The sequence below is a fragment of the Cyprinus carpio genome, chromosome A20 (genome assembly GCF_018340385.1).
Source record: "Cyprinus carpio isolate SPL01 chromosome A20, ASM1834038v1, whole genome shotgun sequence".
In the NCBI taxonomy this organism is placed as follows: domain Eukaryota; kingdom Metazoa; phylum Chordata; class Actinopteri; order Cypriniformes; family Cyprinidae; genus Cyprinus; species Cyprinus carpio.
In genome coordinates this window covers 21430322-21574500 of record NC_056591.1, presented here as the reverse complement: position 1 = coordinate 21574500, position 144179 = coordinate 21430322, and the positions used below count along the sequence as shown (strand labels likewise).

The 144179-nt window shown below is 36.8% G+C and overlaps 8 protein-coding genes across 9 annotated transcripts; 6 read left to right on the top strand and 2 right to left on the bottom strand.

Moving 5' to 3' along the window:
- Window positions 1–44030: 44030 nt before the first annotated feature.
- tbc1d32 (TBC1 domain family, member 32) lies at window positions 44031–85026 on the bottom strand. The gene is made up of 34 exons (XM_042778139.1): window positions 84694–85026; window positions 83903–84100; window positions 83651–83812; window positions 82050–82227; window positions 81824–81895; window positions 81590–81715; window positions 80990–81068; window positions 80774–80877; window positions 80588–80649; window positions 80133–80283; window positions 79950–80009; window positions 79541–79643; window positions 78579–78716; window positions 78380–78469; window positions 77019–77161; window positions 76243–76370; window positions 75604–75805; window positions 74156–74235; window positions 73851–73989; window positions 72167–72254; window positions 71753–71871; window positions 71010–71129; window positions 70638–70726; window positions 67067–67189; window positions 66743–66851; window positions 65176–65269; window positions 61613–61732; window positions 60234–60317; window positions 58624–58693; window positions 57084–57199; window positions 56244–56398; window positions 53170–53310; window positions 50977–51165; window positions 44031–46506 (listed from the first exon to the last, which is right to left on the bottom strand). Exons 2-34 carry the CDS (start codon window positions 84055–84057, stop codon window positions 46387–46389), a joined length of 3909 nt encoding a protein of 1302 aa, XP_042634073.1. The 5' UTR covers window positions 84058–84100; window positions 84694–85026; the 3' UTR covers window positions 44031–46386.
- A 44-nt stretch (window positions 85027–85070) lies between these two features.
- Window positions 85071–87150, top strand: LOC109060311 (inactive hydroxysteroid dehydrogenase-like protein 1). The gene is made up of 4 exons (XM_019077469.2): window positions 85071–85469; window positions 85580–86025; window positions 86646–86864; window positions 86959–87150. Exons 1-4 carry the CDS (start codon window positions 85250–85252, stop codon window positions 87028–87030), a joined length of 957 nt encoding a protein of 318 aa, XP_018933014.1. The 5' UTR covers window positions 85071–85249; the 3' UTR covers window positions 87031–87150.
- Window positions 87151–87626: 476 nt separating this feature from the next.
- Window positions 87627–90573, top strand: LOC109060312 (gap junction Cx32.7 protein-like). Its single transcript, XM_019077470.2, has 3 exons — window positions 87627–87950; window positions 88190–88298; window positions 89418–90573. The coding sequence occupies exon 3, from the start codon at window positions 89438–89440 to the stop codon at window positions 90332–90334; it is 897 nt and encodes a 298-aa protein (XP_018933015.2). The 5' UTR covers window positions 87627–87950; window positions 88190–88298; window positions 89418–89437; the 3' UTR covers window positions 90335–90573.
- A 345-nt stretch (window positions 90574–90918) lies between these two features.
- On the top strand, window positions 90919–93204 carry LOC109060313 (gap junction Cx32.2 protein-like). Its single transcript, XM_042778340.1, has 3 exons — window positions 90919–90933; window positions 91080–91101; window positions 91862–93204. The coding sequence occupies exons 1-3, from the start codon at window positions 90919–90921 to the stop codon at window positions 92728–92730; spliced, it is 906 nt and encodes a 301-aa protein (XP_042634274.1). The 3' UTR covers window positions 92731–93204.
- Window positions 93205–94009: 805 nt separating this feature from the next.
- On the top strand, window positions 94010–97451 carry LOC122149022 (gap junction Cx32.2 protein-like). The gene is made up of 2 exons (XM_042778138.1): window positions 94010–94143; window positions 95923–97451. The coding sequence occupies exon 2, from the start codon at window positions 95957–95959 to the stop codon at window positions 96650–96652; it is 696 nt and encodes a 231-aa protein (XP_042634072.1). The 5' UTR covers window positions 94010–94143; window positions 95923–95956; the 3' UTR covers window positions 96653–97451.
- A 727-nt stretch (window positions 97452–98178) lies between these two features.
- Window positions 98179–100372, bottom strand: LOC109075136 (gap junction Cx32.2 protein-like). Its single transcript, XM_042778137.1, has 2 exons — window positions 100222–100372; window positions 98179–99397 (listed from the first exon to the last, which is right to left on the bottom strand). The coding sequence occupies exon 2, from the start codon at window positions 99387–99389 to the stop codon at window positions 98652–98654; it is 738 nt and encodes a 245-aa protein (XP_042634071.1). The 5' UTR covers window positions 99390–99397; window positions 100222–100372; the 3' UTR covers window positions 98179–98651.
- A 4394-nt stretch (window positions 100373–104766) lies between these two features.
- LOC109113608 (gap junction Cx32.2 protein-like) lies at window positions 104767–106910 on the top strand. The gene is made up of 3 exons (XM_042778136.1): window positions 104767–105001; window positions 105397–105456; window positions 105693–106910. The coding sequence occupies exon 3, from the start codon at window positions 105714–105716 to the stop codon at window positions 106548–106550; it is 837 nt and encodes a 278-aa protein (XP_042634070.1). The 5' UTR covers window positions 104767–105001; window positions 105397–105456; window positions 105693–105713; the 3' UTR covers window positions 106551–106910.
- A 572-nt stretch (window positions 106911–107482) lies between these two features.
- Window positions 107483–110741, top strand: LOC122149021 (gap junction alpha-1 protein-like). 2 transcript variants are annotated; one of them, XM_042778133.1, is made up of 2 exons: window positions 107483–107620; window positions 109399–110741. In XM_042778133.1, the coding sequence occupies exon 2, from the start codon at window positions 109415–109417 to the stop codon at window positions 110558–110560; it is 1146 nt and encodes a 381-aa protein (XP_042634067.1). In that variant the 5' UTR covers window positions 107483–107620; window positions 109399–109414; the 3' UTR covers window positions 110561–110741. The 2 variants fall into 2 exon arrangements, with proteins under 2 accessions (XP_042634067.1, XP_042634068.1); XM_042778134.1 differs by having other exon boundaries at window positions 107511–107620; window positions 109403–110741.
- The last annotated feature ends 33438 nt before the right edge of the window (window positions 110742–144179 follow it).

Sequence of the window (144179 nt, the reverse complement as noted above, 5' to 3'; positions counted from 1 at the left end):
ACAGCAGTTTGGATCTCAGAAGCCATCTTGAGCTGATGAGCCAGAATGAGGCCTAATTGAATTTGGGCAGAATAAATCAGCGGATGCGATGATGAGGCTGAACAAAGAACTGCAATTTTTGTGCCTGAAGATGAGATTTGTGCGCACGACCTATCTGGGAAGGAGATGATTGGAGGGTACAGCTGTCTCATCTGAGAGGGACTTCTCTCGCGCCCACTAGTCTTGGGGAGAAGCGAGCACTGAGCTGTTCCCAATTCTATCATGTCCCGCGCACCCCCCGCCTTGGCCCCCCGCTGGCCATCTTCCATTCGACATGAAGCTAAAGTGGCCCCAAATACACTGTAGCAGATGCCAACCATTGCTCAAAAAAAAAAAGCCCCGGTAACCTCAGAACGCAGGCTGGTGTGATCTCCACTTTTGCTCCCAGTGGTGCAACTCATTCTCTGGGCTACAGCATCCTGCTTTTACTTGTGCACACTTGTTCTTTTCCTTACATTCTCTCATCCATCTCTTGCTTGCCTTGAACCCTTTTTTGCTTATACCCGTGCTATGGCCTGCCATGATGGCGCTTTCCTTCTTCCACCCTCCATTCTTCCAGCTTTGAGGACATCATCGCAGTTGATCGCCAATAGGTTTGTCCACAAGCCCACCAAACAGACCAGTCTAGTTTAGAGAGCTTCCAAAGCCTCTGTTTCGGACACGACGGCAACAAAACAAGCCATTTCTTTTTGAGCTGGTTCCATGCCTTCAAGGAGACTTGATTTCCAAGAAAGGACACCATAAGGTAACTACTTCGTGTGGTGCAGACTGCTCTAGAAAAGAAAGGTCATTTTTTGTGGCGAAACTGGGACATCCAGGTTGATAAACCTCACATTGTCCTCTTGCAAATCTACAAAAAAATCTTTGTCATTCATTCTTGGAGTCCTGATAAAAATAAATCATTTTTGAAACATGTGACTCATGGTTCCTTAAAAAACAGGACATTAATGAATAAAAATATCTTTGTCCTTTCAGATAACAGGTGTTTAAAACCCGCCGTAAATCTATCTAAAGTGAAACCCATCCGCAACAAGAGTCAGACTCACTGATGTAGAAGTCAGACTCATTGATGTAATCCATTTTCTTTTACCATGTTAGACACAACATAGAAAGACAGAGAGACAGCTTCTGTCCTTCTGATGTCACCATTGTCTGCCATAAAACGGGTCAATGCATATGAATTTTAACATTGGCCTCTCGGCAGTCGGTTGACATGTATGTCAGGTTTTGTGATGGAGGAGGCATCCATCTATTTCAATCGAATGTCTCCAGCTTCCAACTGCAGAGAGCTCAAAATAACCATTATGTGACACACGTGAGTCATGCATGTGGTGAGACGAATTCTTTCTTACATTAGTTAATGTGTATTTTTGAGGAAATTTCTCTGCAGTTTTGCCACTTTTGCGCAGATACTGTATTTTCAGTGCAACAAAACTTGTATTATACATTGACGCCACCAATTACACGTAACCAGCTGCTAAATGTGCTGAGATAGCACTGCGTCGTGAATATTCAAATGAAGTCAGTCATTTTCTCAGCACAAAGACACCTTCTTTCTATGCCCGAATTAATCTCATTATAGATATGTATTGCTCGTAAAATTCAGCCCTTTCTTCCCAATGCAATTAATGTCCACTATTTCCGCCTGCAGAAAGCAGTGAGAAAATTTTATTTTATTCAAGAAGAATCTGTCTATTTACATTTTTCTATTGATTTTAGCAGATTCAGGTGTCTGGATCGCCAGTGATGGCTGTTACTGTTCCAGTATATTATGCCAAGATCACGGCAGCATGGCATTCTCCACACACAAACCGGTACTGTTGAGAAAAGAAAGGATCCCTCATCCAAAACACAAATCAATAACACCCTCCGGCTGTGTCAATGGTGCCTGGAGTGATTCAGCTTATGTTTTATTAATGTAGAAACTTTGTTTAGACAGACCCCCTGACCGTGAAATGGACACCAAGAACCTATTAACTCACATACTCCAGCACCATATCTGTTCAACACAATTTGGAAGTTTTAAAATTGTGAAGTAAGGAGACTAAACAGGCTGCAAGGGAATATTGAATAGATATTGTGCGTCGAATTTGTAATGCTGTAGGGTTAAAATGATTGGGAGTATTTATTTTTGGGTTTTCCATGAAACAAAACAAACAAACAAAAAAAGTTATATACTGCACTGTATTTTCATTCAGTTCAGAATATTCAACAGCAAAAAGTGGACACAGGAGGATTTTAACTTACAGGCTCCCAAAATAACAAAAGCACCATAAAGGTAGCATAAAAGTAGTATAGGCTATATAGTTCCTGAAGCCATATAATAATTTTATGTGACCAGGAGTTAAAATCACTTTCCTTTAAATCAAGCATTAAATCAAGATCTCAAAACAAAAATAATATAATATAATATGATATGATAGATTGTTCTGCACTCAGAGGCAGATGCAATGTCACAAGACCAGGTTTCCAGTATTGCAGCACAATCTGTTCCAGTTGAAGTTTCCTGTACAACACTGATGTGTAACTCTCTGACAGCATAAACTTTCAGCACTGCATCCACACTGAAATCTTCCACCACATCACATACATGTTAATTGCTTTTCAGCCTCGGGCATCTTGTATGAGGATATCACTGTTGACATTTATTTTGACAGGCTCAGAGTTGTTATGCCATAACATTATGACAGCAACACTTACTAAATAATTAGAAATTTGTCATGGACTGCACACATGTAGGAAGCATCTTCAACCACATTTCTGTATTTTGACAAGTAGAATGCACGACGGGAAAAGAAAAAGAAAACTATGGAACAAAGAAACGATGAGCCCTCTTGTGTTTACTGGGAAAGATCATTCTTCTATGGTATTGATGGATAGCACAGTATAACTCTAAATGGTCACGGGGTCAGATACAGCAGCCAATAAATTTGAAGAGCACTTAAATGGAGTGGCTGGGACAGCAGTGTAAAAACACAACCCATATTGCTGCCCAACTCAGTCATTTTATACCCTATAGTCCTGGTGCTTTTTAAACCTTTCTGAATTATTCCTGCTTCCTCTTGGCTGGAATATTTTATTCATTTGCATCTATACGCCACTCTGTAAGTGATAGGAAACATGTTAGGTCATTCATTTAAGTGAAAAAACTAAATCAAAGATTAGCCAGAGATATCTAGACAGATGGGAAGAATCTGATGGTCTTTTGTAGGGAAAACAGTACAATTATTTCTCAGTTCTAAAAGAAGCAGAGCCAGGTTCTGAAAAATGAAGCGATTATGAGATGAGTTATTCATATTATTTACACAGTACTCAAAGGTATTTCGAAGGATACCATGATATTTAGTATGGTAAGGCTGAAAATACTTTCAAAACCCATAATTCAAATTTAAACATGGATAAAAAAACAAAAACAAGAAACATCGGCTTTAAAAAGCAAAACAAAGAAAAGAAACATTATGAAGTACAATTTATAAATGATTAAAAAAAAACAAAAAACGTTTTTTAGATATGTGTTGTGTTTTATATAATTTTTTTTAATGAATATAGAATATTATAAAAAAAGTGTTCAATTGAGAGCCAAATGACTAATAAATATATATTCACACTACAATTCAACGGGTCACAGGCAGTAAGAAATTAATACTTTTATTCAGCAAGAATGCATTAAATTGATCAAAATTGACAGTAAAGACATTTATAATGTTACAAAGTATTTATTTCAAATAAATGTATCATGTTTAAATGTATCAATGTTTCCACAAAAATATTAAAATATTATTTTCAGCTAAATTGAAATATATGAAATATAATATATTTAATACATTTCAGTTCGGCTTCTATGACATAAGTTGATTTGGTGAATTCATTGGCATGTAACAGTGACTAGATTTTACTGAAATTATACTCAAAATTGAGTCCAAAATACACTTACATCTCTGTTCCTCAACTTACCTCCAGATTCTGTCACAGTTTGTTTTCTTCATAATGAACAACTGTTTTGCTCAAACCACACGACGGTCTACAGGCTTATTAGCTTTAAATTCATCCATGCTGCAATGACGGACCTGTGGGAGGATTGCTCATTGATTTTTTTATAGCGTAAGTGATCCACAGACACGTTCCTATTTCATGATACAATATGGGCTGCATGTGGGAGGCTTGTACTCCCTGCTTGTTGTCCTCTCTCTTAACAATTTTTATCCATGCGCTTCTTGTGAATATCTTTGATGTGAATACCCACTGCACTGGTGCAGCCCATACCTGAGGCTGTTTATGGTGTAATTATGAAGCTGTCCTTTGACAGGCTTGGAACTAATTATGTGGTGGCTTAAGTGATGATTAAAGTGTATTACTAGTTGGCTTACGAAAAGGAGCATATAAACTCTTGGTTATTAAGGGTGGAAGTGTATTTTGGGTTTTGTATTTTATTACACTGTATATATAATTTACATACACCCACATATACATAGCATAGAAAAACCCTAAGCAGGTTTATTAAATAAATGTGGACTTTCACTATAAAATTCTGTCTAAGGATTATTCAAATGAAACCATCAACAGCTGATTGACCACACAGACCTGTTGCCATGACACACCCATGGCCTATGAGTATTAATAATGTCTCCCAAATGCTTCTGCATTCAATCCTCCCATATTTAAAACTCTTCGCCTCTGTTCTAAATGTCAGTGATAATTCACGTAACAGCTGATGCTGTTTATTCACTTACGACTTAAGCCTTTAAAACAGCGAGAGAACAACAACACTTGCAGGTACTTAGCATCGTTTGAGCCACATCAGCAGCTGAAACAGATGCTGGGTAAATGAAGATAAAACCAGACGCAGCTGAGAACAGGGTTTTGTAATGGGTGATCAACGGCTGGATTTGCACAAGGTACTGCTCTGAGAACCCACAGTCAGCTCAGTAATTGGTGCAGAACAAATACCTTTTGCAAGCGCATCCAGCTATTGATTGAATGGAAACGAGGAGCAATGGGTACCTGATATAGTGCTGTGACTCTATGAAGTATTGTTTTGATGATGCACTTGCCACTTCATTGCACAATAGTTTGGCGAGCAGAAGATTCCCTAGATAAACACCTTTCTGAGGTTTTGTGTTTTCATTCTGAGATTTCTGACATGTGCAAAAGCATTTTCCCCCGTCTATGTCCTTGTGACACACCATTCCTATTGAAAATAACTGATGAAAGCAGCATTTCCTGATGTAAACAGAACATCTAGGCACCCTAATAGAACAACTATTGCGGTTATTTTCACAGTAATTCCACTGAAGAACCATTTTAGATCCCCAAAAGACCTTTCAGTGAACAGTTCTTAAAAGAACCATTTTTCTCACTATGAAGAACACTTTAAGAATCTAAAGAATCATTTTCCACTATAAGAACTGTGCTCCGGAGATGGTAAAGGTTCTTCATCAAACCATAAATTGCAATAAAGGACCTATTTATTTTAAGAGAGTAGTGCTTTTCACACTACATGTTGTTTCAAAGCAGCTTCACAGAAAATAATGCATTAATATCTTAAGCATTTAAAATGTCAAGGTTTTCTGTAAAAAAATACTTAAATGTCTGTCTGAAATCAGAATATAGGCATATATGGAGTACTTTTATGATGCTTCAGTTGTGCTTTTGTTTGCCATTGTGGAGCATGTAGTTTAATTATGTTTGCAAGGAAACCCAGAATAATTGTTTATAAAATCCACCTTTTGTCATCTCCTCGTGGGGAGTGCTCTGTCTCCAAGTCCTTTTCCCAATAGTGCACTCTTCTCCTTTCACTTTATGTCTGTTTGCAAGTTGTTCTGTCCAAACAGACATATAACTTATAAAAAAAAATAAAAAAAATAAAAAAAAAAATTAAATAAAATAAAGTCACCTTTTGTGCTCCAATGAAGAAAGAAAATCACATTGAATTATATGAATGCAAGTAATATTAATTTTTAGCGTGAACTATTGCTTTAAAAAATAAAAATTAAAATATACACAAAATTATTAATGTGTGCAAATATAAATTTAACATTTCATATTTATTTACAATTATTTTAATAAATACATCAAATAATTTGTCTATCTTGGATTTGTTTAAGTTTAACTTTTATTTTAACTAATAAAAAAGTATATATTTTTAAGATTTTTAAGTCATCATCTTTGCTGAAAAAAGTAAAATAAAGTTTGAATATTTGCATAGATGGTGTACGTTGGTGTAGTGTGGCATTATTAAAATAAGAAGAAAGAATAAGATTAATGAATCGGGCAAATGTAGGACCATTAACACCATCCTACTTCTTAAAGTCCAGTGTTTGAAACCTTTTAGAAGGACAGATGGGAATACAGATGACCTTGAAACGAGGTAAAGCCAGACTGCCATTGATGTAGTCCATGATCCTCGTTCCTTTAATTGGTGGCAGGATTAAGTCATTTAGCCCTTAGTAAAGGTCAGCGCTCTCCAAACAGACCAGTGGATGAGAAAGGTGAATGAATCCTTAGCCTGCGATGAACAAAGACGTATCAGACACTGAGGCTGAGAGACATGACCTTTACCTCAGTTTCCATACGGTGAGAGTGGAAACATGAAGTTTTTTTGCTAGCTTTAAATCTCGGTCACAACAAACTTGAGCTAACCTCAGTAAAGGTTTGTGGGGAGGTGGGAAGTGTTGAATTCATGAATAGTCCCAGGATGGCAGGATTGAACAGTTGATGCTGTTATTCTTTAGAGTAAAAGCTGAGAGTGGCAGAGAAAGAGAGGCCTCTGTCTCTGGAGTAATCAGAAAAGATTTTACATCCGCCTACCAATCTACAGTCCACTGAAGGAAGGCCTGCTTGCCCTGGGAGTTTCCGCTTGAGTTACTCCTTATGTGGAAGGAAGTATCTCACAGAAAAAAGAGGAGCTGATGCATGTTTTACATGCCAATATGTTGACTCATCTCACCTCACGAGGAAGAAAAAACCATGATAAGGTCACAAAATAAGGTCACAAAACAAGAAATGCTAACAAGTTATCATGCATGATTAATCCAAAATATTTAAATGGTTAAAGATTTTTTGCATCAATGCATCTCGTTTTAACACACACCTAAAAATTCCCTAGCCGATGCACCCGCTTATTGGTAAATGACAGAGCAGGGCCCTCTTTATGGGTAAGCCTAATTTATTTATAAATCCAACCCTCACGAGGACATTTAACAAAAGACATTTGCACTCATTTGTTTTTTTTTTTTTTATTTTTGTATGGTGAAATCTAATTATCATCAAAGCTGAATAGGTGAACAATCATCCACAGCAAAACACTGTCATTCACGTTAATGCAAAACATTAGCAAGGTCAGTTTGCATTTCTAGTGAGCTCTAATGCAGTGTGAGAATATAAAATGAGTATCATCCACATAAATTGCACAACCTGATAATTATACAAGGACAATTATTTAGTTTTTTTTGATTGATAAAAGGACCTTTGTTGATGTGTTAATGTCAAAAATTATACAGTAAAGCATTATAATTGATTTACGGCCCTAGTTAACTCTAAAACTAACTGGAACCCCCCCGTAAAGTTCTATAAAATATACTACAAATTCTATTAAATATATAATGCTATACTGTAAAATCTAATAAGTTGGGCTTACTTAAAAAAAGTATGCAAACTGATTGCCTTGAAAAAACTAAGTAAAGTGAAATAGGAATAGTATGTTGTACTGACCAAATGCTTAGTTTAGTATAGTTAACTTACAACAAGAGTTCTAGTAACTAAAAAAGAACTGTAGGGGGTACTTGATCCTTTCATTTAGGTTTACTCACGACTTAGTAGAGCTACTCACTGACTCCCAGAATGCATTGCGCAGAATAAAAAATTATGCAGTTGCTTTGTTGTACAGTTTGTTGTTTTGATTTGCCAATTTTATTTGCTGTCTTGTGGTCAGTAGTAGCACAACAAAAAGAGCAAATAAAATGGCTATTGTTACAATTAATGAAAATATAATTAAACTTAATTGTTACCAGGGAGTGTTGTGATTCCACGGTGATGAATGTTTAAGTCTGTGGTGTGACTTCAGCATATTCCCCACACACTGTTTAAGGATATATAAAAAAGCCATTGATCAAGGTATTTATGAAAAATAAAATCTCAAAAAATGTCATTGTTAACACGCACACAGAAAAATGCTTTCAGTTAAAAAAACATAGCTCATTTTTATAAAAGCAACCTCAATTTTGACTTCTCTTTGCAAATCAAATAACATCTGATTTCATGATGCATTGCTGCATTACAGAGAGTAAATTACAGCAACATAAATGAAGTTTTAAAGTGCCCAACCAAAGGGAATGCTAATCACTATAATGGTGAGCTAAAAAAAAAAAAAAAAAAGGCAATTAGCAACATATTAGTGCACTGCGCCTCTCATGTTTGTTTAATGTCTTGGTTCCTTTGTGGCTACTTGAATATTTTAAGTAGTGTCACTCAAAAACAGTAAGTAAATTGTTTTATTTGCCTTGAAAGTAGCTGAAACTTAATTACAAACCTTGTAAGTACAACAACTAAGTAAAAGATAACTAATTAAATCTAAGTAAGGTAAACTATTGGATTTTACAGTGTAGCATTACATTCTAAACATTGCCATGTGGCTTAACAATCCAGAATAATTAAACAGTTATTGCTTGAAAGGAGATAAACTGTCATGTTTACATCATAAAATAGGGTTGTTCATATAACAGGTCTTTCAACAAAGAACTTTTTCCAGCAACTTCCCTGTCAAGGTTATTTGTCTGTAATTGACTTGAAGTTTATTTTACTCAGGGAGCAAGCTGCAAGAACAGTTTCATCTGTCACGAAAACCTGCGAGTGGCTTATTCCCTCTGACACCCTGACAGGAGGAAGACTATAATGACAGTCTAGACACTGTGGGAAGAGTATTGTGTCTTTGTGAGAAGGCAGACCCTCCACGGGGAATGAGAGAGAGACTGGAGCTACAAACAAGCTCAAACAAGAGATCTCTCATTTCCAGCCTCTATTTGAAGGATTGATAACTGTCAGTTCACCCAGAAATAAAAATGTACTCACCCTCAGGCCTTCCAAGATGTAGATGAGTTTGTTTCTTCATCTGAACAGACTTGGAGAAATGTAGCATTACATCACTCGCTCACCAGTGGATGGGTGCCGTCAGAATGAGAGTCCAAACAGCTGATAGAAACAACACAATATTCCACAGTAATATTATAAATTACTGTTACAATTATAATAACTATTTTGTATTTTAAAATGTAATTTATTTCTGTGATGGCAAAGCTGAATTTTCAGCAGCCATAATTTCCAGTGTCACATGATCCTTCGAAATCATTCTAATATGCTGATTTGGTGCGGAAGACCCCACTTTGTATCAGAGAGTTTTGTATGGTCCTAATACTATCACATTCACTGTATTGTGAAAGCATGAGGCTCATTGGCCTGTGAGTATTGGCCAGATCTCTGAGCAACATACAGTCACTGAGCACCGAGCCTTCTAATTATCCTGACAGACAAAATGCTGTCACAATCAATTCCATTATTTCAGTCAGCGCAAGAACGTACGTGCTGCAGATCATTCACGCTCCACCCAGCGGAAGAGAGGCCATCTTCATGAAACACAAAACAGCACACTGTTCGTTAGGTGAGGACACGTTTTTTTTACGCAGCAAATTGAGCAGCGGCGTGCCTGCGGGGGTCGACAGTAGAGGTTGTTAAAAGCTTCGAGCATGTCTGAACTCCCAATGCAGGCAAAAGTCAGTGCACATTGTGGGCCTCTTTAGATCGTAATACAAAAAAGCTGCAGGGCATTTCTCTAAGAGCCGACCAGAATCTGCTTCAGATAATGATCTCAGGCCTCATCAAGAGTAGGAGATTCAAGCAACATGATGCAATCACTGAAATCACGTCCTTTGTTTTGAGAACAGGGTGTCATTGACTTTTCTTTCAACACTGTAGGGGAGAGCAGATACAATTGTTATTACTTTTTGCTCTTAAAAAAGGCATAAACCTTTGAAACTTTGCCACAAACATCTTTCACATATCAGTATTGATTTCTCAAATATCAATAACTTAACTGAGTGAGATACATTTAAGGATACAACGTTGGTTTTACATTTATAACTCCCATGCTGTAATTGGAACAATACATTTTGAAAATTGTCTGAAAATTGTCTTTACAGTCTTTTTTTTTTTTTTTCAGAAAATGTTTGGCATAAACTTTTAAAATATTTCCTCACACATATTAGCATATCAAAATAAGAGTACAATAAATAAACAAACATCAATTAACATAACAGTCAGATACATTAAAAATTTTATAAAAATATATTCCATATATATAAATATATATATTATATATATATATATATATCTATATATATATATATATATATATATAAATCCATGTCGATTAATATTATGATATGCATAAGGTACTCTAATATTACAATAATATATATTTTTAAGCTTTTTGTGTCTTGTACATGTAAGAGGATTTACACTGGAATGTGACCTTGAGATAATTTTAGCTAGAAATATTACAATTAGTTACGATTAAAGTTCCAGCAACATGCAGAATGCAAATTAAACACAAAATAATCTAATAATGTAATAATCCCAAAGACAAATGTCTCTTGAGTGAAAAATAAACCTAGAATAATGGACAGGCCTATTCTAAAATTGGCTTCTGTCATCTTTTTGTGCCTTTCAACCTTATTTAAATTCTCCGCAGCTTCTTTTCTGGAACAAATGTCATGCACACACTAATTCATGCGTAAATCGTAAAAGAAAATTACACAGATGTTTTTTGTTGCTAACACATGCTCTGCCATCTGCAGTTATGTCTGCTTAAAGTATTACAGTGTAATCATGAATGAAATATCAACACATGGTTCATATGTTGATCTCTAAATAAGCCTCTTTAGATCAGGGTGTGTCTGCCTGGAAGCAGGTTCAAGCCAAGTTACATTTACACTAACTTTTTTTTGGTGCATATGCGTTCAATTTACTGAAAAAAAAAAAACAAAAAATAAGAATACTATAGAAAACAATTGGCCTAAGACAAACATTAGCAAAAACAAAACAAACAAAAAAAATGCATTTATTTTAATGAAAGAATGCATACAATACAATATGCGTTTATTTTTAGTCCAAAATACTTTTACTATGGCTTCAAAAATCACAAAAATAATCACTCGTGGAAATGTTCAGGAACCTGAATCATAATTCCTTATGAATGCCATTCCTGTGTCATATTGACTATTACTAGCTGATGTGTCTGCTCTGTATTCACAATGTGACTGAAAAGTGAATGTAATTTCTTGGATGGATTATGACTGACAGACAGGAATGAGTGGCACACATCTTATCTTCACTGCGCTGGCGACAGAGAGCTACTGACACACTGGATTTTGCACAAGAGCCACTGATACATTCTTAATGGTTTTTTGTTTAATTCGAGTCAGGCTTGGCTGGTCGGGGTGCAGCAGATAATGGCAAATTGCAGACATTCTTAATAGATTTATAGAGTTCTGATTTCAGGGAATTCAAATTCATTAACTTGAACACCGTCTTTCGCATCAGCCTCCGATGAGAATGAGGGTGAGGAAGGTAAAAAAAAAAAAAAACAATAAACGTAGATGCTCATTACATAATCAGACCATCGCGAATACCCTGAATAATTGAATTACAATTAAACGTACTAATCATTGTGATTATGGCAATTTTGTCATCTAAATGAGGGCTGTCCATTGTAATTACATCCATATTGTGAGGGCATTCTAGGAGTGTTTTCCTTAGGACGGTTGCAGAGATGTCTGCAAAGTTGTCTGTAGTTCTTGCAGAAATATAATCAGTCTAATCTAATCAAATCAAAAGAATGATATATGTTGGGAGCAGCAGGGAAGAATTTATATAAGCCCCTGAATTTAAATGTAAATGGGACAAATCCGTGCAAAAAACAAAGAAGGTGTATGAGTCAAATAATAAGACAGTTTATTTCCTCCTGGAACTGTGCACTGTGTTGGGTGAGAAATGAAAGTATTGTTTTCTTTATCATCGCCATTATTTCACAGGCTTCAAATTAAATCCTCCTCCCTGTTTGGCTCTGCTGTTTAAAGAGAATAAATGGAGGAAAGTTTCTCTGAAAAATAAATGTATTCTTAATTATCCATCCTCGGAGTGCACAAGCAAATGCTATATTTTTTTTCTCTCTCTCTCTCTTAAAGGAGCCATTTTCTACATTTTTGTAGCATATTATAGCAATTCATATTCAGTCACATTAAAATATTTACCTCAAGGTTTCTTGTACCTAAAAGTAATTTAGTTTTGCATATTTTCCATTCACTAAAACTGAATTGGACTTGACCCTTTTCTAATTTTATAAAAAAAATAAAAAAAATTCTTTCTCACTCACTCTCTCAGCTTTAGATTTAAAAGGTGTCTCTCTCTTTTTTTTTCTGTTTTTTTTTTTTTTTTTTTTTTTGTTTCTACTGTGCCTTTAAGAATGATCCAAATGTCATATGAAATGAGGTTTATGTTACAAAAATAATACAGTTTGCCAATGGGGTAAATGTTTTCAGGATTAGAATCAGAAAGAGCTTTATTGCCAGGTATGTTTACACATAAGAGGAATTTGTTTTGGTGATAGAAGCTTCCACACCACAAACAGATCACAGTGACAAGACACAGATAATAAAAATAGAATAATTAAATAGGAAATAACAATACACAACAAATATTAAAAAAAAATATTACACAACATACAAATAGAAAATAGATGCCATTTATGTGTACAGGTATGCTATGTACAAATGCAAGGGAATGTGAATAAGAAGTATGGTGTGTTAAATAAATAATGTTGTGTATAACACATTTATTGCCAAGTTAACTGTTCATGAGATGGATTTGCTGAGGGAAGAATCTGTTCTTATGCCTGCCGTTCTGGTGCTCAGTGCTCTGTAGCGCCGACTAGACGGCAACAGTTCAGAGAGGAAGTGGGCTGGGTGTGAGGGGTCCAGAATGATTTTGCCAGCTCTTTTACTCATCTGGATGATTGCAGTTCTTGGAGAGTGGGGAGGGTTGTACCAGTGATTCGCTCAGCAGTCCGGACTATCCGCTGCAATCTTCTAAGGTGTAATTTGGTAGCTGAGCTGAACCAGACAGTTATTCAAGTATTCAGTGACTGCAGAGTACAACTGTATCAGCAGTAGGGCTTGCATAGACTAGTCGAGTAGTCGAGTGATCGATTACTTCAAACACTAGTCGGAGCTGTCGGAAACAATTAACTACTCGAGCATTAACCATAATGCATGCACAGAGTTTGCAAGTACGACGTGAATTTTAGGATTACAATATTGCGTGTAGCTGTTACTTTCTATGTCTTTATCTATGTTGCATGTGAAATTAAAATAAGTAATGTAATAATTAGGGGTGTGCCCAAAGCAGAATACCTTATTCAGAATGGCACGGATAATGGCTTCAAAAACGAATAACGGACAAGGAATAATTCTGCTTGAATATTCGGCTGAGGCTGGCACAGCCTGGTGTTAGCCTATGATATGATACGAATGAATGGAATAAGAACAAGCGCGCTCACGAATCAAACCAGCCCCAGCTGCTTTGCACGTCTCAGTCTCTCAAAAACCAAACCTCTCAAGAGTAGGCTAATAATCAACTTAGATACAGATACATTATCTATTTGGCCTGCATGTTTGCATCTTGAGTAGTGCTGGTTTGCGTGGCACAATGACGCACATTGTGTTTATTGAAGGAAAAAAAGAGACTTTCTTAAAGAGTTCTGCGTAATGAAAATGTCGTGATGAGTGAGTGTTGAAGGTCGAGCTGAATAGAATCCTCACATAAGCCCCTGGTCTGTCCAGATGTTGCAGGATGTAGTGCAGTCCCATGTTGACTGCATCATCCACGGACCTGTTTGCTCAGTAAGCACACTGCAGGGGGTCCAGCAAGGGTCCAGTGATGCCCTTCAGGTGGGCCCAGCAACAGTCTTTAAGAATTACTTCTTGACCACAGATATTAAAGCCACAGGTCAGTAATCATTAAGTCCTGTGATTTGGGGTTTCTTGGGTTGTGAGAGGTGTTAATAGATCCAAGAAGAAAATGTCAGAATGGGTGTGGGGTGTGAGACAGGGTTTTTCAAACCTGCAGTAGAACTAATTTAAATCGTAGGCTAGTTGTTGATTCACCTCAGTGCTGCAGGATGGGGTCCTGTATTTGGTGATTTCTTTAAATCCTTTCCACACTGATGCAGGGTTACTGGCTGAAAACTGATTTCTCAGCTATTTGGAGTAGTTTCTCTTAGCCAATCTGATCTCCTTTGTCAGTGTGTTTTTGGCCTGTGTATACAAGACTCTGTTCCCACTCCTGTAGGCATCTTCTTTGGCCTGACGGAGCTGTCTGTGTTTTGCAGTGAACCATGGTTTGTCATTGTTGTAAGTTAAATGAATTTTTGTAGGAATGCACGTCTTCACAAAAACTGAGGTTACAGTCGGTGGCAGCAGCTTCAAAAACACTCCAATCTGTGCAATCGAAGCAAGCTCGTAAATCCCACTCTGCTTTATTAGTCCATCTTTTTTACAGACCTTATTACAGGTTTAGCCGATTTCAGTTTCTGGTAGGACATGTCTGTTTTTTGCCAGTTCATGTGAGAGATTTGCTTTATTAAATTCCCAGAGAATGATTATAACAGAGTCCTGCTTCATTCAGGCCAGGTTTCTGTGAAACACAGAGCAACAGGGTTTGAAAAGTCCTTATTTATTCGGGAGAGCAGAAGAAGTTTGTCCCTGGTGAAAATGATCATGGGAATATAGCTAAAAACAGGACAAACTAACAAAAACATTAACACAACTGTGGGTCTCCACACCGAGGCCACCATCTTGTTCAGTTTTATAAAGGATGTTTAGTTATTTTAAATTGGTTATTTTAAAAGGGAAGTTATTACGAAAAATTGTTTTTTGAAAAATTAAGGATGCTAAAAAATACTATTTTAGTATCACTGAGATACTGTTATAGTTTTTATTAATATTTTGAATCACATTTTATTTTATATTTTCTGTTTTCATTATAATTTTAGTTAAAGTTTTAATTATTTTGTCGTGCAGTTTTTATCTTTTATTTTGTTTTAGTTTGACTTATTTTAGTACATCAGGTTAAACTAAATTAAAATTAGAAATGTTGTCTTGGCAACTAGCTGAAATATAAAAAGTTTTTTGATAAATTTGATTTTTTATTTTTATATTTTATTTCTTTTTTTTTATTTTTTCAAGAAACAGTTTTTTATGGTTTTTGTTTTAGTTTATAATAACCCTGATACTTAGATACAGATACTAGATGCAGTTTTTCATAGGTATATTAAAGTTCATCAGTCCCTCAAGTAAGTGCTACAGATCAAATACTGCATGCATGCAGAGTAAATATTGAGTGACTGCTGGAGATGTGCTTGCAAATATCACACACAGGTCACTCAAAATCAGCTTGTTTGTTTGTGTTCTGAATATGGCACTCTCACCATGAAAAGAGCATCATCTCAAATGAAATTTAATTTCTGTCACACACATACAAAACAAAGATTATTGGAGCATTGTTTTTACAAGAAAAGTGAGAAATTGTTAAATTTTTTCCAATTTGGCATGATTTTACCCTATTAACTATTTATTAAAATTAACTATTTATTAAAGTTAACTGTTTATCATATTGTTCCAAACATAAAACTAAAATATTATTTTTTTAAAAATATATCTTGAAATAATATTCAAGAAATGTTCATATGCCTTTATCGACTGCTTGATATACATAGTCAAAGTTTAAACGTTTTTTGTAGTTACATTTTAATACGGTGGCCTTTGTTGCCCTCAGCTACCTCTCCTGAACTGATTAATGCCACACCGCTTAAACTCCAAATAAAACCATGAAATTTCAGTTAAAGAATATAAGGGATGCTACACTACCCTTCAGCCAGAAATTGAGCCGGATTGCATCGCATGGTCCTCTTATGAGGACGTTTCATGCTGAAGCCATTTAAGTGTGTGACCGAATTTTAAAAAGAAAACTCTGCTGTGACCAGTGTCTTCCATTAGGCTGCTTCGGGATTTCCAATAAAGGCTTCTAAATGTTTCAGCATTGGCTGATTCGGGACATAATCACTGACTTTAATTAAAAGCTGTGAATGTGCATCGACGTGCACACACCATTGAGCCTGCGGAAAAGCTATTTAAAAAAATCCTAATGGAATTCATCATTTCCTTCATTTGCAAATGGCTCCAACATGGGATGAGCAGCTTTGCGTGAACACTTCATCATTCTGTGTGATTGTTTGACAACAGGCCTCTGACTTCTGTTAGCTGAACCACCAGCGGACTGCATGGAATGCAGATGCTTGCCAGTGATTCTATACAAGCAGCATGGCCAGTTATAAACTGTTCACTGTCACTGAATCGACAAATCCATCTGTGGAGTCTGGGATTGTAGAACCAAATGTTTTGAGTTATAGGACTAAAATCCCAGGTTAAAGTCATCTTTTCGCCTGGAGTAAACAGCATTTCCTGCTTAACCATTTAATGGTATAAAATTAATTACAATTTTATGGCAAACTAGGATTTAAAAAATGGGGTTGATATGATTTTAGAATGTTTTTGAAAGAAGTCTCTTATGCCTACCAAGACTGCATTTACATGATCAAAAACACAGTAAAACAGATTATTGTGAATTAATTGTTACAATTTTAATAGCTTGTATATATTTTAAGTTTTTGAATTTACTCTGTGACTGTAAAACTGAATTTCCAGCATCATTTCTCCAGTCTTCAGTGTCACATGATCGCTCAGAAATCATTATAAAATGCTGATTTGCTGCTCTAAAACATTTATTTAATTTCGTAATATTTTTGTGAAAACCAGGATACATTTCAGTACTTACTAATAATTAGAAAGTTCAAAAGAACTGCATAACATTTCTTATTTATATACATATAAAAATGTATAAATGTGAACAAAAAAAATAGATTTCTTATGCTTATATTTTGTTATTTATATAAATATTAAAATTTAAAAATTTGAAAAATATTGTTGTTTGTTTGTTACAATAAATTTTTCTTGTTTGTTGGCTAGCTATCAAAACCTCAAATGCAAGTACAACCTAATAATGATATTTACTGGTTATGAATAGTTATGGCCTATGAACACAGCATGCTAACCAGCCAACCCCTTGATAACTGAATCCAGTAGGAATCAAACAGCTGTCCATTATTTATATGAGCGTGTGCTAATGGATTGAAGATTGACAATGGAGTTGGAGTTGGTATGATATGAATGTCCTTGTCATTGAGGTTTATTTGTTTTTATTTTTTATTTATTATTAATGTTTCTGTATCAATTTCAATAGTACAACATTATGGACATAAAAACACACAAATAACCCTGACAGGTGACCTTCTTTCATTTGATATCCGAAAGGGAAAAAAAAAACAAATCCAAATTACAGTGTGATTTGGCTCTCGAGGGGACAGCTGCCCTTGTGTTGTGTTTATAGTCATGAAGTCACTGTCCATGTGAGAGGATGATAAAAGATCAGGGCCAGAGGAGTCCATAAAATATGAAAGCATGCTGTGCACTTCACACACATTTATGGAAATACATTCAACAGACCAAACCACCCAGATTTACCCGTGTGACATTGCAAATGCTGTAAAATGATGTACCTGTAACACAAATTGAAGCCACATTTTCCCTGACAGCGGTTTCAGTGCTGGAGGTCACAGGTCACTGGCCTGTAGGCGTTTCTGCCACTGGACACACAACTGACCAAAGCTTTTGGAAAACCTGATCACAAATGAGATGTACTGCCAGTGAAAACAAGATGTCATTATGTCAGTTTCATTTCCTATGATGAATACTTTGCAGGGGGAAACATTTGTATATACAGTAGATAGCAGGAGTGCATAATGTATCATATAATGAACAAGATGATTATCAATGCATGAGTCAAACTCACGCAGATTGTTAACAATTTCTGGCTGGCATGTTATTGGGTTTTGTATTATATCCCTGCATGTGGGGAGAGACAAATCATATAGAACAGCGAAATCGCTCAGCAACTTGAACTTCTCCATCTGGCTGATGCTCGACTGCAGTATCTCACAGGAGACGGCTCACATCAGCTCCAGCATCTGCACTCCTATTGGTAGTCACCACACCGCATCACTGCTCATTTGCATAATGTTATCATTTCAAGTAGCTGGGAGCTGGGGCTTGGTGTTGCTGACATTTCTTAAAGGACAAACAAAAATACATGTAGTCATCAGTAACTTTAAGCCCTGTTCCACACTAAAGAACGATAACTAATAAAGATAATGACAACAATACCTATATTAGCATCCACACCAGCGCACGATAACATTCTGTTTAGTATTATAAAATGCATGCTGCACTTTTTTGTTTGTCAGCCACGTCTTTAACTGCTTGAGCTCTTTAAAGCAAAATGGATTCTGATTTGGCCGATTGCTGCTGTTTTATCATTCATCAGCTAGAATTTTTTTTTTTTTTCTGAAAGTGATCACAACAATATCATTCCTCTACGCAGTTATAGTGGTGTTAGTTGTGGTGTGAACTTTGCTATTCTTTCATTTAGAATGATTTTTAAAACTATTTCTTTATTGTTATAGTTAAATAATAAAAAATAGGTCCTTGTTTTGAACAGGCCTAATACTATGTTAGTATTATTAGTATATTATTATATTATTTAAAATAATGATATTTATTATAATTATATGAATAATAATTATTATATTATGTATTAATATTTTTACATTTTTTTTTCAGTTTTTTTTTTTTAATTTTAGTAATTTTGGGCTTTTGCTATATTTAGTAGTTTAAAAATATTCATATTATGATTGAATTTATTTTTATTTCAGTTTTAGTTCTATTAAAATTTTTGCATGGGAAGATTCTAATTCATTTGTGCACAAAAGTATCTAATATTTATATTCTATTTTATTTACAGCTTTTATTTCAGTCTTACAATAGTTTGTTATCATTTTTTTCATTTAAGCTAACTATAACAATACTGGTAACTGATTTTTTCGGAGTTGTTCCAAAACTAGGTTAAGCAATTCACCAAATTAAAACTACTGTAACAACTGTTTATTTTCTGTGTATTTAAAGTATTATAATAACCCTAACTGACAAAAAAAAAAAAAAAAACTTATTTCTTATAATAACTTATTTCTATTGAGCAACTGTGAGCTCAATGTATCTGCAGGACGACTGTACACGAAAAGGCTCACAGCTCCAAGCCAAACTGACTTCCTTTGGGTGGTACTGTAGGTTATCACATTTCCTAGATCCTTGTTGACTTAGTGGTCTGGTCCTTGTTTTGGAACCATTGTGGAGGTCCTTTTGAAGACTTGGATTTTGGGGGGAAAAATTGTTATTTGAATATTCAGTAGATGTTTTAAAACCTGCACCTTTTGTGCTGCGAGGTCAGGTTCTTCCCGCTTTGCAACCACCATCTGTGCACTTGATTTGAACACAGACAGATACTATAAAAAAGCGATATATTTCTAAATCTATTCTTTCTGACTTCTTCTCTAAAACCCATTTCCCAAGTCTGTCAGGTATTCAAAATGTAAAGTGAGCTTGATGATGAATTTCAAAGTCCCAGAACTGTGAGATGAAGCTGTAGAACATATCAGTGAGGAATCGGCGAGGATTTGTGACCGGAGTATTGCAATTGAAAAGTCAGGGCTGCTGTGAACACACAGTGGGCTCGGCTCGACACTGACAGCACAGATGTCGGTCAGATCTGCTAGTCAGGCTAAAACGAAAATGCACTTTGTACTTTTAAAAGGAGAAGTTGACCCCAAAAACTGAAAATGTACTCACCCTCAGTTCATCCAAGAATGTAGATGAGTTGTTTCTTGCATTAGAACAGATTTGGAGAAATTTACATCACTTGCTCTGCAGAGGATCCCTGTGCAAGTGAACGGGGTGGCAGTGAATGGGTCCCGTCAGAATGAGAGTCCAAACAGCTGATAAAGTCATCACAATAATCCACAAGTAACACATGTAATGCACAAACTGTGCGTTTATAATGACCAAATTCTTCATTAAGTCATTTTTAAATTCAAACTGTTGCTTCCAGCTGAAATATGATTCCCCTATCTCTAATATTGCTTTCTCCAGTGAAAAAGTCATTATATCAGAAGAGAAATATACACAGATAAGCACCATTTACAAGCGAAAACAAAACAGTTCTAACAGATATTTCCGTGGATTTTGATGTGAGAGGACAACAGGGGATGGACTTTTCCACTGGAAGAAGCATTATTATGGATTATGGACTGGTATTTTGGCCTGAAGTGACAGTTTAAAGTTAAAATGCTCTAATGGTGGATTTGTTTCTTACAAACAACATAGCGTTTCATTTCAGAAGATGTTAATTGATGGACTGGAGTTTGTGTCGATTATTTGTGGATTGTTGTGATGTTTTTATACTGAGGACTCTCCATTCTGACGGCACCCATTCACCGCAGATGGATCCATGGGTGGGCACAGCTCTGATGAAGAAACAAACTCATCTACATTATGGATGGTCTGAGAGGAAGTCAATTTTCAGGACTGGACAAGTTTTCATTGTCGGGGCTAACTTTTCCCCTAAGTAATTTACTTGAAACAGTTAGTTTTAATTGCTTTATAAGGTCTGGATACTGTACATACATCCTAAATCCAAAAAGATGGGGAAATCTGATGCGCTATTTCAAATTGCATCCAGCACAGATTTTGTGGGATTGTTTTGCTCTGTTTACCTGATTTGCATAATTCCTTCAGAGCACTGGGCACTAAAACACACACAGCAGCGTAACAAATAAACAGCACTATCAGTCGGTACTCGGCACAGTTTCATTCCTATCTGATTTATCCTCGTGGTTTCTCAAGTGTCAGACTGAAAATCATTCATCTTTGGACAGCGTTCACCATAATTAGCGTTTCTCTCACTCCAGCCTGCCACTTTTTTCTCCAGTGATCTCTATCATGTAGTGCATGGCCCTGGGGTGACAAAACTTGCAGAGAGATTAATTAGTTTGAATGAATCAGTGGTGCAAAGGGGTTCAGTGACTTCAAAATTTGCATTCAGCTGTTCAGTATCTGCTTTCCAAGGCAGGAGTGGACAGGAAAGAAACTAAGACAGCAAGAGGTTTCAAAGCTTTGTTTTATATACTGTTATGCACTCAGTGCTTTGTTTGAATCACTTATTGTCAAATTATGTTCTTAGCAAAAATTGCATACTGAATTCTACTCACTGGTTACAATAATGTTCCCTTTCTCTTGTACTGAAAGATCTTTGAGACCATGAAATAAGTAATTCTTGCACTGCCAAAAGAGCTTAAAATGTTTTAATTAGTCTTATAATCTATATTATATATATATATTATATATATAGCTATATATACTATTGTTTTTTTTTTTTTTTTTTTTTTTTTTTTTTTTCCAAAGTATACAAAATCTTTGAAATTTACTTGAAAAGCAACTCTGTATAAAATACTAAGATGCTATGGATTGGTTACTTCATAAAAGCCTATTTTGCAAAAGATTTCATTCATAAATAAGTTTACAGAGAATTTTTAACATTTCCTGCTGAGCTCAGGGTGCAGACACAGTTGTTCTTAATCTTCCTGCTGGGAATCATACATAAACTCCACATAAATTTAACAAGTACATTAAACTATTCTAACATTCCTAACTGTACTTGCCGGTATCCATTCAATGTTTAGCTAATTTGTCCAAACCCGCTTTCTGAAACGGTCACAGTTTAAAGCTTCATTTTAATTTTCCTGGATCTAGATACTAACAGATTTAAACAAATATACTATTTCCTAGACAGTATGCTCTGGAAGGGCTCTGCTCTAGTTTTGCCTTTTTTTTTTTAAAGAGAGAACCAAAGAGGTTTTTTTTTTTTTTTTTTTTTTTTTTTTTTTTTGTGCTGAATGGACTATTTTGTTGTATAAATAAACATAACCCAATGCAAATTCATTCCTAATGAGCTGTTCATCCTCAGTTGGGTGAATCCTAGCATGTTACCTCTATTATTCCAATCAGAAGAAAAAAAGATGATATAATGGCCTCTTACTGTGATATAGGTAACACAAACTTAAAAACACAAACACTAAAGCTTTGAATAGTATTAAGCAACTGTTGAATTGGATGATATAAGGGAGGATAAGTTTTGAACATACTATAAGCCATCAAGTAACCAGTCACCAAGTTTCACAGAATTTAGTTATTACAATTTATAATGACTAATCACAGTAAGATATAATTATGTTCCAAATAATTATCTAACAAATCTGCTTCAATAAATACATTAGTCACACACACACACACTACATAGAGTTGGTAATAGTGTGAAAAATATATTTTAAAACTAACACACAAAAATTTGTATTACATACCAATGTTAGTTCAGATATACACACCGTAAATAATTTCGGATATTGCCTCGAGCCTTTCATTAGAGTCTGCTTGTCCCCATTCAACAAATGGTCAGGTTTGGATTTTGATAGAAGAAACTGATCCCTAAGACTCAGCAGCAGTAACAGGCAGCTTCAGCAGCAGGGGGGGGTCCGAGCGAGGCTAATTCTACAGCAGGTGAGTCTGTCGTGGCACATGAGAGGTCTTGGTGTCCTATTCATTTTCCCTCCTCATACTTGGCAGTCCTTTTAGTACAGCACAGTATGTCCCTGCCCCCCCTAATGCCCACCCCTGGCGCATGACCCTGACATTAGCTAAGCTGTCATAAACTAAGCAAGAACTAGTTTACTGGAGATGTTAGTAGAAGTGCAAAGGTTGTGTGAATGTCTAACTTCCCCAATACTTCTGCCCTACATTTTAGCACAAGGAGTGAAACTCCGTGAGGTTTTTGTAAAGTGAGAGATTATGTCCCCAGTTACACTGAGGTGGCAGTCTGATGGTGTCGAAATGGGAGTGACTTTACACCGTTAATTAGATGCGAGATCAGGGATGGGAAACCTGACCGCCCTTTGCACTGGTTTGCATCTGTTGTTTCTCTCTCTGTTCTCTCCCCTAATCCCCATATGACAATTACCTCCGCCCTCTCAAACTACCAGATTCACATTGTCACCAGTTTATGTATTGGAGACCTAGGAAGACACTACAAAGACAAAAAGGGAAGGCATTAGCCTTGCATAAATAATAGAGCCACAAAAAAATCAAACAACTAAGACACTGGCTGCAACATAAGACCTGTCTCAAAGAAAAATGGAGAGACTCCTGGGCTTGTTGCAATGGGGAGGGCAATTGTTTTTCAACAGCTGTGTGCCCTGGCGTTAAGAACAATAAGCCAGCTCATAGTCTGAGTGTGGATTTTCAGAACAACAGGATTTCCTCATAGAATCCCTCACAGGTCCTAACAAAACCCACTAAATCCTGCCTTGTTATCATTCTTTACTGGGTGGAACAAACCAGGGCTTTTTTGCACGTCTATACTGTCCATCCGTCCAATTCCATTTTAATCCACAGTTCTTTCATGTTTACAATTTTTCGTTTAAATAAATTCAAAATGTAACACACGTTTTAAAATGAAAACGATCCTCAATCTACACTTATGTTTTCACTTGTGTTCTAGAAACGTTCTCCGTCCACACTACACAACCGAACAATGCAGGTCACATGACCACTGATGCAGGTGACAACAATGAGCATAATGTTTATTGTTTTACAAGGTTACACAGAGAGAATGGTGGGGCAGCCATGCCCTCCGTTTTTCCAAAAGTCCCTCCATTATGGTTCCTTTACACTTGAACATGCAACCCCAGAGTTTTCAAACTAACAATGAAGTCTGCAGGCGTTTTTGAGGGTCGACTCAATGCCTGGGTTAATGTTCTAAACGCCCAGACTGTAAAACCATAGCAAAAGTTATGCGGTTTTTCTCCCATTTAAAGACCGCACTCAGTGTAAACTTTTAGCCATTACTTACTCCTTCCCATGTTTGTTTCCACACCTGTATTATTTTATTTTCTTCTGCAGAAAACCAAAACAACATTTTATTAAGAATTGAACATGTTAAATATGCATTTGTCGAGCCTTGGAAATGTCTTATAAGTGACATACTTTTAATCTGGTGGACTGTCAGTCCTTAGCCTGCATCCTGAGCAAAGGGTGAACTGGCTTTTAAAATGTATGTTTTTTACGTATTTAAGTACTGTTTAAGAAGAACATTGTATTCCCAGATGAGTGAAACTAGCAACACAAGCTGCCGGTTTTTCCTTTTAATGGTTTCCCTTTGTCATCCCCTCAAAAAAAAAAGCAAGATTAAGAGCCAATAAATCTCACAGATAACTTTGTATGCCTAATTCATTCCAGCTTGATGTATTCAGCCGTCTCACAATTTGGGTTCTCCACATGAAATTTGAAGGTCCACTAGGTGTGACTTAATATCACATTAAAGTGATTGTGCAGGCTCATACATCCCCCCAGAAAAGCCACTGGGTTAGGCAGGTTAATGTGGTGCTGTGTCTATTCCATCCCACTGAACTGTTTTGAGTTTTGTAGATCTTTTAAAAACATTTCGATCCTAGCTACAATTAAGTAAAATTGTTTGTCTAATAAGCTATTATTTTTTTTTTTTTTTTATTTTGAAGGCCTTAAAATTACAAATGAACTTTGAGCAATCAACACAACTGATATTTCCAAATAGCACACAGTGTGAATAAATGGAAGTATACCTTTGTTGATAAACTGATAACACTGGTAGATATATATACTTGCTGAAAGTGGGTTTCTTTAACATTAAATTAAACTGTTTAAATGCCTTGTGTAGTAGCCTTGACTAATTGATTAAGCGCAATAAAATCACGTCCAAACGTCTCTAAAAAGCAATATTCCTTTTGACATTCCAACAAGAATTAGCAGAAGCAATCAGGTGAGGTTGAAGCAAAGGAACTATAAACTGTTATAAAATTAATCTTATCAAATATTTCAACTTACATTAGCCCCTCTTAACCTCAGTGGCAAACCTAAAGCAGAAATTTATCTAAATCCATAATTCATATCCCCAAACACTGAACTCTCAACCTTTTTCCTCCATCTGTAAAATGCATAGAATTACATTTTCTCTTCCCATCCATTTCCCCATGCTGCGAGTTTTTGGAATCCCCTGGTCAAATGGAATGAAATTCATGAAGTCCTCAATGCAAAAGTGAAAATTTAAAGTATGTTTTTTCACATGCAGTTCAGTTAATTTGTAACAACTATTCAAGAGTTGCAAATTGTTGCATAGTTTTTAGTATTTCATTAAGCAAACAAGCAGCAACGTCTATTTCTTGAGTAGATTAAATAAGGCTGCTTTCATTAATTGTGGGTTTTAACTTGTTGATGTTTTCTAAGAGATCCCTGCGAATTCATCCACCCACGACTACGAATGTAATTTTAGTGCAACACTGTATGCCAAGCTAGAGAAACTAACATCAAGTGAGATTTAATGAAGATGCTGCCGCACGGCGAGGGCTCCTCGAGGTCGTGATGAGATAGAAGACCACTTGATGAAGTGGTGTTGTCAGAGGAGAGGAATACTAATGATGATGGGAACCACCGTCAGAGGCGGGATTATGTCCCAATGAGGACTGGTGGATCTTGTAATAATTCCTCAACCACCTGAGGAAATTCTGGATGTCCCATCACAATCATGCTCTGTGTGCCGTGAGATACTGTTAATTACAAGGGAAGATGGTGTAGTGTTCAAAAACAAGTTTGGAGAGAAAAAAAATGTTTGTTTATGAAATAATATGAAAAGTAACATAGTGGTGTTCAAAAACAGTGTTAGGAGAAAATTTATGATTATTTTAAAAATATTAATGATATCGTTTTCAATTTAGAATTCCAAAGGTTATTCCAAAGAATGAATGAATGAATGAATGAATAAATAAATAATAAATAAAAATGTATTTTGACACTCAACAAGAAATAAAGAAGCCATCGTGAAGTGAAATATAAGACTATTATAAAATCTTATTTAAATTTATATAGGTAAATAAAAATGAGTCAAGGAAATAAATTTTAAAAAAGATTATTTTTTCAGCATACACAGACAAGTAACTGAATTGCAGGTGGATGAACAAATATGCATAAAAAAAGCAATAAGCATGTTATTGGAAGTTTTTTTTTTTCACCAACATTCTACATTCTTCACACCAAATGTTTAATTATTATTATCTTATTATTTTTTTTATTTTTTTTTTTTTGCTAATTTAATTATACTTTTCAGCAATGAACATATTATGCTATATTCCAGACAAAAATAAGATTAAAATTAAATAAATTAAATAATTAAATAATAAAGTAATAAAAATATTTTAATAATAAAAAAATAACAATTAAATAGTAAGATAAATTTATTAGGTCCCCAGATAATCAACCCCCATTACAAAACGAGAAACAGCCGCCCTGTGAAAGGACACCAGTGGGAATGAGAAATTCCCTCCATCCTATACTTGTCTTGCTCCCCTGGCAGTCATGTACTAATGATAACTACAAGATAGAAAGTCTCAGACCAGAATAGTGTTGCAAATGGAACTGCTGGAGTGTGACTCTTGATCTTTTCCCTTTGTAAAGCGAATTCCTTATATGACAGCGCACAGATGAGAACTCATAATCACCAGAGATAGGGATCATATAGATCAGAGCAGATCTCATTGAAGTTGAATCAGGCAGGTTTTGGGTCTATTGACGGCTTGATCTACAGTTTTCAACACCGGTAATGTCTTGGTAAAGCGTCCCTCTCTGCAAATGTAAATCGTTCAAATTTCATTTCAGCAGCAGAGTGGTCCCTCTGTAAATATTAACATTTCTGCAAAAGCCTTGCAAAGTCATGCCATGAATTAATGTAGGGACAAAAGAAATTTATCCAACAGCATTCTTTGATTGGCAAAAAATGAGAAATTTTGCAAACTGATTTAAACAGGCTTTTTGCCTTATGCCAATGAAAACCAGAGTAAGAATGAAAGACCCGCAGGAATCATCGTACAAACGTATCCTTTTTACTTAAGCTTCTCACGTCCGGTTTTTATTCCATGCCTGAAGATTGCTTGAAGCCTACATCAGCCCAGGGGAGAATATGCTTAGTAACCGCACTGAGAGCATCCATGAAGTTAAGAATGATCCAAACCACTGCACAGAAATATTAAAACTCTATTGGAAACTGTTCAATAATTAAACCACATGTACGAAATCTAACCAATCCTGCTGCAAGAGTGATTACTGCTCGCAATTTCACACATGGAGGAAAACCACCAGTCCTTCAGAACCATCACTGGCTTATTCATTTATAATGCAAATGGCTTTATTCAACTGAATGAACACATAAACAAACAGATAGAAGAATTCCCTGAGATTTATCGGGACGGGGATCCAAAATAAATCCGGTAACTTTGTGAGATTGGAATTAGACTGCATGAAAAACCTATTATTAGGATCACTGCACAGGGACGATGAAGAAATCCCAAGGACTTTATAGTATATTTCATTCATTTTATACTCTTCATGAAAAACCTCACTTAAGTGTATAGTAATATGTTCTCTATAAAAACACATATTGCTGCATAAGAACTACAAAGATTGTCTGTCTCATCAAGCATGTAAATGCACATGCTTGTTATAATTGTAGTCCATATCTGGCATCTTAAAATTTTTAAAAAGACAGCAACATCAAAATTCACGTTTAAGGTTTGACTGTGTTAGAATTTTATGTTGTACAACAAACCACTTCACGTAATTTAACCAGACCATATTTATTCATAAATCAAAAAACACTATTTTTCAAAACCCTTTTTGGTAACTCTATAGGGAACCCATGGACCAAAAATAAAAAGTTTCCTCCCCCCAGGTTTTAAGACTACAAACTGAGCCAGGCTCTGTTCACCAATCAGGCTGGGCCCATGCTACTTGATGTACTGGAATTAATGTGTGATATCTTGATGACTTTTATAATATATATATATTAGGTATTTGTGTGCAACTTCTACACATTTTGTACATTCGAAAGTGCTCTGAAAAGTACAAAGTGTTTGGATTTACAGCATCTAAAATGTAAAAGTATTGACATTTGCACAACATATGCACAACGTTTGGGTTTGGTTATTTTTTTTTTTTTCTGTTTTTCTAATGAAGTTATTTATTATTACATTTTTATGCTCAACAAAAATTAATAGAAAAAAACAGCAATACTGTGAAAAATGATTGCAATCTACAATAGCTTTAATACAATTTAAAGTAACTTTTAATATATATATATATAATATATATATATATATATATATATATAATATATATATTATTATATTATATATATATATATATATATAATGTATGTATATATTCCTGTTGATTGCAAAGCTGAATTTTCAGCATCATTACTCCAGTCTTCAGTGTCACATGATCCTCCAGAAATCATTCTAATGTGATTTGTTGCTCAAGAAACGTTTCTTATCATCATTAATATTTTTGTGGAAAGTAAACCTTTTTTTTTTTCAGGATTCTTTGATGAATAGAAAGTAAATAATAATAATATATAAAAAAACGGCATTTAATAGAATATTTTTTGTTTGTCTTTTCATCTTTACTATCATTGTTGATCAGTTTAATGCATCCTTGCTAAATAAAAAGTCATAATTTCAGTAGTGTACATTTTTTAAACGTTGACAATATGTTATGTCATGAATATAGCACCAGACATTACACAGGAACATAATGGAAACCATTATAATGTCAAATTAGGGAAATGCATTAAACAAATGTGATTGCACTGAACACTGAATTTAACCAGTGGTCATAGATTAACAAAATAAAAGCCAACCTATTAATTCCATGAATTCAACATTCTATGATCCTAAAATTATATGTACATTTTTGTTACAATTGGCAAACATACCTATGTTTTTAAAGGCTGAAAGTGCACTTATGTATTTATGTGAACAATTACATGAATATCTACAATTTACTAATGAGATTCATATTGTTTTTTTTGCCATTTTGTAAATGGTGGTCTGATTCACATCATGAACAGAACCCCCTTAACTGTGGTGAAATCATTGCTATGCACAAAAGGGGGCCTCTTGTGGCTTATTGCTTTTAATATGTGAGAAACTCATTAGGTGGTCAATAACCTCATGCAACAAAAAACTCTGGCCACAATAACCTCAGGTCAAAATCCTATTAAAAGACTACTTTGCTATTCCATTCGAAACCATTTTTCAATATGCCCCTTGAGCTTTACCATTTAAATACTGTAAATTATTACCGATCCTTGTCATATATCATGTCATGGAAACTAATGAACTAACAGTGAGCTTACACACAGAACACATTAAGACTCACCCAACACCTCACAGCTGGTGAACTACCTGCAATTTCAGACCTGGTGAGTCTGTGATTGGAATGCGTGCTGTCAGTCTGGCTTGAAAGACAATTTTTGGAACAGTCTGCAGATGAAATGTATGCATCCCCTCCTCAGCTGGCATTTCTGAGTCAGAGGCACGTAATTAATGATGTCCACTCATTGGGGATTGCACCACCGGCATGCTGGGATACACCGAGTCAGAAACCGATGCAATAGTGGTGGCTTTTGTCGTTGTGTCCAGGCCATCAAGTGTTGTCACCACAGTTAGAAAGAGATATGACCATAGTCTCCCCCCCTCGGTATGTGTCCATGCGTGCATGTTATTTCCTGCAGGGTCGTATTGCTGTGGGTACAAAGAGGAAGGCACACATAAAATGAGCTACTTTTATGCCCTGTGTACCCCCTCCCTCCATTCTGTTTCATGGCTGGGCTTCTATATTCCGCCCACTCAAACAAACTCTCATCCCGCAAGAACGCGTCCCAGTTTTAATGAGGCCGGAGAGCACATATTACTGAAATGAGAAACTCCCAATGAGAGCAATAACTCTTCTGTGGCACAGATATTACCAGTTATATGTTGAGGGCTTGCATTTCCAATGAGCAATCAGAGCTGGATTATGAGATTCACAAAAACCTAAGGAAAAAAATTTGTTAGGATAAAAGTTTGTAACGGAAGGGTAATAAAAAAAAGTTATAATTTCTCTCTCTCTTACACACATATGTAACAAGCCATTAATGTTTTCTGACTAAAACACAAGAATGTTATCCTACAAAAAGTAAATATTGTGGTAATAATAAGCCTTTTGTGTAAATATACATTTACAAATTCATGAATTGAATTTCATTTGACCTTTTGGAATTTAATACAAGAGTAACGCTATACTAACTATAATAGCATAAATGTTATTTATGATGATGTTTAAGATATTATGTTTTATTTTTTTCTCAGGACCCAATTTTAATAAAATAATAATAATAACATTCTTAAAAAAATACTTTTTGCAAATAGAGCCCCAGACCCCTCAAATTTCTTCAAATGCATAATATATAAATTATATTAACGACAGCAAAATCTGAGATTTGTGTATACTGTTGTAAATATAAATGCTTATTGAACGATTAATGGAGTACATTTTACAGGGAAATCCTATTTTGGATTTTAGGCCACTCTCTCTCTCGTCATTATCTTGAGGCTCTCCACGTCCTACCTATCAAACCTCGACCTTTACACGGCTTCCCGGTCCGCTTATGCCCCTCAGACAATAAAGAGGAAAAAAGAAACTTGGACTCGAGTTCAACAGTGGCTAATTCACTGCCAGGACAGAAAAAGACCTGAGGGTCACAAAGTCTATAATGGAGGAGCGAAAGATATTAACAATCTCTTGAAGAGCTAGAGGACAAGAATCTAAACACGATGCAGGCTTATACAGTTGACTACATGCAATGCCATCAGCTGTTATTGAATGCTTTCTAAAATAAGCTGAAAGCATTAGTATTTTTGGATGTCCAAAATGGCTGTATACTGTAGATGATTATGTGATCACGTTTGGCGCAATCACAGCTATTCTGCATCAAGTGCATTTATATAAATTAACGCAGTGTGAAGTAAACTCTTTCCTCTTTTTCAACAGAGCTGAATTATTTATGCATAAAGCTGCATGTTTTAGCTCATGTAACATGAGCTGAACAGAGGCATGCAGGTTTTTGGCTACATATCAGATCAAATGTGCTGCAGACGACCTAAAAAACATGTTTAAGCCATACTGGATTAATATTTAATTTTTGAACATATGCTTCAAAGAGGGAAAAACCTGTTTAGGTCAGCCGCTTGGGATTTTTTATTTATTTATTTTTTCAAATTAATCCATCTTATTTTGGCACACACAAGGTGATCTGCTTTGCTGTTCCTGTTCTTAGATCAGTAACTGGAGATGATCTCTTGAGACTCAAACCTTCTGAAAGGAAGGAAGAAAAAAGAAAGAAAAGCAGATAAACTCTGAGGGCGAAGTATTTTTTATTCACTAAACGGAATATACCTGATTCAGTTTCAAAATGAATACAGTTTCAAAAATAATAAAGGTGTTTTTTATAGTGAGGACTTTAAGACTTAGTAAGATCATCTGAAGTACATTTGGACAAGTGAGGGATGAAAATAAATAAAGCAGGAGACGCTTTTGAATCTGTTAGCTTTCCACAGTCGTATCATAATGAAGTGGTGGGTTAAACAACATTCAAATTACTATAAATTACTATCATTCATCAAGATTAATGCAAAAATGACATTCAAAAATCAACAAGTTTTCAAAATCCAGCTCCTAAACTTTGCGCACTTCTAAAAAATTAATTAACTTCACCTCATCTAATTAGCTATGCCAGTTACTGAATCTGCATAACCTCAAATGAAGGCTGGACACATTTAAGCAGGAGTCTGCATCTGATGAACCATACATGTTTTAAAGCATGAATCTACTCATTGAAACCAACAATTAAAAATGAAAGCGAGAAAACATATTAACATAATGTAGCTGATTTATTGCATTGAAAAACGAATTTAAGGAATATGTAATCAATTTCAATAAATCAAACATAAAATTGAAATAAATAAATGACTTTTTAAATAGACAAATTAAACAGACATTGTAAAATTTTTTGATTTAATTCATGTTTTTTAATATGTAGTTAAATAAGAATAAAATAATAAATCAATAAATAATTTTTCAAGTGAAAAATGAATATATTTAAAACGTCATTTAATTCATGTTTAAAATGTAGATAAGACGATAAAATAATGACAAAAAAAAAAAAAAGAAAGTCAATCAAGTTAAAAAATAACATTGGACAGTTCATTCAGTTCAAGTGCCTTTGACACCGAAATTGATGTAATGGAAAAGAGCATGAACAATTAATTCTGTGTTTCATGCAAGAAACAGTCTCACAGGTTTGGAGCGGCATGAAAGTTTTCATTTACAGGTGAACTAACAAACTATCCACCCAACTTAGAGAATAATTAATCTCAATCCATAGTGGAAAACTTTTTTTTTTTTTTTTTTTTTATCCAAGCAGAATCGCAATTCATTATTTATTTGCCAGCGATAATATTCAGAAGATTCAGAAACTTTGCCTGGGGTTGTTTAGAACAGCGCAAGTCTGACGCAGCCTCAGCATCCAAAAATAATTGTCTATAGCTCTGTGATGATGTATGTTTAATTTAAAATGAACTGTGAAACTGAAGATGTGTACATCTTTGTTTTGCTTTCACCTCACACAGACACAGCGGAACATGGAAAGATTACAGACAGAGGTCCTGCAGTTGTGTGAATTAATGGCCGTATCTCAGCGGTGTTGCTGCTGGCCAGACGTTTCCTCTGACTCTTGTATTGTTATATCAGTGTCAGCCAGATTAATGGTAGTAAGGAGACCTCTCCCCAACACACTATAATCACAGCCAGAAGACAGCCAGCCTGTTTTCTACATCGGTCTCACAAGTAATATTTTAACATCCTCACACAAAGTTGAAAACCCGCTCAATCACTGTCGCTCAATGACTGCTTTGGCAGTCCAGAACATTGGCTCCACAAGCCCAGTCATTATCTAGCCTATAGGGTATAATCAACAAAATCATTGACCTGGCAGTTTAGACAGCTTTACTAATGAAGGGAGAGTTCTAGTTTAGGTTTGCTGGTGATTTGGCCAGAGGAGAACTGGTTTCTCCCAAAGTTTTTCTCCATTTCTGTCACCTAATGGAGTTTGGGTTCCTTTTTGCCTTTTGCCTTGCTTAGTTGGGGTTAAAATGACACTTAAAATTCAGCAAAATCGATTTGATGGCACTGACATGATTGGATGAGAACAAAACTTGAACTGAATTGAGCTAAATAATGACAAAATCGATTTGATGGCACTGACATGATTGGATGAGAACAAAACTTGATAATTGAAGACTTTTTCAACACTGACACTGTTAATTGAATCGAACTGAATCAACACACTGACATGATTGGATGAATAATGACACTACTCTTCAGCTGAGCCGCTTATCTCGGAATTTAACTTGTTTTATAATTGACATACTCTTTACACAGTTATTGAACTTAACTGAATCAACACTGAACTGACTGAAACTGAATAATGACACTATTGCCATTTAGAGCTGCTTTACTGCAGAATTTGGACTTGTTTTATATTTGATTATGTTAACATTGATTCTGTTACTTTCCTTGTTTGATACTGTTAGGCTGATTTGAAACAGTCTCTATTGTTCATGACAGTGATTTGACTTGAAGATCGTTCACCCAATGGAATAAAAAAAAAAATACAAATAGCAGTGATCAAAATAGTGGTTAACAACAGCTAGTGCAGAAAAACAACAGTGCAGTAATATACCTCCACAGTTTGAGTGAACGGCCGTGACACGCTCTCTCAGCATAATATAAAGACCTGCAGTTTCAACTCCGTAAGGACTGATGAGAAAATGAGACTCTTGGTGTGACAGAAGTGCATCCATCACAAATAGTACAGCCTTCAACATTTGGCAGAGAGGAAAAACTGCACCTAGACATACACTTACTTTACAACAGCAGTAGAGTCAGCACTACACACACACACACACACACACACACACACACACACACACACACATAGAGGGAATGAAAAACTAATCTGAAAACAGAAAGCTGAAAAGCAACGTTCATTTAACCAATTTTATTTTTATAGCTTGTGATGCCCAGTTCCCAAATCCTGAAGCTGAGATACAAAGTGAATCACAAATTGAATCAAAGATTTTATTGAACCATATTTAAATATATCAAATGGTGATTTTTGACTTTCAGTTCAGCAAGCTGCCTCTGCACAAATACATATTCTGGCTCTCGGCAGCATAATTGGTTTTCAGATTGCAGTCAACCATCGTATCGTGAGGAATAGTGAAGAATATGACTGAAAGATCCTCATTAGATGCTTTCCAAGCATATGGGGCTTTTTACTGTGCAACTGAGACCTTGAGACCTTGAGAATTCAGCCATGAATGTGTGAGTGTCTGCTAGGGCATAATTATTGATCTAACAAGATAAGAAAAAGCTCCGTACAAAACGAGTGCTTACACGTGTTTGCATCTCAATGAATGTCTCACCTCGAGGTGGAGCGTGTCATTCAGCAGGAAAGGCTGATCTGCTCACCTAGGTTTGTCAGTAATTACTCATTGTAACAAATGCAAATTTGTGCATTGAATACATTATTTAAATGAGTCGAATTACAAAGCTTCTGTTTTGCTTCCCTGTCGCAGTCTGAAATTCTCTGATTTCTCCATATGTGTCACTTGCTTTTTTAGGTTAAACTTGAGGATTACTTCTTAAATCTATGATAAAAAGGGCTTCTAGACAATGCACTGCTCAAGTTCAGTTCAATATGATGTTGATCGTTTGTGGACTGCAGTCTTCAAGTCATTCCACAGATTTTCAATTGGGTTTAAGTCTGGGCTCTGACTATAGGCCATGATTAGATTAGATTAGATTAGATTCAACTTTACTGTCACTGTGCAGTACAGAGCCAATGAAATGCAGTTAGCATCTAACCAGAAGTGCAAATAACAGAGTATATAAAATAAATATAGAATGTGTATATATACATTAAGCTTTATGACATATAGTGCAAGTTATGAGGTAGGAGGGCAGAGACCAGCTCAATGCAAATAACTGTACATAAGTGAAAGATGCATTGTACAGTAAGTATAAAAAGAAGGTGCATTAAACAGTGCACCTTAAACTTGTACGTTAATAGCACAAGTTTATATATGGCCAATGACAATAACAGTGCAAACGGCATCCAGAGGTAGAAATGTGCATGTACAATCAGAAATGTGAAAAACAGAGGGAATAATAAGAACATTGTGAGTGAGGAGTGCAGACTCAGTAAAAAAAAATTTTTAAGCATAAGGTGGTCCATCCAGGGTGTAGTGTTCATCACCTGAGATTGTAGGTTCAGTAGGCTGACTGAGGGAAAGAAACTGTTCCTGAGTCTGCTGGTGCGACAGCAAAGACTCCTATAATGTCTCCCGTCTGTGACTGGGGTGAGAGGAGTCTTTGATGATACTTCTCACTCTCCTTAGCAGCGTTTGTGGTAAACATCTTTGATGGAGGGTAGCCTGACACCAGTGGTGTATTGGGCAGTTTTCGCCACCCGCTGGAGGGCTTTCTGGTCAGAAACAGTGCAGTTGCCATACCACACTGTGATGCAGTTTGTGAGAATGCTTTCAATAGTGCAATAGTAAAAGTTCAGCAGGATGTTGGGGGACAGGTGAGCTTCCCTTAGTTTCCTAAGGAAGTAAAGGTGCTGTTGTGCCTTTTTAATCAGTATGGCGGTATTGAGGGTCCAGAAATCAATGAAAAGCATCCTGATTTATGTTGGTTCTGTCCAGGTGCGTCAAGGCAGAGTGGAAAGCTGAGGCGATGGCATCTTCAGTTGAGCTGTCGGATTTGTAGGTGTACTGGTATGGGTCCAATGTAGGAGGCAAGCATGTTTTCAACTTTGCAATAATGGGAGTAAGAGCAACGGGGCAGAAATCAATGAGGGCCACTGCACCAGCATGTTTTGGTACGGGTACAATGGTGGTTGTTTTGAAGCAGTTGGGAACAATGGCTTGGGACAAAGAGAGGTTGAAAATGTTGCTGAAGACCTCAGCCAGCTGTTCTGCACAGGCCCTAAGGAATGTTTTGGGGAGGCCGTCAGCTTTATGAGCATTCACCTTACGCAAGGTGGAGAACACGTCACTGGTGGAAAGTGTGAGCGGCAGGTCGTCAGGTGTGAGCACAGCTTTGATGGGTGGTTCTGTGTTTCCACAATCAAAGCGAGCATAAAAGTAGTTCAGTTCATCAGGGAAGGTGGCATTGCAGGTTGGGGCTGTGCTGTTTCCTGGTTTATTGTCTGTGAGGGCATGGATGCCTGTCCACATGCGCAGAGGGTCATTTTTTTTTTTTTAAATCTGTTCTCAAGCACAGTTTGTAGTTGTATTTAGCAGATTGAATTCCCCTCTTCAGATTGGACCTGGATAAACTGTAGGCTTCACAGTCGCCAGATTTGAAAGCAGCGTCACGTGCCTTCAGCAGGAGCCGGATTTCCTTGTTCATCCAGGGTTTCTGATTGGGGTACATTTTAATTACTTTATGGGGTGGTTACCTTACCAACACATTGGGGACATGCAAGGACATTCACCTTTTTCTCCTTCAACCACTGCGTGCTCACTTTTGCTGTGTGCTTTGGATCATTATATTGGAGGGTAAACCTTCTTTCCAATGACAACTTTCTGGCAGAGGGCAGCAGATTTCAAGAACTTGACAGTGTTTTTTCTCCAAATCAAGAACCTTCCATTCTGACAAGTGCTCCAGTCCCTGCTGCAGAGAAACATCCCCATCACAGGATATTACCACCTCTATGGTTTTACTCTAGGAATGGTATTTGGATGCTGAGCTGTATTGGAATTCCGCTAGACATATCGTTTGGTGTTCAATTTGATCAATAATTCAATTTTAGTCTCATTTGCCTTAGAATCTTCAAGGTGTGTTTTGGCAAAGCTCAGTTGTGACTGCATGTGGCTTTTCTTGAGGAGTGGCTTTTTTCTTGCAACCCTCCAATAAAAGCCACATTTGTGGAGAATTTGTGATATTGTTGTCACATGCACACAATGACTACTCTTTGTCATAAATTCCTGCAGCTGCTTCAGAGTTGCTGTATGCCTTTTGGTCCACTCTCTGACCAGTTTCCTCCTGACTCTTTCATCCAGTTTGGAGCGACGTCCTGATCCAGGGGGGATTTGCGCTGTACCAAATACCTTCCACTTCTTAATAATAGACTTCATTGTGCTTCTAGGCATTGATAAAGCCTTTGAAATGATTTTTTTGTATCAATCTCCTGACTTGTGCCAGTCCACAACTTTATCCCGGAGATCTTTTGACATTGCCTTCCCACTCATAATTGATTGTTTGCTTCAGTTGCACTACCAAGGACTACTTTTCATGCTGAGCTAATCAAAATGACCACAGCTGATCACAGTTGAAAGTCAAATGTCTTTGTGTGCCATTGTGAATGTGATTAGCTACAACAGATTGAGTTTATTTGTAATTTTTTTTTGGGGGTGGTTGTTTTTTTTTTTTTTGTTTTGTTTTTTCTGACATGTTGGTGTTATATCTTTCACTTGGATGTTATAAGTTACACTGAGTAAATATAGCCGGATAAAACAAAAACTGTGTCCGTCTTCATTTCCGGCTGCAAAGCAACAAAATGGTTACAATCGTGCTCTGTGGCATGTGCATGTGTGAGTATGTATTTCCTGTTGCTGTGCTAATGAAAGCTCATTGACACCCTGATCACAGACAGTGCAGCCACCGGGGCACATCACTAATTAACACCGACATAATCTGTGTCCCGCTCTGACCTTTCCAGGCCTTCCAAGGTCTGTGCTGCTGGCACCAAAATTGATGTCAATTATTTCAGATTTCATGTATTTTCACCCAGAAGAAATATATTGTCTGAAATGACTGATGATTATGTTTTCATGAAATGTGATTAAGTGGACAAAAGGAAGGTGTGCTTTGAATAGTCTTTTGCTGATTGGTATTTCCTTTGATGGGCACATTTTGACGTGATTACATTTCATCTTATACGGTCATTTATCCTATTTATCCTCCTCTTGGATATTGGCCCATAATTCAGAAAATGCTATAAATTGCTTCTGTTATCTAAGCAAGCCCTTCGTGATCAATGAGAAAAGAGTCTAGTGAACTTTAAAGGGTTTCTTTATTGAGTATATACACTGACCCCAAAATACACTTGGATACTTAAGCCACACATCCACATGTCTGAATTCTATCACGTTATATAAGAAAATATCAAACAAAGTGGCGTCTGCAGATAAAAGATGCAAGAACTTTTCTCAGAACTTTTCAAATAATGCATGAGACATTTTGTGGTTTCAGTGTCCAGATGCTTTTTGGGGGCACAAGCAATGCATAACATGCTTGGAATAACAGACGAGAACAACTTTTGGAGGAAAAGCTCAGGCAATGGTGCAAAAGAAAGCACAAAAACAACACAAAGAATAACAACCAAAAACTCTTTGGGTGTCAGATGTCAGCGCTGTCTGGTGTCTATTCTATGCAGTCGTTTCATAGGTGATAACAACAACAACAGATCTGTTTAAAGAGCTCATGTTTAATGCAAAAACATCTCTAAAGCGGCAGTCTCACTGAATGTAATAAGCAATTTCAGGAAGCCTCAAGTGCACATTACAGTTTTCAGGATGGTATAATATTCCTCAAAACAACCATTAACCCTAAAGACTAACCGAAACATAATTACAGCACGTGTAAGCTATTAAATAAAACATATTTTTCACTAAATACAGGTTAACCAACATATAACTACATCTTATAGTATACTCAAATTTGTATCATAATATTTATTACTTGAATAATTATTGATTATACAGTATGAATTACTTGCTGGCAAGGATATTCAAGAAAGTCAAAGCATATGTAATTGAATACTTAGTGTGCCACTATTTTGGAACTTTAAAAACCCAGCATTGCAATTGTCTGCAATGTTTTTGAACAATTCACACCAAAACAAAATATGCATAAACATAATTTTAAAACAAGTGGCTACCTAAAAACAAGACATTTTCAGTATAAATACTTAGGTCTCTGAGGGTTAAACTTGAGTTGAACCTATAAAACTCCTTTACAAATCCTCATTGTACCTGAAAGTTATGGAACAGCTGTCATTGTCCCCCGAAGCACCACAGTTCTGAATCTCATAAACCGTGGATCACATCAAACTGATAAGGAAATGAAAAGATGCGTCAGTTTAGAGAATTTACGATAATTTCATTTTTGATGTATTTCAGAGTTTATAGTTAGCACATTTGGTGGCTAATATCCCACAATCTTTTTTCATTGAGTCATTTCTGCTTCAGTATTGTAGCACAAGGCTCTAGGTCTACTTTAAACTAAGAAAATTGCTCTTTGAGTCATAGGTCTAATCAGAAAGAATGCTCCAATGATTATATCCCAAGGAATTCATAACTGGCAATGATTTAGTACCATGGCACCATCAACAGGAAATGAACAACTATGCCGGTCACAAATAACCACGGAGGCCATTTGTAAGAATTTAGGAGCTGCAGTGAAAAAAATATCTTGAATCCCAGCTTGTATATTTTCATCACAGACATCCTTTTGAGAAAATGGAACTGGACCATCTGTCTCTCTCTATCTATTGCCAAAGTTTGATCCTTATGGTTATATAACTAACAATCCAACAGTATTCTAATGGCGGGTTAAAAAGTAATAGCTTATGATGTTTAAAACAAGTCTGCATATCAGCCCAAATATGTCAAATTGGTTAAAATGGACCAATTACAAAGTTAACAAACCAACTCATCTGACATGATCACTTTAGATTCCAAACGAACTTGACATCTTGAGCCGATTTCAGTGATTTCTCATCAGCTTGGTGAAATCTTGGTGAATATAAACATACTAAAATATTACAGAATCAGTGTCTGCTTGATAGTGTTAAATGCTTTGACACAGTGTTTTCCTAATTAATGTTGTTCAGTTGCTTTGACACAATCTTTTTTGTTTAAAGCGCTATAAAAATTAAGATGACTTGACTTGACTTTACACTGGACTAAAACCAAAACCAAAGGGATTTGGTCTCATTTCAGAAGACTGAAATGACTACTGGAGATTGTAGATACTGTATATATGTGTGTGTGTGTGTGTGTGTGTGTGCACTTACCAGGGTTAATTGTCAGTCTGATACCCAAGATCTCTGTTAGCCGCTCTGCCATGACTCAGAACATTTCCGCGGTGATGTCTGTCATTAATGTTTTAGAGCTCAAGCACTCTGTTGAGACTGTTGCTTGTCTGCTGATGGGGCTGTATTGATAAATGAAAAGCATTAAGCAGAAGCTTGTTTGATTTGCTCAGTGGAGGAAGCCACAGAAGCTTGCTGGCATACCAATTTACACTCATCATTTATCTTTCCTTGTATGCGGTCTGTAAGCACTCGTTTATTTTTAACTATATATTGCTGATATGAGGTCTTGGGGTGGGGGCCTTTTGATATGTGGCAGCAAGTTCCAGTCACATTCCCCAATCTCACCCCCCCATTAAATTGTTTTGTAGTCCAGATAAGGTTATACAGTATATTCATATGCACCAGTTTACTCTAGTCAAAAAGCAATCAACAGATACATTTATTGCAAAACACACTCTGTATCACCTGGAGTGTGTTTTGACTGAACTCCCATCTGCAGGAATGAAATGAACTTTTGCCAGGAAAGATGCCAACCATCACATCACCATTAAATGGTCTCATCAGTTTGTGCCACATTTATATGCGCTGCACAGATATCAATACATTATGTAAAATCAAAGCCAATAATAGGCACTTCACATTGAAAAGGAGGCGGGAGACAAAGAAAAAAAAAAAAAAAAAATCTATCAGCTGTCCACGCAATGTGACTGTATTTTTTTTTTCCCAATCAACACCCACAATTCCATTTGGCTTGCTCTTTGTTCTGAGTTGTATTTTGTTTCCTTTGCCCTGTTTCCTTTTTCACAGTTAAGTGGTGGCATTCCAGTTTAACATCAAGCTAACTGAAAAGAAAAAAAAAATGTCTAAAGGATTAAAAAGATTATCATAATATCACAAAGACTGATGAAAAATCTGATTTTAGAACTGCCAAAACAGCAGCACCCACAGTATCTGATAATCTTCTTTAACTTAGGTGCCCAGTTAGACAAGATCAAGAATCAAATGGCCTTACCTCTCTGTCGTCTCCATGGCTTTGATATGCACTTCTGCACTGATAGCTTCACTCAAACACTATCTGTGATCTGTGTTCCTGTGGTTCGAAGAGACAGAGACATTCAAGAATAATGCTGTTTTTTGCCCGGGTTATCTGCACTAGCTGATCATCACACACTCATATTCGATTCATTGGACTCCCTCTGTGCTCTGGTAAGTGTTGTTTTGTTTCTGTAATTCAAATGGCTGCCTGTATGATAACGCTAATGAGACTTTTTGCAATTAACCCGATGGTCTCGTCAGGTGGGCCTGAGGGGAAAATTTGTGCTGATGGTGTCATTATGGGTTAGATCACAGCGAAAAGAGAATATCTGAAAAGAAAAGTCTACAAATACATTAGGAAAGAAGCCAGAGGACACAGTCATGCTACTGCTGAACCACAATAAGATTCAAATGGATGGTATTGATGGTGTGTAATAAAAGTGGCGCTCCAACTTGACAGAGGAAGCGTGTGTACAATACGTATTGTGTGTTACAAATTACTGGCTTCTACTGACAGGGAATGGAAGGGTTATGCTCGTGTGGTAATCTTCTTCTGTCTCTCTTCTCCTTCTCTTCGTTTTCTTTCTTCAGTGCATACTTTGAACATAAAATAGGTTTTACTTTCTGCACAAAGTCTAGATTTTCACTCTCTTAGTTTGAGCCTGATCCATAAGCCTCTTCTATCTCACAAGGAACAAGAATTGACTCCCTCCATCTCATCCATTTGCTGTAGAAGCTGACCTATCGTTGATGCTTCTGGGCTTTGAGTTAGTGGACAGGGAGAGTTAAAGTCATGCATTCTAAACATGCTAATCAGTCCAGATTAGAATTGATACAGAGAGAAAATGGATTCATCCCTTGAGATTCTGGAGTTTAATGGGGATGGATAATGCTTGTGATATCTTCTTCAAAAACCCCTCAGATTGATTGTGTGTCCATCAATGCACAGTAAGTAGATATCCAATGACTGACACTTGAACATCAGTGCTAAAGGACAACCGCTTAGCTTCACCTGAAGTACAGGACAAATTCAATACTGGACTGTTAGCAAAAAGTACAGCAATACCAAAACAAAAAGTATGATTAACATTTATTTTAATAAAATACTACTGACAAACCTCATGTGCATCTGCAACTACATGTTACAATATAAACAACAAGTCAGTAAATATAGTGATTTATGTGTTAGCGTTAGTTAGGGTGTACTCACACTAGACACACTTGCCTTGAACCGAGCCCGAGCACGATTATCGCCTCCTCCCCACTCCCCCACTGGCCTGCACTCACACGGGCCGGAGCACGCTTACCTCATGTATGAGATAACGGGAAAAAACGCTTTTGCAAATATTCTCCCGAATAATTAATAATCATTAATTAATAATTTATGTCTTGCATTGATTTTCACTTGTATGTATCAGAAAATTATTACAGAGGCAGCTGACGTTAATGAAATAATTTGCAGCTTTACTTGCAAACTACATTTTGTAGTTTTATCAATAAGGTAAGAACCAGAGCCATTATAAACCTAAGTATACTTGATTGAATTAAATTAACTGAAAAGTGTAGTGTAGTAGTAGTAATAGAAATATGTGTGCGGTCGTAGTGATGACGGTAGCGCACACAAAATAGTATCCGTTCCGTGCTCCGGTGCGGTTAGCACTCACAACCGAACCACGCTAAACGAACCGGAGCGCTTACACTAGTCAAATGAATCGGGCTTTGGGGGTCAAACGTGCTTGGGCATGGTTCAAAATGCCTAGTGTGAGTACACCCTTAGTTAGTTTTAAAAGTAGGATAGGCGATTTTGGAGAGGCTAGCAATAGCAAGATATCTTTGAAAGCATAAGATCCCACCCTCCCTGCAAATCACTCTCCAAAGCCACACCTCCTCCAAAACACATGAACGCTTACATGCAGACCAGCGGCTAACCACCGCTGATGGAGGTCTGAATGTAACACTGTCAGATTCCCTCATGTCTCATTCACTGGTAAGAGAAAACATTACAATACAAAGCGCATAATATCTTAGCCCTCGGACCAAGGGGTATGATTGGACTAACAATTTATGGTCCTTTGCCTTCCACAGAATAAATACACATAAAATACATTTAGACCACTTAACTTAATGACTGCTATTGGGATGTGAAGAGACTTTCAACCAGCATAACAAAAAATATTTTTTTTGAACCAAATCACGTACCCTGCCTTTAAGTTAGGTAATTGTGCACTGTTTTTGATTCACTAAAAGAACCAACACATTAGAGTCATTCATTCAGGGATCGAACTACACTGGTTGTGCTATATCTTTTGAGAAACGTCTCATAAGATTGTGTTCTGTGAACTATATACTGTTTTGTGCTGTAGATTCAGCAGAGGTGCTGCTACTACTCCTTTCCCTTAAACTGAATGAGTGTTTGAGGACCACCAAACAAATCGGCTTAAAAAGTGAAAAAAATAAAACTGGTTATTGGTTCACAATGCTAACTATCTGAATTAAAATAAAAAAAAAGTAATTGTGACAAATCTTTGTGTAGCCTGCCAACTGCGCCACAAGACTAATATAGTTATCAATAACCATAACTATATTAGTGTCCATGCCAACACACACAATACCAATGTTTATTATACGCATGCAGTAAAGTTATGTCATCTGCTGCTTTAAATATGTGAGCTCTTTTAAGTTGGGTGGATTCTGAGTGGCTGTCAATGTTTTTATTGTTCATCAGCTGGAAAAAAAAAAAAAATGTTTTGAAATTGATTCCAATGATATAGTTCTTCAGTGTCATTATCTGTGGTGTGGACTTCACTATTCTTATAGAATTTAAACAGTTATTAAAACTTTACTGTTGATCTTTGGTGTGAACGGCCCTTGATGCCCTACACACTTCAGATAACTAATTTCAAGTGCTTCTCAGAGTGAGAAAAGGGACAGTGATGCTCACTTTCAAATGACATACGCCCATTCATCAAGCAGATTCTTGAAGTGGAATTTGGCAGTCATAACAGGGATAATTAATGTGGAGGAGAATAATAAAGCATATTTACCCAGAGAAAATCAAGCTAATGCAACTCCTCAAGCCTAACACAGAGACAGATATGTCTTAATTATCAGTTAATCAGTTTAATTACCCATAATTATCATTTTCTAATTATCCTACCATTTTGGTCTGCAGATACATCATCAACATCCATGCCACAAAAGCCTTGTATTGTCAATTTACAATGAGCCAACACAAGATTGGCTTTCCAGATGACTGTTGGCCAACAATCAGTCATTAAATCATTAACCTGATTAATGTGTACAGCTCGTTATGATTACACAAAGATAAAATTAACTGATCACACACAACTGATTTTAATGCAGCATTTTTATCTGAGTATAAGCATATACAGACGTTTATGGGTGACAATTTTTATTTTTTTAAATGCAATGGAGAAAGTAAGTAAAAATATATTCACTCTGAGGGAACTTTTTACAGCTTAAATTATAACTGCTTCTGCCTCCTACTGAGTAAACAGTATGCAATATTTAGCAGTTGTTGTGAAGGAGAAAGACACCTCTCTAATGATCTAATTCATTATTCACTGTGTGAGTTACAGATGGCGAGGGTGAGAGATTGCATCTATGTGCTAATGACGGCCTGTCAATGTGATAACGCCTCTCTATACAGCTTCCTTAGGATGGGAATAAGAGACTGCAGATGTTAATATATGCCTTTAGAAAAAAAATCCAACATGCACTACACAACAAGACTGCGTCAACAGCATGTGAGTCATTGTATATTCAAGTGTTGACATGCTAGATCCCACATACTTCATGTTTGATTGCCCATTAAGACAGCAATCAAAAGCTTTGAATTTTCCATACTTACTGATGTCATATAACAGACTGAGACTGCAAAATGACTTATGAACCTACATATGGGGCCAGCATTATAGAAATTTTGGGCAAAAAAGGACCATTGTCTATTGTCAACAGTGCTGAGAATCGATGTTTGAAGCACAGCTTATACAGAAGTCACTTTTAAACCAAGCAGCTTTCCGTTGGTCAACAAACTCGTGTAACCAACTTGAACCCGTAGCAAAATCTGCATGAGCAAATCTATCGCCTGCACACAAAGCACATGGATTCCTATTGAAATTACTGGATTTTGCCCGTGAAAATTCACAAAACAAAGATAACTGTGTTTATCTTTACGAATGTTGCTTGTCAGACTGTACAATATGAGCCCAGTGAGTAAAAAAAAAACAACTTTTTTTTGACATTAGCGGTCTTATTTCAGACTGTACAATTATACAGTACATATTAAACCTTTTGCAGTGATTAACAGCGCTGACACAATCGTGTCATATTCCAACATCATTACTGACAAGCAATACTGAAGTGACGCGAGTATACTGTCAGAACTTTGTAGGAGGAAAAGAATAATATAAAATTAGTTGAATACTTCATGAATCCTGGAATTAATCTAGGAAAGGAAAACTGTACTTTAGCCACAAAAGGCTAAAAGCAAAAACAGACTAGAAAAGATAAATGTGATATAAAATGTGACATCACATTTATCTGTATATACAAAAATCCAACAATTCATAATGTTGTTTACATGTTACACACACACACACACACATATATGCAATGCTCAAATATCATTTTACATAAAATGCTGAATGCTGCAATTAAAAGCAGAATAAAGTATTCTAGAATTCTGTGTACATTTTTTTTGGTGAGGGAAGTTTGATAATGCTTATGTAGAAAGGTTTGCTTTATCATCTTTTTAGCACATCACTTTAACCAATTGACTACAGTTACTTATTTACTATGCTTTATATATACCACTGAGTTAGAATATGGCTTTGAAGAGTTTGTGTTCTTATATTTATGATTCCCTGAGTGAGAATACTATAGTATTAGAATCCAAAAAAATCAAAGAGAATGAAAGCAAATGGGGTATAGTCACATAGTGTCTAGCATGCTGTGTTATAAAAACAGCTTTAAATCCATGAAACATTTTCAGTCTCATTCTGTACCACAAGCACTTTCAGTCCCTGCTGATCTTCGGTGGTCTGTTTCCTTCTAGCTGCTCCTTGGTAAGATGCTCCTCATGTCCGAGAGCACCATGGATCTGTAGTTGCACTCCAGCCCCTCCATGTACTCCAGGTAATTACTCACCCTGAAGCCGTGGATTGGTTCCTCCTGCAAGCAGGCAAAAGAAGCACAGATTTGATGAGCAGTGCTTGAGAGAGATGATTTGCAGAAAACAGGTAGAACAGGGTTATAACAGCTTTAGAATAGATTTGATATTTGAGTTTGATATACTTATTTCAGTCCTGATTATCCTGCACACAAAAGTGGCTAAAACCACCCTGAAAATTGTGTACTGCTGTATGAAATCATGCAAGATTTTACACATTATATATATTGTGCCAAATCTCACTGCCTACAGTGACAAAAGGCATTTATTAATGAAACAAGAGGTTTACACAGACGCTATGTGAGGTGTGGCAATACTTTCTTGTACTAAATAAACAATGTGCCACCTAATACACTCTGACATTTAGCTGGGGATAAATAATATAGTTTAGACAAAGCCAAATGAATTACATTTTGTTTACGATGAGTCAGCGAATGCAAGTCATAAAGCTATGCCTCAAGTTACAAAAGGACACTTTGGTTCATGGTGAATGGATGAAAATGAGAGAAAGGATAATAAACCTTTATGAGTTTGCTGCATTAAATAAAATATGCCGGCAGTGTAAGCAGTTTTGTGATATAACTGCAGACCACAGCAGTTGGTATGGCAATGACAAACAAAATAGATGAACTCATAATGCTTTAAGAGCAAACAAAAAACTAATGACTGTAATAATAATAATTTTGTAATCATAGTCTATTACAAAACAAATACAAACCACTTTTATCCACTGCTGATGAATGCTAGATAATGCCATATATTTAATACGGAGCATCTTTCAATAGAACTGAATAGAGTCAGATAATAATTGACAATAAGTGAAAAAGTAAACTAAACTAAAGAAAAATAGATAAAGATCATGAACTGAAAAATGCTGCACTGATGACAGAAAGGCTTTTCCATTACAATTTTACATACAATTAGATTACGTATAACTTATTGTAAGATGAGATCTCGTAGGGCTGGACAATATATCGAACGATATGACCATGTGCATCTCGTCAGTAAAGCCGGTTCCATGATTAGCGGTAAATCCCCATCACCTGCTTTCAAATGGAGCTGCAGTTAATACACAGAGCCGTAGTTCACTGAGAAGCTACGCTATATCGAGTTCATTATTGAAGATGAATCACCTTTGATAATGAACTCGATATAGTGTAGCTTGTCAGTAAACTACGGCTCTGTGTATTAACTGCAGCTCCATTTGAAAGCAGGTGATGGGGATTTACCGCTAATCATGGAACCGGCTTTACTGACGAGATGCACATGGTCATATTGTTCGATATATTGTCCAGCCCTAAGATCTCGTCAAATGCAGTCTTTGGTGAACTTGTAGGAATAGCCTACTTCACTCAAAAAATAATTCACCATCAAGCCAGTCCAAACTTGTAAGAATTACTTACTTTTAAGGAAGTATGTTCGCATTTTGAGGATTTGAGAAAAAAACATAAACGTGGATTCCATATTCCAACTTGGCATGTCACAACTGCTGACTGTACATCAGTACCAGAGGTGTTTAGTATCACTGATGTCAAACCTGATGTAATGAAGTTTAAATATTAAATTGTGGGCTTTTGTTGTATGTCAAAAAGCAGCTTGGAGATTCTTCTAAATATATAATTTTGTATTGTGTAGATTAGAGGGGGGGGGGGGTTCTTCACACTATTAATGACAGCTGTGGAGTAGCAAAACAATTATATAAAACCACAGAGCCATTAGGAAGAATGATTGTGAAAAGTCCAGATGTTTCCCTAAAGCTGAAAAATTCTTATGCCTACAAATCCATTCAAAACTTGGCATGTCACTTGTTAGAAGAAGCAGTCAAGCAACAGAAGAGGACAGCAGCTTGTAAGTGTCTTGTTTCTTTTCTCATTAGGTTTTAGCACAGTTGTTGCTGCTAGGAAACACTGTTTTGCTTATTGTGTTTACCGTGGTAAATGTGTGCTGAAGTCGCATTTGTTCTTGTGCATATCACGTGGATTTTCAGTTTCAGTTTGCTAAGTAGAAAGGCGTGGCCTGCTGAATTCAATAATGAGGTATCATATAATTAGTTAGTACACTGCAGCAGTGGTTGTGGCAGCCCTCGTGTGATGACCGACAAGTGTAAAAACAGACGAGTGCTACAACAACTCGGTCCATATTGCTAAAAAAAACCTGGTCTTGCAGATTTGCTGTATACCACATTAGGAAGATTAGACCCTTCCTATCAGAGCAGGCCACATTACTCCTTGTCCAAGCTCTTGTTCTCTCCAGACTGGGCTATTGTAAAGGCCCCGATATACTTCAAATGAAGTTCGTTTATGTTCTTCGTTTCGGGGCAAAAAGAAGTTCGAAAAGGCTGAGCGATGGTATACTGTTAACGAACTTTCTAACACCCCCGCGCTGCTGGAGGTGGGGTGTAGATTAATGTAAACATGTGTCACGACACTCGTGTGTATCCCCTAAACAAAACAACGATGAAATGAAGAAGTGTAGACAATCTAGGTGTGAGACGGGGCCCAGTGGTCAGAATATTATAGACAAATGAATAATGTTTAGCAGTAATTCAGAGTCAGGTATTATGTTTGCAATACAAAAGAATCATTCCATAATCAGTCCTTTAAGGGAAGTGTGAATTGCTCATAGTCTGAAAACTTTAGCATGATGTGGGGAAAAAAAATAATGGAATCAGTTTGTTGCTTTATTTTACTAGTGTCCATTTATTTTATTAAACTGGATAAATTGTTTTAATAAAAACAAAGGTTTATTATTGTATATTCATTTGGCATTTATTTGAAACATGTATTTGGTTCTTGCTACCTTATATCTTTACTCTTTCCTTTCATTCTTTTCATGGCTTTGGAAAACTTGTCTCTGATGTTTCTCTGCTTTGCTTTTTGCATAACTCCAGGTCGTCGACACCAAGCTTCGTTGCTATTTCTTTCTAGGAATGAAATACTGTCTCTATATCTTTAAAGTCTGTCCGCGAGTGATCGTACAGGTGCGGATATATTTGTGCAGTTCAGCTATTTGACACTCCAGTGTATTCAGGAGATGTTGCTCTCCTTAATGACCTCAGCAGAATGAGGAACGAACCGAGAAAAAAAATCGAGGTGGAAAAAGAAGGTGGAGTTTCAAAACACACCCACCGATTGCGTAACCGCCACGGACCAATAGAAACTCAAAGGTGTTTAGGAGCCGAAATAAACTCCCCCAGAAAGTTCGCTTTGGTGAGCCGTTTCGAACTGCCAAAATGAACTCAAAACTAACTTCGTTTTGGCCTGATTTTGTTCGAAATGACGTCATATCAGTTCGTTCTTCGATTTCGTTTGAAGTATATCGGGGCCTTAATGCTCTCTCGGTGGGCCTTCCAGCATGTACTACCAAGCCTCTGCAACTGATCCAGAATGCTGAAGCGAGTGGTCTTCAATGAGAAAGTCCACGTCACACCTCTCTTCATAAGTTTGCACTGGCTGCCAATAGCCGCTCGCATCAAATACAAGGTACTGATGTTTGCCTACAAGAAAACCACTAGCTCTTCACCATCACAAAGAGGCACAAAATCACTTACACTGACCTTTTTCTGGACTGTTTCCAGAAGGTGGAATGACTTGCCTATCTCAATTCGAGTCATAAAACTTCTAAAGACACATCTTTTTTGTCAGCACCTGACCAATCAATACCAGCACTTACCTATTCTATTCTATTCTATTCTATTCTATTCTATTCTATTCTATTCTATTCTATTCTATTCTATTCTATTCTATTCTATTCTCAAAGTGTTGGAGGTATTCAGTAGTGACAGACAATTGCTTTTGAAATCCTGCAAACAAAGAATGACTTTAGTTGAGTTTGATTTCTGCAATGTTGAATCATCCAAAAAGGATTCATTGTACATTTACTCTGGCATTCAGCTTTAGAGTGACATCCGGAGGGATTGTTACAAGTAATTTCCATCCAGATCTTTAATTTAGATGAAACAGATAAGTTTTGCAATCCTGGATATGTACAAATCCTCAGAAACCTTTCAGAAAATGTCTGAAACGTTTTCTCTATTGAACAGGATACACTGTGAACACCGATGCACACACAAAGACTAAAAAGTTTTAAACTTTTAAGAGTGAAACAAGGACAAGAATGTGCTAAATCTGATTTACTGCAGACACGCTTGCACACTGTAAACCTCTGCGCTCCCTTAAAACATCACTGCCTCAGGATTTTCTCACCTTAAAGGACTAGCACAGTCATTATTTACTCACACTTCGAAACAGACTTTCTTTCCTCTGAGAAAATTTTTTCAGAGTTCATATGGTGCTGTTTTCTTCTTTTTGGAGGTTGACTGTCCCCATCCACTTTCATTAAATGAAAAAGAGCAGTGTGAACATTCAGCTAAACATCTCCTTTTGTGTTCCACAGAAGAAAGTCATACTGGTTTGGAATGACATGAGGGTGAGTAAATGATATCATTTTCATTTTAAAAAGTTATACTATACCTTAAGAAAGACCTGTAGGTCCTGTGTCTGTGTGTGCTGCAAGATATCCTGCTGCAGGTGACGGAGGGCAGAGATGCACATGTACACCTGGTAATCTGGTCCCATGATAACACATATGGCTACATAGTGACAGACCTCAGGCCAGTCCAGGTAGTTCCAGAAGCACTGGCCAAGCCACTGAATACAGATCTGTAAAACAGGTAGGGGTGAAACAGAAAGTGAGGAAAGGTGAGAGAGCAAGAATAGTATTTTTGAGAAAATGCAACGTTTGCACCATACATTTTTTAAATCAATCGATATTAGATGCTGGAAAAATAAATAGTGAGATCAAAAACTTCTGAGTACTTCTAAATTCTACCATGATGCCTTCAAAGTCTGATGCAGTCATTTACCTGTTAGAATCATTAATAACCACAAAACAAATCATTGCACCATTTAATAAAATGCTTAATCAGCATTTTTGTTATTTTCCAGTAAAAATATCAAAATTTATTTGAGATGTGAAACTGGAAGATACTAAGATTTTCTTTTGTTTGAATACAAATTAATACTTTTATTTAGCAAAGATGCATTAAATTTATCAAAAGTGATAAAGACATCATTATTGTTACAAAAAGATTTCTATTTCAAATAAATGCTGTTCTTTTGAGCTTTCTATTTATCAAAGAATCATGAACATAAAATTGTATCACGGTTTTTGATTGTAAATCTAAAAAAACTGTGTGGTTTATGTTAGTATTTTCACTGGAAAACAAAATAAAACAAAAATGATAAAACATGATTTTGTATGATTGACAGCGAAAGAAATGTTCTGATTTTACACAAAATATAAATCAAGTCTCTTCCTGGAGTTCATTGAATCATAATATGCAGAAATCCCTTTTATCTACAGGCTTGACGTATCTCTGTTTTGTTTCTGTGGTGGTGAACTGAGTTGAGCTCATATAATCAATATAATAATAATAACAATTATTTTGCGGTATTGTAGATGGCGTTCCAGTTTTGTCAAGCGTACATGCCTCCTGTACATTCAGACCACTCCAGCAGGCAATTTATACAGCATCTGTGTCTCTCCTCCTGCTTTGTTTAGAATTCAAATCATTGTTCCTGAGTGCACAGACACGGACGGCCTCTATGAAGGAGGTGACAGTCAATTTAAAACAGAAAATCTTCTTTCCTTCAGTTTCTGTCCATTCAAAACTAGTTATAAGTTTCAGAACTTCAGGTATTATTATTATTCTTTTTTTTTTGCATTTTACATTTTACTGTGTAAAAGTTCTCACATCGATTACCTTCTATATATATATATTATATATATATATATATATATATATATATATATATATATATATATATATATATATATATATATATATATATATATATATATATATATATATATATATATATATATATATATATATATATATATATATATATATATATAAAAACATCTTCAACAGCAGTGAATTTCCAGGCACACTATTCAAAGGATAAAGAATAAAAAAATATAAATAAACTAAACACAGAAAAACACAGTTATTCTTTAATATGCTTGTCCTTGACTGCTGGAAAAAGGGTTATATCTGACTAAATCTGACAGAAGAATTGAAGCAGAAATTTGACACCAAGCATATAAACCCTGGAGAGAGCACAGCTTCGAGTAATCACTGCATTTGTCTATGAAGACTGTCAGCCATTCAGGTCATAGCAGAATGTCCTTGCATCTTTATATTTCTACCCTGGCAGTGTCACACTCATTCTCCCAATGATCACGATTCATGACAGTGATGTGACTTCCTCCGAGATTTGTGACGAAGTTACATATGAGCTTAATTACAAGACATCCACACAATCGAAAAAAGTGGATTGTGAATGGAAGAGAGGTGAAATGTATTATTTTTTTTTATTATTATTATTAATATGCCCCTAAGTAAATTCAGAAAAGTTAGTGTCATTGTTTGTCCTTTTTTGACAATGCTTTCTTTAAATGGAAACCTTAAAGCTTCTTTTTGTTGACAATAGATTGATAAACAACTCTCCTTACAAATTTGGGAAGATTGGGACACTAAAAATATCAAAAAGCCAACCTGCTATGCAAAATGCACACAGGTTGGCAAGTCTGCTTGGTTATTTACAAATAGAGAAGATTGAAGTGGTGTGATTAAAAATGAAGTACTTAAAATACAGCACCTGAGAGGGAGTGAAGCCAGACATCCTGAAGGCAGAAAAAACCAGAGGAACCTCGGCCTTGAGCAACATCTCGACGTAATGAGCGGTGCAGGAGTAGATTGGATGAATGCCTGACTGAGCGATCTCTATAGGGAGATGTACCTAAAACACAAAAAAATAAATCCATTAAAAGTGTGAAGATGCACTGCGCATGGTGCAGTGTAAATGATGCTAAGCTGCATTAGTTCTTGTGTGTCGTGACTGAAAATGAAGTGCAAATGAGATCTGAAAACTCTGCAAAGGGCAAGATCTTCAGTAATTGATGACTTTATTTTAGTTTGTTCTTCACACAAAGCTATGACATGACTTCAGACGACTTGTACATAAACACAAAACCTCTTTCATGATGGTTTTTCCCATTTTTGGAGTAAAAAAAATGCAAAAATATCCCCTTTTGTGTTCTTCAGGAAAACGGCATGTGGATGAGTAAATAATGATAGAACTGTTGCTCTAAGAGTGCTGGCCCCCACAGAAAACAACAGAACACCACATATGCAAATGACACGACCAATATTTTATTAGCTGCCTCTGCAACTTCCTGTTTAGAGGGGTCTGTGACAAATGTAAAGACTGCAACTTCTCTTTTTCCTGATTGTCATCATTATCTCTTAGCTCAATGATTTACATGCATGGCCACTCTGACAGCACAGAAATATGGAACTGTAATCACACAAACTCGTGTGCTTGGAGCATTATCATATCCCGCACATATTTTTACAGCTGAAACTCTATTAACTGAGCTCTGTTTACTATCCGCTGTTCCAAGAAAGCGAGAGAGATTGCTCCATCCAAATTTTATGGGGACCACAGTAATGACTATTGCCCCAGTAATATGATGATATCCAGCATTTTCTACCAGTATTAACTTTCCTATGCAAATTGAGATTAGAGTGATAATGCAAGTCGAAATGCTGAGTTTTGTTTACGGCAAATGGATATGAAAGCTACACAAGCATATACATAATATAAATTCAGAACATTACTAAACATGAGAGAGATGCAGCTGTTATTAGTAGTACAAAATTGCAACATGGGCTAAGCTTGAGACATTTAAACGAATAGTTCACCCAAAAAATATATATATATATATATATATATTAGTGGTGGTCCGTTATCGGCGTTACCGTGCTGCGTTAACGTGAGACTCTTATCGGGCGATAAAAAAAAATATCGCCGTAAATCTATTCTCAAAGTTGGGTTGGGAGCTGGGTCTATACTACGCAAGTTATGATGACTTTCACCGTGATAGTTTAGCGCGGATGTATACCTAGACGAATTGCACTGTAGGGGGCGAGAACGAGTCTTCGAACCTGTGTGTATGCCTACTGGGAATTACCAAGCTTCCCAAAAAAAAAACCTCGACAAGACTCACGCCTGTTTCACACATACTCCGTCTGCAGTGCGTATGCAGTCCGTGTGCGTTACGTATGTGGTGCAGAAGCAGCACAGACTCATTGTGCTTTCACACAGGACGCGTTTGCAGTCCGCTACTAATCCGCGGCTGTTTAGTCCACAAACACAACATTTGTTCATTATTCTATATTTCAAACCATGTAAAAAAAACAAAAAAAAAAAATAATAAAAAATAATAAAAAAAAAACCTTGTGACTCTTATCACAGAACAGTAACAATCTTTCATAATCATAGACATTAGTTTAAACTTAATAAATATAAAACATATTATTCATGCATTTGACTTCTAGGTTTGTATAATAAGCTGCTCAAGCAAGCAGCAAAACATTTAAACACAACAATTAGCCTACTTTTCTTGTTGGGATATCGCAAATATTTAAAATTAAAGCACCACTGACAGAAACAGTCGACTCTCGTGCCTTTTGCATTTAAATCTTTATTACAAGCAATCGCACGGTTCTTAATAAACTTTGTTTTTCTGCTTCCATGAAAGTGCATAGGCCTATATCATGTTGCCTCGTTTATCTAAAGGTGCTCTTTTTCTTGTTTTAAACCTAGCCAAAAACCCATGTGTTGCGTGTGAAACACAGTAGGCTTTAATTAGTATTCATTTATTGTGAAAATACTGCATTTCTGTGTCAATCCATGTTAATTTTTACCGCGAACAATGTGCTGTCATTTTAATTCAGAGCATGCAGCACAGCAAAAATAGACTCGGTACGTAAACGATTGCTGCACTGCTGCAGATGCACTGCTCCTGGAATGCACTGACGGACCACAACCGTGTGAACCCTGGAATCCGTTAACATGGGTGCGTAAAAAAAATAAAAAAATGCAACGCATACGCACTGCATACGGAGTATGTGTGAAACAGGCGTAAGGTTGTTTGCAACTTGTGCAATGCGGAATTAGTTTACTGTAGGAGTTCTTCCAGTCTCAAGTACAACCTAAACGCAAAGCATCCCTTAGCTAATGTGGAAGATGCCGGGCCAAGCAATGTAGCACAGGGGAAGAGTCGTCGTCGAACTACTTTGTTTGAGTGCAGCACAGCATTATCAGTACTAACAAGTACATCTTCTTGAACATAATTTGAATGCCTTCGGCAGAATTCAAATGAGCAATTTTAATCTAGATTAATCTAGATTAATTCCAAGATTACAGTGAGATTAATCTAGATTAAAAAAAATAATCTATGCCCACCTAATATATATGTATATTTTTAATATAGTTAAAAAAGTAAAATTGTGAAATATTATTACATTTTAAAATAACTGTTTTCTATTTTAATATATTTTAAAATGTAATGTATTCCTGGAGAAGCTGAATTTCAGCAGCCATTACTTCAGTCTTCAGTGTCACATGATCTTGCAGAAATCATTTGAATATGCTGATTTGGTCAAGAACCATTTCTTATTATCACTGTTAAAAACTGTTGTGCTGCTTTAAACAATTATAATTTTTTTTTTACATTCTTTGATTAGCAGAAAGTTCAAAAAGACATCTTTGTAACAATTCAAAAGTATGTATTTTTATCAATTTAATGCAATTAGTTGCTCAAGTATTGATGATACTAAAGGTTGACACGAACGAGAAGAAGAGAAACGATATAGGCTGTAACTCACAGAGCTGTGCAGTCTCGGGGGCCACAGGAAGGCAGACGGTAACAGACGGGAGAAACGTAAGAGCAGACTCAGAGAACGACCCACGTCGCCATGCATGAGCAGAAAAACTGTGGAGGCAAACCAATCATGACCAGGATAACCATCCTGAAAACAGGCTGACAGCTGGGTCAAGGAATCTTCAACACAATTTAGACCTATTTTTTCCCAGCAGCTATAATGCTAATATAGTGTCCCGAAAAAGAATTTGACCACTTTAGTCAGACTTTGAAATGTATGAATGTCATGTAAGAAAATACAGACTATCAAATCAAGAGGCATATGCAAAAAAAGACAATAGGGATTTTCTTAGAAGGTCTATCCAGTGATCTCAAAGTAATTTTTTTAGATGCTACATTAAATGCTACAATTGTCCTAGCAGATCATGGACGCTAATGTTTAACAAGCATAATTTGATAAATGATTTCTTACCGATAAATGCAGCCTTGGTGAGCATAAGAGACTTTTTTTTTTTTAAACAAAAAAAATCTAAACCCCAAACGTAATTTAAATGTAAATGTGCCTTATATGTTGCTAGATTTTGGCTCCAATAATTCACTAATACATACTAAAATTATCTGATACTAAACCTTTATATATATACTGTAGGAAAACAACAGCATGAAGAAACTTAAAATGGAATTCAGCTTATCATTATGATTATTTATTCATTAACATAAATCAATACATGGTCTACAGCAAATTAGAATATTGTGCACAATCAAAATGTAAAATATCAGAATTCTACAATAAGTTGCATGTCACTTGATTAATAATACAAATAGCGTGTAACGAGAAGGATACACAGCTCAGAAGTGACACTGACTCGTTGTTGAGAGAGGAACTCCTGGCAGTGCTTGAGCAAAAGACACAGATCCTGCTCTGAATCTTCTCTCAATAGCTTCAGGAACTTGCCATACCTACACACACACACACACACACACACACACACACACACACAGTTTTACATGTCAGCTTCATTTAATAGCCCATTCAATAAAACCTTGCTAAACAACGGTGAAAAGACATTGTTAAAATGTTGTTCTCTAACATCAACTTATGCACATTTACATAATTATAACTTTCTCAAGGCAATATTTCTTGACTAATAAGAACAAATTTCGCAACCAATTAAATTCAGTTTTATCACGCATGTACAGTCTCTCCCTGGGAAACAGCACCAAATGAAGGTTAACAGAGAGTTACAATGTGCTGAGCACTAGAATGCATTGCCTGATTACAGTCATTGTGGACTGCCTTAAGACAAAAAAATATATAAATGGGTTCATATTGAGTTTAACTAGTGTGCTGACATACCGCAGAATGCCAGGGGCTTTCAGTGAAGCTGAAATAATTTCTGAACATACACACTGCAAAAATCACTTTCCTAATCAGTATTTTTGTCCTGTCTTCCAGCAAAAAATATATAAGTAAAATACATGTATTTATTAATAATAATTAATAATTACATTATTATGTTTTACTCTCATGATAACAATAATACTAATATATAATAAATATCAGGGTTTCTGCATGTTTTATGAAGGTTAATTTTTTAAGACCTTTTTAAGACCAAAAAATTAAGAACCAAACCACAGAGAACACAATATGCCAATATGTTCTTTAAATGTAAATGTCTAGGAAGCAGAAATTAGTTCAAAAATCGAAAAAAATACAACTTCCAACAGATCATTACTTTTTAATTCAATTTTAATACATTTTAATTTATACACAAAAAAGCTTGACTAGAATATGGAAATAACTTTTATTTTATATTCTGATCACCCTGTAAAAAGCACTGTTCTTCCTCAGTGTTTTTGCCTTGTTTTCCAATGCAAATGTCAAGAGATTTATAAATTAAGACATTTCATTTAAAAACAAAAACAACATTAGATAAGAAGTCTAATTTCTGAGCAATTGATCAAAATAAAGTGATAAAGTATAAATTAAAATAAAAAATAAAATAAAATAAAATAAAGTTTATCATTAAACTAAGAACAAATATCTGCCAATGGGCTAGTGAACAATTTAAAAAGAAAACATTTTCCTTCCTAATTGACACATATTTCTTCTTGTTTTAAGCATAAACACACTTCATTCTGTTCAATTTTATTTTTTTATTTTTTTATGCATGCACTGCATGCTATGACTGTGAATTAAAGACTTTCAGCTTCAGTGTATGACATTTTTAAGGCCTTCATTTGTGGAGAGAAGACTTTAAGACCCTGTATACAGTATATATTTTAGTATACATTAGTGTCTTAACAAAGCACTTAAAAGTTGATTCACAAACCCTTAGCCTAGCATAAAGTTTAGCCTGGATATGACATATATACTGTATTACCTGAGGGATATCCCCACACCTAACTGCTCCACAGATGACAGGCTTCGAGTCTTTACACTGTGGTCCACCACTGAAACAAAAAGAAAAAAAAAAATGATCAAAGAAATTACTTTACTTTTGATTTTCATCTTCTATTAAACATTTAATTTGGGTAAATGGAGCAGAGAGTGCAAAAGAGCACTGCAAAACGTGCTGTTAAATAATACACATTTTCATCTCAGCATCGGCTTACCCACAAATCAAACATCAGCTGCGTAATCTACATTCATCATGCTTAAGAATGGCCTTAATTGAGTGAATGCCCTTGGTGAGACGGAAATGGGCCCACTGATATAATTATGGGGCCATTCCTCCATCCTCATTAATATAACAACAATGTCAGGATTGTAATGATGACATAATGCAGATAGATGTGCACCTTGTGAAGTGACTGGACTTGACTGGCTGGCAAATCAACCAACTGTAAAGAAGGGTTTAGGCAGAATGAGAAATCATACGTCCTGGTGCTCACGTCAGTCAGCAATTATGACATGAAGTGAAATGAAGTGTGACAACCCGCCCCTGCTCCTCCGCTAAATAAGAGGGCAGGATACAGACCCAGAGGCAGATGAAGGGAGGACACAAATGCTACAGTAACATGACACCATAATACTTTCCATGTCAGGCATCCATACATATATCCTATTTGGGAAGTTTGGGAAGCATTCAGAAGTCTGATTAATTTTTGCAAATTCTCACCAATTAATCTATCATTCAAACCTTTACCCAGAAGCTGCACTTTATGTCTTCTTTCTACAGTGAAATCAATATTTAATCAATATTAATAAAAAAGTATTTAAAAAAGTACTAAAGCATAGTCTCCAACTTCATAAATTAAAGGAGATGCTTGTCATCAAATTAATCATGAGCTTGCCAGAACCCAAACCACTAATAATCTCCAGAGCTAACTGACCCCTGACCCTCACCATCCTTAAAAATGACTTATCAAGGTCTTTTAAAGTATGAAAACTTTAACTCTCTGACATTAAAAAGAAAATCTTATGTTTTGAAAGATGTTTGATGGATTTAAATGGATTCATTTTAAAATACAAAGCAAAATAATCATACATTGCAACAATAATATGTTGAGACGAGGGTGAATTTTGTCAAATCTTTCTTTTAAAGTGGTCACATTACTCAAGCTCAAGCCAGCAGATATTCTTTGCAGCTGGGATTTAAACAAAAGAGCATGATCAATATTATTTCTGAGAACCATATATGTTTAATAATGAATACCCCACAGAGTCTCAACTATTCGCCCATTTTATAAATGATTCTGTTTGCATTTTTACAAGGAGCATACCATTGTGAACTAACCAGGTGGGATGCAGAAAGTTTCACGCAGAAATGTTTCTATCACAATCACATCCAATCAGAAAAAATGTCATGTTTAATGTATAGTTATAAGAAGCAGGATTATGACACACAAAAGTATATTCATATATACCCGTGTGCTTTTTATTATTATTATTTCATATTAGCCCTCAGAAGTGAATGATATCTCTGTTAGCTGTTTGCAAGTTGGTCTCATGAATAAAAAAAATCCTTTCATTAAAGTGCTGTTGACTGACCTTTATATTCTGCCGGTGGAAAGAAGCAGTCAGTGGATGAAGATGAGAGATGCAGCACGACCCTCTCCAAAAGATCAGCAAGTACTGTGAGAGAAAACGAAACCTGAACCATCAAGGCAATTTCCTTTGAATCAAACCTCAAATCTCCAGCAAAAGAGCCTCTGTCATATAAAGAGAGGATGTTAGAGAAATCTAAGAATGTCTTGAGCTATACTTTACTGAGTTTAAAAACAGATCTTCCCTGAGAAACTAATTTCTTTAGTGTAGCATGCATTTTCTTGTTTGTTGAAATACAACAATGCTTAAAACTCACACTGCACAATGAGAAAATACGCTGAGTGACTGTTAAACGAAAACTGCTTTAAAATAAGACAACAAATCCTAACAGTGTTGCGCTGAATCAGGCATAGAGTAACAGCATGTACTAAGACACTGGCCAGTGTTAAACTTTCACAATAGAATTAGATCCCTGAAATATTTTACTCTTAATCCAGAAAAACATAGCATGGAATTAGAGGGTTTTACAGCACTATCATTAACATACTGAAAAATCAGAAGGTAAATATCAAGAAAAACACACACACAGTAATATACATCTAAGAACATTGTAAATAAATGCAAATAACTTTGGTTTAAAAAGCAAGCATGCACTTCACATTGTAAACAATCTATTCTGCATGTTTAGTTAGTTGAATTGTTGGATTTGATGTATTGATACATTTATAAGTTTTATTTTCCAAAATAAATAAAAGTAGGTACATATAATGCAAGAGAGCTCTCTTATGTATTTAAAAGAGTCGTATCATACTTTTTAAAACTGTATTTGTCTTCCCTCCAGCCCACTTTTGATTGGCCAAAGCAGTCATAATTAATATTTTTATCACTATGTATTTGTAATTAATATTAAACAGGCCTTTCTTTTTTTTCTTTCGTTTTTTTTGGTTTTTTTTGTTGCGTTCTTTCTTTGCATGTGAAATGAGTAACAACACTGACTCAATATAGTTTAGGCTGCCCAGTCCTTCACCAACAACCTCTTAGAAAAGTCTGCGCTACATTTTGACAGGATCACAAAACAATTTGCACTGAAATTTGCTGCTGAAAACAACAGGATTGTAGTAGGATAGTATTGCTGCTGAAAAGAATTGGATATTGATAGTTCTTCTGGTGTTTAGTAGAAGGTTCTGTGCCTGAGAACCTCTTAGTGGTTATCTTACTTCATCCTTATTACCTCACGGACAGTGACCAGGCAAACATATTGTTTTAAACAGAAATTTCATTTTTCATTTTGACTCCTTTAAATGCAGTAAAAAGTTAGTATAAGATTAGCGAAGCTGGCCATCTTGTTGTGAATTTCAGACAGAGCTGAATGTGGGTCATACCATATCCAGTGAGAGTGTTTGTAGCCATGATCTTGCAGAACTGTCTTCTGCAGTCATCCATCCAGCTAGCATCTCTCTCTGTTTCCTTAGATGATGCCAAGAAAGCACTGATCTCTGACTCTGAGAAGAAATGGGCATTGTTTCGGTAACACTTTCGAAAGTTTTCGAAAGTCCAAACTTTAGACATTCTACCTAACAGTAACGTAATTTTGCAACTACATGTCAACTAGCAACTAGTAGAGTAGTAGTAGACTGTCTGCTTAATATCTTCTAACACTTTCTTTGTCAAACTTATTCTAACCCTAACCTACTGTACCCCTAACACTAACCCTAAACCTAACCTACCCTAACAGTCTACTCTGAGAGTTAGTAGACATGTAGTTGCAAATTAATGAGTTTTTTTTGATGTGTTTTTGATGTGGTTTTAAATTTTTTTATAGTTAGTAGAATGTCTAAAGTGGACTATCGAAATAAGTGTGTAACCCAGTGTTAATTTTTTTAACAGTCAGAATGATTCTATAAATCTAGTTAATATTCATCATATGCTCATTAATTTTGGGCTTTTTTACACAGTTTTTATCATTTTGGTGGTTGTTTTTTTATCTTTTGGTAGACAATATAAAAAAGACAGAAACATATCAAACTGTAACAGACAGAACTTCAACCATGTTTTCAAATATTTTTAAAAAAGCATAAACATTTATTTAAACATATATCAAAGAATAAAAGATATATCAACAAAATACAACATGCCTGTCCTTGTGAGAACATGAGCTGAAATAATAGCACATAATGAATAAAATAAAGTATTAACTACTCTTCAGAAGCTACTGTGGTGTGAAGACTGTTGAGGATAGTGTTCATTTTCTGTTTTAGAGATTTAGGATATAACATTATGTGCATATCTTATTTTTTTTACTAGGCGGTAAGAACCTCTAGACTCTATTTACTGAGCTGGAAACAGCTGTCGCATTGAAATAAAGATGTATTGCTGTGACAGTAAAAAAGAGAAATGAGTCTGTCATAAAGAGAGAAAGTGTCCTTGAAGTTACCATAGAGTAGAACCATGTAAAACACTGGATTAAAGGGGTCATATGATGTGATTTCAATTCTTCATTTTCTTTCTCTTTGGAGTATTACAAGCTCTTGGTGCATAAAGAATATCTGTTAAGTTGCACAGAGTAAAGTCTCAAATCCAAAGAGATATTCTTTATAAAAGTTAAAACTCAACCACGCCCTCCTAAAACGGCTCATTCTAACACGCCCCCACATGTCTACGTCACAATGTGGGAAGATTTGCATAATGCCGCCCAAATGTTCACGCAAAGAAGGCTGAACTTTTATTCTCGTTGTGCCACCTCTGCCATGTTGTGGAGTCGCTGTGTGTTTAATTGTGAAAGCGAAGCTACTTTGTTTGGCCTTCCAAAAGAGGACACAACTGGAAATCTGTGGCTAAGTTGCATTTACAACACTGTTCCAGAACAGTCTAACCCAAATATTCAGATGTGCGCTGCAAATTTTATGGAGGATGAGGACTGTTTCCTGAACCAGTAGCCTAAAATGCGTCTGTGGCACAAAGGCTGTTTCTGTAAAGCTGGGCAGTTCAAACTTTCCAAGGACAGTCTGGCGCTTCTGACTCACAGTCTGTACGTAAGTTTTTTTTTATTATTTAATTTTTTGATGATGATTATTAATGTGAGTTTTTTGAGGTGTGTAGTTTTGGTGTTTTTTTTTGTGGAAAATATTAAATCATGATTATTTTAGTCAATTCTGTATTCACGATTATGAGGGGGGGCATATGACCAAAACTTTATGAGTGACTTGTTTAAAGAAAGTGATACATATCAAATATGTATTTTCTGTAAATAAGGCTGCTATGACGTCTACATTGTAGAGAACAGTGGAATTTTAAACAAACAAACAAAAAGTCCTCAAAATTATTGAAAATTATTAAACTTTTAGTAATAAAAAAAACAAAGGACAAATACAATAGAAAAAAAAGGATACAAATGAAAAAAACTGTGCTTTAATGTTTTTTTTTATTGCAAGTCTCTAGCAGTTTATAGCCTACTACAGAAATGAATAATCAAATGTAAAATAAAACAGCAGTCTTCACTGTGAGATTTAAAGTTTTTTGTTTCTTAAAGCTACAAAAATCCTTCACTCAAGAGCAGTGTGCAATTTTGAATTTGTCTTTTGTCGTTTGATTAATATTAAGCCTGCAGTCGCAGCAGGAAAATAGCCTGCAGTCACTTTAAGAGCCGCACGGATCCAAATTACAGTTACATACGTATTTTCATTTAGTTATTTTTTTTTTTGTTTGGCTTAGTTTTTTATGTGTAATAAGTAGGTGTAGATTTTTGATAAATTAGCGCAGCATTTTGACACTTTAGGTGTGCACCTTGAGCTAAAAGATGACTTTACATGTCCGTGTTCTGTTCTATCTCTGAGCGCATATCTCTTCCTGAGGAGCAGCGCTCTTTCATGCTTTTAAAAACGAATAAATATACTTCGATAAATCAATCACGTCCCATTTTGCAAATGTGATGTTACATGATTTTACTGATTTGCACGGGCAATTGGGCTTTTATGGAGGAACAAAAGTGCAGCGCTGCAAAAGGGGGTGGAATGGGGCGCAATAATTGAAACGAGTTTTTTCGATTAATTGCACAGCCCTAGTGTAGAGTGGGCTTGTTGTTTGTTGTTTCTCTGATCACAAATGCAGACATGGTTTTATGTTTACATGCCGTGATATGCAATGCATAAAAAGACAGTATAAGTCATTATTAGTCATTATAATCAGTAATTATGTCCCAACTGGATGCCACAAATGCCTCGTTTGTAATGGGTTTTATTGGTTTTGTCTCGTCCAGTGATGTCTGGATCGTGAACGAATCGTTCTATTTAACCTGATCTTCTTAGTGAACCGTTTGAACCAGTTCACCAAATCGAACTGAATCGTTTGAAATGGTCCGCGTCTCCAGTATGCACTAATCCACAAATTATTTAAGTCATTCAGTTTATAAACGTGCCTGACACTCCCTCTGATGCAAAATAAACCAATATCCCGAGTTATTCAGTTACTCCTAACAGTACATTGACTGAACTGCTAAAAAAGAACCGATGATGGGATGTGCACGAGCAGAACAGCTGGACTGAGTCTCGTCCTGCTGGGAGACGGTATCACAGTGTTAAGGGGTGTAACAATTCCGTCACATGCTTGAGGTATTCAACCAATCACAATGCACTGGATAGCTGGCCAATCAGAGCACACCTTGCTTTTTTAGAATGATGAGCTTTGTAAAATTTGACAAGTTTCAGAAAGGCGGGGCATAGAGGAGAAACAATAATGTACATTATATGGAAAATAATGTGTTTTTTAACCTTAAACAACATAAACACATGCTTTACACCAAATACACAAAATAATGTTCTTTTTAGCAATGTCATATGACCCCTTTAAACTGTAATGGTTAAGTAAGGGAATTGCTTTCATAAATGACAAAAATATCACATTACACATATATACAGTAGGACCTTATGCTTTAAAAGTCTGTTCTTACCCTGTTTAGTGCGGAGAGTCTTGGGCACGTCGAGGATATAATACTTAGGCAGAGGGTATGTGGACACTATTGGCCATGGGTAAGGGTCATTCCCCTAAGGGACAGATGGGACACTTTCCATAAATATGGTATACTGTGGTTTCCTATTTTTATTTTTTTAAACTGTAGGAGGCAATCTCATTTATTTATTTCTTTTTTTAGCTATGTTAAACTATTAATGTATGTAATTTCTCTAAAGTCAACATTTTGGCATATTCTGTTGAAATGATATTTAATTTGTTGTAGGAAAATATACTGTAAAGATTTCACATACTATACCTTGTATAAAATATACTGAAAAAAATATATTACAGTTCAGTAATAAAACATTATTTTTTTTTAAAGGAACTGAAATGTGCATTACACTGATGAAAAGTGACATTAAAGACATTTATAATGTTATAAAAGAGAAAAGATTCAAATTTCATATTAATGCCATTCTTTTGAACTTTCTATTCAAAGCTTCCTAAAAAAAATGTGGATTTCCACAAAAATGTTAAGCAACTGTTTCCAACTGACAACAACAACAAACACTTTTTGAGCAGCAAATCAGCATATTAGAATGATTTCTGAAGGATCATGTGACACTGAATACTGGAGTAATGATGCTGAAAATTCAGCTTTCCCATTACAGAAATAAATTACATTTCTCACAATAATTACTTTTACTGCATTTATGATCAAATAAATGCAGCCTTCATAAGCTTGAGACTTTCAAAATAATAATAAAAAAAAAACAGTAGAGTTAAAAAACAACAACTGTAGTGTATTTTAAGTTATTTTAACTTTTTTTCTTCTTCTTTAATGTTTGCTGAAAAATACATTTATCACTAACTACACACCAACCTTTGGTCTAAAACAAGCTAGTCACTAGTACCTAATGACAGCTTACTTAGGGAATTTAGTCTGACCTCCTAATGTCAATTTTTTTTCTAAGTGTCCCCTTTCACTGCCAAAACACAACTGTCACTTATGCATCTACTGCCTTGTTTACAAATCTCTTTATATTACAACAGAGGCTTCATCGGCTATGCTCTTTTTAGAAGCTGTTTTCCGCAACACTTCCTCACATGATTCCTGAGACATTTGAAATACAATCCACATAAGCAACTGCCAAAGCAGCTGTAAACCCCACCATGGAGATTATGTTGATATATGAATGCTGATATTTGAGACCCCATTTATGTTTATTAAACAAATGCAAAACATGGGATGTAGAGAAGGCATCTAAAACTAGAATATTGTCTGCGGCAATGACAATGTCAGCAAAATTGTGCAAAAGCATCCTATATTCAATAACAGACTAAATCACACTTCATACACCTCTTCCTAACTGAATATCCAGTATAAAACTGCTTTTACACTGTAAAAAAAAAAAGGAAAAAAAGAGAAAAAAAAGTGCTACAACCGAATTAAATCCAGTGATACTTCACTTCCATGGTACTGTATCTACATCCTGACCAACCTTAACACAGTTTACTGTACTTCACATACAACTGATAAGGAAGGAAAAATGAAATGCTCTCACTTTCTGCAGGGCTCTGGGAGGAAGTCTTCTCTCAGATGGACCACCAACTGAACCGATTCGAACTAGAACATGGTTTCTTTCCACAGACAGTCCATCGATGATGAATTCACTGAGGATGATGAAGCAAGTATAAACAAACAATTTACAGAATCAATATGTACTGTATCTACAGTATGCTCATATTGCACATTCAGCCTGTCTAAGCCTACAGTTTTTTTTTTTTATCTATTACTTTTGGAAAGTGACTGTTGGTTGAATCTGAATTAGTGTGTCGTGCTGAACTATATTCAAGGGAAAACAGGAAAATGAGAGACGGTCACTCACCCTTCACCTGAGGGCGGCTCTGTGACATTGTCCCTCTGACCCTGCAGCAGTAACTCAGAGAGATTATACTGAGACTCCAGCAGAAGAAAATAATCCAGGTTACAGCACAGCAAGCTCAAGAGCCTGGATGAGCACAGATGGAATAAAGAAGTGTTTACACAGGAAAACAAATAACAAGCAACACTACTTCAATTTTACATAGCTGAAAAGTGAAAAAAGTTGGTTTATCATCTCTACCCCAAAACCTTTAGAAATCAGTCATCATGACATTAGCAATTCTGATACCACAAGCATCAATAAATACATACATATCTTTATACTACTGCTACTACTGTTATTATTACTATCTTAAAGCTTCACATAAAAGTAAATATTTTAATAATATTAAAAATTAAATGTGAAATTTTTTTTTTTTCAATTTAAAGCATTAAAAAACTATGCCCATTTGCCATTAAAATCATGTGTGGAGCATCATTTTCCACATGCTGTTATTTCTGATCGAAATGTTTAGAATTTCAAACAGCCAGCAGTAGTTCTTTGTACAATATTGGTGAATATTAAATTTTAACTCCATGACACATTACCAGGAAAATTAGCGTGGAAGCACTGAGAGTAATAAATTGTGAAATCCAGCAGAGGACTGATGAGATGAGGATATTCTGTATGAGTGGAGAACAATATAGCGACACATATCAGTTCTGGAGGAGCCTGAGGGACTGAGCTGCTAGAATGGTATGGTGACATAGATTTTCCTCTCTAATGGTTTCTAATGATGTGATTCAATGCAGCTGAGCAAATCTGATTGTAGAGGATTTCCAATGCGCCATTAAATGGCACTGTACTGTGACAGAGGTTGAATCAGTGCAGCATCAGCGCTTTGTTTGAAGCTAAAAACTACAACAGTTTTCAATCTACATTCTCTAACCACAGACTCCATCCACTGTGAAGGCAAAGACAACTAGCTGTGACCTTATTTGCATACTATACTACAGTATATGCCCAAAAGTACGTACTTCGGAAAGTAAATACTGCGCATGCAGTAAGTGTTTAAGTATTAGCATTGTACCACACTGTATCGCTGAGACTGGCTGTAACTGTTATAACCTTCCTACAGTACCTTAAAAATACATTCATCAATCATTTTTGATATTAAAATTCTATCTCAGCTTAAAAATGCAGAGTCAACTTGGTATGTGTCTTCATAAACAATGCTGGTTAACCTCATTTATTTTTATAGTGCAAAGTATCAAATCTGACACAAGGGGGCGATTCATCTATATAGGTCCCAGATATTGTAACTTCAAATAAATTCTTGAGCTGAAGTACTTAAAAACACACCCCTGAGTGACTGAGGGCGTGAACTGCATGCTGATATTTCACAAACGGACCATATTCCATGTAAATACAAGAGTGTGGGATTGATTCATACAGCATGTGGGTCTCTCCACAGACACAACAATCATATTTTTATCATTTCCAACAGACCCACACCCAAAAACTCATGTTGCTTTATGTGCCTGTTCACCTCTCGATCCCTGCAATCCCAACAGCCAGATATCTATTAATGAGTAATTTTATCAAATCACAGATTAATTGCACTCTCTGGTTTTTGTTATCGTTATTCAATAGAATGACATCCGTTTAATCTTGATATAGTAGGAATCATAGTTTACGGTTACTTTAAGAGTTTTTATCTTAGATAAGTAGACAATAATTCAAAAGAATGAACCTTGACTCGTTTCTGGTTATTGAGTTGAGAGTTTGTAAGCTTTTTTGTATTATGTGCTGATCAAACACCCTAGTCTTCCTTCCTCTAGGATGGTGTAACCTAGCGGATGTAACTGGAAGGTAATATTACTTTTAAGTAAATGGACTTAATGGACCAAAAAACAAAACACACACACACACACACACACACACACACACACACACACACACACACAGCACACACACACACACCATACGCACACGCACACACCCAGATCATCCTAACAACTGCATAACAAAATATTAAAGGCACCACGTTATTTATTGGTAATTTGTTTTTATTTCTCCTTATTATTCTCTTTTTTTTTATTTATTTTTTTCCTTTGTTTGTTATCAATGTTTTTTATGTGTGTATTATTTTTTTCTGTTAAAATATTTGTTGTGTACTGGTTATATTAAATAACATTTATGTATATTTTTACCAGAATATTCCAAAGGATCTCACTCTGGTCTATGCTACAACTTACATCTTGACTTTATTAAGGGAAAGACAACAAAACGAACATGACAGCAACAAATAAACAGCACTTGGTTTCATCATCGCAATCGATCTTCGGACTGCCAAAGGCAACATCCTCTGCACTGAGGCGAAATGCCATATAAAGATCTAGATTCAGGCAGAATAACACAAACACACACTAAGAAACACACAGAATGCTTATTTAAAATCTCAATCAAAATTGAGACTTTAATCCTAGATCTCAGATGTCATACTCCAAAATGTGGATTACAATGATTGAAATACTCAAGAAAGACACTTTTTCGCACTCAAATAGATAACCTAATCTTCTAAGACTGTAAAAAACAGTCATTCTCCACCTCATTGGTTCTCAACAGGGAAAAACAATGCTAAACACAAACAATAACTTTTGCGGTCAAAGGCCATACATCTAATTGACCTCTACAGTATTTTGGCACTAGCCTAATTAGCCAGATGTCAACATTGGCAGGTTGCTTTGGAATCTCCTCATTTGTGAAATGCATCCATAAACCTCACAAGATAAAATAAAACACAATAAAATAAATAGTTCACTTGCAGTGAGCGTAAACATGGTTTGTGCTGACCACATGTTTTCATGTGAAACCAGCACCCAATCACTGAAAAGTTTTTTAAAAAACAAACAAAAAAATAACACCAGGATTTGAACCCATCATAGTAAATCAGCAAAAAAGAGGGCCTGTATAAAATTCAGCTTATATTATGTAATAAATTATATTGTTGGGCTGTTCATGGTAAAATTAATACATGATTTTTATTACTACCTTGTTCTTAATACTTAAATATCTTGCCTTTTCAGAGACCTACGGTACTCATAATGATAATATTGACATAGTCCTTTTAATATAAATACCACAGGGGAAGTAGGGAAATATTCGCTGCAGCATTATTTATCTATGTAAATGTGATCTCAGTCTGCGGTAAGTGATCTAAAGAGCTAAATCCATTCTGTTTCTTATAAAAACAGAATTTATTTTTAAACTATGGAAATATCTTGACATATGTTGAACAAATGCATCAAAAGTGCTCCTTTTAAAAAAGCAGGTGGACTACACCAGTCAATTCTACTTCCTTTGAGAGCCTGAGAACTTATTCATATCCTGGTATCACCCTGTCTGGCATTAATTCAGGATAATCATAGCACAGAGAACACAAAGGCCTGAATCAATCAGCCATTGATCCCCAGAGAAGAATGAATGGAGAAAAAAAGGCTAATCAGATAATAAACCTTTATAAGGACCCTCTATCAGTTCTGTGTCCTTCCTGTCCATTTACTGGTAGAGAGGACTGAACTATTGATCTTACCTCAGGCCAAACGTGTGGGACTGCTCATAGTTGAAAAGGGAGTGAATCTTTGTGTCAGAGTTAATAATGATGAGGCGGTCCATCAGGTCCTGACGGGAAGAGTGAGTGAGTGATTATCAAAAATGCATGATTTCAAAATAATTGTGACAAAGACCACAGCTAGTTCTGGGATATGCTGTACTTCATCGGTCAAAGTCTGCCCTCAAATGATCAGGATTTGAATTGCAATTTATTGAGAAAAGTATTGAGAAATCATTCAATACATCAAGGTCAGTAAACAGACTGTGGACGGTTCTTGGTTGTTGGTAGAGACTACCAATGTTTAGGCTAGTTTAGGTTTGAGAGGCAGGCTGTCCAGTCTATTTTACTCACTAAAACTGATGTGGCCATCTCTCTCAGATTGTATTCCATCTTGTTAGGAAGTGCTCGATGTCCCAGCAGCTCCCACACAGCGTAGGGTGAAGAAAGCAGATTCACTAGAGACAGGAAGGACTAGACACACAAACACACAAATCGCTACAGTTCACTCATAGCCATTTCAGATTTATATTTTTCATCAGAGATGACTAAGAAAATGTCACAAAGTCATTCTTTAACATTTTTACCCACACACACAAAAATCACATAGTCACTTCAGACTGATATTTTTTACAAAGAGATAACTGCCACCAAGCCATTCTAAAACATTACCCATATTTTGGGTCTAATAATGTGAGTAATGTGAAAAAGTTTTAGTGTTTTTTATTTTATTTTAAAAATGAAAATAAAATTTATTTGATTTTATTTTTAACGTTAATTCAAAACAATAATTAAAAATGTGTTTTTAGAAATTTTGATTAAAAAAATTGCTACTGGATAATATTTATCAAGTAAAATGGGTTGTAACTGTAATTTCATCTTGACTTTCAAGTGGTCAGTGGTTGATTGTGTGTACTTTTGCTAAAATCATTTATTCATGGAATTACTCAGTGTAGCTTTTACAGGCACACTGTGGAAATTGGAAATCAAAGCCTTATCTAAATCTCAATGAAGCGTAGCTTTCACTTCTAAATAACTGTAAATAGCAAAGCATTTCTGAATATTTTTTGCAAGGTAAAAGATGGTGGAGTCATAACCTTAAGACAGCTCCTGTCGATAGGGTCCATTGGAGTAGATTTAGGATGGACCACCCTTACATCCTCTCGACCACACTCCAAGGCTGACCACAACTCCACCACAATTGTCTGGACAAATCCTGTGAACCGCTCAAAGTTGAACTAGTTTCACAGCCTCAAATATTAGTTTCCATGTTAAAGCATTGGACTGCATATTAAGCAACTCTTGTCTCAGTAAGTACCATCATGTACAAGCCCTAAATCAATAGTAACAAAAATGTAATGATTACAGATACACTAACAATGTTCAATAAATTCAGTCCATTTTTAACATGACCTTTTGTTATCGGAAGCTATGAGGAGAAAATATAGAAGATGCAGCTCTTGATTGATTAGGTTTTTTTTTAAGATGTTACACATGGCTCTTCTAGCTACCTGAGCTTTGCAAAGCCACGATGCCTGGGGCTGTAGAGGCCACTTGGGTCACCATCACACCATAACCAAACTTCTCACACCTGCTGACCTGAGATTAGAGAAAGAATGGAGGAAATACACATTAAAGGGGTCATATGATGCGATTTCAAATTTTCTTTTCTCTTTGGAGTGTTACAAGCTCTTGGTCATAAAGAAGATCTTTCAAATTCAAAGAGATTTCTTAAAAAAAAAAAAGTCAACCACGCCCTCCTAAAATGGCTCATTCTAACACCCCCCCACATGTCTATTTCAAAAAAAAAAAATGTTCAAAAAGAAAAAGGCACAGCTTTTATTCCTCGCAGTGGTTAAGCTGTTGTATTGTGAAAGCGAAACACTGTTCCAAAAGAGAGAACTATTCATTTACAACACTGTTCCAGAACTGTGCAGTTCCTTTTATGGAGAATGAGGACTGTTTCCTGAACCAGTAGCCTACAATGCGTCTGTGGCACAAAGGCTGTTTCTATAAAGTGGGGCAGTTCCAACTTTGCAAGGAAAGTCTGGCGCTTCTCACTCACAGCCTGTAAGTACATTTTTTTTTTATATTTATATTTATTTGTTTCTCCGATCACAAATGCAGACATGGTTTTATGTTTACGCAGAGCAATACACAACGTAAAGCATAAAAAGACAGTATACAGTAAGTCATTATAATCAGCAATTATGTCCCCACTGGATGCAACAATTGCCTCTTTTGTAATGGGTTTTATTGGTTTTGTCTCATCGTGCTGGGAGCTGGCACCACAGTATGGTAAGGGGCGTAACATTTTCGTCACACGCTTGAGGCATTCGGGCAATCACAACGCACTGGATCGTTGGCCAATCAGCGTATACCTAGCTTTTTTTCTAGAACGATGAGCTTTGTAAAAATCAACCCGTTTAAGAAAGGCAGGGCATAGAGGAGCAACAATAATGTGCATTATATGGAAAATAATGTTTTTTGAACCTTAAACACATTGTATTACACCAAATACACAAAATAATGTTCTTTTTAGCAATGTCATATGACCTCTTTAATAGATTACCTTTCGGAGTCTGGATATATTTAATAACTAGCAACTTTCTCAAATACAAATAACACTCCTTGTGTCCTATGACATCTGAGTAGACACAAGCAATAAAAACAACTGCTTGCTACAAAATCGTTTTTATAAAAATAAACCAGATTTTTTTTTTCCCTAATGAAAATATGAGTAATGTTTGCACATACAAAACTCATCACAGCTATACAAATGCACTTTGGGGTGTTGCTACGTATATTATACAAAAGATGAAACTTTCTTGATCACATGACCATTATTAGATCCAACAGCAAAACACTAATAAACATAAAAAAAAAATGTATTGTACCTTTAAAGGGATAGGTTTCCAAAATAATGAAAATGCTGTCATCATTTACCCACTTTTATGTTATTGCAAACCTGTTTTACTTTTTTTTGTAGAATGTTGGCAACCAAATTGGGTTCCAAACTGACTGTTTTGTTACTAACATTTTTCAAAATATCTTCTTTTAGAAGAAACTGAATGACTTGAGGGTGAGTTACTTTTTCTTTTTTTGAGTGGACTATCCCATTACTTCAAGTATCACTAGCCACTATTATTACTGTCAGAATAAAACACTTTTGAAAGTGGCATCTGATTATTATACCTGTAGTTTTTTGGTGAATCTTGAGAACATGTAGGTGACACACTCATTGATGGCTCCAGTCTGTTGGAGGAGCAGCAGTCCTTTTGGTGTGGCAGCAAAATTCAGCAGATTGTCCAAGAGCATCTCTTCCCAGGCCACCCTGCAGAACCAAGACAAAAGATTCGGCAAGAATGCTAATTATTTCTTGTTCTTGTTGATTTATTTCCACAAAACAGCACTGGCAGGCCAAGCTCAAGTTTAGCACAGAAACAAACAGCTTGTGTAGGAACAAGAGAACACTGGAGGCGTGATGGAGGCATACTCACACGCTCTGCAGCTCCTGGGAAGTGATCGCTGGGGGAGCTCCAGGAACAGGAGTGGGAACTCTCTCCGACATTGAGCTTGTCTGCGGGGGAAGAGAATTCACTGTCAGGCTGAACTGCTACACGGCATTTAAATCCTAAGGCTAAATAATGAGATGGCACGTTGAATGCAATGGTGATTCCTCACGCCCTGATGAAGGCAGGGGAACCCTGGGAGGTTTCATTATTGACGGCATAGCACTGCTTCTTCTGTATTCTACAAATCCTCTTCACACAGCCCACAGAGTGGATGTTCAGTTCTTCCAAAATTAATACTGTTTTGCTTGGGGAACATACACTCTAAGCTCTAAAGCTGCTGTCTTAGAATAAGCTTAAAAAAATGGAGGCTCTATTTTGGCTGTGAGAGGACTGATAATAACAAAATATACATTTTTAATAGGCAGTTTTTTAAGTGTTGATAAAGTGTCTCACTAAACATGTTTTAGTGAAATTTTATTATAGATTACAAATAAATAAAAAATGTGTAAACTTACTTTCTCAACACAAATACAATTAAGCTTTTAAGCTGAAAAATGTACACAAGGAGAAACACTACTGTTTTAAAAGTTGGGGTCAGCATGTTTTGGCCTTTTTTTTTTATTCAAAAAGGAAACATTCCATATGTCAAAAGTGACAGTAAAGACATTCACTATAATGCTACAAAAGATTTATATTTTAAGTAAATGCTGTTATTTTGAACCATTTATTTATTATTTATTTTTGCTTCCACAAAAATATTAAGCAGCACAACTGTTTGTCAACATAATAATAATAATATAAGAAATGTTTCCCGAGCACCAAATCAGCATATTAGAATAATTTCTGAAGGATCATGTGAGACTGAAGAGTGGAGTAATGGCTGCTGAACAAACACTGGAGGCAAACACTGGAGGCATTATTATTATTATATATTTATTATTATTTTATTTTTTATTATTAATAATAAGAGTAATAATAATAATAACATTTCACAATATTGCTGTTTTTACTGTATTTTTTTATTTAATAAATATAGCCTTGGTGAGCATAAGAGACTTTCAAAATCATAAAAAAAAAAAATCGTATCAAAACTTTTAAACAGTAGTGTATTTGTCAGTGTGAAACAGGGACTGGTCAGATTCCCAAACTAAAATTCATCATACAATTCAGTAAATGATGTGTATCAGTCAGTGACATGACCACATCAATGACAGACTACATGAGTTATTTGATCTATGGTAAAAGGATTACTTATTAAACTTACCAAAATTCTGTGTCACTGACCTCATAACACTCATACAACCACAGACAGACATAAGACTAAAAATGATGAAATCCTGGCTTTTATATAATCATTGACAGGATAACTGGACGATTGTAGGTTTAAACCCACAAGTGACAGCCTTAGTGAGGCTTGTGTGTATAAAGGTCACCTTTCTCCAGGCTTTAGCAATGCACTCATGTAGGCTGTATGGCCGAAGAACTTGCAGCCCCTCGCAGGTGTTGTACATCTGTCGACAGACAAAGATGAAGGCCCCGCTCACGGCGAGAGGAATCTCCAGCTCGCTGAACACATGCAGCTCTTTTGCCAACAGCCTCTGGGTAAACTGCACAACTACATGTGCAGCTGAAATACTGTGTAAATAATGGAACATATTACAAATAAAGAAGTATTATTATACTTATATACCACATTAAAGTACCTGGATCTCTGAATATTATTTCTGTAATAGAGATTGTGCTTTTAAGTGCTGGATTGCTATGGCCAAATGAATGGTGGTATACAATCATAGTGGTTGACAAACTGGCCTATTCTATTCTATTCTATTCTATTCTATTCTCTCTATTCTATTCTATTCTATTTTAACTTTTGTTTCTTCCACAAAGTATGCTGCAACTCATCTCACTGAAGGACACAGGTGTCAAAGGTTCCTTTCTTTTATTAAGAAGCTCGTTTTTTCATCTATGCATGCTGATGATATATATGGCACAAGTGCCGACTAGCTCGAGATGACACTAGGAGGAAGAAGAAATAATGAATGTAAACTGAGAGCAAAATTAGATTTACTTACTTTTCACCCTCGGCCGAGACAAGATTTCTGTCATAAAGCAGGAGTGATAAACCTCGTTCAGTGGTAGCGATCCTCGCCAGCATGTCTGCTATGTGAGTCAAGCCACTTTCTAGGGAATTTAATTTGGGCTGCAACAAAAGACAAATTGAAAATGCTCGAGGTGAACAGTATAATGCATATAAAATGCTGCAGATGAGGTCTCTGATGAGATGTTATATAGAAGGTTACGGTTTGATTTCAAGATTTAAATTAACAGGCTTCTTCTGTAGTCCTATAGCTGTAAAAAATATTCTGTTTAAGTTTTCCTTGATGATACGTACATCAAAGAGATGGCATCAATTGCTTTCTTATACGTTCTGTCACAAAGTTGCTATAGAACATTACTGTATCATTGTTATGTTATTTTTGAAAATAAATAATTTATAAAATTATGTACATGTACACTAATTTTCAAGTTTAGGATCAGTTTAATTTTTTTCGCTGCGGGGATGGCGCTGACTGTAGATACACATTATGTTGTAAATTAATAAAATTCAATGGAATTGATGTCATATTAACATTAAACCTCTATTGTTAGTATATCGATGCCTGTACAGTATTTAGCAACTTTTCCTGTTGTGAAGAACTGAAGTGTGAACTACTTGTCTCACTAATATTTCAATATAAATTCAATAACAAACAAATATGTAAAACTGTAGAATAGGGCCTAGGATGATTTCATAATCATGTCTAGACTCTTGATTATGTGCTGATGGGAGTGTTCACGTTGTGCTGACCAGCTTTCCTTTGAGCAGGGTGATAACAGGAGCCAGCAGAGTTTCTATAACTGGGATTTGGTAGAGACACTCCATAGCACACTCAGTGCGGTCACACAGGGTCCTTAACACCTCCATCACAAGATTAGTGGGGGACAGGGAGTCTAGAGTATATACACAAAAACAAACACACACATACAGCCCTCTGTGATAACTCATTAGGAGCTTCAGGACACCCTGGTTGTTACTTGACTAAAGTGTTACCGCAGAGCTCAGTTAAATGAATGATTTAAAGCGCAGCACAAACGGTCCAATAAGGACAAACCAAGAAAAAACAAAAACAACTGGAAAATACAGCCTAACTCTTTTAAACATGTTATGTGCTTTATGCTACCTGGTTAATGCCTGGTTCACCTGAGAATGAGAATTCTGTCATCATATACACCGAATTTGTAAGGCTTTCTTTCCACTGTGGAACCCAAAATGAGAAATGTTGAATAATTTGAGGGTCACTGTTTTTGATGCGATTACAATAGATGGGGATTGAAGGTTTTTCAAACATTAAAGGGTTAGTTCACCCAAATATTACAATTATGTCATTAATGACTCACCCTCATGTCGTTCCAAACCCGTAAGACCTCCGTTCATCTTCGAAACACAGTTTAAGATATTTTAGATTTAGTCCAAGAGCGCTCTGATCCTCCATTGAAAATGTGCATACGGTATACTGTCCACGTCCAGAAAGGTAATAAAAACATCATCAAAGTAGTCCATGTGACATCAGAGGGTCCGTTAGAATTTGTTGAAGCATCGAAAATACATTTTGGTCCAAAAATAACAAAAATTACGACTTTATTCAGCATTGTCTTCTTTTAATGACATAATTTTAATATTTGGGTGAACTAACCCTTTAAAACATGGATATTCCTTAAAAGTGCATTTTTCATTTTGTGTTCCATGGAAGTAAGAAAGTCATTAAGGTTTGAAATGACATGAGAGTGAGTAAACAATAACAGATTTTTTTTTTTTTTTTTTTTTTTGGTGAAAATAAACATCCTATTTAATAATAAGTCCCACATAATAATACAACATTAATTTATAATGTGCAGTCCTGTAAGTTTTCTTGATAAGGCTGACTAATTTATTGTTCAAAGACGTGAGTAAGTTCATTAACCAGAAGAAGATATAACATATCCTTATCCTAGCAATGAAACAGTAATGGTATTGTGAGATGGATGATTTGACACACCTATTAACACTATATCACATCTACATCATAACTGTCATATAAATCACACGCTTAGACTTTAAGATGCAGGCGTGGTTGAGTTTTTGAGTTAGAGTTAATCAGAGTTTATCGCTCTAGTACTCTTCTGACGCACCTGCATGTGTCGTCTCACCGCAGGATGGTTTTGGGTGTTGGTACATGATACTGATCAGAATCACAACCAAGTCGGTCAAAGTTACCGGATCTGAAACAGGTGACAAATTACGCATGTATATAGATAGATAAGTGAGTCAGACTTGTTCTTCTCAAACATTATCCACAATCTAGGTTTGTTTCCTTCCCTCTAAACCTACCTCTCCGCTTCTTCACTTTAATGGGAAAAAGTTTCCTTCCATTAGTGTACATCACAAGCCTCCCAAGCACGCACAGCGAGTGAACAAAATAAACAAACTCCAGCTCTTTAGAAGTGTAGAGAGTTCTTCGAGCAGGGCCTGAAGGGCAAAACACAAGAACAACTCATTCGCAAAGCATGCTGTAAATGGATTCAGTCATTTGCATGTGACCCCGTTTCTAAATTAGCACTGAAATACAAATTTAAATATTTAACAAATCTGAGTGCAGACAGGTTGAATATTTAAAAAGCATTAGAGAAGAAAGCAGTTAGGGTTATTTACTGCATACCATGTGTTTAACTGGCATGAAAATGATTGAACAATGTAATATATATATATATTTAAAAACAAAACATATTTCATTCTTCTTTTTTTTTATGTCACCTGTACAAGTTTCTATGATATTCACCATTTAGAGATTTTACAAGCGTTTTGACATTATAAAGATAAGGCAGTTTGATTCCACTGAAATATGACATGTGCAATCTGTAGTAATACTACATGAGTAACCGAAGCGACTATTCTGTGGAACAAACATAAACTGGCCCTGAACACAGAAACTAGACAAGCATCTTATGAATACCACTGATGTGTAATGAATGTTTTAAAACTGTGGGTGGTTTGAAAGTCTGATAGCTAAGGCTTATGAATACAGCAGAGAATAACGCAATCAGTTAATACTGTATGTATGTTTGGGTGTTTTTTTCCATGTGACTCTTCTAACTACAAAACAGAACCAGAATTCTGGGAAAGTTCTTCACAATAAGTTTACAAACCCTTGGAATTATCTCTGGCAATGATAATCTAGCTAGTTGACCATGAAAGGACAGTCTGTAACAGCACACAGGGGGAAAACATAAGCCAGTTTGTCAGATAAAGTATGATACTACATGTGCACATTGTGGGCAAAAGTTCAGCCGTACCAATCTGCTGATGTTCCAGGCTGTGGATAATTTCCAAAGGTTCTTCTCTAACTGAATCACAGGAATCAAAGTAATAAATGCACTGCTGCAGAGCATTAACAATCTGGTGAAAAAGATGCATAAAATCCATAATTAATAACTTGAATATATACTATTATTAGCACTGAAAAAACTTGACATTTTAACCATTTCATTTAAACCAGCCAGTGAATGTTGATTATGCTTGGAATAGAATATTTTCATACTACAATTTCTCCAGTGTACAGCATGAATACTGTGCTTAGTATTCAAATTTTAGATGTATGCCACTAAACATGCTCATAAAATCATCTAATAACAATGTAGCATAATATTGTTTGAAATGTCTATTATACTGTTTTACATAATAAAACTGCATGGTCTAACTCACCAAAGACTTGTATTTCCTCTCAAGAAGTCTTAAGACAACGGTTCTGCTGTAGTAGCCATGCTAGAAGACAATATTTAGACAATATTAGATGCTAATATAGTTACTATTATTATAAGAAAAAAAACTGTGTGTGTGTTTTATTCTTTTGGTTTTGTTTATTCTTTAATAAAAATGTTGGCTCACCATCCATTTCTTAAACCAGGTGGCTTTGATATCCAGCAGAGAGATTAAGTGTACAGGCTCCAGGGATTTCTCTGAGCCGGGACTACTCATGGCCTGTTCAGAATGCAGAGCGAGAAAAGAAAGGGTGTTCTCAATGATTTCCTCCATGTACCTAGAGCACAGGAAAAAAAAAAGTAATTAATATTCAAGCCAATCTGACACAATCAAGATATAGCATACAATAGCTGCGTCCCAAATGACGCACTACACACTATGCACTCATACACTATGTACTTATGCACTATGTACTCAACCATATAGTGTATGAATTATGTGCACTTTTTCTTTTTGGAATTTTCAGTGCGAACGCACTACTCACACTATTTATACTACAAAATGTCATAGAATAGTGCATAATTATGCAATTTGGGATGCACCTAATATTCGGGAAATGTGTTTATAATGTGAAAGCTTACTTCTCAGGATGTCGTATCCAAAATGTTGTCACTTCCTTCTGAAAGTCATTCATTAATCGCATCTAGAATGACCAGAAAGAAAGAAACTCGTCTTTATACAAGCAAGCGAAACTTTATTAATATTTTTACCCAAGCTAGTTAAATTTTAATTATTTTTATTCATAGGAGAAAGGAAATGTCACATACTTGTTTGAGGAGACGGGCCATATCTGGTCTGTTCGCATCAATACTTGTAGAGCCGCTGGGAAAACTCAACTTATGGTAGAGGAAATGAGCCTCCAAGCTTTTTGCTGAAAAGAAATGTTGACACTTCATGAAAATGAACTGACAGAGAGTACATTCACGTATATACTGAATATCAAAACATATTTCATACTGCTAAAAATAAGATTAAGATACTACCTATGCTACTGTAGACATCCTTAGTCACATTTAACGGAGAAGATGAAAATGTTTTTGCAAAAAATTGAAGGACTTTATCCTGTGAAAGCAAAAAAAACATGTTAACAAAAGTTTATATACTATAATGTTTTTATTCATATTCTGAGTTAGTTTTAGTAATTCTTGTGTATTTTTCTCATTTTTATTTATTTATTTTTTGTCTACACAGTATATATTAATAAAATTAATATAGGTTATTTTTAGTTTTCAGTTTTAGTTATTGTAGCACATCAAGTTAAACTAAAAGTTTTTTTTTTCAGGTAACAATTACTTTATTTCAAGTAATGAAAATGTTTATTTTATTTTAGTTTAATGCAGTTTAGCTTAGTTTTAGTTCACTATAATAACCCTGGTTCACAATACATATAATAAACTCCCACATACTGTGCGATTCAATACTGTTAGTGGAACAGGTCATGGCCTCCATTTCAAATAACACCTCTTCTCTAGAAACTGCTTGAAAATGTTGGCCCTTGTATTTCCACATTAAGCTGCTAAGGAAACTGTTTTGTTGTTGAGGCCATATCTAAGGTCAGTGCTTATTTAGCACTTATCTCTTACGCTGAGCTCAGGGTCAGGGTCAGTGAGCGCAGCAGAGAGGTTTCGGCGCAGACCAGTCCAGCTTTCACAGCTCAGGACATCAGAGGGAGGGGCATAGCACAGCGACTGCAAAGCTTCCAAGCGAAGCTGCAATTAAACAGATCAGCATGACTGATTCATCTCTGAATCAGAACGACAGTTCTCTCTTTCTACAACTGAAACTATGGGAAGTGGGTGTATCAGAGGAGTTTTCACCTCTCGTGGTCTACCGGGGTCAAGCTTCTCAGAGATGACTTGTAGTTGTTCATGCTTGATGAATGCATAGCTCTATGTGTTGAAATCAAAGACATTAGTTAGTCATTCAGTCTATAGTATGAACTTACAGACATAGTATGTGAAAGGCTGAGATAAACAGGATGATATGCTTGTCAAAGAAACAACTATAGCCTCTGTAACTTATTTAAACTTATACAGCAACAACCTGATTGAATGAAGAGTCACTGTCAGAACAGTTGTCAGTGTAATGGCTGCTTGACTGCTCATGTTGGCTCTTCCTGTCCATTTCCTCTTTCTTCAGCTGATCTTCCTCAAATTTATTGATCAGAGATTCCACAACCACCATCATGGTCTGTTTCAGAGTCTGCATCATCTGTTTATACCTACAGATTTAAAAAAGCACATATGAAGTACTAAACTACCCATACTCAGAGATATCGCTCTAACAATGAAAACATAAATCCAAAATGAACTTACTTCTATGTTTGAATAAATATGAATACACTACTAATGTATCCAGTGCTTCCCACAGACTTACACTCAATGTGTGGCGACACTTCTCCTGGGGGAAATATAAACTACAGTATATATAAAACAGCAAACGGGCTTATTGAAAATGCACATTAATTCTATGCCAGCAGGAGGTGCTTTAGGAGGGGCAGAAATAGATTAGAAATTTCCCCGGTAACGGCTGTAAAAGAAGCAGTGCTGCGCTCATAAACGCTGATTTATCAGGCGTTATAGAAAAGATAAAATGAAAATGATTGAAACTTTTCTAAAAGACAGTCGGTGCCCTTCACAGATACATTCATATAAAAACACCTGTACCGTGTTTTGACTTTGAAGTGTGCAGAGCTTAAGTTTATTCAATGAAATCAAAGCATTTTGGAAAATCTATTTGTGGCGGTCAGTGTTGATATTGTGGCGGGCTGCTACAAATAAATCCATGTATGGGAAACACTGGTATCACAGTTTCCACAAAAAAAAATTAAGCAGCACAACTGTTTTCAAATGTAATGATAAAAAAATAAAAAATAAAAATTAAATCAGCATTTTATTATTTCTGAAGGATCATGTGACAATGAGGTCATTTGTGATTGTGGAATTTCGTATTTATCATTAAAGTTATGATTTACATTTTAAATATTTATTAAAATATAAACTAATTATTCTAAATTGTAATAATATTTCACAATATTACATTTTTATTAAATAAATGGTTGGCGAGCACTTTAAAACTTCAAAAACTTTTGAAGCTTTTAAACTGAAGTTTATTTTGCAGAAACTTCATATATTGTTTATTTAAGATTTTGAAATTAGTTTTATATCCTCTTGTTGTCGCTGATTCATTGATATAATTTGCAATGCTTTTTGAAATAAGTAGCTCATTTTATCCTAAAATACATTAAATACTCAGTCTTGAGCCTTTGTTACTGTAATTTTGTTATTTGTTCTGGATTTTTAAAATGTTTATGGAGAAAATTAATGTGAAAACAGCAGCTGAAATTGAATTTCTCAAAAAAATATACTCTATATCAGACTAATTGCAAAATTACATTTGTGCTGATATTTTTTGCATCATGCAATGAGAAAGAAATGCATCTAGTAAAACATCTTATTAGTTAAATCGGAAAACACATGGTACTTTCGCTTTCATCATCGCGTTTCATCATTAATTTCATTTTCAAAAGACTCCTGACAACATTTACTTTCACATTTCATTGCATCATGCAGTGAGCAAACATCCACAACAGCATCTTATCATATCAAGAAACACAAGGTAACAGGAATCCTAAAAACACATACTGTGTGGACTCCCTAGTCCTCTTCGTAACAGCGTGAACCACAGTGTCCTGCCCGGACCCAACAGCATGACCGTCACCCCTGGTAAAATTCTCAGTCTCTTCTTCAATAACCGCTCCCAAACTGCTCTCTACATACTCTCGCAGATACTTCACAAACTCATAGCTGAAAAACAGAGGGAGGGTATGAAAATAGATCATTCAAACGGTAATCACAATCAGTCTTAACATGAGCTGGAAGAGACATGTCTGTTACTTGTGAAAGTTCTTGTCAGTTTCCTCCAAATGAAGCAAAATCTCTTCAGCACATTCTACTGATGGTGCTCCTGAGATTCTGTCTTTGACACCTTTCAGGAGCTCTCGGAGCAGGCTCTGGAGCTCTGCCTCATCCTCGCTGGAGAACTGAGACATCGCTTCTCAGGGGTGTGATCAGCTTTTTTCTACGGGGGATCTCCTGCTTGGAAAAACAAGGTGTTAAGTAAGGTGTGTTTGACCTGTAGTAACAGTGGTGGGAAGTATACACAGTCTATGCAGTATATATTCCCACTAAGTTTAGATTCCTGGAATGAAATTAAAACAGTATTGATGGAGTTTCCATGTATGCTGCACACTTGTTGGCTGCTTTCATTCAGTATCCCACTCAATCCACTAAACAGTGGTATTAATATAAAAAATAAATTAATTAATTTGTTATTTAGCCACAATTTGTACACTTCTATAAAACTAATTTTACACATTAGAGCCATTTCCAAATCATACGAAACATGGAATCATGTCAAGTGCGGTCAAATCTGATTGGTAGCGTACATACACATAGGGCTAACTAATATAGTTAAAATATTAAATATAGTTACACTAATAATAACATTTAGGCTACATCATATCCCTACATCGGAGTAACGCATTATACGTTAGCTATATCATATCCCTTTATGCGAGTACATAAAACTGAGATGTTCAGAATTCAAATGCTGGCATTTAAGATTGAATTTTCTCATTAACAAATATATATTACACATAAAGCTCATGGGACGTTTTAAACATTACCTGCTATAATTTCACATCATGTCCAAACAGATGAGCTACGTCGCTTCCATAACATTAGAAATCTTTCATAATCGGACGTTTCATAAAACACAGGGCTGTATAGTCATCCGTTAGCAGTACCGTTTCTATGGAAACAAGCCCAACTGAGCTGAGGCATCCGCAATAAAACACCCGTTATTTGCAAAAAAAATAAGATTCACGGCACACCCGTATGAATGTATTCCATGTCTAGCAAAGTTTTCGATTGCGCATATTGCAAAAATAACTACGATAAAACCACAGAAACACGAAGAAATGTGATGTTTGCATGCGTTTGACGCTGACTGAAGACGCTAGTGTTAATCACGTGACACGTGTGTATCACGTGACTTTAGGTTTCCTGATTCACATGACGTGACAAGACCGAAGAGGAGAATCTGGTGAAATAGTACTCGTATTAACAAACATAGTCAAGCTAGTTGAGTGTAAACTAACTCGTTAAATATAAAAGATTGTTGTTTTTCATTGGCTGCGAATTTAAAGTAAATAATTGTAACGTTACGGATCGCAGCTTATAATGGCCGCTGTTGACAGCTTCCAGCTTTTGTATCGAGAAATTGCCAGATCATGCAGTTGTTATGTGGAAACGCTCGCGCTCGTGGGTGCGTGTTACACAGTCAGCAAGGCTGTGATATTTATTAGGGACTGCTATAGCCTGATAAGGCTTCATTTTATTCCTCGTCTTGTGTCCCATAGAGATCTTAGTCAGCAATATGGACAATGGGCTCTTGTATGTGGTAGGTTTAAAAGTGATTAATCATCATGTTTCATTGTCTAATTCATGCATACTTAATACATGTTATAATACTGCATACTGATATTTACCCTTTTCCTTGATTTCCAACAGGTGCTTCAGAGGCAATAGCAAAAGCTTATGCAGAGGAACTGGCAAGGCATGGCATCTGTGTGATTCTAATCAGCAGTGACATCACTAACTTAGCTGACACTGCCAAAGCCATTTCAGACACTTACGGGGTAGAGGCCATTTTAATCGAAGCTGATTTCAGTCAAGGGCCCTCGGCCTCCAAACCTATTAAAGATGCCATCAGCAGTAAAGATATTGGATTCATTGTTAACAGCCTGGATGGGTCTCTCGACCTCTCTCAAGACTTTACAGACCTCTCTGATTCTGTAGTGTGGGATACTATCAATAGAAATATAGTAGCTGCCACTCTTGTCACCCGGCTGGCACTGCCCGCTATGGTGGAAAGGGGAAAAGGAGCAGTGGTCAACATTTCTGCTGGGCACTGCTTGTGTCCAACTTCCAGAAAGGCTGCTCTTTGCGCATCTACGGTCAGATCTCTGCTTGATGTCTACTCATTTTCTAAACAGTGCTGCGGTGATGATGTATTTTTGTATGCCAGCTGGTGAAGTTAGCATTACCCTTGTTCTCTTGACAAAATCCCAAAAGGGTTTTTCTGTTGGCTTTTGGATTAATGTGGAAAATAACCTCCTTGACCAAAAAAAAAAATAAAAATCATTAATTAATCATGATAATCCTCATTTTGAAACCTAAATACAGTCGCTAAAAGTTAAACATAGGTGATAAATGAAATATACCATGGTCACACAACTTTAACGTCTCCAAAAACTAATTCAGTCTTTACTTAAAAAACTATTTTTTCTGAAAGTTTGCAATTAGCAAGTTAAAGTTAAAAAAAAAAAAAATCTTATTTTGTTTTAAAGTTAAAGTTTTAAAATATATTGATCTTGTTTTTGTTTTAGAATTTATTTTTGGAATATCTTGAGCTTGTATTAATAATGAACCAGAAGTGCTAAAATGCTAACTCGTTCTTGGGTTTTGGGCTACAAAAATGTCATCCCTGCGGCACTCTATGTACTTTGTTTTTTATGGATTTTTTTTTTTTATTTTTATTTTTTTATGATTCTTCTTTGTTTTAAATTCCCCACAGGCTTTTCTTGATAACTTCAGTCGCTCTCTGCACTATGAATATGGTCATCGAGGAGTCTTTGTGCAGAGTTTGCTGCCTTTTAGAGTCTCATCTCGAGGATCTGAGGGTTATGGTCCTGCTGGCTGGCTGGTGCCAAGCCCACAAGTGTATGCCAGCCATGCTTTTTCAACTCTGGGTGTCTCTCACCGAACCACAGGATACTGGCCTCACACCATACAGGTTGTCAATCAATCATTGTAGACAATGTTTTTTTTTTGTTTTGTAATAAAACAAGGTATGTATATTTAGTAAGTCTATGCTATTCTTTTTCTAGTTTCGACTGGTGCAGTTGATGCCAGAGTGGGTCTGGATGCTGGGATCACGTGTGTTTACAAGGGCCACCTGACAGGGATGTTTCACCTCCACGTGAAGGACCTGGTTCATGAAACTGATGTTGCAGAGTTTATTTTGACCAAGCTTAGAATAACATAATTGATTAAAGTGTTTAAAAAAAAAAAAAAAAAAATGACTACTCCCCCTGTCCTTTACCCCCTCATACTGAGTTCTGAGTGAAATGCCTCAGTTTTTCAGGATATTTGTTTGCACAAAACTTTTTTTCTAAGTGGTTTGAATGGTTGGAACATGTTGACAAATCTATAATGTTTATGCACTATTTATTTTGCAAAGGTCAGAGTCATATATTTAGGGGAAAAAAGGGTTTTGTAAATTAAGTATTTATTTTTGATTCCAAGTGTTTTTAAATATACTAGCTGTACTCAGCAGTAATAGACCTTCATTGTACCATTATATAGCTAGTGTTTGGTTATTGCAGTGTATCTTATTTAGTTGTTGCAACTGTCAAATTATCAATAAAAAGCAATGAAATTTAGTGAAAGACTGCATGAAATTGTTTGATTTTCAATGTTGGTATATTATTTTGTAGTATATAAAAGTCTGAGATTTCTATATGCTTGTCAGCATGACTAGAGTTTATACAATCCATTGTATAAACTCCAGTAATGCTGACAACCAGCATTATCTTTGAAGGTGTAGATAAAGTCAAATGTTGTGTCTCCTCTGCCAGGAACACACAATGCACTTTACTCACGTAATCTCACTCATATTAACAGAAGTAACTACCATACATTTACCATGAATAGGATGTTTTTTCAGCAATGGATTCATACGATAAAGTCAAAACTGAAATACAGCATCGAAATTATTTTAGAAATAGATGGAATTAAAGGTGTGTTTAATCTAAAAATACTTCCACTTTTCACAGCTACACTTGCAACCAGTGGCATGAGTTTGGCCTGGGACTGTCTGGTGATTAAAGCAATGGAGCATGTTTGGGAAACCTTTTTGAAAACAAATATTTTTTATATTCAGATGAGAGTAGTGCAGATGTAAAGTATAATATATAAAAGCTATTATATAATGCATGTCATATAGACTTGCACAAGAAACCCATTTGAACATAATAAATATTTAAATTCCAGATGTCAAGGCTGAAAATTGTTCGGAGTCTACACACTGATAATATGATAATCTTTGTTTTGGTTCAGAAGCTGCCTCTTCGATAGGAAGAGGAAGGCTTAGAGAAAACCTGTACACACATCTCCCTTCGAGCCCTCGATGAACGGGTGAAACTTCCTCTCCGTCTTCTTGTATTTGGTAAGCGAAACGAGTAGTTATTTATTATTTATAACTGAAATGCTTTCTTATTCTCTCTTTTTTTTATTTCCACTACTGTTCAGAGGTTTTGGGTCAAGAAAGCAAAGGCATTTATGATGTTAGAAATAAATGTATTTTTTATATATTTTGTGTATAGAGTAAAAAGATAAGTTAACTGTTTTGATAATAATAAGAAATGTTTCTTGAGCAGCAAATCAGCATATTAGAATGATTTCTGAAGGATCATGTAACACTGAATACTGGAGTATTGATCCTGAAAAATTCATCTTTGCCATCATAAGAATAAGATAAAATATTCAAAAATATCATTCTAGAATACAGTAATTTAAAATTGTTACAATATTTCACAGTATTACTGTTTTATTGCTTATTTGATCAAATAAATTCAGCCTTGGTTACCACAAGACTTCTTTCACTAACATAAAAGAGTCTTATCAACCCCAAACTTTTGAACGGCAATGTTAAAGAAAGAAAGAAAGAAAGAAAGATTAATATGTTTAACTTAACCTCCAATGTTAAAGAAATTTGTAATTTATGTTGTTGTATTTTTTTTTATTAACTGTATTTTTTAATCCAAATAACTAATCTTACCCCCCCCCCCACCCCCAGATTTGATTTTATGTACATTGTGTAACTTGTGTAAATGCTTCTAATCTGCATTTGTCTAATTTAAATAGTTTGTTTTCTCTTTACAAATTGTATTACCCATATTGGTGAAAGGTAAAAAAAAAAAAAAAAAAAAAAAAACCTTCACAAAAAAATTATATAATGATCTGAAATGTACACAATAATCTACAAGTATAGCAGACAAGTATTTAAAATTTCAGTCTTATGCAGACTGTAAAAAACACCAAGCTGACCTGAAGACGGAAAAGAGTATTGCCACTGTCACTATCAATGTTTTGGGTTTTCAGCACAAAAACCTTGGCTCCCATGAAAAAGAACCTGGTTTGTCTCCTGACTTTATGATAAACAGTATTTTCTGAATCCATCAATAGTGCTTTCATAAAGTATGTGAAAACAAGTGATGAGCATCACTGCATATAAATTGCAGCCGAACTGCTCTGTCTAATTAACAATAATGGCTTTTTCTTTCAGGAATTCAATTAACATTAAAGATGGGTGAGTGGGACTTTCTCGGAAGACTGCTGGATAGAGTCCAGACGCACTCAACGGTGGTGGGAAAAATCTGGCTCACCGTCCTGTTTGTGTTTAGGATTCTAGTCCTCGGCGCCGGTGCCGAGAGAGTTTGGGGCGATGAGCAGTCAGACTTCATCTGCAACACAGAGCAGCCAGGGTGCGAGAACGTCTGCTACGACCAGGCGTTCCCCATCTCACACATTCGTTTTTGGGTGCTGCAGATCATCTCGGTGTCCACACCTACTCTGGCCTACCTGGGCCACGTCGTCCATGTCATACATGTCGAAAAGAAAGTGAGAGAGATGATGAAGAAAGAGCTTCAGAATGAGCAAATCAATCTGTTTCTCAAGAAAGGCTACAAATTTCCTAAGTACAGCAGGGACAATGGGAAGGTTAGCATTCGGGGGCGTCTCTTGAGAAGCTACATTCTGAGTTTGCTTTGCAAGATACTTTTAGAGGTGGGTTTCATCTTAGGTCAGTACTACCTGTATGGCTTCACTCTTCAGGCCCAATTTGTCTGTGTCCGTTTTCCGTGTCCTCACAAGGTGGACTGTTTCTTATCAAGGCCTACTGAGAAAAGCATCTTCATTTGGTTCATGCTGGTGGTGGCCTGTGTCTCTTTATTCCTAAATGTGATTGAGATCTTATATCTTTTTGTCAAGAAGATCAATGAGTGTCTCAGCCGCAAAAAGGACTACACCATCACACCCGTGACCCCGGTTGTGAACAGGAAGGACTTCAAAAATACAGGTCAGGTGATTCAGAACTGGATGAACCGTGAGCTAGAGCTTCAGAGGAGGGAACCTGGCAATGAGGCAACTAAGAGTGTGGTTTCGGAGGACCATAGTGCTGACGTGCAAGAGGTCCATATCTGATCCGCAGGTCTCTGTACACAAAGGCTTTCACACGGTCAACTTGAGCAAACAGCCACTGATCCAAGTGACTCGTGCATGGTCGAGACCCCAAACTTCAAGCACGCTATGACCCTCTCTCTCTATTTAACAAATCAATAATGTATTGCTGAAAGTTCTTATCTGGTTTTGTTTTTTTCTCATTTAAGTCGGAAATTGTACTCTGTAGAAAGATTTGATAAAATAAAGCTTCAAATTGTGCATGTAAATTGTGTTTTTGTCATTTATTTCTGTCAGTTTCTGTATTTAGGAAAAAAAATAAGACTGAGGGCTAAATTTATTTGATCAAAAACAGTAATATTGTGTAATATTATTACAATTTTAAATAATTTAGTTTTCTATTTTAAGGTATTTTAAAATGTAATTTTTTCCTGAATTTTCAGCATCATTACTCCAGTCTTCAGTGTCACACGATCCTTCAGAAATATATATATATATATATATATATATATAATTAATAGATACTTTTTTATTTCAGTTGGAATACAGTAGCTCTGTGGATTTAGAGACTTAAGTATAACATTATTGTTGTAGCCTTTCAATCATTAATGTGGCACTCCTGTGTACTTGCATTTAAGATCTTGTTCTTTTACCGTTGGACAACGTAACAGCATTCCACTTTCATCTATTACGCAATCTTAGTAAAGCCCAAAAATCAAGGTTCAGCTATTCTCAACTATCACTTGATATGCGGCTTAGTTTCTAACAGGAAGAGGTGCAACTCACTAAAGGTAAGTGTGAAATCAGTATTACACTGTTTTGTATATTTTTGTTGTTAAGTATACATTGTTTTAGGTAAATACAAAAGTCGCTTACCTTGTAGTATAAAAAGACAATATTTAAGAATAATTTTCATAGAAATCATTTGAATCTGATTAATCTGGATAAGCGCTTAATTACTAATATCTAATTATTTCTCTTAGTAATTGTTCTTTACCTTAAAACATTGTTTGTTTTAATATGGTAAATGTTTTAAAGACATTATTTATTGTAAATCAGTTTTTGAGTATTTATATTTACCAGTAGCCACAGATGTTTAGTCAGTGAATACGATTCAGAAATGTCAAGTTATTTCCCTGTGATCCAGTAAAAAAACTTCTGTAAATTTAATGTTAAACATTTATTTGTATTTTTGCCTGCACCATATGTTAATGTATTACGATTATTCATGCCTTTTATAGAATTTATCAAATTTACAATTAATTAATTTATTAATAATACTTCTTATAGTTTTATCTGTATAACCTCTTTTTTCATGTTTTGCTTTTCTTTATGGGCACAATAACCAGACTTTTTTTTTTTTTTTTTGTAGGCTATTAATTATTAAGTATATTAATCTATTAAGAGTATACCATTAATGAAGACCATCATTTAAAGGCTTATTGATTAAGTTAGACCTAAAGTGGACTTTGTATTTCATGTTTTCCTTCCCTTTGTTTTTTGATTATTTTTTTTTTTTTTTTTTTACATTTTTTTGTAGAATGGTCTGAGGTTTGGCATTTTTGGGAGACTGGGGATTTCTCTCGTCATTATTAGACAAAGTACAGTCCCACTCCACCGTCATCGGCAAGATATGGATGAGCGTCCTTTTCATCTTCAGGATCCTGGTGCTGGGAGCAGCGGCAGAGAGCGTTTGGGGTGATGAACAATCTAATTTGGTTTGCAACACGATGCAACCTGGTTGCGAGAATGTGTGTTACGACTGGCAGTTCCCCATCTCGCATATTCGCTTCTGGGTCTTGCAGATCTTATTTGTATCCACTCCAACTCTGGTATACCTGGGTCATGCGGTGCAGGTTATTCATGAAGAGAACAAACTCAGGGAGAAAATACAAAGGCTTGGCGAGGGCCACATGTTGAAGGCACCCAAATACACAGATGACAGAGGCCATGTCAAAATCAAAGGAAACCTGCTCGGCAGCTATCTAACCCAGCTGTTTTTTAAAATCATCCTGGAAATTGCATTCATTGTCGGACAGTATTATTTATATGGCTTTGTAATGATCGCCAAGTTTACATGTTCCCAATCCCCTTGCCCTTACACCGTAGAATGTTTCATGTCTCGTCCAACAGAGAAGACCATCTTCATCATCTTTATGCTAGTGGTAGCCTGTGTGTCTCTGCTACTGAATGTCATAGAGGTGTTTTACCTGCTGTGCACCAGGGTCAGATGCCGGACCAGCAAGACACGGACACATAATGTCACTGCAGGTAAAAACCCTGGAAGTTTGGCATCATCCTGGATGACTTCTGAAGACGCTCTGAAGCAAAACATAATGAACAAGCATTATGAGAGTGGACAGAGTCTTGGAGGAAGCCTGAATGGGGCGAAAGAAGAAAAAATGATGGAAGACCATTAGATTTAGTTTTTTTTTTCTCAGAAATTTCACCAATCTGCCACGTTTTAGAGAAACATCTCTACAATTTGTTTTCCATTGCTCTTAGCTCATGGTCCAGTATTTACACACTTGAAAAATAAAGTATTGGTATGATACTCCTCAAATGGAGTGTGTTATTTAATTTTTTTATGATCATTTTGTGCACAATGCATGTTTGACATTTAATTGGATAGTTTTGATATACTACAGTGTGAAAAAAAATGCTTACTGTTGCATGATTGTATATATTGTGTGTAAATATGTATAAGAGTCAGTAACTGACTTAAGCACTGTTTGCATGTCTTGTTAGTGTAATGTTGTGATTTTCTTTGACTGTATTTTCCATTACAATGAAACCGATTTAAAGTCATTTGTATTCTGAATGTAAACTGGTGTCAGTGATGTTTAAAGAGCTTAATGACAATATCCTTCTTGGAAATAAAACTTTTAAATCAACAGAGGTTTCTTTTTTTTCGCAGGATATCTTCTCCAGTTTAAAAAACTTTGTGGTGTAAAATAACAATATTTAAGAATTAACCTGACTGCAATCAGGCTAAGTGCTAATAAATGTCTTAGTAATTGCTCTTTACTTCAAAGACATAGTATGTTTTAACATTTCTGTACAAATTTACATAATGAATGCAGTGCCGGTGCTTTTATACAAAAATCATATTTAAAAAATCATTTTAAAATCAAAGGCATCTTTGACTTCTACTCCACCTCTTTGTATTGCAGTGCAAGATGCATTAACAGAGTCACATTATCTTTACGTTGATGTATGTTGTTCTTGCATATCTCAAACATTACCACACTGCTGATTTTTATCACTGTTCTTTTTAGAGACTCCAGCATTTAATAGCTCAGATGATAAATACCCTAAAGCACTAAAACTCAAGGATTCATTATGTTATTAAAAGCTCCTTCTCTTGTGCATGCCAAGGGAATATTTATTCAGTTCTCTTCTCTCATGATGAAACTTTAAAACCAGAGTGGTCTTACTTCACAGTTTTCACTGTGTTCAGAAATTTCAGTAATGTTATGAATCACAATGGCAAATCAAGCTCTTGTGAATAAATTGCACTTGTCTATTTATCTATTTCTATACACATGAGTACGTGAGAATACAAAGGTGCAGATCTTGTCTCAGATGTATGTATCGCCCTTAGATTCTCTATCATGATTAATAATTAACTTTGGGCTCAATTTTTTCCTGTTATCCCAAATATGGCCATGGAACTTTAATCAGACATCAAGAGGAAGGTGGCAGCCAAAAAAAAAAAAAAGCACATTGTGAAATCCAGTGTACTGAAGTTCAATCTTTACACCTGACACACACCATTTAATCATTGAGCAACACAGTCAATCAGCACAGCACTGAGACGCAAGCTGTCACAGGTAATAATATACATTTTATTTTAAATTTGCCTATGGATCTTTCTATTTGCTCAGTTATATGTGATATTGTATATTGTGAAGTTTAGTTAAGGGTTCTAAACAGGTAACAAAACTAATTCTAATCTAATAATGTTAAATTGTACTGATATACAGACAGATTTTGGTGATTGCTGAATGTTAACCATTCACTATTTCAGAGTGAATGCTAGATTGGAAAAGTCAGTCATTCTCATCTTGAAGCATCTGCTTGCTAATTAGTTGCATATTTCTTTTCTCTTTGTAATTAAAACACAAATGTAATTACTTGCCTAGAATTTTTTATGGTCAAAGATCCCTTTATATATATATATATATATATATATATATATATATATATATATATATATATATATATATATATATTCCCTTTAGGATAAGTTTTGTCAACTGAAGTGCAAATCGTTTCCTTACAAAGTAAATGTATTGATGTTTAATTCAAATTCATTTTAACACTGCACCTTGAATGCTATTATCTTTTGAATGTCAAATTGTTGTCAGTCCACAAAAGTATTGTGGCTAAGTTTTTTGGTATATACGTAATTATCTAATTATTCTCTGATAATCTTGCCTATCTGCTGAAATTCGCACATAGCCCCTGTGCAGATTTAAAAATGTTTATTTAACATTTAATTGCATTTATGACATAATTAATGGCAATCAACAACCACTGGTCACTGAATAATGACTTAAAGTTCACCTATAGAAGAAAGAAAACCATGCAGTGTTGAGATGACCTTTCAATTTTTGGGTGAACTATTCCTTAATGGGAATTTGATTACTTGAAAGTGACTATGAATCACATTATGTGAAGTTGTGAAGTACATTTTAAAGATTGAAACTGGTGTCAAGCATGTTTTATTTCTAAATTCTAAGCACAACATTGTTTTTTTTTTTTGTCACAGCTACAAGTATTGTGACTACAATACATATATATATGTATATATATATATTATATGTATATATATATATGTGTGTGTGTGTGTGTGTGTGTGTGTGTACTGTATGTATGTAAATATATAGATAGATATAGATATATGTATGTGTGTGTGTGTGTGTGTGTGTGTGTGTGTGTGTGTGTGTGTGTGTGTGTGTGTGTGTGTGTGTGTGTGTGTATATATATATATATATATAAAAGATATATTCTATAAATTGCACATTTTTGGTGGGTTTTTTTTCTCCTTTTTGTCAAACAAATTTTTCTTAGTTATTTTTGTCTTTGTTTTCCATTACAAATATGTAAAAATTCTTAAATCAAGATACATTTACTTTACTTAATTTTAATCTTTTACTCAAAATTCAAAAATCACAAAATGTACTTAATTTTAATCTTTTACTCAAAATTCAAAAAAAAAAAAAAAAAATCACAAAATGGATTTATGCTTAAAACTAAACAAAAAAAAGTAAATGGGTTAAGAAAAATCTTGTTTCACATTGCATTAAGTTTATTTATTTATTTTTTTTCTTCTTTTGAGCATAAACTCGCTTAATTTAGTAACATTTTCTGGAAAACAAGACTTAATATCTTCGTCGTTGTGCTTCTCTTTGTTTAAATTTAAGAATGTTTAAATATTTGTACTGGAAAACAAGACAAACATACTGAATAAGATTTTTTTTTTTTTTTTGCATGGCATATGGGGTTTGTATGATGTAATGGTGACTAAATAATCAATATATTTTTAGGTAAAACTGACTTTTAAACAGATCAAAACTCAACTGTCAATGCTGTCTTTCTCCCCACAGTTTTCAAGGAAGAGAAGATACTAAAGGCACAAGCATGGGAGAGTGGGGCTTTCTCTCCAAGCTGCTGGACAAAGTGCAGTCTCACTCCACGGTCATTGGGAAAGTGTGGCTCACTGTTCTCTTTGTCTTCAGGATCATGGTTCTCGGAGCTGGGGCTGAAAAGGTCTGGAGCGACGAACAATCAAAAATGATCTGCAACACTAAGCAACCTGGTTGTACAAACGTGTGTTATGATCACACCTTTCCAATCTCCCACATTCGCTTCTGGGTACTTCAGATCATCTTTGTGTCCACGCCAACACTTCTATTCTTCGGTCATGTTCTGCATATCCTCCACAAAGATAAGAAACTAAGACAGCAGATTGAAAGCCATGAGGAAAAGCAAGGCCTCAAACATCCCACATACACTAATGATCATGGCAAAGTTATAATCAAGGGCCAGTTATTAGGCAGTTACCTAGCCAGCCTGTTTGCTAAGATCTTGCTTGAGGCTGCGTTTATTGTAGGCCAGTATTATATTTACGGTTTCATAATGATTCCTAAGATTGAATGCTCCCAATCTCCTTGCCCTCATACGGTTGAGTGTTACATGTCTCGTCCCACAGAGAAAACCATCTTTATTATCTTCATGCTGGTGGTGTCGTGTATCTCTCTGCTTCTGAACGTGATTGAGATGTTCTACCTGATGTGCCGCAGGTCAAAGAGACATCGTGAGCAGATGAACAGATGAGCACGTTCTCGCAAGGTTTAAACGGACCTTCAAAGTCTACCTAAACTTAAGACTGAAAAGATCATGTTTGAAGTTTTAAGCTCGTCCATAGCTAAATGAATGTAAGATCTGGGTATTCAAATTCAAGCCATTTTGTGATCATTTTGTTTTGCAAAGTTTTTGTTTTGCTGTGTAATGATAATATGCATTTTGAACAATGTGTGCACCAGGATGAATGTTGATGTACATCTGCATCGTGCCACAGGACATTTCAAGTAATTTTATATGGACTTCATTTAAATTTTAACCTTTATTAAGGTAATGACCTCTCATTTATCTCTTCTTATAAACATTTGTGATGCTTTAATTGTCTTACAGTAGAATTGTCATAAAACACTAAGACAATAGTTCATTATGTAGCACACTAGGCTACATATTTTCTTAAACACATTCTTCTCTCTCTCTCTCTATTTTGTTAAAGCAAGCCACATGGAGCCTAACTATATGAGAGGGGTGTTAGTATATGAGGTTATTTGTGTCATAAAAGCATAGCTCATGCTAATTTTAGCACTTACGAATTCTGTTTTTAATTGTGTGCATCACTCCGCTGTGGAAGCCGGAAGAGAGAGATATTCTGCTGTTAACCACAAACTGTTTTCATTAGTTAAAATAATGTCTTTAAACCTTTGTAAATATTGTAACTATGTTTTTTCTTGTTAAGATATATTAAAGTATGTCTCAGCTAATGATGTGTGGGCAGTAGGCTATATTAGGAAATGTTAGTTGTATTAATTTCAATTAAAGGGGAGATCTAAACATATCAATTGTATTATTGTATCCTCCCTGAACGACGATCTTAAACTATCACAGAAGTGCTTCAAACGTCTCATGTGCCATTGGAATCTAATTCGGTCTGTTTGAATATGCGCATATTTTAAGTTTCACAAATATTCTAACATTTCCCTTGGTTGTCTATGGAAGAAAGAAACCTATGTAAGTGTTGAGACTACCTTTTTATGTATTTATTTATGTATTTATTCATATTATTATTATTATTTTTATTATGTTTTTTTTTTTTAACTATTCCTTGATGGGAATACTTGAAGCACAAAAATGATAAACAAAATCCACTGTAACTATGAAAACACATTATGTGGAGTACACTTTTTATTTTTTATTTTTTTTATTTATGTTTTTTTTTTTAAATTGCAGTGTCAAGCATTTTTTTTTATTAAAAATAAAATAAAATAATTGTATAATAAAAACATGAAAACGTAAAAATAAAATTAGAAAAAAAAATCTTTGTTTTCTAAACACAACATTAATTGTTTTTCATGGCTAAATATTGTATTAATCTGTCTGAAGTGTTATTTTAATCGTTGAAAATGCACTGTTGTTCAAATAATTTTTCATTCTCATACGCCCTCCCGTGGTGGAAAGTCTCCCAGACTTTTCCTGATTAATAAAGGATAATTTAACCCCCTTGCAATATTTAGAAATGTCTAACCATTTCTCTTGCACCTTATAAGCAATACGCTTGGTTGTTGTTGTTGTTTTATATGTGTATTTATATTTGCACACATGACATGTTCACAGTGATTCATAAATATTAAAAATCATAAATATGTGCATTAACATTCTAATGATTGTTGTGGTAGGTATAGTATTTTTTAAAAGTGGTTGTAGTCAGTTTCCAAATGCAAGACTGTTTGGAAAAGTGGGACTGAAGACATTCAGGGGTCCTTGAAGTAATGAAGTAATAATCTCTCAGAATGTGTGGAGATTTGTAAATGTGTGGGCTAATAATAATTGCTACACCCCCTGGTATTACAGTTATTAACTAAATGCATCATTTTTACATTAGATGTCACTGTACTTAAAATTGGATTACAGAAAATGCATCATTTGTTTCCTGGAAAATGATGGTTTATTAAAGAAGTAAAAAAAAGTGCTGACATCACAAAGTTAGTAGATGAAGTAAGCTTTAAGGGAACTATGCTGTCATTTCAGACAGTTTCATTCAGCAGAATGTCTCAGTGGGGGTTAGTTTCTGCATTTCAGCCACTGCAGATGTCCTCTTCTTGTGTTCGCCTCTACGACCCATCAGATAGAATATCTCTCCTAGATTTAAAGCTAAAGACACACATGCCACAACAAGCATGAAGACAATGAAGACGGTCTTTTCAGTTGGGCGGGATGTAAAACAATGCAGACCGACTGCAGGGCAAGGATCTACCTTACATTCTATCTGTGCGGGCATCCAAAGGCCGATTAAATAGTACTGGGCCACAATGAACCCGGCTTCAAACAAAATGGTCACAAAGATACTCAACATATAGCAACCAAGCAGGCTCCCTTTGTAATAAATCTTGCCGTTGTCATCAGTATATTTGGGCAATTTTACACCACGTTTCTCTGCCTGGTTTTGTAAATGCAGCCTCAGTTTGTTTTCTTTGTGGATGACATGCAGAACGTAGCCGAGGTAGACCAGATTTGGCGTGGCCACAAAGATGATTTGGAGCACCCAGAATCGCATGTGGGAAATGGGGAAGATATGGTCATAGCACGCGTTCAAGCAACCAGGAGTGTTGATGTTGCACACCATACTGGACTGTTCATCTCCCCAGACTTTATCCAGTCCAGCTCCAAGAACCATTATTCTGAAGATCAGCAGAACCGTCAGCCACACTTTCCCAATATTGGTTGAGTGAGACTGCACTTTGTCTAAAAGCTTGGAGAGAAATCCCCAGTCGCCCATTCTGACCTGGAAATGAGAAGAATTTTGAAGGAAACCACAACATGGGAGAACAGGAATTACATATTAAGAATTATAAGAATTATTAAAATAGAAAAAAAAAAACTTATTAAATAAAAATCATTCTAGCCATAAATATAGCCGTATAAATATGTATTTTCTAATCTTTAATATTTATGTAAATGTTTTAATTACTTTATATTATTTTATGATATTTATAATATTTTATTATATTTTTTTCAATTTAAAGTTAGTTTCCTATTTTAATTTATTTTATATAATGAAATATAATTTATTCCTGTAACGTTTCCCATCATTACTCCAGTATTCAGTTCTTTTGAATGGCAGGGTGTATATATATATATATATATATATATATATATATATATATATATATATACACCACACACACACATATACACACATATATACTGTATACACACACACACACACACACACACAGACATATATATATATGTATATGTGTGTGTGTGTGTGTGTATGTGTGTGTATGTGTGTGTATATGTGTGTGTATATATATAAACACACATACACACACACACACACTTATGTATATATCCATATATACTGATATAGATATACTGTTTTTTTTTCATAGGCGTTCAAATGTAAAATTGAGGTAAGAATAAAAGCAAACGCACTAGTTTTACTAGCAATATACAGTATAGTAGAAAAAATGGCACAATATCAGCATAATTAAAATATTTGACATATATCAGCTATAAGAAAATAGATTGTTGACATATATCAGCTATAAGACAATAATCAATAAACAAAATACTTTAATTAATTCCATATCTAAGGTTAACCTACCTTTATATGATGAGAGGTCCAGTGAAACTTGTTCTTTATTTGTGTGCAGGTGAAAAGATGATATCAGAGCTTTCAGTCTTTCAAGTTCTGATCTTCAACAAGTTTTGTAATTTTTATAAGTGTAGCTTTCATTTAGTGTCCACCCACGAAAAAAAAAAAAAAAAAATAAAAAAAATCTGCCTTTAAAATAAGGTAAAAGAGCACGTACTCACTCCCTGTCTAAGATCACACGAAGAGATTTACATCACACCAGCCTTTACATTGTCCAGCTTTGAATCAAGATGTTGCAATACATGAAACCAACAAATGTTAAAAGTCACCTCCCACATGGTCATGAGAAATGTGATGAAACAGTCGTTTCCATAGACAGTGTTTTTCAAAATCACAATAACACATAAACACAATGTTAAAGGGAAAGACAGTTTGCATTTTGCAAATTTGGTTTGAAAAAATATCTTATGTAATCCAAAGCATTCAAGATGCAATCCAAACCCATGATCATTACAATATGTTATGCTAGTTTTACTTTGTACAGTTATAGGTTTACACAATTATAGTGTTTCAAAAATATTTGAATATTAATTTAGTATTTAAATATTTATTTTAATATAAATGCCTGAGAGCGATACAAAAGCAAAATAATTATTTGCACAAAAGCATCTGCCAAATGAATAAATTAAAATGTAACTGTCTACAGCATATGTGTAAACATGTTAACATGCATGTCTGAACTTTGTCCAGTTGTCATGTACACCACAGCTATTAATTACATTCTCCCCAGAAAGTATAATATACATTATGGGAAAACAGGATTTTTTCTTAAGTTTCTATGAAGTGGTGTTGTACAGTGCAGGACACAAATTTTGTGCTAACACAATTTCCTCACCCTCAACATCCATTTATAATCCCTCAGATGATGTCTTATATCATAATTGAAAGACTGCATCCTGCTCAAGGGAATTTCTATGATGCAAGCCACTAAAAGAAGACAATCACATCTTTTTTCTTAGAGTTTAGCCTATATGTGTCTCCTGTGAGTGGGCTATGGGGATTTTATTTGGGAAAATGAGCTTCAAACACTCCAAAAATTACCCTGAATGACATGAATCAGTGAAACTTTTTAAAATCTAGAACTAAATGTTAGAACTTAACAATTCATGAGAATGAATCTGACTTTTCCAAGTGACATATGGGAGAGTGGACCATTTCGGAACAACCTGATTCATTTGAATGAATCAAAGCGAGAGCGACATTTCACATGAACCTTCAGTTGGACCTTTTACGATGAACTGATTCACTGGACTTTCTAGCACTGTATACAAGAGAAGGAGAACATGCAATTACTTCACCTCGCTTGGCATTGATCGATGCAATGCAGTGCGCCTTTGAAAACAGCAATGTTTCATTTGTTTTTGCTACACCGCTAATAGTTGGAAAAATAATATTTTATAATACAGGAATCAGATCTTCTGGTTTCTGTAAAATCTTCTCATAGTTTTCCCCAAACCAATGTTAATATTTACTTTCGAGGCATCTGATTGAAAGGATTAGCTAGCTCTTATATATTTATTTAGTTTTCAGTATTTTCAGTGTTAATAGTATAATGATGTGACATCACAATATGTGGGTGGTTGAAGCTGGTGACCACATGTTCCCTGAAATGTTGAGTTTGGTGTAATTTGCCATTTCATTTCCTAACTTCTCTGCTTTTATTTTCAACAAGAGTGGCAATAAGTCCCTGGTGGTCTATTCATCAATACTAGTGCCATATTTGAGTTTTAGTTCTGTCACTGCAAGATAACCTTTCTGTCAGGGACTGAGACAAGATTTCTTTTGATCAACGAGGAGGTTAGGTAAAATCCATAGTCCAGTTTTTCATAATAAAAATATTTGTTATTTATTTTATCACTTTAAATGTTTGTTGTCCATTAGATGCCCCCTGGATCTCACGTTTGACATGAGATGTGGCCGTGTCAGTGTTTTATAAGATTACTCAGAGACTCAAGACTAAAGTTTACTCAGAGACTCAAGGCTAAAAGTTCATTGCCAGGATGACTATACACAAATCTCTCTCCCACAATTACACAAAATTAAACAAGAATTCCAATCCTTGAGAAATAAAACTCCTTTTTACCGGAAGATTACACAAGGCTTTACTTGAAACAGTTGTTACTTGAAAGAGGTTGTCAGGGTCAATGAGTGTTTTACGTGCAAAATTATATGTGTTTTCATTTTTCATGCATTAAATGTTGGGATTCATATTTTATAAAGGCTTGCTTCAAATTAGGCAAAGTTATATGGCTGGGTTTTTTTTTTATTTATAGATAGATTTAAACTTTTTTTTAATTATTATTATTATTATTTAAAGATCACTTTTAAAGATTCATGACTTGATTTATATTTACTAAACTACCTAAACTTTAAATCAGGGATAGGCAACTCCGGTCCTGGAGGGCCAATGTCCTGCAGAGTTTAGCTCCAACCCTAATTAAACACACCTGAACAAGGCAATCAGTGTTTTCGGGATTACTAGATAGATACAGGCAGGTGAGTTTTAATGAGGGCTTAAGCTAAACTCTGTAGGATAGTGGCCCTCCAGGACCAGAGCTGCCTATCCCTGCTTTAAATCAATCATTTCTTATAAAATATTTCATTTAAAACTATTATGATCAAAACAAATAATTGTTTTGGATGACACCTTGTAAATAAACTGCACTTGGGTTCATCTACGCTCGCCTTCAGTGGACTGTTCATTACAGAATACACAACCTTACCATGAACTCAGCAGTTTCACGCCTCCTCTACCTTTGTCGGGGTGACAGGCCTATAGAGGATAATATGGGTGATTTTTGTGAACTTTTTTATCTGGTGGACTTCAATGATGCTGCTCTTAAGGACATTTTCCATTTCGGAACTAACAAAATAAATATGTTAAATGCCACCACATACCCCACACTGGTCACTACAGCAGTATATTGACTTTTTGTGCATGAGTGGATCTGCTTTTACTGTGGGTGTCATGGAGGAGGAACATGACGCTACCCCAGGGCCTGCTCACATCACAAGCCAAAGCCTACTCACGTCATGTCTACTACACCAAGGTCTGCTAACGTCATGCCTGCTACTCCAGGACCTGCTCACATGCCAGGGTTTGCTCACTTCATGCCTGCCAAGCCAGCACCTGTTCATGTCATGCCTTCTATGCCAAGTCTTCTTCACGTCACGTCTGCCAAGCCAGAGTCTGCTCACATCATGCCAGTCTCTCGAGATTCTCCACAACATGGCCACCATTGAAGAGCTTCGTTGCAAGATGGCTGCCACACAAGGGTCTCTTCACAAAATGGCCGCCCTTCTAGAGTCTCGACACATCGCAGCTGTTCCTCCAGAGTCGCCATTCCAGAGTCTCGTCACGACATGCCTGTCGAGCCAGGGCCTTCACACAAGATGGCCGCCACACATGAGTCCCCGGCCAAGCCTGAATATCGCCATGTCATGGCTGTCACAGAGACTGTTCCCGTGACCTCAGTGCTTCCAGTAATGGCAGTCGCCATTTTGAACGTGTGGGCTGCACACTGCGCTCCTGAGATGTCTTCTGTCCACCGTGAATTCACTCCAGTGGCCCCAGAGGTGGCGGTGACCACTGCAGAACCTCCCGAGGTGGTGGCACCCACCTGTGAACTCTCTGCCTGTCCTGTCACGGCCAAGGAGGCCGTCCACGAACTCTCTACCGGTCCTGGCCATGGAGGCCATTCACGAACTCTCTGCCTGTTCTGCCACAGACAAGTGGTCTGTCCATGTCTCTGCTCCACCTTGGCTTCTTGCTCCACCATAGCTCCCCGCTCGGCCTGCTCCACCATGGGTCCCTGCTCGGCCTGCTCCACCATGGCCCCCCCGGAATACATTTACAATTAGTGGAATACATCAACTTTTTGATGATATTTTAATTATATGACCAGCACCTGTAATTTCCCAATTACCACTTTTGGCACCAATTTTCTCAAGCTTCAAGTTTCCTTAATTTTTTAACTTGAAGAGGAATGAAGAGCTTGAATGAAAATAAAGGTAAATATTATTTTGTTTGCATCATTTACAATCAAGATTTTTCAATTTACGCAAAAAGTGTAATTGTTTATTTGTATTAATTTAGCAAAAACTTTTCTTCTTTTTTTCAGGACAGTCACTCTGAAAAAAAAAAAAAAATCAGTGGTTAAGTGTCTTCTCAAGGCCACAGCAGTGATTGTTGTTCCTCATGGGGCTCAAACCCAACAACCTCACCAGCCCTGATGTTTAGCCACTACACCACACCACCATCACATACAGATGCTACTTCCACTTAGCGACAAACAAAGCTGATGATTTACAGTAGCTGAATTTCTCCAATGTGTGAAAGTGTGCTGAAACTTAGCTCATGACATGACTAATTGCCAGCGGTTCTAACAAGAACGAAAATAGAGAAGTGAAAAATACTGGTTTAAACTGGTTTTCTTCATCATACAGTTGGGTGGAGCGTTCAGTGTCCCTTCAGATATAGGTAAATCACATTTCACAGAGAGAAGATGACAGATCGAAACAGTCAATCTTGTCTGAGAGTCTGTGACAGATATTTCACCTTTTAATGATGCAAAAGTTTTGTTATAGATTCGTCTTTAAATCTCAGGAAGCTGAATAAGGAAATATGTTTATTTAAATACATGCTTAAGAATAATTTTTTAAAAATATTTAGGATCTTTAGTAGTAGTGGTAGCTTTACGGGAAATTACCATTCAGATCCATTTGTTCAGGTAAGAATATTTTGGAATTTGGAGTATGAATTATTTATTTTTATTTTTTTTACTGCAGTCCCAGTCTTATCTTTATAAAAACTTACTGAAAACATTGTAGAAACATCACTCAAAAGTAACTTTTCTTCAACAGTTTCAGATTATAGAGTCTTAAAGATTTAAATAAATGAGAAAATTTAGTTATTTATTAAATTGAATATATTTAAAAAATATATTTTACAGATAAAACAGTTTAGTTTAGTTGTTTTATCTTATCTTTATTAAGCCTTACAGAAAACATTTTAGAAACATCATTAAAAGTAACTTTGCCTCAGGTTTACTCAATAAACCAAAACATCACAAAACCTGTCTTCGATTTTGTTTTAAATCCTGATTATGATTTTATATTTTTATAGGGTGGCAACAAATACTCCAAGCTTACAAGGCACGGCAATTTTTCTCCATAATATTATTTGGTGAGTATGAAAGTTGTTTAACGGATAAGATATTGAGCAAGTTCTTTAAGATTTTTGAGAAGTGAAAACAACAGTAATATGGTCAGCGAGCAGTAGTCTATGCAGTTCTCATTCTAAGAATTTTGATCAGGTCTGTATTGTTCTTTCATGCTACTCCAAATTGTTTAGATCACCATGGTTTCTTATTGAAACTAATTTTGGGAAAATTCAGTGTAAATCTCCTGTTTATCCTCCAGGGAAGTCCTGAGCAACCAATCATGGGAGACTGGGGATTCCTCTCAGCTTTACTGGACAAAGTACAGTCCCACTCCACCGTCATTGGCAAGATATGGATGAGCGTCCTCTTCATCTTCAGGATCCTGGTGCTGGGAGCAGCGGCGGAGAACGTATGGGGTGACGAGCGATCCAACTTAATATGCAACACCAACACGCCTGGTTGCGAGAACGTGTGCTATGACTGGAAGTTCCCCATCTCGCATATTCGCTTCTGGGTTATGCAGATCATCTTTGTTTCCACTCCAACTCTAGTGTATCTGGGCCACGTGGTGCACGTCATCCACCAAGAGAAGAAACTGAGAGAGGAGCAGAAAAGAAATCCGATGTCAAAGTCACCAAAATACACAAACGAAAAAGGGAAGGTTGAAATCAAAGGAAGCATGCTAGGTAGCTACTTGACCCAGCTGTTTATTAAAATTATTTTAGAGGTGGCTTTCATCGTTGGACAGTATTATTTGTTTGGATTTATCATGGATCGTAAGTTCCACTGTAAGCGGTTGCCTTGTACGGTGGAGACAGAGTGTTTCGTGTCTAGATCCACAGAGAAAACGGTCTTCATTATCTTCATGTTGGCGGTGGCATGTGTGTCTCTGGCCTTAAATGTACTAGAAATATTCTATTTGCTTTGTAAGAGGATAAGTGGGAGAAATAAGAAATATAGGAATGCAATGCATACTGGCGATTCCCATTGTCCTTCACCCTTTTCAGTAGAACTTGATGCTGCTAATGGAATGAGACACAATGAGTTAAACATGGCCTTTCAGAACAGATGGGTTCAGAGAAAAGGCAGCCTTGATGGAGCCAGACCTGAGCCATAAGGCAATAAGTCATTGGGGTAACATGATAAATGCACATACCTAATATAATTCACTTTATTCAACAAACTTCAATATAATCAACATACAACCTTTAAAAAAAAAAAAAAAAAAAAAAAAAAAATGTTGATTTTAACTTTTGCTAACTGAACACTAGATGGCGCTGTAATCTTCTTGAGTTGCACTTACTAACACTTAACTTCTGTCACTACAAGGCCAGTGATTTTTTTTTTTTTTTTGTCTCCTGTAGTTTTTATATCCTTTCAAAATATTATTTTCGCAAAGCATGCAGCACGAAATATGTGTATCCAACTTCTTGCTTTTTGTGCACTAAGAATAAACAATGTGACATAAGTAGATGAAGATGGCTGTGTATCAGTTTTCTTATAAAGAAGGGGCACCAGGGACAAAGCTATTCAATTATTATAATAAATAAATAAATAATAAATAAATAAAAATCTGTAAATACACACATGCACGTGATTTTATAATATTTAACACATACACAAAAAAAGTTTATTATTTACTATAAATATAGAAAGAAAACAGCGGTAAAAAAAAAATGTATAAATGTTTTTAAAATTCATATTTAAGATAAACGTTTAGCGTAGGGTCTATTCTTTTCATTTCATCAGATAATCATAAAAACTTTCTGACATAATCAACTGCTTTACAGATTAGCCTATTTATGAACCATCAACACGTTAGAAATGCGATTATATTATAATAAATTTTATGCATTTTGTATTATATTATGATTGTCAAAATCTTCAACAGTTTCATAAAGTTTTTGAGAGAAACATTTGTTCGTCTGAGTTGAAGAAGCTCACCGAGCGAAAGAGTGCATGAGGAGGACCTAAAAAACTCTTTCGTGTGACGTAGCCAGTCATGTGACTTTGCCAAACTTTGTGCGTCTGCTTTCCACTTTCTTCCCTCTGAGTCTGATATAAGCAGGGAAAGTTTGACAAGTGTGCCTCAGTTTCTCCATAGTCGCTTACTTGGATTTGGTGACTGATCTTCAGAGGTGACGGAGTAAGTCACTACAGGGCTCTCCTCTCTTTACTTCTCTCCAGGTAAGTTTTTACATACATACATATACATATATATTATATATATATATATATATATATATATATATATATATATATATATATATATATATATATTCATAGCGGCACTAATATTCAGAACTGAGCAAAACACAGCAACTTTTTAAAGTTTTAGATGTCTCTTGTCATATTAAATTTTAACTTGAGCGACATTTGAGTGAGTTTTGGGATGATTGTCATTGGATATGATGTGATTTATATTAAGTTCAATAGCTATATAATATTTTCACTCAGCATTTTATTCAAGTCTGCTGTGCAGGACACGTTCGGTGAAAAAAAAAAGGTCATTTAATAGGCATTTTAATAATTCAAACAAAAATGAAATAACAGACACTTCAAAAAACTTTGTGTTTGGAAAAAAGTTTTGAAGAAAAAAGCAAAGAGGAATCAAAAACATGAATTTAAATGTAACTAATTACAACAACAAAAATGTATTTATAGAATAAGATGAAAAGCAACTTTTTTTTCTTCCTTTGTTTTTACAACTATAATACGACTTTCTGGTGAAAACCGATCTGTTTTCACCAAATCTGCGCGTGTAGGGGGCGCTGTTCAGCCCCTCAATCCATGTTAAGCGGCTTGTCTGTTACAGGACTTTAACCTGTAATTCCCAAACATTCCTACATTAATTTGTGCAATCAGTGTAATGACAAATCAGATTTTATATGTTTAAATAAATGTAACAGAAAACAGTTATTAGTAATTCAGCTACCTAGAATTCAGTAGAATGTGACACTGAGCTATTAGACACAAATCAAATTCCTGCCCATTTGTTGTCTAAACAACAAAAACACAAAAATTTCTTTGCTCACTTGATGTCTTTTATGGACTTTAACACTGTCATAATATACATTACACATACCCCATTTAATCTTTTTATTAGTGCCATGAGATCCACCAATTTTACCGGATATCAAAGGGATGCTCTTCTTCATGCCTGCACCACATTAATCAGGCAGTTCTTTAGAACTTCTTAAACTGTTCCGTATGATATTTGATTTCCCATGCTATGCCTAGTTCTATTCAGATTTCAAGGGAATGTTATTGTTCATTATTTAAACATCTCTGATGTGACAGACATTTTGCTAATTAAACAGGGATCTTTAAATTCTCCGGTCAAGTAATGTCCTAGCTGCTTGGTCACGTTTTCTTCTGAGATTTTTAAAATCAGCAGATAATGACTCCCTTTCTGTCATGGTACAGTAGCATTTGCTTGAGAAATTTTATTTCACAAAGCAAAAGACAGCAAGTCCTGGCAGCTATCTTTACAACCCTTACGTGTGTGAGCCACATGTTTGTTATCTGAGCTATCCGAGACCAGGTGTAGTTTATATTATGATAATCTTGAGGTCACTTTTCATGATTATTTTAATAATAACATCCTCAGCAGGTGCCGAAACTAACACTTTCATGATGTGCTTTATGTACAGAAAAATACATTACATGTGGCCACTTAAGCCACACTTCAAAATGTATGAATTGCTTTGCATTACATAAACTATATGTATGTATATACACTATACATATACACATACATATACATATATGACATCCACTAAAAGTGATGGACTGTTTGGTTAAAAATAATAGAACATTTTTTCAAAGTGAAGTATTATCGGTTCAGACATATCACTTTGATATTTTGCATCTAATGCAATGACATTCAGACATATTCAAGTGTCACTGAAGTGTCCAAAAGTGTCTAAATACATTTTTATTACATCTCAGCTTTCTATTTTCAGCTAGAACTCCCTCAAGATGGGTGACTGGAGTGCGTTGGGAAGACTTCTTGACAAGGTGCAGGCCTACTCAACGGCCGGAGGGAAGATCTGGCTCTCCGTGCTCTTCATCTTCCGGATCCTAGTTCTGGGAACGGCAGTGGAGTCGGCCTGGGGTGATGAGCAGTCAGCCTTTAAGTGCAATACTCAGCAGCCCGGTTGTGAGAATGTCTGCTATGACAAATCGTTCCCCATCTCGCATGTGCGCTTGTGGGTGCTTCAGATCATCTTCGTGTCCACGCCTACGCTCCTGTACCTGGCGCACATTTTCTACTTGATGCGCAAGGAGGAGAAGCTCAACCGCAGGGAGGAGGAGCTGAAGGTCGTGCAGAATGACGGGGGTGACGTCGAGCTCCATCTCAAGAAGATAGAGCACAAGAAGTTCAAGCACGGCCTGGAGGAGCACGGCAAGGTGAAGATGAAAGGTGCCCTGCTGCGCACCTACATCGTCAGCATCCTTTTCAAATCCATCTTTGAGGTGGGCTTCCTGTTACTCCAGTGGTACGTCTACGGCTTCAGCCTGTCTGCCGTGTACACGTGCGAGCGCTTGCCTTGCCCCCATCGGGTGGACTGTTTCCTCCTCTCCCGCCCCCCGGAGAAGACCATCTTTATTATCTTCATGCTGGTGGTTTCGCTTGTCTCACTCATGCTCAACATCATCGAGCTCTTCTACGTGCTCTTCAAACAGATCAAGGACCGTGTGAAAGGCCGCCAAAACCAGTTCCCAACCGGCACCTTGAGCCCCACGTCAAAGGAACTGTCCACAACCAAATACGCCTACTACAATGGTTGCTCCTCGCCGACCGCGCCGCTCTCACCAATGTCGCCTCCGGGCTACAAACTAGCCACCGGCGAGCGGACCAACTCTTGTCGCAATTACAACAAGCAGGCCAACGAGCAGAACTGGGCCAACTACAGCACAGAACAGAACCGTCTGGGCCAGAATGGCAGCACCATCTCCAATTCGCATGCTCAGGCCTTCAGCTACCCTGACGACACACAGGAGCACAAGAAACTGACACCGGGCCACGAGCTACAGCCATTGGCATTGATAGATGCTCGGCCGTGCAGCCGTGCCAGCAGCAGAATGAGCAGTCGAGCAAGGCCTGATGACCTGGATGTCTAGCTGTGCGACTTGGTGCCACGTCACGACACTAGAGGACTGACACGGGCAATGAGACGTGTTCATTTCCTGTAATTGAGGGGGCGGGGCTTCATACACGCAAGTTCCTCACTCTAGACTCTAGTCGATACAGAGACATAAAATTACTCACACTGCTGGAGGTACTATTCATTAATAATTATGCTGAAAACTAGCAGAGCTCTAACAAAACCGAACAGCCAGGGGGGACTCGAAGAGGCACAAGTGGGGCCAAACCTGGCGCGTCTCTCAATTCTGCCCACCAGAATATGCCTTGGTGATGTGATTGATTTTGTTGTGCTTGTTAGTATTGGGGTTTATCAAAATGCCACACTACGATTCCATTTTCACAAGTTGCACTTTCTACAGTAGATGTAGATTTGTGTTTTAACTCCACCTACAGTCAATCACGGTTATTATGTCACTTGTTCACGTGACATCAGGATCCACATTGTCCAACAGGGTGTTTGCAGTCATGAAATAATATTTATTTATTCGTAAACGATTAACAGGATATCCACCACTAGATGAAGATTTGACTACTACTCAAGGTCATGTCTACATAATATACCATCCAAGTGCATATTTATTGACAATAATCCAAATTTCAGCAATACATTCATCAGCAAATATGACTTTTTTTTTTATTAATCACAGTGTGGACTGTCATTTTCCTGATAAACTTTGAATTTACGTGGTGTCGGTTTTTGTTACTTGATGATATTTGTTGTTTTTTTGGGTGGTGGTATGAAACGGCCATAGTGATAAATGTCTATGTGTGGACTGAGCTGCCGTACCAATTATTACACGGCTTGATTTTCTTTTCTGCATTTTGATTTTTACTGAAATTGTCCTTAATAGCGTGGGAGAGAAAGTCTTTATTTTTGTTCTCTTTTTTAAATGTCATTTTTTCTTTCTTTTTTTTCTTTTTGGAGGGTAGATGGAATGAATTAGTTTTGCATTAGAATAAGTAGCAATTAATGTCTTACCTTTGGAGTGAATGACCTTTTTAACTCAATGTAATCACTGCTGCTTGAGAGATAGAGTTTTAGTACTGTAAATCAAACTAACTATGTCATAAATGTGAGGTTTTTTTAGAGACTGCTTTTTAGAGCTGGACTAATATTTAGGTCAGTTATAATAAGAGATATATGCCAGCGTAGCTCCCACAACTTCCAAACACTAGTAGATGAAATTTCATTATGGACATTCTTTGTTTTGATTTTTCAAATGCGGCATCATAGTATATTGGTACTCATTTGCAGAGGCTAATGGATTTTTCAGCTACAATGGTGTTTGCACTGAGATTTTGGCTAGAGTGTTAGTTTGATGCAAAAATGACAAAAATGTGTTCTGTTATGCACGTAACTAATTTATTTCTACAACAAAATTACCTATACTTTAAACAGTGCTCTCACAGAATCCTTGGGTATGGGACATTGAGTAGTTAAGGCCAAGATTTTGCATCTGGTAAATAGCACAAATTGAGTTTTAAATCAGAACAACACTGATGTAATGTCATTCCGTACGGTGCGCATGACAGTGGAAAAAATGAGAAATCAAACAAAAACGGACATTAATCAAATCTGTGAAAAAGTAATTTAACCAATAAAGATTTTTTCTTTGTCATTTTGTATTTGTGTCTCAGTCAAACTCTTTTATTCGACCACACTAATGCTCAAACTGTGTTTCCAATATACACTTACTCATTTCAGGAGAGGCTACTTACAAACTAAATAAATAAATAAAAAGACAAAATGCACTGCAATTTGTCTGGTGCTGCCAGTATCTAAAGGAGTCTGGTGCAGGCTTTTATCCAAGAGAATTAGCTAACACAAACCACTGTGTTTAAACAGCCATAATAGAGACAAATGCAGTGTAACGGCCAAGATCTGTCTACGCCCAAAGACCGACTTGCAAACCAAAAAGACTGATACAGTTTTTACATGTATGTTTAAAATGCCCCAGAAACTTTCAAAAATTTCATCATATAAAAAGATTTCAGTGCCTTTTCTCTTATCCAAGTTTCCTATTTAACCTTTCCACAAAGCTAAATAAAACCATATGCCTGGGCCGAGTCTGTGGACCACATGTGGCTAGAGCAGAAGAACGTAAAAAAAAAGCAGGAGACTTTGATCTAGTGCTAATTAATGCAGATCTTTTTAAAACCAGATTTATCACACAATGCAGGCTATTGCAATATAACACAAGCCGAAACTGATAAATTCTGCAGTTATCAGTAGGCTGGGACAAGATAAAAGAAACGAATCAGCTGGTGCAACAAAAAAAAAAGGGTATGGCTAAAGGTATTGAAAAAGCCCCCCAACAAAAAAGCCCAGTGTCTCATATACACATACATACATGCGCCATCAAAAAAGAAAAAAAAAAACACTTAAAAACAGCATATTGGTGTGAAATATGATTACGATTTAAAAATGGCAGTTTTCTATTTTAGTAGGGTGCTTTTTAAAATGTAATTATTCAGGTGATGGCACAGATGAATTTCAGCATCATTACTCCCGTCTTCAGTGTCACATGATCCTACAGAAATCCTTCTAAAATGCTGATTTGCTGCTGAAGAAAAATCTCTACTATTATCAATGTTAAAAAAACAGTTGTGCTGGTTAATATTTTTTGTGGAAACCAAGATTATCTCTAAATTCTTTGTCGAATAGAATGTTCAGAATTTATTTGAAATAGAAAACTTTGGGTTACATTATAAATACCTTTACCGTCACTACTGATCTACCACTTACTGAATAAAAGTATTAATTTCTTTTGAAAAACACCACAAACAGTTTGACAACGGTACTTTATATGTATATTAATTTTAGACATCTACTCATTTCTCCATTTGAGTCCCCATTAGCACACACCCCCCCCCTAAAATAAACCATTTCAGAAGTAAAACAGAATGGAACATCAGAGAAAGCCACTGAAGGTATGGGTAAACATGTCTGAGGTATAGTTTTTGTTTTGTTTTGTTGTTTCACAGAGAAAGACTTGGGGACATCAGTAAAGTCAAAATCCATATGCAGCAGGCTTCTGCCCACAGACAACTGGAAACCTCAATGTGTGAGCTACATTTCCTGTACCCATACTGCCATCCAGACCACAACTCCTGGGTGGTGCTGGGAATCCATGTTTAAAGCTGCCAAGTTTGACTAAAAATGGCCATTGAACATTTTAATATGACGTCGGCCATGTTTGATAAAAACAGCTGCTGTGCTTCTCTACATAACATCTTAAATTGGACATCCACCTAACTTTATTTTTTAAATGACACGTCTTTCACAAAGTGAAATAAACCATTCCCCCCTCTATATCCATGTAGAGCAAGTTTCCATCAAATGTTCTGGTGAATTTTAGTCGTAATTCTAAAAGGCATTGTTTCTGTGATGATCTTCTTCCTGAGAGCACTTAGATCTGAATTTTGATTAAAACTCTGCATGCATCTCTCTCCTGCTGCTATATGGCAGCGGTTCTGAGTATAGGTACGTGAAAACATCACATGTGATTTCTGCAAATGGTCTGGCTCTTCCTGGAGCTCAGCTAGAGCGGTGGAATGCTGGCGATCAAACACACAGGGTGTGAAAATGTGCAATACTTTTTAGCTGGTCAACAGGTCACGGACTGGCGGCTTTGCACCTCCAGGCTCTGTGGATATCATGCACAGTCATGTTCCTGAGAGACCTGCCCATTCCCTGCTGTTTATATAAGCATAAAGCAAAGCAAAACAATAGGATGCTTCCAATTTTACAATGGCGAGAGCTGCCAATCCCAAATGGTGTCTCAGCTTTCCGTGCGGTTAGAAATTGGATTTGGATTCGTTTCCTCATTGCATTTTCTTTGAAATTTTCATCTGCTGGATGGACTGGGACTGCTGAGAGAAAAGCTGTGGTTTTTATTAAACATGGACGAGCAGCTCCCAAACATGTCTAATACGCTGGAGAACATGAACAGAGTCAGAGGAACTCAGCCCTAATAGACTCTCTCTGTCAGCAAGAGGATTTAACTCTCTCTTTCTCTCATTTCTCACTACATCATTTACATGACACTGTCGGTAGTCTCAGTCTCACCATATATTACTTAATTTTAATCCCTTGCTGTTTATTTTCCAAAGTGAATTTCATGTTGCCTGTAGGCCAAATGAGCTCCTCCCTGTTAGGTTAGGCCTCTGTGGTACCAACAGGAAGTCTGCAGGAAGACCCGAAGCATGTGACTCCAGGCTTTCCCGTTGACTTCCATGGAAAACAATGCAAAGTATTTAAAGCTCACAATTTTTACCAGGAGTTTCTGATATGCAAGCACTAAAAGAAAAAGTTTTGTCATTTTCCCTTCATTTCATTTCTTTCCCAATTCTATTTCAAAATTCTTCAGTATGAAGCATGTGTGTTATTAATGGGTTTGCTAAAATATCTTGCTAAAATATCTTTGTGACTTGTTGAGGAGAGATGATCTATTACTCTTAAGCTGTTAGAATTACAAATCTAATCTATAAAATATGTAGTTCAAAAACTGGACTGAAAAAAAAAAAATATATATTATACGAGACTTTTGACTTGGGCCAGTAAGTAATTTAGTAACCACAAAGCAATGCCCTGGCAACCACCTAAAAACCCTAGCAACACCCTAGCAGCCACCCAGAACGTCCTGGAACTGGATACCACTAAAAAATCAATTCTAACACACTTAGCAACCACATAGCAATAGCCTAGCAACCACCCAAACATCCTAGCAACACCCTAGAAGCCACCCAGAACATCATAACAATCGCACAGCAATATGTTTAGAAAATACCGACCAGCTACAGAACACCCTGAAACTGTATAGCACTAAAAACCAGTTTAAAACACCTTAGCAACCACTCAAACATCCCTGAGTAATGCCCTAGCAACCCACAAAGCAAAAATCTAAAAAACCACTTTAAACACCTTAGCAACCACCCACAGCTGTCCACAGCTTCCATCTCTTCAGAAATGTAAAAAAAAAAAAAAAAAAAAAATCTAGTATATATAAATACTGACTGCTGATTGCTTGCAAGCAGTTTGGTTCTCCAACAGGCCATATATCATCTGAATACTTTTGCTCTCACTCAACACACACACACACACACACACACACACACACAGAGCCATAATTTTATGTTCATTCATTTCAGGGCACATAAACAGCTTATTGTTAAAAGCTGTCTTCCAGACATTTAAAGTCAGAGAGCAGCACATGACAGTCTCAGTTCCCTTAACTGCAACTGACTCAAAAACACAGACAGAAACTCATTAGGAAATGGGAAAGACAGGAAATGATCAAGCACTAAATATCAGAAGCAGGGAAAAAATAGAAAAGGAACAGTTATTTAACTGTTATCTTAGTAAAGAAATCAAGAACAGAGCACAGCCACGGAAAGCAGACAGATGCATGCTGGAATGCATGCAAATTAAATGAGGGCAGATGAAGAGAATTTAAGAAGAAAGAAGTGCCAAATCCAGAACATGAGCAGCAGTAACAAAAGCAGATGACATATGCGCACATACAGCATATTCCAGAAAGCAAACTCTGCCTCTGTCCAGAGTGAATCAGCAAAGGCCTTGATGAAAGAACAAATACAGTGTCTCTTTTTTAAGGAACATGAGGGTCTGGCTCTATGTGTTGCTTGTTGGGAGCAGGATGTTGGCCATGTGGGATGCATTATACGGCGGTCCTGCCACTGTCCACTCAGCTCTCTGTAACCCAGTGCCACCTTTGTTTGATTAGAGCTAGCACTTCGTCACCCCTGTAAAGTGTCAGGGCCATTGAATGCTTGAAATGTGGCCTGCTCCTGAGCATTTCAACCAGGTGACTTTAAAGTTCACTGGGACCTCTGTAAGATTAACTCTAATTTAGGTGGAGTGGGGTTTAGAGAAGAAGGGCACGCAGGGTCCATACCGAAGCTAAAATTACGAGACTTATCATCGGTTATGGAGAGGTCAGGACGAGAAGAAACCTATGCAGCCCGCATCCAAAGTCAATAGCAGATTGACTGCATAAGCAAAATATTTCCATGCTTCATCCTGACACGGCGCTCTGCATTTTTTTCCCTCACTTCACACCAGCTCTCACTTACGGTAACAAATGTCCAACTATGTCGGGACTATGGTCATTACTCTAAATGTTAGCCAGATGCGCCCCGGTTTTCCACTGAGAGGTCCAAATTGGGAAGTCTCAAGCCAGGAGTATTCTAAGAATGGGGAATAAGATATATTCATTCGCACTGACTGTAAACCAACATCTATTCAAAGAATGCAGCAGTCTGAACCACGTTTTTCAGCGCTGCTCTTTTGGCAATATGTATTGCCCTAGCTATTTAACAAATTTAGAGGGCTTTAGATGCTTAAAACAGCTGCTAAGAGAGAAGAAACATGAAGGTGAGTATTCATAGTCAGTGGGTCAGGCTAAAGCAAGACTCTCAATAAAATGCCATTAACAGCCTTAACCCTTAGAACGTGAGGCTAACAAAAAACAAAACAAAACAGCAAAAAAACATATATTTAATTATGCATTTTTATCAAAATTTGCATTAACAAAGTAATAAAGTATATTGAAAAGTGTAATTATTGGTTAAGTAGTAGTATGTACAGTCTACTTTCTGATTTAAAAAAGCTTTCAAGGTAGATACGTTGTGTAAACAAAACTGTTTTTTCCTGATTTGTACTGAATCATTTAATTATTTAATGTATTTTTATTTCTATTAATTAGTTTACAATATTAACTATTGCACATTTCTATTTAAATTTTAATTAAATAAAAGTGGAATAAAAATGAAAAATAAATGTTTTAGATAAAAAGTTGAATAAAAATGCCAAAATAAGCACATTTCTGAAAAAAAAAAAAAATCTAAATTGAGAATTTGTTCTAAACAAACTAAATGTTACTGGATACTTTCTAGTAATTTTATAATAATAAATAGTTGCAATTTAGTTAGCCTTCATTTTGTTAAGAGTCTTTGTTGCGTAGGTATTCTTGTTCTGAAACATAGTGGGTTTTTTCGACAGAATTGGCTCCATGCCCAAATTTGTTATGCTTAATGCAACCATTCTCCCGGAATTTTGCAAAATAAATAAACAAATTCAAAATTTGTACTCAAAATTTAGGACTGCTGCACACATGAGGGATCTGTCCTCTGTCCTCTTTTTGAAACTTCAGGACTTGAGAAGAATAATGCTTATTCCTGTCTACCTGAAAGCCCCCCGCCCACTACTGCTGTGTTCAGGAAGTATTTGAGGGCCCTGTGAGAATCTATACACTTTTGGGTTTTCCAGGGCTCTCCATTTTTTCCCACCCCAACTGGCTCTCCCATCTCACAGAAAAATTCACAAGCAATGTTTACGGTCACATCAGGAATGCTAAAGCAACTACATAACCTTGTAAAAAAACGAGGCTGTGTCTGTTCGCTTAGCTGGCTTGCACACTTGCCAAAGGCAGTAGTGGCGTTCAGATGCATGAGGAAACCTCTGAACAAATCAGCAGAAATGGCGTGTTCCTAAGGCAATGTGTGAGTTGCTAAGACAGAAAAAAAAAATAGTACTTGGGAAGGATGACATAGGCACTCGTTTAACGGGTATAGACACATTCAAAACAAACAAACCGTAAGTGCATATCCGCAAAACTTCCTAAAATGTTCTGTTATAATTTTACCCTGCCTAGCGCCATACAAGGTTCAAAACCACTGTAGTTTGTTAAAAAAACGGGACAATGTTGACTGTGCGTTTGTTATATACCAAAGTGTGCCATTTAATCTAAAAAGGATTTGATGAATTGGATGTTTGAGCCGGAGGATGGTTGCAATTCCCTGATAGAGGGTTTCCCCATTTAATGTAACACTGCAACCCTTTTCCTGATTCAGAAGCTGCTTCTCTAAATGAACTTGCATATTATTTTAGTGTTCTTACTCACATCACAAAAATCAAGCATGCTCGATCCCAGAATGCTCTTATATGTAGCATCGGCAAAGCCTGATTCGCTTGAGTGAATAAAAAAAAAAACGATTAAACTGATTTAAATCGCGAAGATGTAACTTGAATACTGCTGTATACCTTTGAAATTAAATTTTCTCTTTAAAAAATTTAAAATGTAGTTTGAGCTACTTTTTGTTTAAATAAGTTGTAGTGTATTCTCACTAATTGCATTAGTTTAATAACTCAGATACACGGAAATGTTGTCAAAATCGTTGCAATGTAAACAGGGTAGCTGGACCGTAGTTTTAAAATGTAATACTTTTAAAGACCTTTTTAAAGACCTGCACAAAATAAAATGAATAAGAATTAATTTTATGTAATTATTAAACAAGCTGCAAAAAACACACATTCAAACAAGTACTTAAAGACATATTTTATTCAATATATGCATACAGTATTTAAAAATTGTTTATTAGTCAATATTACAACGCAACAATAAATTAAATGTCGCACAATATTAAAGGGTTCTAAATCATCACACTTTGAAAGTTTTAATAATCACATTAGGCCATATTGTGATTCCTGTTTTTCTGTCCTCAAAAACTTAAGGCCTCTTAAAAATTATAATTAAGACAACTGTATACCATTCTAATATATTTAATACCTTTTATGGCCTTAAATCTTGATCTTAATTGAACTCAGCTGAAGTTTAAACATTTTAAGGCCATTTTTAAAGGAACCCTGGGGTAAAGTAAAATGTGCTCTCAAACCAACAGAAAATAGAATAATAATGTGAAGACTAAATTGATAAGGTTCAGTTAAATCAAATGATTATAAAAAATGGTTTTTACATGATTGAAAAAATTTGGGTACAGAAAAAAAATGTCTTTAATGTCTACATTAAGGACAGGGAATAAGAAAAAGATGGCATTGATAATAAAAAAAATATGCAATCCCATGAGGAAATGAAAAAGAAAGTCAGGTATGGAAAATGGAATTACTTTCTCAATATAGAGTTTGGACTGGTTTTGTCCAAGCCAACAAAAAAAAGGTGCCTCCGGTTTTTTTAAACTTTATCGTTCCTGAAAGCCCCAATGCGCAAAAATACCTTAATACTACAATCCACATAAGAAGTATGAGAATGATGCAAAAAATGTTATTTTCCAAAGACTGCAGTTGTTAGCGGCAAACATTTAGGTGCTACCAAATAACATATATTTAGTTCTTCTGCATAGTCAAAAGCAAAAACGAGCTCACCAGTTAACCATGCCAAGCAACAAAAACAATAAAAAAAAAAAAAAAAAAAAAATGAACAGGGTGCTAATTAGCAATCAGCTGACAGGCAGAACGGGCGGCCTCCTTAGTAGGAGCTTGGACATGCACAATATCGAGTTAAGCGGAGCGGACTTTGTAACCTGCAGCTTTGTTATTTTTAATTCAATTCCAGCAAAGTTTAAGAGCTACTAACCACGTAACTAACTATCCAAAGCCAGAACAGATAGATAATTCAAATAATTTTTTCCCCACTGTAAATAGTATAAAGAGATGCTATTTGAAGCACTCTTAGATTCTGGTGCAGCACACAGGGATTAAGGCTTGCGCGAATGCTGCACGGGGTGTGTTGAGGACAGGGTAATGGGTCAAACAGCTGGCAAGAAAATTCGAACGCGGCAGTTTCCTGCCATAAGCTGCCCCCTGCTTGGTCCACAAGGCTTCATCAGCCTCATAGAATGTCTACAATCGCACAATTGCCCCAAATGGGACGCACTAGTGATAAACCTCCATTAATGAAACCACACAAGCTCAAACGTGCGTCAAATGGTTCCCCGCGGTGAACTTGAACATTGTTGGGAGGACAGCACAAGATTTCCAAAAAAAGGTTAATATCAGCCAAATGAACTGGCCTGTCGTTTAGCATATCCACAATGTTACCCTTTTAAAATCCTGCTAAACACAAGACAAATAGAAAAACATCAAAAAGAAACGGGGTCTCCAACCCACTAGCAACTAAAACGCCCCATTTTCAATTTTCACCACAGGAGTCCGTGGGAGGAATTCAGTCCTATGCAACACCAATTCTGCTTTGCACGCTCTTCTGCACCCCCCCCAGTCTGGCTCTGGTAATACTGGCCACAAAGTATTTGGACACATAATGGAACAGAGAGCCGAAGCTCTGAATGCTTTCTATGAAAGGCTTTAAAGACACACCTTTAAATGCAAAAGTCATGTATTTCATCAGCGTACACCGCCCTATTGCTTATACAATTCTATCTTCTGATAAAGAGGCTAATTTAGACAGGCAACCCAGACAGCAATGGACGTCCGCTCGATACTCAGATGAAGCTGCATCATATTAATGCCGATATGCCTAACGGGTTGGTGTTTGAGTACAGGATCATTTGAAGCCATGAGCTCACCTGGGAGAACGTTTTTAATAATGAAGAACCTCCATTAGAGAGGTTGGGCTATAGGGCTGTATAAAACAGATTCCCATAAAGGAAAAAAGCTATTTCATCGGAATTGAGTATGAATCGTGACTGTGTCCGTTATCTTTTTGCTTCTAAAGCTATCAATTTTTTGTGGGAGATGGTCCCAAAGCCATGTGCGAAAACTGATTACCCAAGTGGTAACCAATAGCAAAATTCCCACAAGCCACCAGACAAGTGTTTACTTTGGCTCTTCATATTCCTTCCAATGTTATGTCATTCCTTCCTTGTCTGGAAAAAACCTTTTGTGTTGATCTCTTCAAGGTTAATCCTTCTACTTTTATATGACATTCTGTATTTGAAATCTGGACATGAGTTTGTTCTTGTTTTGGTTTGACAAATCACGCATATAAACCATATTATGGGGAGGAAGAGGGAATTCATTACAGTTGTTTTATTAGTTTAAGGCATATGAAACATGCACAAAATGTCAGCATAACTCCCACTGAGCAGTGTAGTTTAAACAGAAATTAAATAAGCTGAAACAGTTCTGTTACATACGTATTTTAAGTAATGCACGGTCTTTGTCATACCGTTTCAGAGCAAATCCATCGCATTCTATTTCTATGCAAATTATTCTTATTTATATATCAAGAAACTCACGTTGTGGTGGCCTTATTATGCTTCTTTCATAATACGTGGAATTTTGGTTGTCAGTCACGGTGTTCAGCCATTTCGTTGTCGTCCCTGCAACGCGTCTATCAGTCCAAAAGACATTACACTTCCTAAAATATATGGAAACACTATAACTTAATGTATGAATAGCCGTTATACTGTCGTGAAAACCAAAAATATAATGTGATTTCCTCTACCACAAATTACAGTAAAATTGAACAAATATTTAGGATTACTCTCATTAATTCCACTTCTACATCTGAAATGTGGTTGATATGACTTTAGTCAGTCAAACAAAAAGTGCGGTTATGGTTGGAACCACAACCCAATAACTCAAATACGAAATGAAAGGAAACCAGTTTGAACATGATCTTGGTTGCGTCAACCCAGATCGGTCTGGCACAAAGGAGATTAAGTTCCTCACAACCTCTACAGTAATTTCCAGAACTATACCTATTGGCATGTGAACACTTGTGGGTTCTGGCGGTTTGTGACCGCTCTAACCCTCCAAACAACCACAACATGTGCGTATGATTAATCGTAATGTGCTCTTGTGCTATAATCATAAACAATTAAGTAAAAATCACTTAACCCCAGGACAGATAAATTAAGAATGAAAGTTATAATTTCTAAATTATATGATATATGGACTTTGTAGGGTTGTTCCCTGTTTTGAGAAACCACATTGAAATGGGTCTAAAAGGAATACACATGGTATAAATGGCAGATGGCTGTTCCCATGCTATTGACTAAAAAAATAATAGATGATTGTCTCATGCCATCATTATCATGGGAAAGACATCTTTATGAAATAAGGAATGGGTCAGACTTTAATGTTATTTTAGCAAATTGACACAGTTCTTTGGCAAACCATGAGTCGGAGGTTGCTCGGTTTGAGCACAAGTCTCCTAATTGGACAGGTGGAAGGACAGTAAACTATGATTTACATGTCTGGTATTGTCGATTTGAACACATAAGGTCTTTCCTTTTTGCTAGTGCTCAACAGATAAGTTAGGTGAAATTAAAGACGTTGATAAGCAGGTAATTAGTGACTGCTCGGCAAACCAGTCTGTCAGACATAGTCAAGGCCTAATAGGCCCCTTTTTTGCATTTTACACTCTGCCCACAAAACAGCTTAATAACAACGTAGCTACCCATATCACCTGCTGAGAGCTGGGCATTTTTGAAATGCTGGGCCAGCCAGGAACAAGCCTGGGAGAGTTGAATTGCCACTCCGTCGCCCCAGCAGAGGTCCTCTTCCCATGTTGTCATAATCACCCCAAGCCCGCAGTGCTTCTTGCCTCACAGCTCTTTTATTGCCCGAACGGCAATGAGTGCTTGAACAGGTTATGGGTGCAATCATGTTGGAGAAATTAGTCTGCGTTAACTGGCCATATAAGTGTGAAATGTAAAAGTAAATCAAACTGGTTGAAATGGTGGAAAACTTATAACCATTAACAAAACGGAGGTAGTGACAAACTGGTTGTCTTACCATGTTTATTCTTGTCTGCACGGGCTATTTGTGTGAATGGAAATGAGTTTTTCAATCACGTAATATTTAAACACAGTACAAGCTTATGTGCAAGCAGGACAGTGGCTCAAAACAATTCCTAAAACAATATCCAGATATAGATAATATTGGGTTTGTGTTCATGGCTTTTATAAAATAAGGAATTAATGTGTGTATCACCTGTATTACTACTACTGCATTTAAGAAACCAGACAAACATATATACATTTGTTTTCTTGCATATGACAAACCCCCCATACCCCCACCACCCGCCACAAGAGTACAGTAGGTCAAAGTTGCAATATGGGTCAAAATGTGTCCGTGGTGCAGTGATGAGTAAGCTTGTACATCTAAATAACCGGTGATAGGTGTTGGGTGTTGTTAAAAAGACACATGAACCTGAATCCAAATTACTTTGAGTAGATATATATACATAAGAGATAAGCAGTTGAAGAGAGTCCCACCTTTCAAAGACCATAATGATAGATGTTCTCCACCTAATTCAATGTCTTGACACACCCAGTTGGAGGAACTGCAAAACAGGGATCAACATTTCTAGATCCTTTAACATTGTTGCGGAGAATGTTTGGAAACACCGCCTATAGTTTGTTCCATGAGTCCAATACAACGTATTTGGAAAATGTGTTATGCTACATGTGTTTTCTAAACACTTCGGAAACATGAGTTTGCATAACACTTATTTTTTATGTTTGTTAAAAACCAATATGAGATGTACTGTTAATTGCCATTTCTGAAATTTTAAAACATGGTTAGGGAACATATTTAAGGAATGCAATGTGCAGCCAAATTACATGTTAGAATGGGGATAGTTTATGGCATTAACAACTCATTGTGGGTCAGTGGTAATCAGGGCATAGTAGTCAAGGCGGCACCAGACAACCGAAATTAAAGCGTTATCATATATGTACCTACCTGGTTTGGCTTCTATACTAACATGCAATTATGCAATGTACAGCGAGAATAGCATATTATACCACTATGATGTCCAAGAACACTGACTAGATGACTAAATATAAACACCCCCGGACAAAAGCCTTTTCAATAGTTACATCTGCCAGAAAATGGCCTATGTGCATTAATCACGCTATAATAGTGGAGCCTTACAAAATATATGGAGATGAGTTTTGCCTTTTCTTAATGCAGTTATTATTGGTGCCTTTGATAAACTATTACAAGTCCATTATTTATGTGGTGACACTAAATTACTGGTCAGCCAAAAGAGTGTTGAGGACATGTCTGTTTGAAAGAAAAACACAACGAGCATTGCTAGAGACACTTGATTTAAAAAAATGTGGCAGTGCTAAAGCTTTCACAATCCCTCACCAGACACAACAAAGATGCAAAGGCTTTCTCAAAGATTTAGAGTCTAAATAGCTTAGCATACTCAAGTGTAACTGGACTGGGACTGACTGCGTTACACATACATTTCCTCGTGATGTCTAAGAGATTTGCCCTTTAAATAAAGTTATGTTGTTTGAGGGGTATTTATTTTTTCTTTCTTTGGGGGGGTGTAGACATTCCTTTTGGAAACCATAGACACTTTGTAGCCCATGAGGAAGACACTCACTTTGTACTGTGAAAAACTGTTTTTACTGGCAACTTCCTATTGAAAGCAGCTTGTATAGTCCACAATGTGCTGATAATATCATGCGCATAATGAATATTTGACCTCATTGCTTGTCACAATTCTAATATATCCTATAAATATATATATATATATATATAATCATATATGTAGATAGATATATATATATATATATATATATATTATATATATACTATTATACCGTATATATATCTATATAGTATATATAACACCACACACACACACATAGACAGTATATATAATTATTTATTCTTAACAGAAGTAGCAGGTATCTGAAAACACGCACAAAATCCAACACTATCTTTCACAACCAAGTTGTACATATGGTATGAGGTCGATAATTTTGTACAAAATTGTACGACTCAACTCATTACGATTTTGTATGCTGTTTCGTAGAGCCAGTGACGGGTAGGTTTGGGGCGGGGTTGGTGTTAGGGGTGTAGGTCAATTGTACAACTTCTTCACACGAATTGTGGCAACGGCGTAAAAATTACATTACGATTTAGTACCAATCATATGGAACTTGTAGGGAGTGAGTCCGTACAAATGCGCACAAATTAGACACTTTGTAAAATATGTATGAATTGCCGTGAGATGGGATGAAAAGACTGTTGCTTTTTTTAAAAGTGCAATGATTTCAATCTAAGTGTTGTCTATTCTGGCAAAAAGTTTACATTTTATTAGTCTTTTTTATTATATTTTATTAATGGAATCTTACATATATTATTATATATTAGAATCATAGACTGGAAGTTCAGGGATCAGGAAGGGAAGTGGAAGTCATGAAGTCAGGGAAGGGAGAGGAGCGGAGCAGGGAAGAAGGAAGGAAGGGAAGGGACAGGGAATGTACGGAAGGAAGGGATAGGGAAGGCTGGCAGGACTGGCCGACATTACGTGGCCCTTGTCCTTGATCTGGGCAACATTCCGGTGCATACCCTGAACATGAAAAGGAGAAAATTTTACTCAATCAAGGTATTACTACATCACAAGATGTAGGAGGAATTATCTTCATATGAACAGTCTTTGAGAAATTTTAGCATTAATATACTTGCTCACCAATGGATGCCTCCGCACGTGAAATCAAGGAACCTCCAAACAGATGATAGCTGTAGCTGGTGTGTGTGGTGAGCGCACTGGCACAGTATTGGGCTGTGGCTGACCCCTCGCATCATCAACAGTGGAATGCTGCACATCTGGTGGTGGGTTAAGGAGAGACCCCTCAAATGACTGTAAAGTATAAGTTAGTGGTACAAGCAATACACAATAAAACAGCGCTATTATAATTGCCTAAATCCATTCATTCATAAAATCGTCACAATAATCTACAAGTAATCCAAATAAGCACGTCAAATCGTAAGGATCACAGTGAGCAAATACTCTGTCCGTGCCAGCCCCCACAGGCTTGTCACTCCTCCCCCAAAGCAACGTCGTGTTGCTGGCCGAGCTTTCCACGATGGATTGGTCGCCAGGCTCGTCCGGTTGTGGAGCCCAGCATCTCGTTCAGACGTTCGTGACAGGAGACAAAAATGTACAAGTAAGTACACAGGCCATGCGAGTAAAAAATGCACAACAAGGGTTGGTTCGGCTGATTCAGCGGTAATGCAGGAAACTGCACATGGTGACCGATTTTGCTTTCCAGATCAATGAAGGGTCATGGCGTGGGCCCTGGGTCAGGTGCATTTGATGTCTAACTTTGGTAGACCAGGAATGCACATCTCTGGCTGAGGATGTGGGATCCCGACCAAAAGTCTTTGGTGACATGGGTCAATGACTTTGGGCCATCCATTCTTGGCCAGTTCCAGGAAGCAGACGAAGCCATCAAACACATCTCTGCCCTCTGCATGATTTGTGTTACCACCAAGCTGTCTGGGCCGGCTCTCTGTCTAGCCTGGTCACCGAGGGCACACCCCAACTGTGGCGATCAAACATACTGCTCCCACCCTCGGCCTGAATATCTAAATTCTTTCCTCGACACCTCAGAACGGTGGCACAGGCCTGCTTCTCAGGGTGGCCGCTAAGAATCTTCTAAGACAACGCCGAAGCAACCCTGAGACAGGCAGGATGCAGAAATCTGCATTCCTCTTTTGGCATTCAATGCCCAGGAATGAATTTCAGACAGTCGGCCTGAGAGGACCACGTACTTTCATGTCACAAATTCTGGCTTGACCACAAACAGTTTCTTCTGATTTGCTGTTTCAAGAGTTCAAGCATAAAACAGTACAAGATCCTCCCTTTGGGCGACTCCCTGTCGGTCCCCCCGCAATGTGTAATGAAAGTAGACGAGGGTTGCCCTTAAGTCCATTGTGGGAGCAGGGCATTCGAAACCTATAACTTTTCTCCAACGACTGGCTAAATATTAGCTCCTTCATGAGATTGGGCTTTGGGTCCAACCGGGGGAAGAGCAAGCTCTACCCTATGCAGACCATCTCTTTTCTCGGGATGATGAGTTGGACTCGGGGAAAAATTAACGGTGCGTTTCACGATCAAACATAGTGCCAGTCCATGCTGCCCTCTTCGTGAATTGCATCATTCAGAGTGCAAAAACAGCAGCCCCACTACAAACAATTCCAGAGGCTCCTGGGGCAATATGGCATCGGCAGTCACAGTGACCCCCCCCCCCCCCCGTCTGCTCGTATAGATGCATATGAGGCGCTCCAACACTGGCTACACGAGCCGAGTCCTGAGATGGGACATGGCAACGCAGCACCACCTGCGGTGATTATTACCGTCCGGATATGTCACTGGCTATTTCAGGCCCGTTGGTCAGGAATTATAAGCCATATATTCTTCGATATGCCCGTAGAGATCATACACAATTTGTTACAAGAGATTTGCGTCTATAATGGACGGGGTGCTTGTGTGCAATGGGATGCGGCTTTGGGCTTCTGTAACAGGACCCCTCGGCATGCAAATATCATAGTCAGAGTGCCTGGAAAGTTGCATAGCAGTAACTGCTCATGCACTACACTCGTGCATTTTGGACCACGGCTCGTAGACAAGCATGTGCTCAGCTGGATGGAAAAAAATGCAACAGTTTGCTTACAATCAACCATCAACAGCGGAGTCCGCGCTTGTCACAGGTCCAATTCACCCCCATCTTTTTCTGGAGTCTGTCGCAGGTCCGGTCACTGTGTTTTCATATCCCAGAGAGTCATCGTCAGCCCTGCACTATCATGACAGCTCACCATTTTGGGAGAATTGAGACTCCATCACCATTTAGTCCAGATGATTGGAGTCGATTTGCGGATGCCCCAGGTGGACCTGTTCCACTTCCGACCTAGGCCCCCAAAAGCACGATAATGCCACTGGTGCACAACTGGCCCCGGGCGTCGCGTTGATATGTGCTTCTTCTCACCAGTGGAGCATCCTCGCACAGACCCTATGTACGCTCAGGGCGGATGAGGAAGAGGTCTGGTTGGTTTGTGCGCCTACTTGTCCACCCATACCGGTGTTTTCGAACTTAATGCTTCCTTGTGACAGCCCCTCAACGACTGCAGCAGACCTTAAAGGGTTATTTCATTCAAAAATGCAAACTTAGCCCATAAAGTAATCACCCTCAATTCATCCTAGGTGGATATGACCTTTTATCTTTCAAATGAACCAGTTCATAGTTATATTAAAAATTGGTCCTTTGATATCTCAAGCTGTTTTAATGGCACTCAGCGTGGTTTTGCAGTGCATCCGTCCAAAAGAAGTGGAATAAAAAGAGACCATCAATAAACAAAGACACAAGGCCTCCTGTAGTGAATCGATGTGTGTTTGATAAGAAAAATATCCATAAATTTCCAAATGTAATTAATCACCTTATTGTAGCTTGAGCCAACAGTTGTACATGGAAGCAGCTCTGGGCTAGTGACTTATGTCGTCGAGCAGTGCGCATGCCGTGGTGAGATCTGTGTGTGAAAACCCAAAATTTGTTAATAGGAGCAAAGGAAGCAAAGTTTCCTTACTCTAGCAAAGGAAAAACCAGTCATCCTCTTGGTTTATATCGACAATCCTCCAACATTCTTCTTTAATTTCAAATCCTCGTTTTGTACTTCTTAAGTTGTGGACCATGTTTTGATCCTTCCCCTGCGCTTCCGCGTTCGTCGCAAGGCCAAACTCATATGTCATTTGCCCGGAACTGCTTCCTTGAACAACATGTGATGGAAGCTAGTTAAATTAATTATTGTGTTCTTAAATATTGTCGTTTTAACTACAAACAACGCATCGAATTCTCCTACAGGAGGACTCGTATTTCAACCCCCGGAGCTGTGGTGAGATACTTTTTATGAAGGATGGGTGCTTTGTATTTCACTTGCTTCTAGACGACTGATTTCACTGCAACACCCCACTGAGTGCCCATTAACAGCTTGAAAGGATCAAAAGACATTTTTTTTATATAATTCGCTGAGCTGGATTCGCCTGAAAGAATTGCAGTCAATATACACCTAGGGAATCGACTTGAGGGTGAGTCCATTAGTGGGCTAATTTTCATTTTTGGGTGAAACTAACCTTTTAAATGGGTCTATCACAGGCTGTATGTGTAGGACACTATCACTCCAGTTTAGAGCCCCTCTAAGAGGTAGGCTTATGCTTTGAAGGTGGAGTGCTTCTGTTCATTGAATTGGTGTTCTTTACCTACCAGGAAGATCCTCAGAAAATCCCTGATTGGGATCGTGATTTCCTTCCTGCAGGAAATGTGGAGCAGAGTGTTTTCCCCTCCACTTTGAAAGTGTATGTTGCTGCAACTGCAACAACATCCTGATACAGTGAACGGTAAGTCCTTGAGAAAGCACAGCCTAATATCAGGTTCCTAGAGATGCGCTCAGAAGGCAAAAAACCTCCAGACCTCACTTCATCCCATCTCCATCCCCTCTCTGTGGAGTCATGGCTGGACTACAGAGGGCTCCCGTTGAGCTCACTTGAGTCAGTTGCAGCTTAAAAATCCTGTCCTCTTAAGACAGTGCTCCTGTCTATGCTCACTTCCATACAAGAGGGGGGGGGATCTGCAGGCATTTTCAGTCAACGAATCATGCCTTGAGTTTGGGGCTGGCCAATTCTCACCATTACCCTTTCAAGCGGGATCAGGTAGTGAACTTGAACTCATCTTGGAGGATGGCAGGATCAGGCCCTTGCATTGCTGTGTCCTGTCCGTGCCTTATTGCACATCTACATGGAACGCACTCTGAGCTTTAGATGCCTCAGATCAGCCTTTGTCTGCTTCTTGGAAACTACTCAGGAGATGATTGGCCAAGCTGAGACCCCAACCCCCACCAATGTCAGTGGAACTGAAAACTCAGGAACCGAGGGTTACACACGTAACCAAGACAATTTTCAGTTATGCAATTATGTTTTTTTTTTTTTTCCCCAAGCTGGCAATTGTGTGGCATTGCCGTTTTGGCCAAGATCCTGGATTTCCCTTGTGGATAGAAACATTTTCTCTACAGTATTATAGCCTGACACTATTATAGCCACCATAAGAATCTTTACTTTCATACAGTTTTCTCAGAAAGACATGCGTATATAGCCCTCAACAACACATAACAGATTATGTTAAGAGTTCCTTTTTCCGTTGCTTTTTTTTTGTTATTTGGTTTCTACCTTTCAGAGGACTGGTAGACAAGAGCTTCCCCATTACTTACTTACATTGCTGAATGCTGCATAAATCGTGATGAGGCAAGGACACTAAGAGCGCAGCTCTGGCCTTTTGAGGTCCAGACCCCTACATCAAACAGCGCTGCACTCCGCTTATGACCAGCCAAAGCAATCCAAGCCTGATTGTCAGAGCCCATCCAGCGGCTTATTACAATGCAATCTACTGCCTAAGTGCCAGACAACAGGAAAAATCCCCATATCTTCGCTTGTTGGTCCCCTGTCAGCTGATATAAAGAGCTCCTAGAGGAGCCAGGTGTAAAGCTGTAAGAAATTTCATTCTTGTTCTTAAGCATGTCTGCCTTTTGGAGTATACAGATTTGCAGATATCCAGTAAGCCATCAGTATTCAGGACAGAGATGCAGAACATTCAGCGTCTGCTGTGGCAGGATATACTATCGCTGTGTTTCAGAGGTTTCATGCCAGAAACACCTTCCTAAAAGGTCTTGAGGTTGTTTACTAGAAGCCTGATTCTCTGTTTGTCTTCATGCAGTCCATTATGGAGCAGAAACAAAAGAAAATGATCCATGTTCAGTAAGTTGCTGTTGGCTGCTGCACACAACCCATTACCCGTCATTAACTGTGTTGAGAGAGACTTCTTAGAAAAAAAGACCACCATCCGATCAACTTGTCAGGGCTACGTTTATCTTAAGCTCTGGCAGTCACCTGGTGAATGGCTGATGAACATCATAATGAAGGTTAAACGAAGTTGGTTATGTTGAATTCTTTAGCATCATTGTGCTAACAAAGTGATGATTGTTTCACTAACCAGCTACTGTTGCTAGAAGTGACTAGGCAGTTTTACTGATTATTATTTAAAGTGTATTATTCAACAAAATATTAAAATATTTTTATCCCTACAATGAGAAGTCAGGTAGTCAGTTGGTCTTAAAAACAACATAAAACCCTACTGACATAGATTCTACGGACAAAAAAAAAAAAAAGAAAGGCAGAAGGAGATATATATATATATTATATATATATATATTATATATATATATATATATTATAATATATTATATAATATTATAAATATATTAAACTATCAATTTATTTGTTATATTTATTATTTGAAATAAAACATTTTGAAATAATTGAAATAAAAATTAAATATATATTTTAAAATAAGATATTAGTAGATATACAAAAGCAAAATGTCTTATTTTCCTTAAGTTTAATGTGGAATATTTAAATAACTAAATCATAAAACTGAAATGACATAAATAAAAAAATGATATATACATAATCTATATATTATCTCATATATATATATATAATTTATAATACACTTAAATACTGCCCAAAACACGCTAAAATTCATTAAAACACTAAATTATCATAAAAAAAATAAAAAACAGAAAAAAAAAAATCAATTCAAAATCTATGAAACTAAAAAAAAACTACAATAATATATCAATGCTACTCAAAAAACACTTTTTTTTTATTATGCAAGGTACATGTAGGACATAAACCACTCTATAATTAAATGCATTCATTAGATTTTAAATAGATCAAACAGGTGAGGGTAGCCCCCTTGACTTTGCCAGGGCATGGGAAAAAAAATCACAATGGAAAGTCATAGCTACCATCAACTGCTTGTAGTTACCAACCTTCTTCAAAATATCTTCTTTTGTGTTCAACAGGATGCAAAAAAAACTCAAAAGTTTAGTATCAACTTTGAGGGTGAGTAAATGATGTCAGAATTTTCATTTTTGGTGTGAACCTATCCTTTAAGCTCCTATCACACATTGCAAAAAACATTCACTAGGAAATACCATTATTGTTTTTTTTTATTCTATTACAAAGATATTTATGTATCTTACCATTATTCTATAATTTTATTGCAAATTTGCATTATTGTACATTCTTGTTTATGAATCAAATGATCGATAATCCATCATTTGATTAAGAATGCTGTTGTCCAAATGCAGCCATACAGATAAATTACATATGGAGCACTGGGTGATTGTAGTAAGGAGTCACATTGTCTGTGTGGGTTAGTTGTGTTGTTGGACAGCATTCATGTCAAGAGGGGGAAAAAAACATCCATCCAGGTCTTCTGCATCATTTACTTCCCAACTGCTGTCAGACACTGACCAACTCTCGCTTCAGAATATTTCTGCTCAAGCACCAAAGGCAGAAAGGCAATTCCGTGAGGCTGCATTTCACTGGCAGGCATGAGGGCCATGGCCCATTTTAACGACAACCCAAAAGACTCTTTTGCAAACCATATCCTAAAGTGCAATCATGCATTTCAAGATGTGTGTTGTAAGATTATGTGCAGGTATTAAACATGATTTATGTTCTGTCTTTAGTTTTATGTCATTTGCAATTATGTTGGATATATATATAAATGTGTTTTTTTTTGTTGTTTTTGTTGGTGATAAAAAAAAAAGCAAGCAAATGAAAGAACCACATCAGACAAAACAAACTATCGCCTGCAACTTGGTAATTATGTTTCTGAAACGTGGCAACCGAATGAATTGAGACTTCCAATTATTTGCAAAGTCTTCAGAGCATATAAGTCTGCTTTCACTAGTGGTTCCACTTAACAACATTCAAGAGAAACAAACAAAATTGCACCTCATTTGGTTCACCAGGAGCGATTTATTTTTAACTACCTTTGGCTTATGTGACAATCATAGCCAATAAGAGCTAATCTGTACTTTATTCATCTTTAAACTGATTCGAAATTTCCAGAGCGTGGAGACGCCAAACAATAGGCCAACATAAAAAAACGAGAACTAGCTAACATAGACCTGCCCTGTGATTTGCAGCGATATGAACCACGAACAATTAAAAAGTATCTGTCCTTATAGCTTCACTACTTACAACTCCAAATGCATACTTCAAAAAGCTCCAGGGTCTCTGATGGATGACAAAAAGTGGGATCTTTAAAGAACCAAAGGCTCTTTTTTCTCCCATATGATTCATGAAGCATTCTTTAATAAGGTGGCCTTTATAACCTGGACATAGAGTTGTGTTTGTTCAGTATGTCCTCACATGCGAGGCCAAGCTAGTAGCGGCAACTTGGACATGTGCTGATCCGGCCTTGTATGTATTGGTCACTAAAATAAGAAGGCTGTGGTTCAAACAGAAAAAGAACTTGGTTGGCTGGATCCGCTTTCTAGCGGGCTCTGTGCTTGAAAATGAAAGAAAGAGAAGAAAACAGAGGAGAGAGAGGAGCTTACTTTTAAAGAAGAAATTTTTAAAGCTCTGGCTGCACGAATCATCCAAATGCAGAATTAAAAAAAAAAAAAAAAAAAAAAAAAAACTTTAAAAATTAAAAAAAAAAAAAAAAAAATACTGTCAAACACAAACAGGGTGTTTAGGGACCATGCAAAGTGACTAGGAAATTAGTCACATTTTAAGGCCCATTACACAAAAATATGTGACCATAGAGATGCTGACCAATCAGAATCAAATATTTCCGTTAGGCGTGTAATATATAGTAATAATATACTATATGATATTGCTTTTAGACAACAGTTTATTAAATAAGAAGTTAATATACATAATTTAGACATAGTTAGGCAGTTACTTTGTCTCTTTTTGCTGTGTTGATGAGAATAGTTCTACAGCATAACTGTTATGGTTATGCTTTGTTCCTAAATTTATAATTTAGTCACTTGTTTCAGTCCAGAATCAATGTTTTTGTTAAATGACATGCTCATAAAGGCAGTCACTTTCTTTCTTCCTCAATGAATCACTGCTTTTTTCAATGAATGGTTTGAGTTCATTGATTTATTAATTACTTGACAGTGACAGTGCTCTTGAAATGCTAATATATTAGAGTAATGGATCTAAATGCTGCATACCTTGGGTTGTGCATATATTACACACATTAAATATTAAAACAAGAATCTATTATTATCTGTACATACACATAGCATTCAAAGGTTTGCTTTGGGTCAGTAAGATAAAAAAAAAGAAATAACATTTTAGTTAAGTAAGGATGCCATCCAAATTATCAAAAAGTAAAGACTTTTATATTTTTACAAATATTTTCAAATCTGTTTTTTTTTACACTTCTATTCATCAAAAGATCCTCAAAATGCATAATGATTTCCAAATACATATTAAGCAGTACAACAATCTTTAACATTAATAATAATAATAACAAGAAGAAGAAACATTTCATAAGCACCAAATGTATTTCTTCTAAAAACATCGTGATGTCATGGTTCAGTGTAGAAAATAGTTGAGCCTTAACCATACTATTAACCAAATGATTTAGCTCACAATATTGTCACAATATGTATTTTTTTCTGAAGAGGGCGATTAGTTGGTTTGATTAGAGTGTTTTAGCCAATAGAAGCCACTTCTGTCCTCTTAAAAGAAGCAGTTCAGTGGACACTGGGGCCGGTCTGAAAGTGTGTTTGAGGGGGATGGGAGAACAGGAGGAGGTGCTTTAATTCTCAGAAATAAACTGACACTAAATTCTTCTGTTCTTTAAAGAACTCCTCACAAGCTCCTTTGAACTGAAAAAAGAAAAGTTCAGCACAGAAAGAGCCACTGAAGTTCAGCAAATCCAAACTGATTAACGTGATCCAGGGAACATCAGATTGTGTATTTCTGTTCTCTTTTACTGTAAAAGAACTTTGAGCAATGGATTGTGGCATTTCAAACCTAAAAATGTTGCGTTTTTAACTTTGAACTGTATAGCTATGAGTAAATTCACTTTATTGTCAATGCCAAGCTTGTGGCTTGAGGTGGGGTGCTGAGAGACTTTGTCCAGTACGGCTCTCACTTTGAACCTAAAATCAAAGGCTTGTATTTTTGCCATGTTTACAGGAACAAGGATACAAAGAACTGAGGGGAAAATCTGCATGTTATTCCTCAAAACGCTGTTTGAAAAGCACATTCTACAGCTTTGTATTTTTTTTTTTTTTTTTAAAGGTGAGAGAAAGCTCAACATTTTTCTTGTACTTTGGATAAAAAGATTATCTGTGTATCCTGAAATGCACTGCATTGTTGTCGGTGCTTGTGTACATTGCCTGTCCGCTACGGAACGGAGGAATGAAGGGCCATTTGAGGCAAACAGCTGTGTGTTGTTGTTGAGTAAAGTTGGTTTTTCTGTTGTGGTTAAGGTGTCAAGTCCCTTGAATAACCACAATACACACTGGACACGAACCTTTGGCAATTATTCCCAGAAAGAACGCTGCTGGTGGCGCTTGGGGCTTATTGTTCCCAGCCGGTGGTCTCCATTCTTGATTGGGGAAAGTATAATGGCCAACAGACTGACCTACTACTGCAAGAAAACGTTGCTGTCGTCATGAGGAACTATCACACCCTAAATAGTGAAAAATGAAAAGAAGATTTGACACATGTTCTGAAGAAAAAATGCATTGCCTAAATGGTTTCTAGGGCGCTTCTTACACATATAAGCCTAATATATATATATCTATATAATATATAATATATTTATATGAGGAATATATATATATATATCATATATATATATTATATAGATATATATTATATATTATAAATAAAAAATCAGTCTTTCTACTTCAAAATTTGTTTTTAATTCAGTGTGTTACTTGCAATTTCTTTGTAATTACTTATGAAATGTACTAGCAATTTTTGGGTGAAAATTGTTTATACACTAAATTACTTTCAGTCAATTTGCTCATTTGATATGTTTCCAATTAAGATGCATATTTAAATGAATCTAAATTAATGCATTTCTAGCAATTAAAAAGTATATACACTTTTATTGAGTTAGAGGATCATAATTTGTATAGAGGAACTTAATTTAATAGCATAAACACAGATTTGATTACTAAAAATTTAAGTTGTTAAAACTAATTGCAACATCTGTGTGGTAAATGTGGTTGAAAATGGAATCTCTAATTTCAATTATTTAAACTTTATTGAATTATTATTATTATTATTTAAGTTGTGGTAATAAAGTTCCCTGTTTTAATACAGTACATACGTACACACACACACACACACACCACACACACACACACACACACACACACACACACATATATATATATATATATATATATATATATATAAACCTTGGTGTTTCAACTCATATTTTTTTAAATGCAAAATTAGCATATTTTTTGTATTATATTATTATGTTATTCTAGTCTCGCTAATATGCTTCAAGTCCCATCAATGTAAGCCTCATGGATCTTTTACTGTTTTATCATTTCAGCAGCTGAAAATCATACACCCATTTGCTTAGAAAAGTAACAACATACTTCTCGCCAATAAGCCACATGATATAATGTCCGTACCACAAATGATGCACTGATGTTTAATACTTAGAATTAGGGGTTTGTTGAAACTTCTAACCCTAAGTATAAGCAACAGTAACAGTGATGTTTCCCTCAGCACTAATTAAGTGTTCTAGAATATCATTTAATGAACTGCAGTCAGTGAAGTCATGCTAAACATGTGTTCCCTGGAATTAAACATCAATCATCTTTACGAACAACGCCAAAAGCAACTCATTTCTGGCACCACTGCATTGTCATATAGTGAATATCTTTAGAAAAAGGATAGCGGTATGCAGAAATGAAGCGCTTACAAGTGATGCTATGTAAAATGACAATGTCATCTGCATCTGCCAAAGGTTTGAATCACAGCCAAAAGCCACATCTCCACTCTTCACGCAAAGCATCTTCTTTCGGGCCAACTCAAATCTGGGTAACAGATCAGAGCTGTTTGATGCTAATATGTTCTTCAGATGTGACATGTTGGGATGATGAAAAAGAAATTGTTAGCATTTTTACTCATCTAATTGTTTGGATAAGTCTTTAAATAAATAAATATTACCTTTGTAAAATATTGGAGTGCAGTTAAAATTAATAGAATATAAATCAGAGATCAGATTGAGCCAAAATGTGCTGTTTTGCGAGAAATAGTTCACTTATAACTGAAAATCCTGTCATCATTTACTCACACTCACCCTCAGTCATTTGAAACCTGAATGACTTTCTTCTATGAAAAAAAAAAGAAAGAAAAAAAAATTGTTCACAATGTTATGAATGTTCGGCACTGCTCTCATAGGAAAAAAAAACCGCAAGAACATAATGTTAAATTTTTCCTTTTGTGTTCAGACAGAAAAGCTAAAGTTAGGTTTGGAACAACACGAGTGAGTAAATGATGGCAGAATATTCACTTTTCAGTGAACTATTCCTTTAACACATAGTGACCACCTGAGTTTTGACATTATTGTGGGTGACATAAGAGTGTTCAGACAAAGGACCGGGTAAGTCCGTTCAACTAAATACACAGCATCATTAGCACTATTGTTTCCACTCCATCTCCACAGCAAGAGCAAAACAGAGAAAGTGAGAATCAAAGAAAGACCAAAGAAATGCACTGAACAAGGGGGGTAGAAAGAAAACTGCCACTACTGTAAACAAATCGAGCACTAGGGTTGTTTATCTGGGCAGATCTGGCATAAAAAGCTAATTGCTCCTGAGAATATCTACTGCATAAGTGCTCTGGCTCCAGCATTGTTATTTAACACGTTTTTAGAGCATTAAGCAATGTACCAACAACTGAGGGGTAGTTAAGGTCTGTGGCTTTCACCACTTTAACACTTTCAGCAATCACTAAGGCGTAAAATGTGTTCTTTTTTATCCATACAGCTTACAATGATTATAATGCACCTGGCAGTTTCCATGAATATGGTACACTATGTCCTATGATTTTTTTTTTTTTTTTTAAAAACCATTAGAGGCACAAAGCTCTTTTTTTCTTTTCTTTTTCCCCAGTGTATTCACAGTGCTCTCCGAGATAATTTATTTTTCTCTGACATAAAATTAATCTAGTACCTAGCTTTAAACACACCACATTGCTATCAAATGTTGCGACAGGCCAAAATCACAATTGTAATTTTTTTTTTTTGTAGAAATAATAGTCACAACTTTTTACAAACATTACCACTTCTGTAATAGTACAGAAATAGTAAGCGGAATAGTTTGATTTAAATTATTTATATTATTTTCTATATTTTTTTATATATTTTTGCATGATGTCCTGTTTGCAATCATGTTTTTGCATGATTTTTCACATTTTTTAAATTTTTTAAATTTGTGTCATTGAATTTTTCTTATTTTTTACACAAATTGAAGTGTTGCATTTGCTGAGCTCTACTATTCAACCTTATACCAAAGTTACTATAAAAAAATTATAATAAATATGATATTATATTAAATGTTTTATTAATATTATATCATATTGTTTTTATTATTTTCTATTCAATTACTTGATGTTTATTTTTATTATTTTTTTTTTTTTTTTTTTTATTTTTTTTAGTTATTCTAGACAAAATGTGGGTAGGTCATTCTAAGGAAAAAACTTTTTAAAAAACAAAATAACAGAAATTATTATGAATTATTTTCTACCTTATTTGTGTAAAGTTTGCTTTTTATACTACCATTGAAGCATTTGCAGAATAAGAAAATCAATGCTAACATATTCTTTTGCAGTATTGCAGGAAATGAACCTTGGTGACGAGACACTAAACACTTAAGAGCCGAGAGCGGAACTGGCTTGATGTGTTTGAGGTGTGATGGTGCAGTATTGCAGGAAATGAACCTTGGTGAATCCAATTGCAGTAAGTCTTTATTAGGGCAATCCAAAATCATAAATCCAGCCAGGCAGGGGTCAAAACCAGAACATAAACCGTCCAAAACACGAAACACAAACACATCCACTAGGGAACCAGGAAAAAGCAGGGTGACATGCAACAAGGACTCCGTCACAAAGACAGAACAACCAGGGTATTTAAAGACAGGTGCAAACAAGGTAAGTGGTGACAGCTGAATACATTGAACAGTGATGAGCAGCTAAGGCTAGTGGGAAATGAAGTTCTGACGAAGATGACAATAAGGGGAAGTGAGACCTCTAGTGGCCACCCAGGGAGACACAGAACAGACACCGTGACACTACCCCCCCTCTAAGGAGCAGCTTCCAGATGCTCCTCAGAACCAAATAAACACAAAACCAAAGAGACCAGGAGGGAGGTGGACTGGTGGAGGCAGAACAGGGGGAGGGATGGCGGGCCAGGCCCGTGTAGGGGAACTGGGGACCGGCAGCGATGCCGCTCCCCTGGTAGCCCAGGTGGCTTGGTCAGATCAGGGGGGCCATGGTGGACCCGAAGTTCATGGGACCACGAGGGACCAGGCAGTTCAGGGGGCCACGGTGGACCCGAAAGTTCAGGGGACCACGAGGGACCAGGCAGGTTCAGGTGGCCCACGGTGGACCCGAAAGTTCAGGGGACCACGAGGGACCAGGCAGTTCAGGGTGGCCACGGTGGATCAGTCCATTCTCGTTGTGCAGACGGCCAGGGAGGAATTCGCCATTTGAGTGGCCCGAACGGAACCTGCCAATCGGGGAGCCAGTAAGGAGCAGGCTGTGGCGATGGCCCGGTCACGGCATTGGGAACGGCATCAGGAAACGACCTCATACAAGGACAAAGACCGCCTCGGGGAACGGCCTTGGACACGGGTATCGCCTCCGGAGCCATCTTGGGCCCCGCATCGGCCTCCGGAACAGCATCGGCCACCGCCTCTGGAATGGCCTCAGGAACGGCCTCAGGAACGGCATCGGACTTGGACACGGGTATCGCCTCCGGAGCCGGAACGGGCCTCAGGAACGGCCTCAGGAACGCCTCAGGAACGGCATTGGACAAGGCCCCCGCCTCGGGAACGGCCTCGGGGCACGGCCTCGGTCTCAGGCATTACAATCGGGAACCGTCTCTGGCACCGCATCGGGCACCACCTCGGCATCGGGCATTGCATCGGGGACTGCCTCGACGACCACCTGCCCCCTCGGGCACCGCCTCGGCCTTGGGGTATTACATCGGGAACCGTCTCTGGTACGGCATCGGGCACTGCCACGGCATCGGGCACCGCATCGGGAACGGCCCTCCGCATCGGGCACCGCCTCGGCCATTGCATCGGGCACCGCCTCGGCCGCGGGCACCCCTCCTCGGCCTCGGGCATTACATCGGGAACCGTCTCTGGCACCGCATCGGGTACCGCCTCGGCATCGGGCATTGCATCGGGAACGGCCTCGGCATCGGGCACCGCCTCGGGCACCGCCTCGGCATCGGGGACCGCCTCGGGCACCGCCTCGGCCTCGGGCACCCGCCTCGGCATCGGGGACCGCCTCGGGCACCGCCTCGGCATCGGGCACCGCCCTCGGCCTCGGCCACCGCGCATCAGGCACCGCCTCGGCATCGGGCACCGCCTCGGCATCGGGCACCGCCTCGGCATCCGGGCCCGGCCTCGGCATCGGGCACCGCCTCGGCATCGGGCACCGCCTCGGCATCGGGCACCGCCTCGGCATCCGCCTCGGCATCGGGCACCGCCTCGACAACCGCCTCGGCATCGGGCACCGCCTCGGCATCGGGCACCGCCTCGGCAACCGCCTCGGCATCGGGCACCGCCCTCGGCAACCGCCTCGGCATCGGGCCCCGCCTCGGCATCGGGCCACGCCTCGGCCTCGGACATTGCATCGGGAACCACCTCGCCACCGCATCAGGCACCGCCTCGGGCACCGCCTCGGGATCTTTGGGCACGTCCACCTGGACGAGACAGCGGCCTGCTCGGGAACATCCTCCTGGACGGCAGCGGCCTGCTCCGGAACGTCCTCCTGGACGGCAGCGGCCTGCTCGGGAACGTCCTCCTGGACGGCAGCGGCCTGCTCGGGAACGTCCTCCTGGACGGCAGCGGCCTGCTCGGGAACGTCCTCCTGGACGGCAGCGGCCTGCTCGGGAACGTCCTCCTGGACGGCAGCGGCCTGCTCGGGGGACCCCCCTCCGGGCTTTGAGGAACGGCTGACGCCTGTCTCCTCCTCCTGCGGCGCCTCTATGATGGCAAGCCGGTTGCACCTGACGGGAGACTCAGGCGTTGAGTCAGCCATCTTGTCCGGCGACACAGGTGTAGATTCGGCCATCCCATCCTGTGCAGTGGTGCGGGCTGGCGCCATCTTGTGCCGTGGTGCTGGGCTGGCAGCCATCTTGTGCTGTGGTGCTGGGCTGGCAGCCATCTTGTGCTGTGGTGCTGGGCTGGCGGCCATCTTGTGCTGTGGTTCTGGGCTGCGCGGCCATCCCTGTGCATTGGCTCTGGGCTGGCGGCCCATCTTGTGCAGTGGCTCTGGGCTGACCGCCATCTTGTGCTGTGGTGCTGGGCACGCTGAGCTGGCGGCCATCTTGTGCTGTGGCGCTGGGTTGGCGACCCTCCTGGACTGTGGTGCTGGCTCAGCAGCCGTGATGTGACTACTCCTGGGAAACTCTGGGATCTGGCACATCCTGGAAAAGTAACTAAACAATGTCTCCGCGGCCATCTTGGGCGGTGGCGCTGGGCTGGCGGCCATCTGGCCCACTCGTGGCGTGGGGCTGACGACCGCCTTGTGCTGTGGCGCTGATCCATCCCACACGAGCCCCGGGTCGAAGGGGGCCCCGTGGTTGAGAGCGATGTTGAACTTCCTCTCGCGCCTTCACTCCTCTGCGACCTCCCCGGGTCCCACGAAAAAACGACCAGGCGGGTTCCCTCAAACCCACTCCTTCTCTCCCGCTCGATGGCCGGGGGAGAAACCTCAAAAAAAACCATACTGCTGGATCTAGGTTTGACGGAGTCCTTCTGTCACGAAACGCACACAGACAGGTAGATCCAATTGCAGTAAGTCTTTATTAGGGGCAATCCAAAATCATAAATCCAGCCACAGGCAGGGGTCAAAACCAAACATAAAACCGTCCAAAACACGAAACACAAACACCCACGAGGGAACCAGGAAAAAGCAGGGTGACATTCAACAAGGACTTCCGTAACAAAGACAGAACAACCAGGGTATTTTAAAGACAGGTGCAAACAAGGTAAGTGGTGACAGCTGAATACAATGAACAGTGATGAGCAGCTAAGGCTAGTGGGAAATGAAGTTCTGACGAAGATGACAATAAGGGGAAGTGAGACCTCTAGTGGCCACCCAGGGAGACACAGAACAGACACCGTGACAGGTACGTCTCTCACAGCGCAGTTCCCAGGTCTTGACGTATTAGTTCATTATTGTTCGTCTCTTCCACACAGGATGTCACATGGGCCCATGTATTTGTGTCAACGTGGGAAGAGGCAGTTTGGGAATCCTGAGTGGGATCAACAGGAAGAGGATTAGATTTGGTTCTCCCTCTCATGTGCGACAACGAACCCCAGCATGCATGATATCCGCTTCCGCTGCTAGGGAGACGCCATCTCCAGGCAACAGCCGAGAGACAGTCATGACTGGAAAAGTCCTCGGCTCTTGCCTCCTCGACTAATGGGTGGCCTTTAATAACAGAGCTGTCCCAGAATGCAACTGGAATGATAATAAAGCTACAGCCACACTGGGAAAAGGCTTTTGGATCTCACTTTACAGCTTGTCAACATACATGGCCCAATTTCGCATCCCATTTAAAAGTTGCAAGGCATTCTGAAACACAGTTTCGTCCTGCCAAGATCGCCTCAACATGTTAAATTCCCTGGATGACGTCTTCTCTTCAACACCTGACCTGGGATCAGGTTTCTCTGAGTAATGGAAAGGAAACTAAACCAATGTCGATGCCTGACAGTCGCTGGAACGTGCAGTGTCAACGTGTTGTTACGTCAGCACTTCTCAAGAGAGAGGATGTGCACATGCTCACTGTTTGACAAGAACGTCTGGAGGCCAAAATAAGCCTCCATATTTTCTCGCCGGGAATGACTGTTTTTGGGATGTCTGTGTCAAAGTCACTGGACTGTTTCAGGGAAGAGGTTTAAAAGTGTGCTTTGTCAGGCATTTCAAATGACAGTGCTTCTTTCGCCTGCTTTTTGTGTTCTATTTCGATCTCTGTTCAGTGTGGTTTCCATTTGCTTGAGCTGCAGAAATCTGCAAAACGGTTGTGCACCGAAATGCCCTTTCAGTAGGGATGTCACTTAAATTCATGGGGGCCAGAAAGACACAATTTGAGGGCCCCACTTCTCACAAGTTCTGGGATAACTTTCTTCGACAATGGCCCTGCATTCACAAACACAGATAAACACATGAGTGAATAATTCTGTCTTTTAACTGACATTTGTTATACTAATTCATAATTAATTTATTAGGACAATATAATGACAATGACAATTTAGATAATTTTAATCTATTTATAATTATTAATTTCCCACCTAAACTGTCATTACTGTTAAGCATATGAATTTTAAACTGTTTTTTTTTTTTTTTGAAACCATATGAATTTTAAACTGTTTTTTTTTTTTTTTGCAACTCCGATTATTCTCAGTGGTGATTACTGTAATAATGTCAATCTGTATATTCTCATTATTTTTTTCTTGTATTAGATAATATTATTGTAATGCAATGACTTTTTATTTAAATCTATAGACATAAAAGGCAGTGTAAAAATAAGTACCGTGATCCAAAAAATAATTGTCATCAAAATGTCACACTACAGAAAATATTCTAAGATAGACTTACAGCAAATAGCGTTATTCTTTGATCTTAAACTGAAATGTGACCCGGAAATGTTTTTGACAGGTCATAAGATTAAACATATTTACTTAATTCAAGAAAAACCTTAAACGATGCTGTGCAAAAACATAAAATAAAAATCATGAAGTCATTTTCATAGCAATTACTTGGCATTTTTTTTTATTTTTTTTTTTTTTATTTGTATTATTGATAATTCAGATTTTTTTTATATTTATTTGTTTTTTTTATGTATATGTGTGTGTGTGTTTGTTTGTTTGTTTACAATATGAAAATAGAATATTGGGTAACTTTACAATGAGGTTACACTTGTTAACTA

Bases quoted from the DNA above. Each gene is read 5' to 3' on its own strand.
- tbc1d32 (XM_042778139.1), bottom strand. From the start codon at position 84,057: ATGTCTCAGTTCTCCAGCGAGGATGAGGCAGAGCTCCAGAGCCTGCTC. The intron at 80,010-80,132 runs GTGAGCCAACAT...ATTGTCTTCTAG, and splicing joins CCTGGTTTAAGAAATGGATG to CATGGCTACTACAGCAGAAC. The intron at 65,270-66,742 runs GTGAGAGCATTT...TCTGTCCCTTAG, and splicing joins CTCCCAGAGCCCTGCAGAAA to GGGAATGACCCTTACCCATG.
- LOC109060311 (XM_019077469.2), top strand. From the start codon at position 85,250: ATGGCCGCTGTTGACAGCTTCCAGCTTTTGTATCGAGAAATTGCCAGA. The intron at 86,026-86,645 runs GTCAGATCTCTG...AATTCCCCACAG, and splicing joins CTGCTCTTTGCGCATCTACG to GCTTTTCTTGATAACTTCAG. The intron at 86,865-86,958 runs GTTGTCAATCAA...TTCTTTTTCTAG, and splicing joins ACTGGCCTCACACCATACAG to TTTCGACTGGTGCAGTTGAT.
- LOC109060312 (XM_019077470.2), top strand. From the start codon at position 89,438: ATGGGTGAGTGGGACTTTCTCGGAAGACTGCTGGATAGAGTCCAGACG.
- LOC109060313 (XM_042778340.1), top strand. The intron at 91,102-91,861 runs GTAAGTGTGAAA...GAATGGTCTGAG, and splicing joins AGAGGTGCAACTCACTAAAG to GTTTGGCATTTTTGGGAGAC.
- LOC122149022 (XM_042778138.1), top strand. From the start codon at position 95,957: ATGGGAGAGTGGGGCTTTCTCTCCAAGCTGCTGGACAAAGTGCAGTCT.
- LOC109075136 (XM_042778137.1), bottom strand. From the start codon at position 99,389: ATGGGCGACTGGGGATTTCTCTCCAAGCTTTTAGACAAAGTGCAGTCT.
- LOC109113608 (XM_042778136.1), top strand. From the start codon at position 105,714: ATGGGAGACTGGGGATTCCTCTCAGCTTTACTGGACAAAGTACAGTCC.
- LOC122149021 (XM_042778133.1), top strand. From the start codon at position 109,415: ATGGGTGACTGGAGTGCGTTGGGAAGACTTCTTGACAAGGTGCAGGCC.